Source organism: Gastrolobium bilobum, unplaced genomic scaffold (assembly GCF_033153095.1).
Source record: "Gastrolobium bilobum isolate Gb01-03AN ecotype WA unplaced genomic scaffold, APGP_CSIRO_Gbil_v1 utg41169, whole genome shotgun sequence".
Taxonomy (NCBI): domain Eukaryota; kingdom Viridiplantae; phylum Streptophyta; class Magnoliopsida; order Fabales; family Fabaceae; genus Gastrolobium; species Gastrolobium bilobum.
Genome location: NW_026897122.1, coordinates 60,934 through 205,112, shown reverse-complemented (window position 1 = coordinate 205,112; position 144,179 = coordinate 60,934). Strand labels below are relative to the sequence as shown.

Genomic DNA, 144,179 nt, shown 5'->3' with positions numbered 1-144,179 from the left:
ACAAAAGTGGGGACCGTATTTTTTGTTAGGGACCCAATAGGTGGCTTTACTCTTAATTTTATTTCTCTCATAATCATGGGGAAAAAATAACAGTCTTAAGTATATAAATATAATTACTTAAATGCATCCCATTTTGCTGCATCCAAGTCGCATCCTTTCTGCAAATGATAATGTTTTCAGAATCTTATGAATAGTTGCATGGACATGCTATAGTTTGTACCTGGAATTGTTGTTTTCATGTTGGTTGTGAAGACATATTGTATTGTTTAGACATAAAATATTAGTAAGGCTGCCATCCAAGTTGTGTCTCTGTATGTGTCAGAGGCCAGGGACTGAACTTGTCAGAATTTAAGCTTCCATTGTGTCATGCATATAGTGTACACTTGCCCTTTCTAATTTGGGAAGAGGGGGAAGAGTTGGTTATTAGATGTACTCGTTTTATGGATAATCCTTTACGTAGAAAGGACGATCACTGCTGTATTGAGTGCTATTCTGTTCTGTCTAGCATGGAGCTTTATGTGTATGCTGCTGTGATCTGTCTAACAAGGAAGATCACGCATGTTTGAATGAAGGATTTTCTGTTCATTCTCATTTCGTGTGTTACTTTTGCTGCTGTGATGATTGCTACCATTTCCCTGGAGCATGTAGTTTTAAATGGATTTTTTTTTTTAAATTAAATTTCAAGGAACACACTACTAGAACAGATTTCCCGACTTCCCCATGCTCCCAGTGCACCTTTCCAGGCAACACCATCAACCTTGGAAGTTCCAGAACAGGTCTGTACTTAGTAACATTTGCGATTATTGTCACTCTGCCTTTCTCTTCTTTTTGATTGATTTTATTAAGTATGGATTCAGGCTGAAGAGGACATGGATAAAAGACCGAAACGTCGTAAATGGAATGGTGAAGATTATGATTCTGATTATGATGAAGATGAAAAGACTATTTCTAAATTCCCAAAATTAACTGTCCATATGAGGTAACGGTTATGTTTTGTTTTGAAGCTGAATATAAATCCATTTAGTTTGCAAGATCTTTTATTCAGTAGGTATAATGTGGGTCTATCCCTGACACTATAACCTTTGTGACTCCATCTAGCCTGATAAATGCTCTAGACTCACTCTAGAGTCTGTTTAAATGCAATTTATTTATTTATTTATTTTGGTTAAATTTAAATGCAATTTTTGTTTAGACAATGCAGCACACTTTACTCGTTAAGCTATTACACAAATTTCTTTTTAGCCGCTTCAAATAAATTTAATAATCATTTGGCTCCTTTTCGTGAAATGCTAAGTAATATACTCTCTTTGCTGCAGGGATGTCGCAGATGACATGGAAGAAGAGAAGCCAAAAGTGCATCCATCATCTTGACGCTGATAGAACAGAGCAAGTTCTTGCACAGCATGCTTTTATTGTAATATTCAACGTGAATTTTTCTGTTTGTGGGGGAGGTCATACCTTCGAGTTATATAATAGGATTTTATAAGAGTTATGTTGTAGGAAAAGTGATTGTGTAATGTTATAGAGATTCGTTTTGCGTACCATAATTTATTTTTTTTCTTTTTTCTTCAAAAAGTGTGGGCTCCATAAAATGTTGTTTGTGTAGGAAAGTTTGTTGTGTCATGACTCATGTTAAATGACAAATGTAAACTCCTATATAATATTACATAAACAACTCTTGAGAACGCCAATATAATGTCAACTGATCAAATTATGCAGATGTAATATAGAGTAAAACACTGTTTTTGTCCCCCACGTAAGCATAATTTTTATTATTCAATCAGAGTAATTTTCTTTCATTTTGGCCCCCGGTCCCAATTAGATGCTCTAATTCTTTTATTTTGATCATTCGCATTTGTACTTACTTTCATTCGGTCACTTGGAGCCATCATTTTGGTTAATCGTAGATATTGTCACTTGAAGTTTGGTCCTTGTATCTTTCTTCCACCATGAGGATCCGAAAGAGAATGAGAAAGAGATACACAATGTTATTTCATTATTATTATTTCATTTTGAAAAATTCTTATGAATGATCCAGATATTTGAATTAAATTTTAATTTACCAATTATGTTATCTTTGCAAGTGGAAGAATTAAAGATTAAAAATTAAATGAGGTACCAAAATATAATTTACACGTGAGGGGTTAACATTGAGAATTCCACATATACGAGGAACTCAAAATGTGAAAAAAAGAAGAAGAAAGAATTATTATAACACAATTGACAATTGCATTGGGAAAATATAAAAAAAGGAGGTGACGTGCGAAGTTTGAGTTTTTATCCCTTTTGCAGAGTTGGTGGTGCGAGAATGTGGGTGGTGCTTTCTTCCCCCCAAAAGCAAGCGTTGATTCGCAATTCAATTGCAGAATCAGGGTGTTACCTCCAAGTCCAACCCACCCCAAATAGATCAAGAATCTCCTTCTCTCTCAAAAACTTCGCAAGTTCATCATCATTAGCAGCGAAATGCCAGCAACAGCAAAGTAGAGAACCCGTAACCAAAACCCAAGATGAGGGGATTCCCGCGGAAGAGGTGAAAATCCTAGTGAAGTTCAAGTCTCGCCACAACTACATCAGGGTTCTAGAAGTTTCTAGAAAAGCCGACCACCCATTTCGCGGTTCCCGTCTTCTCCTCCTCGACGGCCCCGGAAACATCCACAGCATATCTTTCCTCTTCAAAACCCTCACAAACACTTACTTCGACGTCTTCGCCATGCTCCCACCCATCGTCCCGCCGGGACCCTTGGCCGTCCTCGGCTTCGGCGCCGGCTCCGCCGCCCGCATCCTCCTCGACCTCTACCCGGAAGCGGTTATCCACGGCTGGGAGCTTGACCCTTCCGTTATTCAAGTTGGTAGAGAGTATTTCAACCTCTCGAGGCTCGAGAGGGAAAACCCACAGAGGCTTTTCATCTACGTTGGAAATGCCTTGAACGCGAGTATGGCAAATGGGTTCTCTGGGATTTTGGTGGATTTGTTCTCGGAAGGGAGTTTGATACCTGAGCTTCAGGAACCTGCCACGTGGGAGAAGCTCAGCAGGTGTTTGAGGAAAGGAGGGAGGATAATGGTGAATGTTGGAGGGAGTTGTGTGGTGGCGGAGAATAAGCTTAGAGATGGGAAGGTTATGATGGAAGAGACTCTGAAGGCGATGAGAGTGGTTTTTGGGGAGAAGCTTTTCGTTCTCAGTCTTGGGAATCGCAAGGACGATAGTTCCCTTGCTCTTACTGGGGATTTACCACAACCTGATCTCTGGAAGAAGGTGCTTCCAGACCCCTTGAGATATTACGTCGATTTGTGGACGCCCTATTCTGGTTAGTTCCTCGTGCTGCTTCCTCCATGCTTGCTCAGCAACTGTTTGTTTTTATTCCTCTGTGAAATCTACAGTTTCGCCTCGACCATATTTTCATTACTTGAAGAAGGAGGGAAATAGGTAAATCTCATTTTTGCGTGGAATATGATGGTTTTATACTTATTCACCACTTAACCATGCACTTGTTTAAATTTCATAAAATTTTGTAGGATTTTATGACAAGTATAATCTAAGTCAATATTAAATTCACCAAAAGATAATTCAGTCATAGCTTAAGTCGTTTGTACGTCGTTTTGTGGGGATAATAAATAACCGTGCACAATAGTCTAGTGACAAATAGTTCAGGTAAGGTTTTCTAAAATAAATTCAGGATGAGTCCCGGTTATACTATATACAGATTTGAGAATGGAAAGCTTTTTCTTTCTGGGGGCAGAAGGATGGTTTATTATAATGTAACTAACTGTAATGCAAAGCCACAATGTGAGCGATTTGAATAATTTCCATTAGCTGGTACACACAGAAATTGCAACAAATTAAACAGCAAGTAAGTGATTTGATGAAAACACACACTCGAAACCAAGTCAGAAGGTGGTTGTACGCTTACACTAACATATGTATTAAGTTATACGCTTACACTAACATATCACGCGTAGATAAGATGGTTATACGCTTACACTAACATTAGCATATGTATTAAGTGACAAATTAAAGTGGTCGATTACAAAGAAGGATATTTCTCTGTTTTTTGTTTTACAGATCCATGTTAAAAATAAATAAATAAATACTAGTTTGAGCGCTTGCCGGATATTAGAAACAAGCTACGGCTAAACTCATCTTCATCTTCATATTTACTCAATTATGATTTTATTGAGAAGTCAACTTGTGTCCTTCTGGTGCGCTTGATGAAATCATGGAATAGCTGTTGCCCCGGAACTGAAAGCCAACTTTATGATTCAAATCACTTACTTGTTGTGAGGAGTTAATCCATATATTTTAAAAGGATAAGATATTCTATCTATTTTTTTTGTAATGCCTATTTTATATATTCATCTCTAATACTAATAGATTAAAATTTTAATTAACTTTCATCATTTCTTTTTTCTCTTAAAATTTTGATCCAATAGTGTTAGAGATGAATAGTTAGAGTAGACATAAAAAAAGATAGGCTCATTATTCAATTCTTATTTTAAAAGTGCAAAATCGTATCCACCAACCTTGATTCAAGTATAGGATTAGTGGATGAGTCATGAGTCACATTTGTCAAATGATATTTCAGTATGCATATTTCGTTTTTGGAAAAATTTATGCCACATTGATTGATAATGAACTAAGTGAATTAAGAAGATCCATGAATCCAATACTTTAAGATTGTGGGTTAAGACATAATGTCAAACTTAATTATTATGATTAGTGTAGCTTAATCCATTCGCGGCGATTTTTCACCGGCTCTCCTTGCGTGTCTGACAATATGTACAAACTTTAATTTGAATTATATTAATCTATTGGTAGTGATTCTTAGCCACGGGCTTCCCTAACCTGCCTGAAAATATGTACAAACTACTATGGGTGTTAATTAAATTAGGCTAGCCCATTTTTATCCGTAAATAGTCAAATATAGTTCAAGTTAATAAATTATTATTTATTTACCAAAAAATTATTATTTACCATAACCTTATACATACACGTGTTAATAAAATGGTTTACCGATCTCGTATTTTTCATTATTTATTTATAGAATTAAATTTAAAAAAAATTAATTAATTTAACTTATTTAATAAATTTATCCTAAAAAACGTAAAATAAATTTTTACTTAAAGAAGTATATATTTATTTTAAAATAACATTTAGGTAAATTGTAAAAACGTTAATAAGTTTATTATTTTATAACTGGAATTAAGCCATACTAACACTTTTCTTTACTTTAGTTTTATTAATTTAATATATATTATTGATTATTCGAACTACATATGTAATTTATTAACTCAAATTAATATTTGATGAATTATTCCAACAGAAGGAAAATATTTATAGTGTACCGGGAGCAGCGATTTTAATTGGTCCTTTTTTAAAAAATGGAAAATTTTAGGAAAATAAATTAAAACGTAAGTGAAAGAAATGAGCAGTGAATTTTTTTTAATTTTTTTTTGTTTCAAATTTGGGTAAGGACCACCCAAACTTCTCTGGTAAAAGACGCATCGGGAACAGGAAAACGACAACAAAATGGGTGAAATTTTTTCAGAAATAGTTTAATTATTGTATTTGTAGGGAGACTGTCAAGAAAGGGGGGCACACCTTCAAAATGTTTTGCATTGCAAGACATGTTCACGTTACTCTCCGGCCTCCGTCCCGGCCCCCACAAGCTCAGCATAACGTTGGGGCCAAAGCTCCCCGTTCAAGTTAATAATTTTTTATTAAATTATTTTTTAATATTTTGTCCAAAAAATTACCGTTGCTTTCCTCCAACCCAAATGTTTTTTTGAGTAGTATTGAACCGAACCGGTTCTTTCCCTTCATGAACCAGTCACCGGTTCTGTCTACGTTCTATCCTGGGAGACAAGTGTCCATCAATCTTAGGCATCAGTGAGGGGGCAAATTGTCTTAAGGAGACACGTTCTGTGGGCTCGGTTTTTTATTAAATTATTTTTTAATATTTTGTCCAAAAAATTACCGTTGCTTCCCTCCAACCCAAACGTTTTTTTGAGCAGTATTGAACCGAACCGGTTCTTTCCCTTCATGAACCAGTCACCGGTTCTGTCTACGTTCTATCCTGGGAGACAAGTGTCCATCAACCTTAGGCATCAGTGAGGGGGCAAATTGTCTTAAGGAGACACGTTCTGCGGGCTCGGATTTAATTCCTCTACTTCTGACATATCATTCTATCTGTTCTATCATTCTGCTTGCATCATCATCTGATTTCAAGTAAGTCAGTTCTTTAATTTTAATATTTATAATTGCACAGTGATAATTCTGATCATCTACTTCCTCTGGTTCTATACATGAGTTCAATCTTTTAGTGATATAATATCACTCACACTGTCTTCAATAACAAATACTACTACTTTTTTCTTGAATAGTATACTTTTTTTTTTCTTTTCTTATCTTATCTGATTAATTGATATGCACTATGTACTATGTAGTCAATGCATGTGCAAGAAATGGAAAGTTGTTCAATTCCAATACACTGAGTGTTTGGTACAAGGTATTTTTTAAAATTTTCAGAAAATTGAAAATGATAATCATATTTACTCACATTTAGTACAAGACTTTTAAAATTTTATTGGAAATCTGATTTTCTCGAAATTTTCTTTTTGTGAGTAAATTTTTTTAAAAATACCATCCAAGAATACTATTTAGGGGTGGTATTCTAGAATTTTTATAACAAGGAAAAATTTAATACAACTAAACATAGAATTAAGAAAATTAACTCAGTATTCCCAGAAATATTTCAGTCTACTAAATAATTTTTTGTTAACATTCTTAGATAATTCATCTTCCCATCATATTCTTAGAAATCGTGATTTCCGTATAAAAAAAATTTCTCCTCTTGTCAAACACCGCGTATATTTAGTTTTCGTTGCATTATAAGATCTTCTAAGTTCTATGCAAGACTTCTAACTATTCTGCCGACCTCATGTGTCCAAATGCCCTGGATGAGGAACAGATATGTAGTGATACAGGACCATTGGTCCCCCGTAGAGAGAAAGAGGAAAAGAGAGGAGAAAGAGAGAAAAAAATAGGAGAGAGAAGGGGACCAGAGAATTTATTTCCCTAGATGAGGTTGTCGCTCTGTATTTGCAAGCTATAGAGATTCCGTTGGCCAGAGAAGCCTCTAAACGTTAACTATTTGGTAATTGATATCAATATGAATTAACATTGCTCTCATGAGCTATATATGGGGGCTATATATCTGGGGGCTATTGGCAGTGAGTTGAATGACCTTTTCCATTTTATCTTATAATTGGGCTCACAAATCAGAAGCTACTCATTGGTTGGTATATAATAGATATTTTATCAGCTAAGAGAAGTAGACGCTGCTGCTGATATCCTGTTTTAGTATGCGTAACAGATTTTATGTTCCTGCTCCACCATTGCAATGCTCTAGAGCTCTGTATTCATAAATATGAAATTTAATAGATTGATATCCTAAACTTACTTAACCAGCTGAAATTTATAACTTATATGCAGCTTTGGCTTTTTAATTAGGACATTATCATTATTATTAGTCACATTTGTATGTTCAATATTTCAAATCAAGCATTTATTTGACTTACTAAGGAAGATACTCAAACTTTGTGCTTCCTGAATCGCATTATTGTTTGTTTCTACTTGTATCCCTCGTAAAGAAATCCGCTACAGGTGAAAATATAATACATACGGTATGAGACATGTAAAACAATGTACTGCTCTGAATATTGGTATATTGCTGCTGTGGATTGATTATTTTAAGTAGGTGGTTGCGGGAGTTTTACTCGGTAGGAGCTTCTTTGAACTATGAAGACACATGGTATGTTATCAAAAGACAATGGTACTTAGTGGGTTGGGGTCATGTCCCAGGCGAGGCGTTACCCTCCAGCTTCCCACAACTTATTTTGGATTTCCCTACAAAAGTTGAGTAAAATCTACAATTTGTAAGTTTGTAAATACGGTAGACTTTGTGTTGCCATTTGAAGATTTCTTCAATTTCAAACGTATAAATTCTGCAGAGCTGCCGAAAGTCCCTGAGGAAGTTGATTTCAAAACTTGGCTACTGGTGCTTTCTGAACCTTACTTTCTAAAAGCACCATTTTTTTTCTCCTGACTGCACCATATTTGCTAGGAAATATATTTGACCTGTGTGAAAGCAATAGAAGTATTTTGGGGTCAAGAGGTTGTATATATATATATATAAGTCAGGATCCTTTGACACCAGTGTCAAATTTGAAATTTGACACCTCATCTGAGAGCTGTTAGATAAAAAAAGATCAATGACTCTGATTTGTAAGCATGTGACACCATTGATCTTTTTTGATCTAATGACTTTCAGATACGGTGTCAAATTTCAAATTTGACACTGGTATCAAAGGATCCTATCTATATATATATATATATATATATATATATATATATATATATGATCTTTTGATATCGGTGTCAAATAACAAAGTTTGACACTAAATCTTAACCGTTGATTTTCGCCAATCAACGGTTATAATTTCTGTCAATCAAACTTATTAATTAATTATTAATTTTCAAATCGTTGAATAGCGAAAATTAACACTTAGGATTCAGTGTCAAATTTCAAAATTTGACACTAGTGTCGAATGATCCTCTCTCTCTGGGTAGGATCCTTTGATACCGGTGTCAAACTTTGAAATTTGACACTAAGTATGATCAGTTATACTTAGTATAAGGTTAGTATATATATGGAAAAATTTAGATAAGGTTATTTACCGGTATCCTTTCTAACTAAGTATGACCAGTTATACTTAGTTATAACAATAAAACTGTTCTTTCTTTCTTTTTTCTCTTTTCTCAGACACTATCTGCTGACGTGGCGGAGAAAGAAAATGCAATTTTAATGTATAAAGTGGCTGCAAAAATGCTTTCCATTATATATACGCGTGTGTATGTAACTTTTCCAGGTCCCTTTCTTTTGGGCTAAACATGTAGTGCCCATATGTTCATTTCCCATGCCCTTTGGTTAATCACTTATTGCTTCTCACCAAAACTTGCAGGAAGACATGGCAAATTCTTCTTTGCTTGGTGAGTGTCTATGTTACATGTTACAACAATACCGTATACTAATTCAATGTTTGACAGTCTTGGATGATGCTGCATTTGGACATTAATTCGACTATTGGTCGTTATTTTGTGAGTCTGTAGCATGGTTTTTTTTTATGCCTTTTATGAAGGTATTTGGACCTGGGTTGATGAATTTACTGGTTAGGATATTTTTGAACCAACTACCAATTTTTTCGAAAATTTTCTCCTCACGACGTTTATATGGCTATTGATCATGTTAGAAGCATATTAATGGAGTTACCCCCAACCCATTTGAGGGTAACTCCTTCAATGCTAAGCCCAAGCCCATATGAGGGGTTTCCTAAAAACCCTAAACCTAATTTCCACCTCCTCTATATATACTCATTAGTTGAGGGTGGAGGTTGGGTCATTTTTTTTTAGAGAAAAAATTTGAGAGAATTATTGGATTGTTTGAGTAAAGCTTTATGCTTTGCATTTGAGAGATCTCTAGAGAGAGTTTGAGTGAAACATCTCTAGGGTAGTTTGATTATCACCATTGTTGGAGAGATTGAGTTAACCACCACATTGGTGTATTTGATTCGTTGTAACCATTATTTTCATAGTGGATTTCTGATCTGGACTAGGTCCCGTGGGTTTTTACTTTTTCATTGGAGAAGGTTTTCCCACGTTAAAACTGGTTGTGTTCTTCTTCTCTCTCTCTCCCCTATTTTGATTTTTTTCGTTTTTGATTGTTCCGCTGCGCTGCCTGACCTGGTGAAGTTCAGTCTGAGGTATTGCCGAGATCCGAGATCAGGATCTTGTTGATTGACTTCCGCACAAAGGCCCCTGAGCCGAGCTTGAGGGAACCGAGTTTTCCTATCTGTGGTATCAGAGCCCGAGTTCGACGGGTTCTGAGGGAGACGAGATGGAGACCAGTGGCATAACTCATGATGGAGATATGTTCAAGTTGACCGCAGATAATTTCACATATTGGAGACCGATGATGGAAGATCATCTCTACTGCAAAGATTTGCATGAGCCCATTATCCTTGATGAGAGACCGGCAGGCAAGACAGATAAGGAGTGGGAGATCCTGAGTCGGAAGGCGGTAGCCACGATCAGGAAATATATTGATAAAAGCCTCTCTGAGCACGTGTCCGAATTCACGAACGCATATGAGTTGTGGACGAAATTAGAGTCCATGATTCAGAAGAAGACTCCCAGGAACAAAACACATCTGGTTCGCCGACTTGTTAAGCTTGAATACAAGGACGGCATGAGCATGATTGAACACCTGAACACCTACAAAGGTATTGTGAATCAGCTGTCAAAGGCTGATATGAAAATTGATGGAGAGTTGCACGCACTGCCTAGCTGGAAAGCAGCACCGGGTTTCTTTTGTGAGACCGGATCAACCAAGAAGACGAACGAATATTCTTGACCTCGTCCATACTGATGTTTGCTCCATGTCGGAGAAATCTCTTGGAGGAGCTCAGTACTTTGTTTCATTTATTGATGACCATTCCCGCAAAGTGTGGGTATATTTGTTGAAGACTAAAGACCAGGTACTCCAATCCTTTAAAGAATTCCATGCGATGGTTGAAAGAGAGACTGGCAAGAAATTGAAGGTGGTCCGATCTGACAATTGTGGTGAGTATTGCGGCCCATTTGATGCATATTGCAGAGCGGCCGGGATCCGACTGGAGAAGACGCCCCCCAAGACTCCACAGTTAAATGGACTGGCTGAGAGGATGAACAGAACAATTGAAGAGAAGGTACGAAGCATGATATCCAATGCCGGGTTACCAAAATCATTCTGGGGAGAAGCCGTTAAAATTGCTGTTGACTTGATCAACCTCTCACCATCACAGCCACTTGAAGGAGAAATTCCAGAAGAAGTCTGGACAGGTCGAAAAACGGCCTACAATCAACTGAAAGTGTTTGGATGCCGAGCTTTCGTGCATATCCCTAAAGATGAAAGGGCCAAACTTGATGCAAAGACCAAACAATGCATTTATCTTGGTTCGCCGGGATGTGAGTTCGGGTTCCGACTTTGGGATCCAATCAATAAGAAGATCGTGAGAAGCCGAGATGTGATCTTTCATGAGCATGAGAACATTCATGACATCTCGAAGCCCAAAGTCCAAGTTACTGTCAGACGTGAAGAACCCATCCCTCCTGTCCGAGCTGAAACAGGGGGAGAAAATCAAGAAAATGAAGAAAATGATGATCAGCAACAAGCTGAAGATGACCAAGACACTGAGGTCCGAGTTGATGATGAGATCCGGGATGAAATTGATGAACCGGGTTCTCAAGCTGAAGAATAGCCGAGATATCCAACTCGAGAAAGAAGACCCTCTACAAGGTACCCATATGATGAATACACCGTTGTTGCTGAAGACGGTGAGCCTCAGAGTTATGATGAGGCTGTGACGAGCTCAGAGAAAGAAGAATGGAAAAAGGCAATGCAAGACGAGATGAAGTCTCTGCACGAGAATCGGACTTATGAGCTGACTGAGTTGCCAAAAGGAAGACGAGCTCTGAAGAATAAATGGGTCTACAAGATTAAGAATGAAGAGAACGGGCAAAAGCCGAGATACAAAGCCCGGATTGTAGTGAAAGGCTGCAATCAGAAGAAAGGAGTTGATTTTGAGGAGATCTTTTCTCCTGTGGTGAAAATGACCTCGGTCCGAACCGTGTTAGCCATGGCGGCTTCGATGGACCTTGAGGTAGAACAAATGGACGTGAAGACGACATTTCTTCACGGTGATTTAGAAGAAGAGATATATATGGAGCAACCAGAAGGGTTCCAAGCTCCAGACCAAGAAGACTTGGTATGTCGGTTGAAGAAGAGTCTCTATGGCTTGAAGCAAGCACCTCGGCAGTGGTACAAGAAATTTGAATCATTCATGATTGATCATAAGTTTGAGAAGACTGAAGCCGACCACTGCGTATTTGTGAAGAGGTATGAGGCGGGAGATTTTTTGATTTTGTTGTTATATGTTGACGACATGCTTATTGTAGGGAAAGACAAATCGAGGATAGCCGCCCTGAAAAAGGCGTTGAGCTCGTCCTTCGCAATGAAGGACCTCGGCCCTGCAAAGCAGATTCTCGGAATCAAGGTCATCCGAGATAGACAGAAGAAGCTACTGTGGCTAAGTCAAGAAAAATATATTGAGAAGATTTTGAAGAGATTCAGCATGGACAAAGCCAAAACAGTGAGCACCCCCCTAGCCGGACACATAAAGCTGAACCAAAAGCAATGTCCGAGATCTGATGAAGACAAAGATGAGATGATGAAGGTCCCGTACCAATCCGCCGTCGGAAGCTTGATGTATGCAATGGTTTGCACTAGACCCGACTTGGCGTATGCTGTTGGAATGGTAAGCCGGTATTTGTCAAACCCCGGCAAAGAGCACTGGGAAGCAGTGAAGTGGATCTTCAAGTACCTCCGAGGTACAACCGACTTATGTCTCCGATTTGGAGAAGGTAAAGCCGAGTTGCAAGGCTACTCGGATCCTGATTTAGGGGGAGACGTCGACTCGAGGAAGTCGACTACAGGATATTTGATGAGATTTGCCGGAGGAGCTGTCTCCTGGCAATCAAGACTTCAGAAATGTGTTGCACTATCTACAACTGAGGCTGAGTACATTGCCGCTACTGAGGCAAGCAAATAGATGCTGTGGATGAAGAAGTTTCTCATGGAACTCGGCCATGATGAAGACAAGTACGAGCTGGGTTGTGACAATCAAAGCGCAATCCATCTTGCGAAGAATTCGACTTATCACTCCCTCACTAAGCATATTGACGTGAGGTATCACTGGATCCGGGATGTGGTGGAAGGTGGAGAGCTCGAACTCGTCAAGGTGCACACTGACCAAAATTGGTCCGACATGATGACGATGCCGGTTCCAACAAGAAAATTTGAAGACTGCTGTGAAGGAGCCGGGTTGATGCTGAAGCCGACGCATTGAAGTCGGAGGGGGAGATTTGTTGGGCTTGCTCCTTCAATGCTAAGCCCAAGCCCATTTGAGGGGTTTCCTAAAAACCCTAAACCTAATTTCCACCTCCTCTATATATACTCATTAGTTGAGGGTGGAGGCTGGGTCATTTTTTTTGAGAGAAAAAATTTGAGAGAATTATTTGATTGTTTGAGTAAAGCTTTATGCTTTGCATTTGAGAGATCTCTAGAGAGAGTTTGAGTGAAACATCTCTAGGGTAGTTTGATTATCACCATTGTTGGAGAGGTTGAGTTAACCACCACATTGGTGTATTTGATTCGTTGTAACCATTATTTTCATAGTGGATTTCTGATCTGGACTAGGTCCCGTGGGTTTTTACTTTTTCATTGGAGAAGGTTTTCCCACGTTAAAACTTGTTGTGTTCTTCTTCTCTCTCTCCTATTTTGATTTTTTTCGTTTTTGATTGTTCCGCTGCGCTGCCTGACCTGGTGAAGTTCAGTCTGAGGTATTGCCGAGATCCGAGATCAGGATCTTGTTGATTGACTTCCGCACAAAGACCCCTGAGCCGAGCTTGAGGGAACCGAGTTTTCCCATCACCAACCAACACCGAGCTTATGGCAATAATCTGGCCTTTAACTCTTGAGTCACGTGGGGTGGGGTTCATCTCGCTTAGATTCCACATGTATGGTAGGACTTGCTCCAACATTCTGATTAATGTTTTGATACACTTCTGTGCCATCATTTTCTATAGAAATAATAACTTTAATCCTTGCGTGATAAGCCTGCTTACTATAGACTCACACACAATGAGTGATTGAACGGGGGTAGCAGCCTAGTTGGAATTGTTGGCAAGGCAGAGAATGCGACGCATGAGATTCTTTTCTGCTAATGGGAATCAGAATCTTGTTAAATTGAAAACTTCGCAGCCTAGAAATGAGAAACTTTACACATTTTGGTTGGCTTAGCTAGTCTAAGCTAGAAATATAGATGGTAACTCTTATTATTCTGCCCAAGTATCGTTTATACGTCCCTAATCATTAGAGCCTGTTTTAATCAATAGCACATAAAGGCACGGACTCTCATTTCAGCTTCACACTAGTATCCCAGTATTGGGTGTCAGACTCTCACATGTTTGTATAGTGAGGAGTTAATTGTGTATTGGTGAAAAAGGAGAAATATTAATGCTATTTTGAACATATATATAAAGATAAAGTGTTTTGTAAAATTAATGTTCATATAAAGAGTCATAATCTATTCCAGGAATATATGAAAAGGAAAGAGCAGTAGCGACATGTCGTATCGTGCAATCTCATTATTCCTCTGAACTTACGTTGCGACACAAAAACGGGACCTAATTAAATTGCTATATAGAGGTACAGAGGTTTCAATAAACAATTAGTACTTCCCTTGTATTCATAAATGAATAAGAATAAGAAATATAGCCATGCAAATTTTGTAGGTGTAGAAAATATAATGTGGAACGCCCCAAGGGAAATAAAATGATGCATGTTAGTGTTGGAAATCGACAATCACACAAAATTAACAAAAGAGAAAAGAAAAGAGAGATTGACATGGTGATTTATCGTGGTTCACCTAATATAGGCTACGTCGAGCTTGTACTATATTTATCTCACTGTCACTCGTTACTAGTCACTCGATTTATAAGAAAAATATAAATAAGATTAGAAAATCCTAACAACAGCTATTCATGGGCCCAAGTCCAAACTATTAAGAAAATTATAATAAATCAGAGGCCCACAATAGTACCTAGCCTTTACGGGTCTGGAGGCGCTGCCTCTCGGACCCCGTCGGGCTGGCTCCCCTGGATCCCTGCCCACTCATCTGGGAGCAGGATCCCAGTTGCATTTCTACTGACGCCAACAACAAACCCTCATTATTATGCGAAGTATGAGCCATACCTAATAGTTAACATATAATAGATAGGAAAAACGGAGGGAGGATATATATTCTTCCATTTCAAGAATATTATTATTACTATTATTATTGGGATGAAAAATAATGCAAGTTACGGCACGAGCACATCACAAGTCTGTGTGTCCAAAACAAGCTGAGGCAGCAGAAGAAAAAATGAGTCTAATCTCATATAGCCTCTGCAACTGCAACACATGGGTCCAAACATCAGGAAAGGACTCTTTGAAAATGTGGTTGGGGTAGCATGGAGACTGAGAACGATGATAACAAAGTGTTAGGAAAGTTGTTTCCAAAAAAAAAAATGTTGGGAAAGTGATAAGGACTAAGTGCAGCTACAACAGTCATGAACCTCTCCTCTTTCTGCAATGTCTTTTTTTTTTTTTTTTTTTCTCTCAGTCTAGCGTGACTGTCTAACTGGACCTGAAATTATTGATTGTTATAACTTCTTTCGTCTCTCAACTCCTAAGGTTGCATTGTGCCCTTATGCTGTAACGTTTTTTTTTTCCACCCTTTTATCGATTATTCCAATAATTTATAATTCGTATAGTTATTGGTTTTTTTTTCTTTTTACTTTAGTATACTAATTCGTCTTATTGTCAGAAGTACTAAAATCAATTTAAACTGAAAGCAATATACTTGAATAAAAAAACATTTGTTTGGTCGTTTACTTCAACAGCTTCAAAGTCTACCACCATATCAAACGAGGTATAATATAACGAGAAAGTTATATTTATAAATTTTTTATTTACAAATTTTTATAAATTATACTATATTTGACTAGTAATATATTTTTGAGTAATGTATTAATAATCAGACATAATGTAGTTTGTAAAATAAAAATTTGTCAATATAATCCTGTATATTCTAATATAAGAATGTAAATAAAGAAATTATCTTGATTAATGTTCAACATAAATTAAGCGTAGGCCACAAAACGAGTCTTTTGGCTCATCACCCGAAACTGATTATAAAGTTAGCTTCTCATTTCGCGGCAATATACCTAGCACCCTAGTTAATTGATTAACAATAAATATATAAGTATTTTAAGGGGCTTTTCAATATAATAGTAAAAAGTTTTATTTTTGAGGGTTTTAGTGGGGAGAGGGGCCTAGGAAAGGGGTTGGTGGGGGCATATGAAAAAGGAAAAGCCTCTTTGAACTATGCCTAGAATTAGTGTGGGTTATATTTTGTATAGTATCCAATTTGTGATCCTAACATCCACGCCAACCAAGGGGTTCACTAGTATTCATGCTGTTGATTTGCCACTCATAGGAATTCTGAATTCCCCCATTAGGACATATGATACTACACCAACTACTACAATAAAAAATTTACTCATATAACAAACAAACAAACAAAACTATATTTACTTCATGAAGACCTTCCGCTTTTGTTTGATTATTTCTAACTAATCAGTAAAGTAATAAGCTTTTTGCTTATTATTAACCATCAATCCTACTTAATTTTACTGTTCACATAGCTTTATACATATAGACATGATTAATTTATATCATTGTAAGTTATATTTTCAATTTTAATTGTTGATCATATTTATATTTGACAACTCATTCATTATATATGTACATAAGCCGTTAACTATAATTAAGTATATCAATATTTAACAACTCACTGAAAATGAGAAACAAAAATTAAAGAGAAAGAAGAAAATGTTTACAAAGCAAATTTTGGGGCTACTCATATACACACAAAACAGCTTAAACATTACATCTGACGTCAACAGCATTAATTAACATATCTACGAAATGATTCATCGCACTCTGATATGGAAAGAGATTTTCTGGCTTCAATAGAGTCAGTGCCTTAAACTTAAATTGACAGGAGGGTTGCTTCTTTAGCATCATTTTCTCTCAAAATTCGACCATCTACCAAAATTATGTTTCATATTCACTTGACAATATGAGCTATATATATACCCATTTTTTCTTTGCAATTCACTCTTAAAGTATTAATGAAAGAGATACTAGCACGATGTATATAGAGATTAATATACGTATTATCACATTATAGAAACCAATATTTATATGCTTACTTTAAAATGATAATAAATTCTTCAGAGAAAGAACTAAAGACCCGTTTGGTAGAAGGATTTTTTTTTTGTTTTCCCGGGATTCCTTGGTTGGGTAAATAAGAATGCATCGTTTGGTGCAAGTTTTTTAAAATTTTTCCGGGAATCTGATTTTCCCGGGATTTTATTTTATGTGTAATTTTTTTTGAAAAAACCATCCAGGAATACCATTCAAAAGGTGATATTTTAGGATTTCCATGGCAAGGAAAATTTAATACAACTAAACATAGTCTCAAGAAAATTAACCCAATATTCTCGGGAATATGTTAGTCTACCAAACAAATTTTTGATAACATTCTCAGAAAACTCATTTTCTCATCATATTCCTGGAAATCGTGATTTCCGGATAAAAAAAATTTCTCCTCTACCAAACGCCCCTAGTGTGTTTGGTTGGGGGAAAATGTTGAGATAGATGGGTAAGTGAGAAGTGGGATAATTGGGTTGCTTTGTTTGGATTAGGGATTCTGACCATTTTGCTACCTAAATGAGATTGCAAGCGAAACAACATGGACGTCTAAATGAATAAGAAAGCCGGCTAAAGTATCTCTCTTGACATATGGTATTGTATGTTAGCTAGGTAAATGGTGTCTATAGGCAAGACTGCTAATGACAAACGTACCCTCCAACTGGTAATAAATCAATTTTATGAAATCATTTCAACTTTTATAACAGGGTTATTTTTGTAATATCATCTTTTTTTTTCATCTATATTTTACTTACAGCCAAACATAGACTTTATAAATGTTACATTATTTCTCCAGTAAAGTTTTTTTCCAACCAAACAACTTTTTTTTACATTTTTCTACCAAACTCACACTCTTCCTATTTCCCTATTATTTATAAGATTTCTCCTCAATCAAAGCATAGAAGTCCATCCTGACTGTTTCTTTTTCTTTCTATCCAATATTTTATCCTTGAACTGAACATAAAGCGGATATATAGTTAAAATTTACATAAAAAAATAGAAATAAGCATACTTCTGTCATTGTATAATTAATTACTGAGGGCCAATTGGGTACATTGTACTGAAAACATCACCCTATAAATATCATGCTGATTTTGTGAATACAATAACAACTGCATCATTATTGTTTGGTAGTGTTTGATAGGAGGATTATTTTTGGATGCTTGGAAAAGTGAGGGCGGGTTTTCTAAAATTTTATGTTTGGTAGCATATTGGAGAAAAGTTTTTCGGAAGTGTTTTTTTTTTCAGGATTCTATTTTGTATATATTTTTTAAATCAAAATACCATTGAAAAATATCATTAAAAAAATAATATTTCAGAAATTCCAAATAATAAAAAAATATGAATTAACTTTTCAGGAAAAAATAACCGTATCAGGCGAATAATGGTAAATTGATATTTGATACACAGAAGTCCAACTATCTCTGCTTCTGGGGTGAAAGATGATGTACGAACACACACATCATTGTTACCCTTTATGTCCTTGTACAATAAGATAGTAAAGCAAACCCCTAAGCATTTCAATAGGTATCAAAATTTGAAGGTCGCGATGTTAATAATTATCAGTTTGATCTTTCCTCAATTATATATGTGACACAATTCCCTTTTACTTGACGCTTTTTTGCAGTGTTATTTTCTTTTTATACACATTTTTATTAATCCTTCCTATTCATTTGATTTACAAATACCATTTAAGGCTCGTTTTCTGAAGGCCCTTTCACTGTGTTTAAAAATCAGGGGTTTGATGTTTTCCCAAAAATTTAAGTTATAGTCTGTTTCAGTGCATGAATAAGTGAGAATGGAAGATATCCCCACATTCCTGATATTATTATTAGATGTAAGGTCATAGTTATTCTTTCTAGTCTAACTCCATTTATTACCTTTGTCTTTTGCATCCATTCCTTTTCTTCATCCACTCAATGATGTTTGCCTTCCCCCCTCTACTATCACCTTTTGCCACTTAACTCTCTATCACCTTGTGCCTCCAATTAGGGTTTCCTCTTTAGGTGCTCCTCCTGTGACAGCCTTATACCTCTCCTTGGCTTAGGTTACTTTGTCTCCGGAGGGGAAAAAAGAGCAGCTTCTGAATAATCTCCAACAAGGGTAAAAAAGGTACTTCCCTTTTAATTCATCTGATCAAAGAAACCTACATCACAAACAGGTAATATATTTCATGTTCATGTGGCTTTCTTCTTTTCTCCTTTTCTTTAAGCATATATATAGTTCTTTTCTCTGTTTCAGTTCCTTTCAAGTAAAGTAAAGGTTGGATAGACAAAAATAATCCTTTGTTAGGGCTTTTCAAATTTTTTTTTTTTAATGTAGCCATGAAATATAAGTATGGCTTGTTGCAACAGCCAGATCCCTGGCTCAATTGATTTAATTTCAGAAGGAAATTATGACTTACCACTTGATCATGCAGCTGAAGTGTTCCAGCCGAAGAAAGAGATATACCGCTAAAGTTTTCATGTCAGCACTAGTGTACCTATGTTTTCTTATAGGGAATAAAAAATAAAGAAGAAGAAGAAGAAGGAAACAAGCCCATAAACTAAACTTAAGGATAAATTCAGATCAACACTTTGTAGGGAGTTTCATGTTTAAAACTAAGATTTCTTTAATAATTTTTTCTCAAGAATTGAAAAATGAAAAGAGAAAGAGGAAAGAAGGGAAATATTTATTAGAAAAGGAAAGAAGATTGTTAGAAAAAAGAAAAGATAAAGATATAAGATCATGTATACTTGAAAGTGACAGCTAATCCTCAAATTTATACTAACCAGCATACATAATCTCGTTGCATGTATATATGTTGAGGAAGAGTGGGAGTTAGGGGGTTGCCGCTGTGAGAGATGTAGGAGGGATGGATAAATTAAGACCTAAAGGGTCTAATTCTAATATTATTCTAATTCTAAGTCCTTAGAAAGGTTTTTCTGATTTGTATTATTAGAGAATATATTTTGCAGCAACAATAAAGAAATAAAGGATAGTAGAATTAAGTGGTGCAACTGAACTAGCACCTTTGATAAGAAGTTTGAATCTAGAAGAACTTGACATGGATGTGAAGTTTGTTAATATTGGTTTTATGCCAATCTTTCTAGCTCAGGGAAAATGGCATCATCAAGCTCTTACAATTCTCCTTGTGCTGCCTGCAAATTCTTGAGGAGAAAATGTATGCCAGGATGCATCTTTGCGCCTTACTTTCCACCTGAAGAGCCTCAAAAATTTGCAAACGTGCACAAAATATTTGGTGCTAGCAATGTGACTAAGCTCCTTAACGAACTACTCCCTCACCAGAGAGAGGATGCAGTGAACTCCCTTGCCTATGAAGCAGAGGCTCGTGTTAGGGACCCAGTTTATGGCTGTGTAGGTGCCATCACTTTCCTTCAGAGACAAGTTCAAAGGCTTCAAAAAGAGCTTGATACTGCTAACGCTGATCTACTCCGTTATTCCTTCACTGAAATCCCTCCAGCTTCTCTTTCTGTGCCTCCAGGACTAACACCAGTTCAACAAATACCCCAAAGGAATTTTAGTACAAGAATTGGTAATGAAGGAAGTGGGTTATATCGCCAATCTCCTACTGCTTATTCTTTTCCTTATTCTCTTCCATGGACTGATACCTCTTCGGAGGACTTCAGTGATGGTGGAGGAGGAGGAGGAGGAGGAGGAGGAGTAGGTAATATGTGAATTAAGTTTTCAGTATTTTACCCCATCTAGGGTTTATACTTTTTGAGGCATGACCTGCAACATTCTGATGGCGTGATGATATTATATATATCTATTATGGACTCTGGCTATGTAGCCTTAATTGGACTCTTCCTAGCTAGGTCTACTATGTCTCTTAATTTTATTTGGTGGGTTTTCTTTTCTAGATGAGAGCATGTATTGTTTATTGCTTACCATGAACTTTGGTAGTCTTTTTCAAAATCTTTTAAGTGTGGCTTTAGAGCCTAAATAAGTCGGAAGAACATGCATAGTATAATGTATGGCTACTAGACCTCTTAGTGTGTATTCAGTGCAACTCTAGGCATGTGCAATGTGAAGCGTAGTTTACATATTTCTCTGTCATTATTTATGATTAAGAATAAATGAGCGATTAGCATTACTTGATTGTAAAGCCTAACTCTATGTTTTAGACGCTTGTTCCTACTCAGGCTATATATTCCTGCCCGTCTTTTCCACTTAGCTTGGACCTCCCTTTACTTTCATTTTGTGTTTTTACTCTAACATTTACCTCAGTTTAGCTTATTCTAAACTATTGATTTGAATATTGTTTTCCTTTCTTAAGTACCGGAGTTAGTAATTAGTAGTTCTCATAATTAGTTTTGCCTTAGCTCAATAGATCGTAGTTTCCCTAAATATTAAGGCACCTAAAATAAAGTCAGTGACTGGTAGAATTGAACTACTTACTGGCAAAGCCACTGAGATTGGTCTAGTCATAAGAAATTTAGGTAATTTGTATTAGGTTTTATGTTTAATTTTTAGTATTGTATATAAAAAAAAAATTAGTTAGTGGCAATAAAAATGTCACACGGACACAAAGACAAGATATTAAGCTTCAGTTCATATATCATGAAGTCTAGTATAGACTTTTCAAGTAGAAGTCTGTCATCCTGATCATAATCCTATACCACATCTTATTGGTAGCTATAGTCTTTTTAGTTGATGTTTGGTTGAAGATTTCTTAAAATTTACCTATGCAAATCAAATTGACAAAGTAAGAAAGCAATGTTTGGTAGAAGGTTTTACAAAATTTTCCTAGGTATTGTATTTGCATAGCATTCCTTATTTGTTCATAGAAAGCAAGGCAAAGTTACTATTTAGAAAGACAACTTGAAGGTGGTATTTGCCATTTAGCTAGCTAAATGGCAAAAGAACAACCCACTAGTAGACTTAAATACCCTCATCTTAAGTGCCAAGGTTTAACTTTTTTTATGGGGTTATATTTGTAATTTGAAGTTGTTTGTCAATCTATATTTTACCTCAAACCAAACATAGACTTTATAAATCTTACCTAATTTGCCCGGTAAAATTTTTTCTAACCAAACAACTTTTTTTACATTTTCTTACAAAACTCATTTTTCAATCATTTTCCTATTAATTACACTTCCCTAGTATTCAAAAATTTTCTCCTCCACTAAATGCCCCTTAGAATTTTTTGGAAAAATAATTGGGCATTGCGTATGGTGTTCGATGAACTCAACTAACAGGTAAAACGAGCAGTGTTTTTCTGAACTTGTGTCTCTGCTGCAATCCAAACTAGTTTGAAATGTAGCTTTCATCATGTACTGAGAAAAAGGAGGGATGATGAATCTCGGTCTAAAACATTGTCTTCCCGTGAGACTAAGGCTGACCTCTATCCCTACATTTCTTCAATAAAAAAAAAAATCATAAATTGTGAGCCACAGTCGCTGTCCTTGTTGGATTCAATACAAAAAGTAGTAATAGTAGTAGTAGTTCACTCTTTAGGGTTTTCAGCTTTTCTTTCTCTCTCTCTCCTCTCTACGATTCTAAGATGTACACTTATAGCTAGCCCTTCGAAACTGTTACTTTCAACCACCAACACACACCTCCAGACAACACAGTGAAGGAGTATGACCCCCCCCTCCCCTCTCTCTTCCTTCATAGACTGCAGCTATATATGTTTACATCAACTTGCAACTTGCATGCACATGAATTAATATCCAATTATTTTAGATGGCTAACTATAGATATAAAAATGTTATGTAGTTGTTATACAAAAAAAAAAAAAAAAAAATGTTATGTAGTACCACCATGATCATTTGACAGAGAGTTATTCTAATTTAATTAATGATCTCGAATTTGATCTCCGAATATATAACTGTACTAAAATTTAGTAAATAAAATTTTGTTACCCTTATAATTTTATCCGGCTTGAACTAGGATTAATCAGCATCTACCGAATGATTTATAAAATAGGAAATACATAGCTTCATTAAATTAGCGAGGAAAACCATAGTAATCTTTATACATCTTTTTCATTGAATTGTTTTTGTCTGGGCAAGTGTTAGTTTACAATTTGACAGGTAAAATTCTGAACCGATCCTGGTGAGATCAGAATGCCAGAAATGGCAGCATTAAAAAAATTACTTCTTAATCCGAGCAAAAAAATAGGGATAGGGTTAGGTTTTTTTTTTTCCCTTTCTCCCATGATCAGTTCAATTCCCGGAAGAAAAGCAACAGTTAAACCTTTCATCTTCCAAAAGAAAGCAAGCCGTCATTTTATACCATATACTTGTTATTATAAATCTTCCAAGAAAAGCCACTAGATTGATCCAATATTGAGGAATTTGAATAGATTGTATTATAGATTATGTATTTAATTTTTATTTGTATTAAAAAAAAAATCTTCCAAGTTAAACAGCTAAACCAATAATGTATAAATTTTTGTGAAGAGAAGAAAGAACAAAGAATAGAACTTCAAATCGTAAAATAATCCTTATTTTCTTCGATTATATCTTTCTCTCTCTTATTTATGAAAAATATTCGTGTGTCTATGCAATCTCAGTAAGCACAGAGCTAAATGCTCAAAACCTCTTCTGTTTCTCCCTTCAGTTTTTGTCAGTCACTTTACTCCCTCTCTCAGAACACAGACACTGTTACACTTACAAAAATCAAGAAAAGTCAGAACCCTCTTCCTTCCCGCTCTCAAATACACACACAAAGAAAGAATATAGGCATGAGGGACACTAGGGCCTGGCAGAGGCAAGACCTCTTCATAGCTATAATAGCAAGAGTCACGTCCATTTTTTTAAGACCTCCAATTCATCACCACCTCTTTCTCACTCTTCCTTTCCCTCTATATGACAAGTACCCTGACTCCATTTTCCTCCTCGAGATCACCAACAGCCTCGACTTTTTCTTTCTTGGAATTTTTGGTGAACCAAATCTAATCCATGATCAACTTTCCCTCAGAATATCTCCCTCTCATCCCGTCAAGTCCCTTTTAATTGGTATATTAGATTATATCATTGGACATTTTTGCATTGGAAAATACAATTTAGTAATTTGTGACAAATAACCAAAGTAAAGGGTGTGATATATGCACTGTTGTGGCTCAGAGAAAAAAGTGAGTATGGCTTTCTGAACTTGTTTCTCTGAATGAATGAATGCAATAGTTATAATTTCAGAATCCATCAAACCCATCAATCTTCTTCACTCTGCACTAAGACGTGGAAAAGAAGCAAAGAGCAGGTGAAAATTGGCAGGGTGAGGTTTTACCAAAGGGCAAGCATGTGGAGGGGGGGGGGGGGGGGGGGGTCCTATCCCTGTTTAAGCCCCCACAACAAAGTCTTTGTGCCCTCGTGGACCTAAGAAAGGCCACAATGGGTCCAGGTATCTTTCGTGTTATATGGTTTCAACTTTCAATGCTCTCTTTCTCACTCTCGCTCTCTCTTTCAACATAGACTCACAGACCCAAACATGTACTAATGTACTTGCGTCATCCATAACATTATGGTCATGAGAGACAGACAAGTCTATTGTTGTCCAAATGGTAGTCTTTACAATTACAGACAGTCAATGAGACAAGTACGCGTGCACATGTGATGTGTCAATTTCAATTGTGTTTACCAAAAATATTCTATGTTTGAAAACCACTACTCAACTGCTGATGAAATTGATCATGATTCATGAGGTTACTCTGACTGTGAATGCTGATAATAACTTATCACCACTGTTTTATTTCTCTTGGGAACACCGATCAAAATGTTATTTTTCATCAACTTTTTTACTTAAATGACATGCGAACAGTGTTATTTTCTAATCTGCCACGGAAGCAAATTTGCTACAGCAGGTAACGAACTCGGTTTGCTGACGTGTCACATTTCTAGTGGTTAACAAGTACCAAGTGAAAAAAAAAAAATATGACGGTAGCGAACTTGGTTAAAACCAAGTTAACCAAGTTCGCTACGCCGTGTAATAAATTTGGTGTCCACTAAAGACGTGACACGTCAGCAAATCGAGTTCGCTACACCGGGTAGCGAACTTGCTCCCGTGACAGATTGGGAAATAACGCTGTTCGCATGGCATTTAGGTAAAAAAATTGGTAAACAGTGACATTTTGGTCATTGTTCCTTTCTCTTGCTGTGTTTATTTGACTCTCTCGTTGCCCGTTGCCTGTTGGGAATAAGAGGGATTTCTTGAATATTGCATGGACTCCAATAATAATATTGTAACTACAAAATTATAGTAAATAATATTAAGAGGGGACTTCGTAAGTGGAAAAAATCATGAATTTAATTTTTTAAAGTTTTGGGTTAAAACTTGACGTTGAAAATATTTATTGTGATGGGAAAAGTGTTTGTCATTTTAAATGACACAACTTATATCCTTTCACTCTCACAAAGAGGTGGGACCCACACCTTTATTTTTTTGTCCACTCTCTCCTCCTTTATCTAACTTAAAATGACATAACTTTACATCCTTAAAAATGACATAACTTTACATCCTTTAAAATGACACACACTTTACTCTATTGTGATTGGTATAACGTAACAGGGTGTATTGGATCCGGGTTTCAAAGGATTTTAATAGATTATTTTTGAACAAAAAATTCCATTGCCATTCAATTAGGATTTTAAAAGATTGAAAAAAAGTCGCGTTAGAGTCCATCCAAATCCGTTGGTACTCAATTAGGATTTTAAAAAAAGGAAAAAAAATTTTGTGGTATTCAAAAATCTAATGATTTTAATTGATTTTCTATTGTTGTGGATTTCGTAAGACTTTTTAGTAAGAAATATAAATAGGATGTCTCTCTTATAATCTCACCCTAACCCCTAGTATTTTTTGAGATTTTGCTATTGTAGTGTCTTATTCTTCCTTTTGCGGGTTGACCCGCTCGAAATCGCATTCCGCCATAAGAGCTTCGTCAAAGCTCAAAAACAATATATTTTTGAGAGACGCCTGACAACTTGCAAGGATCAACGACTGTCCCCACACACTAACACGAGACTTTTGAGTGTGCTTTGTCCTCACTCGCACACTTCCCAGAAAAACTTCCCTGTGGAGTTCTTCCGTTCCGAGTTAGCAAAAAGCAGATGCATCTTGTTAGTATATGTAGTACCAATTAATTCTTATAAGCTATCCCAAACTGTGCAGTCTCATACCTGCACAGACTTTGGAATTCCTCTCTTTCGGGTGTCGATTCGATTCATTCGTTCATGTAACCCCCCGCTGGAAGCCTGTCAGGAGCTGCTTATTGTCCATGCCCTTTCGCACCGGCGATCACTCCCCGCCCTCATCTTTTATGGTATCAGAGCAGGGCCTCTCTTCCAGTTCGGTGTGGTTTGAGGACGAACCAGGCGGAAGCTGGTGGGCATGTAACATCCCGAGCGCTGACGATGGAAGGGAGTTTTCGTTGGTACGAAAGAGAATGACAAGGAGCGGCTCCTGATAGGCTTCTAGTGGGGGGTTACATGTATGAATGAATCAAATCGACACCCGAAAGAGATGGATTCCAAAGACTGTGCATGTATGAAACTGCACAATTTGGGATAACATATAAGAATTAATTGGTACTACCTATAATAACAAGATGCATATGCTTTTCGGTAACCCAAAATGGAAGAACTCCACAGTTAAGCGTGCTTGACTTGGAGCAATTCTAGGATGGGTGACCTTCTGGGAAGTTTGCCCAGGAATGTGCGAGTGAGAAAAAAGCACACAGAAAAGTCTCGTATTAGTATGTGGGGATAGTCGTTGATTCTTGAAGCGGCTAGGCTTTACAATTTTCATAACAAAATAACCCAAAAACAACAAACCAACATGATTTTAATATAATCCATCTCAAAAATCAATGTTGTTAAAATCGAGATCTTAAGTAAAATTGGAAGTGGATTAAAAAATCGTAAAACGTAAAATCGTAATGTAAAAAAATCGTAAAAACGTAAAAGCGTTTGGAATATTATTAAAATCGTTTTGATGAAAAAATCGTAAAAACGTAAAATCGTAGTGATAAATCAAGATTTTAACAACAATGTCAAAAATAACAGATTTTTGAGAGCTTTTAAAAGTTTAAAAAATGATCTTTTAAGTTATATGTCGCGATTTTTCTTGACACAAAAAGTATGATTTTTGTATTTAAAACAACATAATATAGTGAAAAAACAGTAGGAGAACTAAAGCCCTCAAACCAATTTTAGTTTTAGGAAATGATTTTGTATTAATTTTTGTGTCAATAGATAAATAAAAACTTATTTTTCAAAAGTCCCAAAGCAATTTAAGGTTTCAATGTATTGATTGGATATAATTTGAGAAATTTTCTAAACTTTCATGTAATAAAACCTAGAAATTCAGATTAGAAATTTTCTTAGAATACTCAAGAAAAACATGCATATGATATATGGTTAGAAAACTCTCATCACGTAGAACAAAACCTACAAGGTTTCCAAGATCAATTGCAAAAAATTTCAAACGAAATTTTATCATGAACTTTAGGTATTATATGCAAATTCTGAATTATTTTAATAAATAAAAAAATTAGGTCTTATGATCATATATGCATAGCTCTGATGTCAAATGAAAAAGATAATTTTCAACCCATTGGTTAAACCCAAGAGCAGAAACGAGAAAATACTAATGTACGGAGGACTTATATAGCTTTAGATATGTGGAGAGCTGTTGCTTAGTAATTTTGAATGTTTGTTAAAAATTATATTATGTTTTACTTATTGAGAAAATTACATTAAGTTTTACTCTCTTTTTTATTAATATCACTGCATTTCTTTATTTTTTTATTGACTCGTAATTTTGAATATTTGTTAAAAATTTATATGATTTTTAAAAATCTTATAAATTCATATTGTCCTTTCAAATCTTATAATTTCTATTAAAATCCTTTAAAATTAAATCTTATGAAATTTTGATTGTAAAAAAAATCTTCTAAAAAAGTTTTTAACGTCCCTTCACTTCTAAGTAGTCTTTTAAAATCTATAAAAAAAAATTATCTCAAAAAATTCTTTTAAAATCCTAATTCAATACACCCTCTTAGTCTGTTAGTGGTAGAGCCCCCACCATGATCCCCCTATCCCACCTGAGAGTAATATCAAAGTTGATAGTTCGGCTTGGCCAATTTGGTGATTGGTTGGGGTGAATATTTTGAGATGGTGGCGGGTGCAATTTGGGTTTGTTAATCTCGCATACCCCATGTCATTCAAAAAAAAACTTCCACTTGAGGAAGGAGCAGGATGTTGAGAGAATTCAAGTGTGAGTGGTGAAGTTTCGCATAGGTTATTAATGGAGTAAGTGAGAACTATCGGATCCACTCGTTAATAATGATCGCCAAGTTAGGCTCCCGGTGCCACGTAACATTGACATCCATTCAAATATGTGAATTGTGTGGCTTGAGTAATGTCTACCTTCAAAGTAAAAATCCATTTGACTCAGCGGCGGACCCAGGTGGGCGTTCATGTCCGCACTTGCAGACATAATATTTTAGGTTTTTTCTTTCTTTTTTTTTGGTTGCGAGTTCTTATTTGTCTCTTGGTTCAATATTTATATTAGGAGTAAATACCCTTTTAAGTCCTTAAGAAAAAATACATTCCCCACATTAGTCTTTTATAAAAAAAATTAGTCTCGAGGTTTCTAAGAAATTCAAAGTGGATCAATTTAGTTAAAATCATGATCCCTCACAAATTCAAAAAAGACCCACATTAGTTGCTCAACAGGACTAAAATGTTTCCACTTTGAATTTTATAGGGACCAGGTAGCTAAATTTTTTTTTGTAGGAGACTAAAGTGGGGATCAAATTTTTTGTTAGGGACCAAGAAGAGTACATGTAGTGTTGACTCTTTTATTCACCATTATAAAATAGAATGAAGATGTATGGATGTACTGAAGTATATTCTAATATTTGTTTTCGAGGATCGGTAAGATTTAGGGAAAAATGATTGGTCAAACTATTGTCTGCAGCTTATTATGGAAGCAACTAGATTATGAGCGAGTTCATAACCTTGTATATAAAGCGTTAATCTAAACTGTATTTACAAAAAAAAATTTCGGGAGCGCTACCTCCGAACCCTACCACTAAATATGCGGACATAAAATTTTTTTCATGGATCCGCCACTGATTTGACTCAGAAGATTTTCTTTCACTTTCGTTTGCCCGCTCTGTTAATCTTCGAGTCCAAATATGTATATAATATTTCTAAAAGATTAAAGTAAATTTCGACATGGAACATTGTATTGAACTCCTCGTGAAATTGCATACAATTAACTTGCATGTGTGTGTGTATTCTTTACAGGCAGTCCTGGGGTTCATCTCCTGTGCCACATACTTCAATTAGTTATGTTTTCAGATTATCAACAAAACATATTAGCTTGTAAGAAGCGAAAATATTTAATTAGCGGATTTCATGAATGATCAGTTTAAGTTCATGCCTTAAAGGGTAAGCATCTAAAATCGAACATAAATATAGATATAAATGAATTAAAGACCTCTATGGATAAGAAATGAATATGATATCAAGTTATCAACAAATAAATCATCTCAAAAGCAGAAGCTAGATGTAGAGATCAAACAATAAATTTTGTCTCCAACACATGGATAATATAGTCTTGTTTAAGAGAGGTTCATTCATCATTCAAGTTTTACTTACCCTCAATCAAATGCATAATTGTTAAAATCTCGATTTATCACTATGATTTTACGATTTTTTTACATTATGATTTTTAATACCTCTCTGATTTTACTTAAAATTTCGATTTTAATAACATTGGTCAAATGTACAAGCCACAAATCTGAACCGTCGGATTTTCAGCAGCAAATTTCTTCATTAATTAATTTTACGACTTTGGCCACTTTTATCTAATATATATACTTTATATGCGAATAATAATTAAAGTGACCCATCTATCTTTGGGTCATATCTTCCCAGTCCGAAAGAAATCTAGAAAGCAAATAAGATCTATATTCTATAAGACGGTCAGCATAAAGTTTCGTTTTCCTTTTTTGTTTTGACTGTGTTGGGGGCGGGCGGATAGTTGATAGAAAAAAGTAGTTACTAGAAAATTGAAGCACCATAATGATGATGAAATTATGATAATTTTTTTTTTTTTGGAAAAATTTTATATCATTTTAAAAGACACAAACTTAGATATTATTTTAAGATACAGATAGACACAAAAAAGTATAGGTCCTACTAAAAAAAAATAAAAAAATATGAGTCTCATCTCTTTGTGTGTCTATTCCTCTTAAAAGTACCTAAATTTGTGTTCTTTAAAAGAACACACGTTTTTTTTTATACATAATATGTATTTTACAATGATGTAAATATTTAAGAAACTAGATAATTGCTAATGCAATTATGAAACTTTTTTCCCCCTTAGGTTAGAGAAATTATAAATTTTATTATTTTGTTTATCAAAAAATTATTATTATTTTTAATGAAATTTATGACTTTATTTTGACACAAAAATCTAATTTTATAATTTATTTTCTTTTGAAATAACTAAGTTTGGTTCAAGGGATTTGATAAATATAAATTATAGATTTAATTTCTAATGTGCTATAAATAAAAAAGGAATACATATTTATTATGTACGTCCATATGAAAAAGAAAAGAAAAGAAAAATTATATTGTAAAGATCTTATTAATAAATTAGTTATACACTTAAATAATCAATCTCTTTTTATCATTCTGAATCTAATTATAGTGGGACAAGATAATAATTGTTGCCTCTTACAATCAAGCGTTCAGAAATGGATCATCTCATGTGAAAAAAAAATATAATATGGTCATGTGGGAAGATCACAACCATACAAAGGTAAATCAACGATTATGATTTCATAACTATCTATTTTAACATTTTTTTCTCTCCTCCTTTATTACCATTGATCCACCTTTGTATGGTTATGATTCTCCACATCACATGGCCATGTGAATTTTCACAGGATCCAGATCCAAGGCGTTCTGCTTTTGTCTGTGCAACGAATCTTACATGAAATGTGATAGGAGTTCGGTTCGGAATGTAATGCACCGAGCAATAATTTTGACGCCGCGATTTCATGATTCCCTTATCTAACGATTTTTTTCTTTATTTCATTTCAAGTATGTATAATAATACTTAAATATTTAAGATTTCGCCTAAAGAACGACCATAAATATCAATATATATATATATATATATATATATATATTTCTATGGTATTTGATTGTCACATATTTATGTATACACCTAACTGAGAAAGTTCAAAGGTAGACTTAATTGCTACATGCACGGGTTATAGAAAACGTTTGCGCCCAAAGAACACCGCCAGCATTTATCTACTTCTTTATATATAATATTTAAGGAAAAAATATGTGTCATTTTAAATGATATAAAATTGTGTTATTTTAAATGATATAAAATTGTGTTATTTTAAATGAGAAAAAGAGATAAATTAAGAAGGAGAGAGAGAGTGAACAAAAAAAGATAAAAATGTGAGTCCATGTTATTTTAAATGAGAGAAAGAGATGAATTATAAAGAAAAAAGAGTGAACAAAATAAAAATAATAATATGAATTTCATCTTTTTATTAGAGTAAAATAACATAAACTATAACATTTAAAAATATTAATGTGGAAAGTGGTTCATCTAAAAGATTTCCAATGAGGATGACCATGATGGTTGCCAGTTGCCACTACTGCATTCTAACCGGTCATGATTATGTGGGCATGCTTATGCTTTTATTTCATTCTTTCTTTTTCCTTTTTTTAGACGAATCCTATATATCCTTTGCATTTCTCTTTCTTTCAGCAGCAATCATTTATGGCCAATGCAATTTCTTATTCGTACGATGAAATAAAATGTTTATGTGTTGACCCATATATCTATATATGAGTCATTCAACTTCTACCGGCTATCTTAATATTCTATCTGAAAATCATTAGGCCATCCCAAATTCCCCTTATCAATTGAAAATGTTGTTAGAAGTCGATATATAATAATAGGGGTTTGTTTTTCTCATCTTGCATGAGAAAACAAATTATTCCTACACATATTATAAAAATGTGTGTCACTCATTTTATTTTATTTTTTTTTAATAGGTGGATCCTACACTTGATGTATCTATGACATGAGATTAGAATTCTCCTACGGCATAAGATTTATTTTTCCCATAATAATATCAGGGAACCTGGACATTGGACTGCTAAGATTACCAGCTGCAAGCACTTATCAAATTTTGGAAAAGTTTGATCTTTTTGTAGCAAACCCTATGGACCAACATTAATACAGCCCAGTCTAATTGCTTCAAGCCCATTTGCATCACAGCCCAACTTGGTGGAGTCCAACTTAATTTTAGCAAATACATGTGCGCTAGACTCAGCTGATACCAGCTTGCAACAATCCACGTCAGATAAGTTGAACACATGGCCAACCAATCATAACAAGTTACTAGCTACAAGATTGTTAGAGAGGAATAAATCTTTGGTACTACTGTTGTACCAAAATTCAGTGCATCTTATCAATGATAGCAATACACATCAGAGGAGAGAGAAAAAATTTGACAGAAAAAAAACAAAATTAAATGACATGTAATATTTTTGTTAGTGGAATGCACTGAATCTTTGGTACAACAGTAGTACCAAAGATTTATTCCTTAGGGAGGTTAATCTGTTATTTTGAGTTTGTTATTCTCTTTCTTGATGAGCCAGTTGTAGATATGTGTATCATCTTCTTTAGTAGTAATTATTCTTGTAATCATTTTCTAGATTAATGAAAATCAGTTCATTCTCTCCATTGTTTTCTCCAAGTTTGAATATCATTCACGGCTTGCCTGCTTAAGTTTATATAAGGACTTATTTAATCGACATGCTTGATTGATTTTAGAGATGTGTAGACCTTATGGGATGACCATGTATATTTCTTCTTGTAAATCACCCCGAAAGAATGCATTGTCCATGTCAAGTAGTCACCCTTTTACAACTGCTATATATAGCAAGTAGAGTTCTGATCGAAGTAAGTTTAGCAACATATGAGAATGTTTCAAAGAAGTCAAACACCTTGTTGGATGAAGCCTCTGGCCACCAAAAGAGCTTTGTAGCGCTCTACTTCTCCATTGGATCGATACATAACTTTGTATACCCATTTGGAGCCTATGGTTGTCTTTCCTGGTGGAAGATCTATAAGGTCCACGTATCATTTTTGGCCAAGGCAAATAGCTTATTATTCATTGCTTGTCTCCACTGTTGTGATTTTACAGCTTCAGAAAAAGAGCGTGGTTATGTGTGTGTTGTGATTATTGTTATAAAAAAAACTAGTGTAAAAATACGTGTTAAAACACAAGTAAAAACTCTTCTTAGTGAAAATTATAACAACTACGTGTAAAAATGTAAAAACGGTAGAAACACAAGTTTTTACGTTTTTACTTAAACCAAAAAACCAAACAAAGTCAATTTTTAACCCATGACCTGGTTTTATTTTTTTAATAAAATAAAATAAAAATCTATTTCCATTTCCCTCAAATCAAATTAACAATATGTTCTTCTAGCTATTTGAAAGAAAGAAAAACCCTCATGTAAGGCTGTTGTATTTTCATTTAAGAGTTGTTAAACTTTATTCTTTTGATGTTGTGAAACTTGGTTATAGTAGTAGTTAAACTCTTTTTGTGTTTTTGGACTTATGTCTTATATAGTTATATGACTTATATGAAGTTGTTAATTGAATTTTGAATAGTGACTTATGTGATATATTTTTTGGGTTTTATAAGAGTTATGTGGTAGGAAAAGTGATTATGTAATGTTATAGAGATTTGTTTTGTGTGCCATAATTTTCTTTCTTTCTTCTTTCTTCAAAAAGTGTGGGCTCCACAAAATGTTGTGTGTGTAGAAAACTTTGTTGTGTCATGTTAAATGACAAATGCAAATCCCATATTATATATATATATATATATATATATATATATATATATATGGCTTATCATTTCTCAAGCTGCTTGAGATAATTTTATCTCCGGCTACTAAATCATAACCGTACAAAGATGGATCAATGATGATAAAGGAAGAGAGAGAAAACGGAATCATAACCATTCAAAGGTGAATCAATTAATATAAGGAAATAAATAAACAAAACAACGTAGTTGGGGTGACCGAAAATAAACTTATCTCAAGTTGCCGAGAAATATTTTCCCCCTATATATATATATATATATATATATATATATAATTTTGTATCTTGGCCTTATGTAGCAGAAACATTAATTTTCGTGTCATTTTTATGATTTGCGTTTCTACCATTCTATTCCCTTCTATTTATACGTAAACATTGGTTGTGACGTTAAGATAGAAAGATTTATGGGAGGGAGAACATGATGAGTAAGATACTACATCAAACCACTCGCGGACCAGGTTGGGTCACATGTCCGCAAGTGCGGACATGAGATTTTGGATTTTAATTTTTTTTTTTTAGTCATATAGGTTATTATTTGTCTCTTGATTCAATATTTATAGTAGGAGTTAATATTATTTTAAGTTCCTAACAAAAAATATGGTCCCCATTTTAGTCCCTTACCAAAAATTAGTCCCGAGAAGGTCTCTAAAAAATTCAAAGTGGATCAATTTAATTAAAATCGCGATCCCTCACAAATTCAAAAAAGACCTACATTAGTCTCAAAAAGACTAAAATAGGTCCACTTTAAATTTCATAGGGACCAGATGACTCTTTTTTGTATAATGGACTAAAGTGAGGTCCGGATTTTTTGTTAGGGACCAAAAATGATATTTATTCTTATATTAGTTAGCAACGTATATAGATGATTAAAATAACGTAGCAACACAAATTGATTAGAGAGAAAATATATTCTTTCTCCCCTGTCACATACTCATCCCCATGATTTTTCATTCCTATGATTTCTTCATCATTTGTTATGAAAGCAACTAGATTATAAGCGGGTTTCAAGCGTTAATTTAAATTTTTTTACAAAAAAAAATTCGGAGGCGCCGCCCCCGAACCCCGCCACTAAATGTGCAGACATAGAAAAATTTTCCTGGATCCCCCGGTGCATCAAAGGATAGATAACAGGTGAAGTGGGAGAATTACCTAGACAAGATTGTGAAATATTTGCAGCAGATAGACTATAGTGGTAATTAGCAAGGTATCTTGGAGCAGAGTGAAGTCACGAAGATGTGCGTACATTAGTTGCCGCATCATGGTTAGCAGGAATAACATCATCTGGTTGTGTTGGCTGTTGATTTGAGGCAATAACTTGATTATCAGCAGTGACATTATCTGGTTGTGTTGGCTGTTGATGGGTTGACGGTGAGGATTGGTTAGTGGTGTCTGGCAATGAAGATGGTAAGGGGTCAAAATCAATAGGTGATGCAGATTGGTGGTGTGGCAAAGAAGGATTCGTTGGTTATATTATATCAGAGACTTCAAGCTGAAATCAGCTGAGTCTAACGCACATGTATTTGCTGAAATTAAGTTGGACTCCGCCAAGTTGGGCTGTGATGCATATGGGCTTGAAGCAATTGGACTAGGCTATATTAAACATTTCTCATGAATTTGCAGATATTACAAAACAAGGATTTGCACTTGGCTTTCCTTTGCCAATTTTATGAAGATAAGGGGTTTCGGGTCAGTACTCAGCAAAGGTAGTATTATCTTTCTTTCTTTTTTGGTGTGGGCAAAGGTAGTATTATCTATTAATCTATGGAGCGACCATTTTTTTTTATCAATATTTTAGTTATTTACGTATACATAAACGTATTTTTAATTAATCATTTAATATTAACATATTGATAAGCACAATGTGATTATGAATTCGTATTATATAATGAGGAATACATAATGTTCAAATATACGATTTTATCAATTTTATATTTATTTTTACACAATTAAATGATTAATTAATAATTATAATTTAAAAAATTAACACCAAATTGGATAATTTCTTTATTTAATAATATAAATATCATTATTTAAATTTTTAAAAAATAAATGTATTCGCGTATTATATTATCTTGTAACCTTACCTAACAACTTAAATTTTTGGAATGAATTTGTTATTTACATGATAACAGAAACGTGATTAAATAATAGGCTGAGTTTGATGCATCATTCAACTTTCAAACCTAGTTAGGTCTCGTATGAAAAATATGTTAAATATATATAAAATCATTCATGTAACATCATTTCACAGCTTAAACTTTTGAATTGAATTAAAATTAGTTATAATGTTCTATAACCATTTAGCCACACCAACATAACTCGTATCCACACTGCTTAGGTTTACAGTAAGAAGATAATTTATATTACGAGTTTTATAATTTTCATGTTGAATGAGAATAGAAATCTTATGTTATAGAGACAAAAATTATGTGGGACCCATATGTTAGAAAAAATTATATGTAGGATCCATGTCAGCACGAAAATCGAAGGGTGTGTAGGAAAATTTCGATTCTCATGTTAAATGAGAATTATAAAACCCTTACATTATATACACTTATCAATTATTAATTGATTTTTCGTAATATATGATAGGCTATCTTTAGTGTGAATAAGATAATCTACCAATGTGATACCATGCATATTTAAATGTGAGGCAAATATGGTTGGCAACTAAACTTTGAGATAAAGGTAACTAACAACTTTTGACTTCGGGTTTTGTTTTTTTGGTACAAACTTTGGGTTATTTTCAAATGAACAGAAAATAATTTTAAAGTAGAAAGAACTACGAAAGAGATTTACCATGATCTTCTTTTTCTTTTCTTTCGATGGTTTGTTTGTTTTTTTTCTTTTCCGAGAGCGATCTCCGCAAATTGGAATCTTTCTCCATTGTGGTAAGTGTCAATCAGCTGAAGGCCGTTTATATTCTGACATAAAAAAAGGGTTACATCTACGCAGTTTGGACAATGGGTCCAAAATTAAGAGCTTGAATTTAGAAGCTGGGTTGGTGCTTAGAACTAAAGAATGATCTGGGATGTATCCAAAAAAAAAGAAAAGAATGACCTGGGTCGAAAAGTTTTAGATTCGTTATCAAATTTTGGGCCAAGAGCCTCTATGATTTTTAAAGAGTTTTGGGTACTCTCAGTTTTTTTTTTAATATGCCAATTTGGAAAAAATCTTATTTGAATTTATTTATGGAAAAAATATTTCTGAAGTTACTGCAGATAAGTTATCTGTATTTATTTTCAAAACGACGTCGTTTTGATATTGAAATCTTAAAAAATTATAAATATAAAGACTATTGTAATCCTGAAAAAATTAAAATTATAAAAACACCATGATTTTCGTCCCAAAATGACATCGTATTAGACTTACTACAGATAACTTATCTACAGTAACTGCAGAAAAAATGAAACTTTTTTTTTTTGGTAAATAAAAACGAACCCGTGAAAAACTAATATAAAATTAAGTTTGATGTTTCCACTAAATAAACTAAGAGTATATTCATAAAAGGAATTTTTAATATTTTGAGTATTTTAATCAAAAGATATTAATCATGTTTTGGGGTATAAGATGATGAAATGAGATGTACAATTAATAAGATATTTGGAAATCTTGGTACGAAAATTCAATACATTTATAAGAGACAAGTATTTATATTAGCAATATGTTTTGAGTAAATACATTTTTGGTCTCTAACAAAAATATACGGTCATCACTTTAGTCTCTTACAAAAATAAATTAGTCAGTTAGCTCCTAACATGAGTCTTTTTTAAATTTGTGAGGGACCGCGATTTCAACTTAAAGAGTTCACTCTGATTTATTAGAGACTAACTGAATAATCTATTTTTATAAAAAACACTGTATTTTTTTGTTACAGAGCTCGTATGTTTTTCATGAGGGAGGATGCAATCTAGGGGGTTCTGGTTGTATCTAATATAGTGCTTAGTACCACATGCAAACCCTCACTCCCTATTCCCGAACCAAGTGTTCTTCCCGAGACACGTGTCATCACTTTCATTCTCCTTAAATTGATTCTTACAACTCTCATCACCATCACCTTACCCTTACCCTTACCCTTACCCTTACCTCTCTCTCTCTCTGCGCAAGTGCCAAAAAACCCAAAATCACAAGCTTCAATTCCCTTCAATGGAGGAGCCCCACCAAACTCGAAAAGAGAAGAACAGTCCTCCTGCTTCACAGGTTCTGGCACTCTCCATCCTCGTCCCTTTCGGAGCTACTCTCCTCTTCCTCGCCGGCATCACCCTCACCGCCACCGTGACTGGGCTCGCCGTCACCGCCCCACTGTTTGTAATCTTCAGCCCCGTCTTGTTCCCCGCAACCCTAGTCATTGGTTTGGCTGTCGTCGGGTTTCTGACATCTGGAGCATTTGGCGTCACCTCACTCTCTTCGTTTGCTTCGATGGCCAACTATCTCCGCCGCTCACGGTTGCCGGAAACCCTGCAACATGCAAAGTGGCGTGCGCAAGAGATCGTGGGCCAAGTGGCCCACAAAACTCAGGGAGCTGGCGACAGTGAAGAAAGCACGGCCGTGGAAACAGGACAGGAGGCCCAAAGTGAGGCCCGTTAAGCAGGAAAAGTATTAAAGGTTTGATTTTAGGCGTAGACTTATATATTGTAATGTTTTCTGAAATATTGACGCTTAAATATATGGTATGTTGTAAAAACAGTTTGTAGTCTGCTTCTACCAATAAATTGCCATGCCACGTGTTAATTAGGCCCTAATTGACTTTAAATTCAATTCTTTTCCAATTAATCGTTTTATATTAACAAATTTTCTTTGCATAGATGCATATCTAATTTGGGCAAAGACACAATTTTCACCCAATGTCGGATATTCGAACTAGAGAGTAATAAAGTTGTTACTTTCAACGGGATTTTATTTAATTATTAACTATATTGTAAATTATTATCTTTCTCATGAAATTGTGGGACCAATTATTTAGGTTAATCTGGACACAATTTTTCATGTGAGATACATTGTCGCTCGCACGATTGCGATTATATTTAACTTAATAGATACGTACTCACGTAAGAATGTCTATATCTTAATAGTCAAAAGGTTTTTTTGTATGAATACACATATTTAATTTAGGTGCAGTAAACTAATAAATAGTAAGATATTATTATCTCTTAAAAAAAAGAACACTGAAGAGGAGGGGAAATTAAGGTTAATTTGTGTTACAAGCTTCGTAGACGTATAGTAAGTAGACTTAGTACAAATCAGAATAACATGGTTAGTTGGATTTTTTTCGTAACTGATATTTCCAAGGCTCGTACCTTCGTTCTTTTTTTAGAGCAATTAGGTAATCACAGCGCTAAATATCCAAAAAAAGAGAGTAATAATATACCATACAATGAAATTACTGGAACTAAAACTATCTAGACCAACCGTCAACACAACTGGATACCTTAAGCCTGGCCTATTTTCTAGGGTTTTTTTATAACAGGTTATTGTAATTTGTAGAGGATAAGTGTTTTTTTTTTTCTTTAAAAAAAAAAAATAGAGAGCTTGAAGACATTTTATAGGAAATCTTTATATCTCAGACTAATTCATTACGGCTAAAGATTTACATAACCATCTTAAACGTAGTTATTCACTCTAAAAATTACATCGAATAACCAAACTATATTATTTACGTAATTCTTATTACAACAAATTAGATCGAATAACCAAACTATAGTAATTATGTAATTCTGATAACAACAAAATAAGTTGATCTAAGATTTCCTTACTTCCGCAAGGAAAAATACTAAGTGATCCAATTAACCATCTCGCCCACGTTTGTTAGATCGAAAGCCACAAGAAGTCAGAGAATATGCACTGAATCAAAAGAAAAATGCGCGGGCTTCTATCGTGAATAGCTGCTATATCTATACTGTTGCGATGGTTTTTTCAGTTGGTTTAGCATCCCCAAGTTATGTAGAACACACACAAATTGCGTTACTGCCTTTCATGCACATACATGAATATTATATCCGAAGACACATTTTTTATTATACATATAATATCAGCTACAAATTTCTAATTGTCACGCCTGTATGGCAGATAGTCTATCTATAAGTTGAACAAAAGTTTCATCCGTATCCAGCATGCTAATTCTTACGTATTTTGGACTAGCCCCAAATAGTTTCCCACTTCTAGTCAAAATCTTATGATCACTAAGAAACATAGCACAATCCTCTATTTCTTCTGCATCACACTTTAACCAAGCAAAACCTGCAACGTAGGTAAAACAAGGGGAAAAAAAAACAAAAAATAATAAAATCACATCTTGACATGAAAATCTACTTGCGGACATGAATGAAATTTGTCAATCGGTTATTTATATACCTGGTTGAGGCTCCGTCTCTTTACTGAAAAAGGTGCAAAACGAGGGAGAGAATTTTGGCACACTGAACATATTTCCTCCCTCAACTGCTCCTCTTAGTTTCTTCCACCTTCTTTCCATGAGGTCATGGCTGTAATGGAAGAACGATTCCTTATCTTGGGGATTTTTCCTTCCGCAGCCGTCAGACACTACCTTTAAAACCTTAGCAGCTCTGAGTTGAGAATCCTTCGACACACCAATTGTACTTATCTCTATGAATTTAGTCATTTTCTTCGCTACCTCTGGGTCTTTGACAAGAGCCCACCTAGAAAGTATAATGTAAATACTTCAACAAATTTGTATGATCTATTAAGTTTGAGCTTAATTTTGTTAAAATGTTTTTCACTAGTACTCAATCATATGTCACTTCATTGTTAACTAGTTTAACTTCTAAGAGAATCAATATTATCATATTCAAAAAACATTTTAATGATGTGATCACACATGCATGATTGAATAGTTGTGTAAAATTATTGTATTGACCTAGCATCATACAGCTGCGGAACTTATGCTTTTTACCCTAATTTCCACCCCATCCATAATATTTCCTTTTATGTTATTAAGTTTGAGTTAATTTATAAAAGGACTACTACACATAAATAAATGAGGGGGACATAATATTAATATGAGCTTACCCTATGCGCGTTCCTGCATGACCAGTGGCTTTCGAGACAGTGAAAAGTGTAATATCATGATCTGAAACGGATGTAATTGGAGTGTATTGTGGCCAATAATAGGCAAGGTCGTGAACCAATAGACCTTGGCTTCGGTTAACCACAGATCGCCTTGTAAATCCATCAGGGTTATTGGGAGAAGTAACCAGCTCAATGTAGGGAGCATATTTGTCAAAACTCTCAGCATCACCACCCCATTTGTAAAGTCCTGATTTCTGGTAATCTGTCATTTGTGGATAGCACTGCAAGTAATTCTCAAGTCAATTCAATGTTAAACCATGAACTCATCAAACTAAAAATCAGGTAACAAGTTTATTTTCAATATCGAACACACTTATATACGATTCTCCAAAGAGTTTTGCTCATTCCTCTTAATAACTATCCTAATACTTAAGAAATAAAGTATTAAATAAAAAATAAAATGTATGTATTTAATATGTTGAGAACATAAAAAACTATTTAATGCTTTCTTAGTTTAATTTTAAAAGGATCGGTGAAGAAGATTTAAAATTATTTTTGGGCGAAATGTTATGACAAAGTCAGGGCCTTGTGCAACAAGAAAGAATAGGTATAAAACCAGATAACCCATCATTCTAATTTTTCTATTAATTACTACATGAAGGAAATATTGAATGTTTCTTATGTTCCGAAATATGTTATTGAATGCATCTAAATTTGCCACTCATAAAAGCCTTTACATTAAATTATACCTTTTCACTTTTTTTAAAAAAAAAAAAATATATGAATTGAAACAATGACCATTTAGTTTGAATTCACAATCACTGACAGTCTGGAAGCGAAATTTTACTCCTTTTCAGCTCAGCACATGCGTCCGTTCATAAAAAGTGTTCATGTGATAAGGTGCAGGCATGCGAGGGTACGTGTGTGTGTGTGTGAGAGAGACTGAGAAAGGAAGACAAACAACGAGAAGGGCTAAAAAAGAAGGCAGATTCGGTATGAGCACATGAAAGAATTCCTTTAAAACCAAACAACAAATAACGAACAATCAATCTAACAATCTGCATAACTATATAAACAAAAGAAATGCTTTTTGAGATTTCAAAATATTTTTTACCACATAATACTTTGGTTAATAGCAGCACATTCCTTTAAAGTCAAAGAAGTTAAAAGTAGAGAAATATTAAATTCTTTGAAGCAATCAATCAAGTTGTATACTTTTAAAAGATCATTTATGACTCACCGAGTAATAGGGTACCGCAGATATAACGTTGATTGGTTCAGCAGCATCAGGTGGGGACAGAGCATAAAGAGCAGCCAAAAATAGCTGGGAGGAACCTGTCCCAACAACAATATGGCGACCTTCTGTGACTGCATTCCCCACCAATTTGTGCAATCTCACTACCTCCTTCGCAAATTCAGGCTCCAGAAACCAGCAAATGCTAGTTAAGTCAGAAAAATAGCTCATGGATTGCCATCCTGGAATTATTATAGTCGTCTTGTCACCCATTTGTCTCCAAAATCTTTCATACATTGTTGGATCTCCGCTGCATAACATCAAATTTTAAAATTAATTAAACACAATATCCCAGAATTGGAAAATGGATCATTAATTATTTCCAACAAACTTCTATTTAAATATTCATTTCTGCGAAAGAATAATATAAAAAGTAGTACGAACATTCTATACTATTTTATATTTCATATTATTTTGCACCGTGATTTTTTTTTTATTTTTTATTTTTTATTCTATCCAGCATGTAGCACGCTGTATCTGTGCCATTCCTCCCTGTAAAGTAACCCAATATAATATAATCGACCATGTAGATGTAGGGCATGCATGATCTGAGATCTGAGATCTGAACTCTGAAGCAACTTGGTCCTATAATCTTTTCTTTTGCCCAAGAAAAGTATGAAATAAGCTGGGTAGATAGCAAACAGTGAAAGCACAGTGGGGCAGATAAGTAAAGAAAGGAAGAGCAATTAACTCGGGGAAGGAGCGGCGTTATGGACTGCATGGGTAAGGTAACGGGAAAAAAAAGGAAAAAAAAAGGAAAAAAAGAAAAAGAATAGCGGGAAAAGACATTTACATCAGCCAGAAAATGATTAGATAGAATGATAGGCAAATTGATAGGTCGGTGATCACATTTGCATTTTAAATCAGATCAATGGGGGAAGTGGCATGCTAATCCAAGGAAAGACAAAATACGTTAGACATGGACTTCCATTTACACAGGGCCCACTAACTCGGTAATCCAGACGACCCATATAGAAACAGGAAAAAGTAAAAGAAAAATAGAAGAAAAAAAAGAAAGACGACACATATAAAGTATAAACAGCTACATTTGAGTGATTCACAATTGGGGCGGCCAAAAGTTGCAAAGATCTCTCTTTTTCTTTTTCTTTTTATAGATTATTTTCCCGTAATTTTATAAGTTTCTTACGAACGAATTCGAAATTTAGGACGAGTCAAAGATTAAGCCTTTAAATTTTTTCTAAAGATAATATTAGAAAAGATTAAACATATACTTTTTCAGTTCCCATATATCAATTCAACTACCATTATTTGGTATCATAAAGATCTCTAATCACAAATCAAGCCGCACTTCCATAATAGCCTCTTGGTCTTAGTAAAGGCGACCCAAAAGGGGTATCGTACGTCATGCAGTGTGGGCATCAGGCACATGGCCCCCACCAATTTCTTAGGTAATAGGTATTCTTCTTGCAAGAACGATATGCTATCTTGCTACGCCTTGTGCTCTTCAAAGCTCTAGTATACTATATTAGGTTTTTAGCAGTTTGAGGTCCACGGCTACCTTAACGAACATGATAATAATGTCGTTGGTCAAATGTCAATAAGAACCGCCCATGGTGCTTACGTAGGACTCTATAGCACAGCACAAGCTAAGCTAGCACTAGTGTAGTGTCTAGTGCTACTAAAACATCATCAACTCGATGTTGCTGTTAGGATATTTAAATAAGATATTTAAATAAGAGGTTTAATGTTTCTTATGTTGTAGAAGATAAATATCTCCTATACATGCATAAAAATGTTAGGACGAAATCCCTCAAATGATTTGCTCTGAAGCATTTATCCAACCGATACAACTAGCTTAGCTTAGTGCTTGATACAATAGGCTTTACCGCCCAGCACAACTACCCCGTCTGCACTACATATTTTACCGCCCGGTACACACAATCTGACGGGAAATTTTTAAAGTACCACGGTGGTACCATGTATTCAGTGGAGAACACCAACCAAAAATAGAGAGAGAAGATGAATGTGAGATGAAAAAAATAAAAAATAAAAAAATATATACAAGTGGCAGATTTTGAAAGGAAGTGGTATGTACCACCGTTGCACCAAAAGTTTGCTCAATCCGACGGGCTGATGTCTTCAAGCTTACCACTCAACAAATTAGTCTTACCAGTCGACCAACACACAAATGATCAGTAATCACCAATAAGTCTAAAAACGCAACAGAAACAAGAAATGTAAAAGACGAAAGATAGAGAGCAAAACACAACAAATTTTAATGTGAAAAACCTCCCCTAAAGCAGAGGAGTGAAAATCACGGGAAACTAGTTTAGAAAATCTTTCACTGCGAAATAGTAAGATTACAAAGAGTTAAAATGTTCCTAGTCACACTAGAGGTACACTCAAACATTATCAACAATGGTGGTACACTTAAGCTTCACCAAAAGAGATGGTTACAAAGTTCTTCTCCAAAGAGGTCTCTCACTCGAACTTTTCTTTAAAGTATTCTCACACTCACGGTGTCTCCAAAAGCTTCTTACACAAATGTTTCGTCTGCTTATATAGGTGAGGAGAAACCCTACACTTTCTTCTAGAGTCTTCATCAATGATTATGTCGGTAGCATTTATTGAGGTGGTTGTGTTCATACATTGAGCCATGCACCCATAAATGAAGTGCATGCCTAGCCACTAATCATTAAAGGATGAACACACCCCCACAAATCTCCCACTTCCGACTTTAATGCATTGGGTTTAGTCGTTTAACAGCCAGGCACTTTGACAACAGTATATAAATTTTCTTGCATCGACCAGCCTCATCATCATGTCTGCCAAGTTTGATTATCATATGTTTGATTATCATAAAAATACTTCATCTCGTCTTGCATTGCTTTTTCCTATTCATTGCGATCAGGACTCGTCATGGCTTCTTCATAGCTTTGTGGTTATCCTTTAGCAACCACTGTATACTCATCAGGTGGATACCTGGTAGAGGGTCGTCTCACTCTAGTCAAGTGTCTTGTTTCCGGTCGGTCAGTTTGAGGGTCCTGCAACTTACTTTCTTAATCGGCATCACCTTCATGGCGATCAACATTACCATGTATCTCATTTTTTTTTCATTTCCTTCATTATCGGTTGGCACTTCTCATTCATTTTCTTCAACATTTTCTTACCTTATTTCCGCCCGTACATGGGAACAGATTCTTCATGCTGCTTGGTAACACAATTGGGCTTCAAGATGTCTTTGATGGTCTCATTTTCATGAAAAATCATATCTCGGCTTCTCACAATCTCCCAGTTGACAGTATCCCAAAGTCTGTATCCAAACTCACATCTCGGCAAGCCAAGGTATATATATTCTTTTGTCTTAGCATCAAGCTTCGCCCTCTAATCTTTGGGAATGTGTACAAACTTCTTCTGAAATTTCTCCTTCAAGCCAAAGGTTGCATTCTACCGGTCCACACTTCTTTTGGAATTTCTCCTTCAAGCGTTCAACTTCACCCTAGAATGATTTAGGCAACTTGGCATGTGATAACATGCATCAAACCTTTTCTTCAATTGTTCTATTCATTCGCTCGACAATTCCATTTAGCCGAGAAGTCTTGGGGGGCGTCTTCTCGACCCTTATACCGATCGCCCGACAGTAAGCATCAAATGGTCAACGATATTCTTCCCTTTATCCGATCGGACTACTTTGAGCATCTTGTCAGTCTCCCTTTCCACCATAGCATGAAATTCTTTGAATGCTTAGAGAACATGATCTTTAGATTTCAACAAATATGCCCACACCTTGTGGGAATGGTCATCAACAAATGAAACAAAGTATTGAGCCCCACTAAGCGATCTCCCCCCCCCCCACAGAGCAGATGTTGGTGTGGACGAGGTCTAGAATATACCTGTGTCATCTGGGCTGATCTGGTCGAGCAAAGGATACTCTATGCTGCAATGCGTACAATTCTTCAGCATAGGCCCATTCCGCCCGGTCATCAATTCTTACCGCCAGGCAACAAACTTTTTTTGTTCAAAATTTGAAGACTTTTTTTCACTTATGTGGCCAAGTCTCTTGTGCCACAGTTTCACGCTAGCTTCATCCGCTCGGACAGTGTTGACTTCTCCACCATTTATCTTTACTTACATCATGTTCAAGGAGCCTTATTTCTTTCCTCATACAACCATCGGGTTTTCCTTGGCCAGCTTCCACCACAAAAGTAGTTCACTAATCCGACATCATCAAGCTTTCTGGCCTAGATTAGGGTTAATCCCATATCATGCACATGCCTTACTTCTTTCAATATCAATCGACATCCAACGTCTGTGGTCAGGGTCACCTCACCAACTCTAACAATCTTACTTGTGACTTGATTTCCCATTTTAACAACTCCAAAGTCACCACTTCTATAAAATGAGAAGAAGCTCTTGTATGGGGTGACATGGAAGGAGGCACCTGAATCAATAATCCAGGCATAATCATCATAGGCAATGTTCAAAAAATTGTCCTCGCCAAGGAGGAAGACCTTAACAACAGAATTTGCAACCACCGCAGTTATGCTCTTGTCCTCTTTCTTCTTAGGCTCTATCTTATTAGGCTTGACATTGCTGCTCTGCAGGTCTTTCTTCAGAGTTCAGCAGTTTGGCTTCTTGTGGCCGGGCTTCCCACAGTAGAAGCATGTTAGCTCATACTTAGGCCTCGACCAGCCTCTGGACTTGTAACGGCCATCACGACCCCATCTCTTACTTCTTCCTCGTCGGTCGGTCCTTCCTCTGCATTCAGCAAAGTTTGCATCAGACGTGCTGGAAATTCCTCGTTCTCTTCTCTTGGACTCCTCGTTCAGAAGGCCGAATTGATCAAAGTCACTATCTGAGTATCTCAGCTTTATGGCAACGAACTCAAGAGTAGCAGAGCCTGGAGCTCATCATCAATTTTCATCTCACCTTTAGAAAGTTGGTTCACAACACCTTTATAAGTGTTTCGATGCTCTATCATGCTTATGTCGTCCTTATATTCAAGCTTCACAAATCAGTGAAGCATGTGTGCTTTGTTCCTAGGAGTCTTTTTCTGACTCATGGATTCAAGCTTCGTCCACAACTCATGGGCATTGTTGAGCTTATAAACATGTTCAAAGAGGCTTTTGTCGATGTACTTCCTGATCATGGCCATGACCTTTTTATTCAGGATCTCTCATTCTTTCTCGTTCTTTCCTTATCATAACTATTTAAATAGTTTTAATAAAATTAAATGGAAATGTGTTCGGTTTTGTCTTTTATTTTTATTGTATTTTAAGCAACAATTATAAAAGTATTACTATATTTTTTTCTTTCAATTAAAAGAAATGAATCCAAACATCGCTTTAATTATCCTATCCCTGCTGAACACTAATGCGTTTCTTCACTTCTTCCAACAAACTTGACCCTCAACTCTAGAACAAGAGAAAACCTTTGATATATCCAATGTATCTACATCTTTGCTAAACGAGGAAAGTTTTTTAAGACTTGGAGGGAAAATAAAGAAAACAAAGTTTTAAATGAAAAAAAAAAATCTTCATTTGAAAAAAAGATGTAGCTACTTAGGTACATCTGCTGCCTTCAAGAAATTTCCATGCAATAAAGAGCTAACAAAATACCATTATCAAACTCAATTTATGGCGTGTCGGGTTTTGTATCTATTTTTCCAACTAACCAAGTCCCAATATGTGGAGAAAATGTTAAAAAATACTAATTTTTTAAGAGATAGAAAGATATATTCAAGGGGAATATATTTTTCATGTTACATGAGATAAAATTATTTCATATAACATAAAAAAAAAAAAGATAAGATATACTAAGGAGAAGAAAGAAAAAAATAAATAAATAAATCTCATCCACTTTTTGTGTGTGCATAAAATAATTTTGTCTCACACAACATTATAAATATTTTTCTATATTTTATATGCAAAATTAATTAATGATAATAGAATGGTAAAATAATATTAATATAATCTGTATAATAAATGTAAAAATAAGTCCTATGATGAAAATTACTTCATGTTTTTGTTTCTACAATTTTCAAATGTTAAATATTGCCTCCCATATACATTAAACAATAGGCCAATATTTTTATATGAAAAAGTTAAATACTTAGAAAAAGGAAATTACAAAACTCAAAATAATTAATCTAGTCAATCAATTGGTGTTTTTATTTTAATATATTGCAGATTAAAAAAAACGTACATACGCAATATGCATATTTTAAGAGTTTCATGACAAAAAATAAAAATTTAAAATTTAAAATTTAAAATAAGTAATGAAATATATTTAATTGGAATCATGAAACATATGTAATGTTTAAAAATAATTAAAAATGTTTAATAAAATATATTGAATACAGAAAATATTATATATAATAATTTTTTTTTTTAAAAATAAACTAACATAGTAACGTATAACTCTTCTTTAATTTAATAAATAAACTAATAATATATTTTAAATTAAATTAAATAAAAAATTACATTTTTATTTACACATTTCAAATAAACTTATTTTATCATTGTTCTCAAATGCTAACTTGACAACATATTTTTCTCAGACACACTCACGTAAAATAAATGGATCCTATTCTAAAAAGAAGAGAAAAAAAATATTAATAAGATCCAATTATTTTGATGTAAATGTGATAGAAAATCTTTCTAGAATAAAACCAAAAATATTAAACCTTTATTTTTTTATGTTTCTGACATTTTTTAAAAGAATATACGGTAGAGGCTGTGACTTGTCCCTGTCTTTCCCAGAAGCTAGAGCAGGAAGCAAAGCACAGACGAACGACGTAAGCCCTAGGCCCCCGTGAGAAACAGAGATGGCTATTCAAACAAAAGTAAAAATAAAAATAAAAAATTACATTTAAAATATAAAAAATTACATACACAAAAGATGAAGATATTTTAAAACATCAAATAGCTTAAATTTAGTTTTAATTACTTTTGAAAAAAAAAATTACATTTTCAATATATTAGATCAAAAAAGGAATGAAGCTAAGGTATAAGCAGATATTTTGGCTGATAAAAACAGTGACATCACCTTAAACCATAGTTTACCGGTAAATTAACTCCCCTCCCTCAAAAAAAAAGAAGACAATCACACCATCAAAGTTAAGATCCAAAATATGGTTACTGTGGATGCGTTAAGATCAAAAGGAATTGTCAAAAGGGTTGTGAATGATATGTCAAGTATCACTAAAGATTGCTTGTTCACCCAAACAACACAAAGATTAACTTGCTTAGCAAGTGGCAACCTTAATGCATACATTTTGACATGAGCAAGGAAACAAAAAGAATCAATCTTAGCTTGTACTTACTGATCAAGGTTGATTACTCTTTCACTGTCTTCGGGATGATCTGCACGAGTAGAATTGACGACAGAGGAAGTAGAGGATATAGCCAATCGTGATTTGTGCACAATATGCCCTTCTCTATCAGCATCAGCCACCAGCGTTTTCTTCAAGGCGTTGCCTTCTTCGCTCTCATACACCATTCTAAGTATCAAACTGACATTCAGAGCCAGGGATATCACAAGGAAGTGCCTCAATGAGAGAATACTGTGAAGCTTTGCCATCTCAAAACAGAACAGAACACTCGGTAAGAGAAAACTTAAAACCAAACAGAGCACTTTGTATTTGTAAGAAAACAGCCTCAGTATGTGAAGTCAAGAGGGTCTGATCTATGTCTTATATACTCCTTTTTTAAAACCTGCCAACAAAGCACTTACCCTATAATATATTATAGCAGGAATAAAGAACTTTTGCTAAAGTTTTTGGTGGAGAAGAAAAGCTTCCGTTAAAGCTTACTGTTCCGGACGGTGGGGCTGAAATCTTGAACTAAAGCCGTTACTATACTTCAATGAAAACATATTCTAATCCTAATTCAAAGTAACGAGTAAGAAGCAATTGAATAATTTTGACGGATAGTGCAGAATTCTTGTAATTTTTCAACGGCCATAATAATCAGCTTGGTTGTCAGGTGTTTTCAAGAGCTTCGGATTGACAGCAAGTAGCAGAGAGTGGGGACTTAGAATTCCACACCACTCTCCATAGATTCCGGAAACGCTCAGCGGGTTAGGATGAACATCAGTGGCAACGGATAAAGGTGAAAATATTATAGAAATTAAGAACAACTCATAGTAGCAAACGAAATCCACTTAAAAATGTATTTTGACATTCTAGAATTTCCTAAGAATTAAATGAAGATGTGGATTGCGGCTTGTGGAAGTATGGCTGACAAGTAAGAATGAATGGAAGAAGATAATATAGTATCAGACAGTAGATTATCACGACAATCAAAAAATACGGAGTTAGCTTTACCAGAAAATTCACAGCTTTTGGATGCTAGTTCTTGAAAACAGTAAAGCTATGTATTTATAATGAATTGACTCTGTTGTATCACAGAAAAAAATAATTAGGAGTTTTACAAATTCTTAAAAATTATATTAAGTATTCTCAAAAATATACTAAATTATATTATGTATTTTCAAGAGCATATAATATAATTTATAAAAATTTATAAACAGATCATTTATCATATAATACAAATCAAAAAATCAAAAAGTATAATATACATATATAGAGTGCAATGTTTTTCTCATGTTATTAGAGAGGAAGAAAGTTTCCTACACACTCAAATTTATAGTGGGGCTCACGCATAAAAAATAAAGAAAACAAAAAAAATTATTGCACTCAAAATAAACTCTCATTAACATGATAATGAGAAGAAAACTCTCCTACAACATAAGAATTCTTTTTCCCAGATATATATATATATATATATATATATATATATATATATATATATATATATATGATTGATCTTATTGCAAGATAAGTTGTATTTGTATAGCAAGATAAAATGGTCTTTTGAACTATTTAAGTAGTATTATGTAATTATTTATTAGTTTATATCTTTTGATAAATTATATATCAATTTAATGTAAAAAGACATGTATTTTTGTGTACGTATTCAAGTCGTGCATCACTTCACGTATGATTTGTGCAAAAATCAACGCTCACCTATCACATATTATGTATGTAAGACGTGCATATGGCATGTGCGATTTGAACGCACATGGGAGTAATGCACGTCTTGTATAGCATGACACAGACATGCACATGTGATTTTTGCACAAATTATGTACAGAGTTATGTGACTTAAATATGGATGTGCATTTTATTAAATTGATAAATAATTTAGGGGAAAAAATCAAACGAGGAAAATATTTCTAATTTTGCTTTACATAAGTCAAAGGTGAAATAGAATATAAATATAATAATACAGTATAAATAGTTAATTAACAGGACAATTTTGTATGTTTTTGACTATTAATATGCATAATTAAAATTTTTATAATATCTATGAATACAATAACACAAATTTATTAAATATATTTTGTATTATTTATTATTTTGCACGTGATAGAGTTAGAACGACATAAGGGTACAAGTTATTGCTGTAACTGATTCATTATAGGATAAAATAAGTGTAGAAAGTATGTAACAAAAATAAATAAATAAGTGTAAAAAGTCAAAAACTAGGCGGATGTATTATTTTTTGAGGTTTTATTCTTTAGACATGCTTTTATTTCAATGACAATGGTATAATTTTATATTTTTATTTTAGTTGTATTTTTAGGGTTATTTAATACAATATAAAAAAAATTATTTAAGATTTCAACTGTTCACTTTGAATATTTTGTATTTTATTAATCAAAATTGTGAACAAATGATTTTCCTTTTAATTTTACTTTTTTGTTTAACCCAATTTTATTGCATTCAACCTCATGGGGTATTAGGAGTCTTATATTGTGATTAATCAATGACTAAATAAAATTGTAGTGGCCGTGGAGGTCTGAGTGGTGATGATAGGGCATTGATTTGTTTATCAAGAAAATGACGAAACGTGTTTGAAAAACATATCATGTATAAAACTGAATCCAGAATCTGAAGTAACAAATTGTGCAGAGAAATTTAGGTGCTCAATCCCAAAATTGAGTGGAATTAAAGAATAATTATAATTAAATAATAAAAATTGTATACATATAATATAAAATGATTTAATGATTTAATTATTTAATCATATAAAATAACAGTAAAATTATTTATTTAATATGAAAGTAAATATTTAAATGGACTGATTTAATATAATTTTTTATTATTTTTATTATAATTTGGTTAATTAGCTAAATCATCTTGTTTATTATATATGCCTACACAATTAGTTATTGTTTATATATTCTCTGTAGTTTATATGAGTAATGTATTATTTGGATACAAAAAAAAATTAACGTATCCTTTAATATCATGCACAACATATCATACACAAATAAAATAAAAAGACTTAAGAATTATTTCAACTATTATTTTATAACTTTTCAACTTAAAAAACTGATTATAAATTAAAGGAAAAATTTTATTATCGTCCTTTGTGGTTTTATGGTGTATCCCTTAACCCTTTGGTTTTAAACTTATCACTCATACTCATTATGATTAAATTTTTGAAGTGTCTCTTTAATTTCTTGTGTCAGTTAGAATAGTGAAGAGTCAATTGTCTCTTGGTTTTCTTATGTGAGTTATGAAGTTAAATTATTATGTTTATTAGGGGTATAATGGCAGATGTTATGAGTAGTTAATTAGTGGTGTTATGAGGATGTTATAAGACTCTTGATTAGCTTTGTAACGAGTCTCTTCATTGGTACTGGATGTAATGTCCCACATCGGTTGAAGAGGGGAACGAAGCATGCCTTAAATAAGGGTGTGGATACCTTTCCTTGTAGGAGGCCTTTTGGGGTAACCCAAAACGTAAAACCGTGAGCTCGACGGTGCTTGTGCGCGGGGCAAAGCGGACAATATCCTGCAACAGGGTTTGGGGCTGTTACATTTGGTACCAGAGCCTGGCCCTGGACCGGTGTGTACAGCGGGGACGCTGTATTCCCAGTGGGGGAGGATATAATGTCCCACATCGGTTGGAGAGGGGAACGAAGCATGCCTTAAATAAGGGTGTGGATAACTTTCCTTGTAGGAGGCCTTTTGGGTGTAACCCAAAACGTAAAACCGTGAGCTCGACGGTGCTTGTGCGCGGGGCAAAGCGGACAATATCCTGCAACAGGGTTTGGGGTTGTTTTCAGTTTTTTGTGTTGCCTATTAATAGGCTTGATGTTTTGAAGAAATATGAAGCATTCAATTTTCAGTATTTTTACGTGTTTCAATTTTAGAGTCTCAATATTCTATCAGTTGTATCAAGAGCCAGGTTGAGGTTCAAACACGTGAGGGAATAGAGTTGTAAAAAAGAGAGAGAGAGAGAAGAACCATGGCTACAGATTCTAATTTTGTGCAAGGAGCCCTTCCACGTTTCGATGGTCACTATTATCATTGGAGCATATTGATGGAGAATTTCTTTCGATCAAAGGAATATTGGGACGTAGTTACCAATGGCGTTGCCGAACCAGCAGAAGGAGCTCAATTGACAGCAGCACAACAAGTGGCTCATGAAGCGGCAAAACTGAAGGATTTGAAGGCGAAAAATTATCTATTTCAGGCCATTGATCGTTCTATCTTAGAAATGATTCTTTCCAAAGAATCTTCCAAGGACATTTGGGACTCAATGAAAAAGAAGTATCAAGGCTCTGCAAGAGCAAAGAGGCAGCAACTTCAAGCTTTACGCTCGGAATTCGAAACACTTCGAATGAAGTCGGGAGAATCAATTGCATATTATTTCTCTTGTGTAATATGACCATCGTCAATAAGATGCGAATTCATTTAGAAAGGACAACAAAAATAACTGTCATAGAAAAACAACTCGATCGTTAACAGCAAAATTTAATTTTGTTGTTTGTGCTATAAAAGAATCTAAAGATATAGATGATTTATCACTTGGTGAATTGCAGAGCTCATTGGTGGTGCATGAACAGAAGTTCAAACAGGAAAATGCAGATGAGCAAGCATTAAAGGCTTCTATCGATACTCGTTCCAACAATTTTTGAGGACGAGATAGAGGTAGAGGTAGAGTTAGAGGCAGAGGAATGGGAGATCTCAAGATCAGAGGTACCTCCACTAATTTTAGAGCCAATAATGATCAATTTCAAGGCAAAGGCAGAGGAGGAGCCCCTGATAAATACAAGGTAGAATGTTTCAGGTGTCATAAATTTGGTCATTATCAATCTGAATGTTATACTAGGCTGCCAAATAACAAAGAAAAAGGAGAAAGTTCAAACTTTGCAGAAACGGAGGAAGGTGAAACCTTATTGATGGTTGTTGAAGATGAAAAGAAAATTGAGTCAGATGTTTGGTATGTGGATACCGGCTGCAACAACCGTATAAGTGGTAGTAAGTCTTCTTTCTCTCATCTGAATGAAAATTTTCAATCTACTGTGAGTTTTGGTGATCATTCTATTGTGAAAATAATGGGAAAATGTGACATTAAAAAAAAAAACCAAGAATGGTTTTGTGGAAACTATATCAAATGCATTGTATGTTCCTGATTTGAAAAGTAATTTATTGAGTGCTAGCTAATTACAAGAAAAGGGTTATGTGATCTCTATTAAAAATGGTGTTTGTGAAATATATGATTCTGTTAGAGGTGTTATTGCTATTATTCAGATGAGTTCAAATATATTGTTTCCATTAAAGATTGAAGGAATCCAATCTAGTTTAATGGTTGAAATGAAAGATCCTTCATGGTTGTGGCATTTTCGCTATGGCCATTTGAGCTTTGGTGGGTTGAAGACACTCCAACAAAAAAACATAGTGATGGGCCTCCCTCAAATCACAACTCCTCCTTCCTTAGTATGTGAAGAATGTGTTGTTAGTAAACAACATCGTTCTGAATTTGCAAAAGGGAACTCATGGAGATCAAAAGGAATTTGCAATTGGTGCATTCAGACATTTGTGGTCCAATAAATCCAATTTCTAATGGAGGTAAAAAATATTTAATTACCTTCATTGATGATTTTTCTAGAAAAACGTGGGTTTATTTTTTACAGGAAAAGTCAGAAGCTACCAAATGGTGGTAGCTCAGTTGGCGCATGGGAGCTAAGCAGGTGGGGGTGAGAGCATTTGTTCGAATCTCCCCAGTACCACTTTTGAGAGGGGTTTAAAGCCTTAATCTTGGAACCGCCCCGAATCGGATTAGTTGCGAAGCAATGAACTGATTGGAATATTTCAAAAAAAAAAAAAGTCAGAAGCTTTCTCTACATTTAAAATTTTCAAAGCTCGTGTGGAGAATGAGACAGGAAGGATGATTCAAACATTTCGCACGGATCACGTTGGTGAATATTGCTCAAAAGAATTTGAAGCTTTCTGTGAAGAACATGGCATCCGAAAAGAGCTTACAACAGCATATACACCACAACAAAACGGTGTGTCAGAGAGGAAGAATAGAACCATCATCAACATGGTTATAAGCTTGTTGGCAAGAGGAAGAGTTCCAAAGACGTTGTGGTCAGAAACAGTAAATTGGAGTATTCATGTCTTCACAGAAGTCCAACCTTTACAGTTTGAAATATGGCGCCAGAAGAGGCTTGGAGTGGGAGAAAATCAAATGTGGATCACTTTAGAATTTCTGGATGCATTGCATATGCTCATGTCCCAGATCAGAAAAGGAAGAAACTTGAAGACAAGGCTGAAAAATGTGTCTTTCTAAGTGTAAGTAATACATCTAAAGCATATAAATTATTTAATTCACTAACAAAAAAAATTGTGGTTAGCAGGGATGTTGTTTTTGATGAAAAAAACACTTGGCATTGGAATATTCAGCATCCTACCCAAGTTCTTTATGATATTGATTCTGAACAAGAGCAAATTTCAGCATCTAGTTTGCCTGAAAATTCATCCACTGCAACTTCTTCAGTCAGTCAATCATCACCAACAGTAGCTGGAGTCAACGAAGAAGGAACTCAATCTCTTTATCGTGTTAGAAGAAGGCCTGCTTGGATGGAAGATTATGAGGTAACTGGAATTGAAGATTCAATTACTCACTTTGTCTTATTTTCAGAATGCAATCCCGTGACTTTTGAGAGTGCTGTCAAAGAAGAAAAATGGCGAAAAACAATGGATGCTGAAATTGATGCAATTGAGAGGAATGATACTTGGGAGCTAACTGATCTTCCAAATGAACACAAAACCATTGGTGTAAAGGGGGTGTTCAAAACAAAGTTAAAGAAAAATGGTGAAATTGACAAGCACAAAGCACGCTTGGTTGTCAAGGGGTACAAGCAACAATATGTGGTTGATTATACAGAAGTTTTTTCTCCTGTTGCGAGACATGATACAATCAGGTTGGTGGTTGCATTGGCTGCACAAAATTCTTGGCCTATTTACTAGCTAGATGTCAAATTGACATTCTTGCATGGGTACTTGGAGGAACAAATATTTATTGAACAACCCCCTGGTTATGAGAAGGTTGGAAATGAGCATAAAGTTTACAAATTGAAAAAGACACTTTATGGACTAAAACAAGCCCCCCCTGAGCTTGGTATAGTCGCATTGAGTCTTATTTTCTTAAGGTTGGTTTTATAAAGTGTCCTTATGAACATACATTTTTTGTTAAGATTGGTGATGAAGGAAAAATGCTTATTGTTTGCTTATATGTAGATGATCTTATATTCACTGGAAATTGTGATATTATGTTTGAAGAATTTAAAAAGTCTATGATGAATGAGTTTGAAATGACTGATCTTGGTATGATGCATTACTTTCTTGGCATAAGTGTAGCACAATCAAGTGATGGAATTTTTATTTCTCAAAATAAATATCTAAAAGATATTCTAGACAGATTTTAGATGAAGGATTGTAATCCTGTGCACACTCCAGTTGAATGTGGCTTGAAGCTACACAAAGATCATGGAGGAAAGAAGGTTGACAACACCTTCAACAAACAAATTATGGGAAGCTTGATGTAGCTCACTGTAACAAGGCCAGACATAATGTATTCTGTGAGTTTAATTAGCAGGTATATGGAGAATCCTACAGAAATGCATTTGTTGGCTGTCAAGAGAATCCTTCGCTAATTGCAAGGAACAAGAAATTTCGGGATATTTTACAAGAAGCATGTAAAATCTGATTTAATGGGATTTACTGACAGTGATTATGTAGGAGATCAAGACGACAGGAAGAGCACATCAGGTTATGTTTTTATGATTGGTACAGGTGCTATTTCTTGGGCATCGAAGAAGCAACCAATTGTCACTTTGTCAAGCACAAGTTGAATTTGTTGCTACTACAGCTTGTGCATGCCAAGCCATTTGGCTGAGGAGAATTCTTGAGGAGCTTCAATTCAAGCAACTTGAAGCTACTAAAATTATGTGTGATAATAATTCATCAATTAGATTATCCAAGAATCTTGTGCTACATGGAAGAAGCAAGCACATTGATGTGAAGTTTTATTTTTTAAGAGATCTTTGTAATGATGGAGCTATTAATTTAATCTACTGCAGGAGTGACGATCAGATTGCTGATATATTCACTAAAGCTCTCAAGATTGAGTCATTTGTGAAGTTAAGAAGATTATTAGGTTTCTGTATACTTTAAACTAATTGTTAGCAAACATCAGTTTAAGGGAGAGAATGTTAAAATGTCTCTTTAATTTCTTGTGTCAGTTAAAATATTGAAGAGTCAATTGTCTCTTGGTTTTTTTATGTGAGTTATGAAGTTAAATTGTTATGTTTATTAGGGGTATAATGACTGATGTTATGAGTAGTTAATTAGTGATATTATGAGACTCTTGATTAGCTTTCTAATGAGTCTCTTCATTAGTGTATTGAAGAAATATGAAGCATTCCCTTTTCAGTATTTTTTATGTGTTTCAATTTTAGAGTCTCAATATTCTATCATAAATAAGTTTATCATTTAACCCTTTATGATTTCAAAGTTTCAATTACAACTCATTATATAGTCAATATATATATATATATATATATATATATATATATATATATATATATATATCACATAAATTCCTTGTTGTCTTTTTTTCAGTAAACACGCTTGTTGTCTTTTCATATAAAAAATTTAATTTTTGCTATTTTTTATTTTATATAACTATGATATTATCAAATAACCTTTTAATAAAATTAATTTTTAATGATTAAATTTAAAAAATAATTAAAATTATATATTTTTAAATTATTTTTTTAAAAAAATATTTGAAAAAATATTTAAAATTAAAAATATTATTTAATATAAATTAAAGATATATTATATAAATAAATTATTTATGTTAGATTTATTTGTTATATAATTTTATAATTATATCAGATAAAATTAAAATAATATTGACTTAAATTTATTTTCATGATAAAATAAATGATTTTTAGGAATTTATTTGATTAAATGCATTAGTTATTTGAATCTCTTAAATATTTTTTAATTTTATTTTTAATTATAACTTTTATTGATACTATTATACTAATATAGAATACAAAAAAGAAAAAGATTTTTTTTTTACATTTATAAGATCCAATTTATAGTATTATTGACTAAAATTAAATTTTAAAATTAAAAATAATTTTAATTTAAAGTAATTATTCATATTTATGAATATATTTTAAAATTAAATTGTATTTAAATAAGTGGGTCATGTTTGTGTCAAAAAAATTAACCCAATTTCAAACTCGTGTCATATTAGTGTTGAATGTATCTATGTTCTTGTAAAATCCGTATTGTGTTGACCCGAATTTCCACCTCTAATATTTAATAATATATTATCACATTACTTAATAAATTTAGCATTTCATACAATTATTTGTCAGCACAAAATGGAATGGTATTATAAAAGGGTTCATTTTTTATGTAGTTATTGCAGATAAGTTATATTCAGTAAGCCCAATACGACGTCGTTTTGGACGGAAATTATACTATTTTTGTAATTTTAATTTATTTCAGGATTATTATAGTCTTTATAATTATAATTTTCTAATCTTTCAATTTCAAAATGACATTGTTTTAAAAGTAAATGCAGATAACTTATCTGCATTAATTGTAGAAATATTTTTCTGATTATAAAAATATCTTAGACTGAGTATGCATCAACATGAAATGTAACATGGTGACATAAAATTTGTGTAAGTCCCATTGTTATTAATTAAAATAATAAAATAAAGACAAATAATGTTATGTAGAGTGCAAGCAAGTTATTCCGCACCCAATAAAATTCCGAAGTTTTAAGCAAGTTGTTGGCCCAGTGAGGTCCAGCTTTGGGCATCAAATAAGAGTTTCATGCCTTTGTTGTGTCTTGACTCTTGATACTTGAATCCACCTTCCTCCTCGTTCAATTCTTTCACTCTCGGGAATTATGATGAAAGAGATAACACAACTGCATTCCTAGAGAACAAAGGGCCTGGACCTCTGGCAGATTTAGGGTCCACGAAATCAGCCTTCTGAAAGCAGCAGAATGGAGGCAAACATTACCCGGGACCAATTTGATTATGACCACATACATCTATATCAGTATTGCAAGCTCAGTCATGGTAATCTTCTGGCGAAAATTCTGAATCAAACTCTCTGTTTTTTTGAATATTTTTTAGGCTTAGCTTTGCTGCAACCAAGACGGGTCGCTATATCTCCCCTCTCTAGTCCCAACCAGTGGTCCACAAGTACAATACTTAAAACATAACATAACAAGCCCTTTGATTTGCTAATTCTTTTAACCATGATCATGGTCCTTCTCAAGTTGCACATGCCTTCACTAAGTCTGTACGTTTCAGACCCCATAGTCATGTTGGGATCCAGCATGTCAAAATAATATGTTACTTCTTCCACTGTGGGTCTCACTTTTATTTGGGGCTGAAAACCCATTTGAATAAGGATTTTCAAAGTTCAAAACAAGTGGTGTACTTTATTACAAAATTTAATGTGTACCTGTCACTTTAGATGAATTAGAATCTTCGAGTAATTCTTTAATAGAGTGAGTCTATATAAGTTAATTAAATTATGTCATTTTTTTTATGAAAAATATTATATTTATAAATTTTTTGTTTACAAACTACATTAAGTATGATCGATCATACTTCAATCAAGAGTCTAGTCTATGACCAGTCATACTTAATATAATTTGTAAACGGATTTTTTTTATTTTTTATATGTGAAATTTATATTAAATGCAATATTAAACTTATCACAAAATAAATGTGACTTGTTAATTTATTTATTATTTAAGTTGACCAGCGTACTAAAAATCATCTTCTACGTAAGCAAAACTAATGATAGCCAGCAAACATATAAAACCCGAAAACCGGAAAGAAATGTGGAGGGAACAGTGACATCAAAATTTTTATCAAAATGTTACGCCAAATAGTGTTATTTTCCAATATGTCACGTGAACAAGTTTGTTAGAAACCATAGCGAACTCAATTTGTTGATGTGTTACGTTTTTTGTGGACACCAAGGTCATTACTTTGGATAGCGAACTTGGTTGCAATTTGATATTTGTGCTTGCAACCAAGTTCGTTAACTTAGGTAGCGAATTTGGTGTCTATCAGAAATATGACATATCAGCAAACTGAATTTATTACAGTGCCTAACAAATTTGTTCACGTGACATATGAAGAAATAATACTGTTAGGATGATATTTGGATAAAAAACTTGACGAAGAGTGATATTTTGATCACTGTTCCATAAAGTAAGAGGTGGACCGGTGATATTGGTCACCAACGACACTACGCAATCATGGCTCCTTTGAGTTGGGTGTGTCCTTATTGCTTTGTCAATTGACTAAGCTCATAGCTACTAAGTGTGCTTTATTAGTTTAATAGTTTAATCTCACGTGCCATATACAAATGGCATGAGCATAAGCATTCTTTTCTTCAATTAAAGGAAATGGAACACCGATTAAATTGCCATATTTTTTTAAAAAAATTGTTTAAATAACACGTAAATAGTTTTTTTTTTTTTCAGAGTGAGATGCATCCAAATTTGCTATCAGCAAACTTGGTTAGACCACGTGATATATTTTCATTAGCATAATAAATTCACTATTAGTTATAGTGAATTTGGTTAGGCCATGTGACATATTTTCATTAGCATACCAAGTTCGTTATTAGTCATAGCAAATTTGGTAAGACCACGTGACATGTTCTCATTAGCATACCAAGTTCACTATCAGTCATAACGAATTTAGTTCAGTCAGTTTTTTGTTTACAAAATGTTCATGTGTTATGAAATTATAGGTGACGAAATTTTCTACGACCGTTAGTGAATCTAATAGAGATGTGTCACGTGACCTAATTAAGTTCGCTATGACTGGTAGAAAACTTAGATACGTGACACTCTAATAAAATATATTGTTTCGTATGACATTTGAGAAAAAAAAATTGAAAAAGTGTTAAGTCACTGTTCCCATAAAAGTGTATTTGGTTCATGAACTCAAATCCTAGGATTCATTTTATGATTAATTTACTCATCTTGCGTTTCAGAAATTCAAAAATTAACTTCACACGAATATTCCTTCTTCCACAACTATCTTCTTTCGAATATGATATGCAGTTCTTTTTTTTTTTTTTGGCTCTTTAAGTGGAACGTGCATTTTAGTTCGACTTTGCATCATGAGATTCTGTAGCCACTTATTGGGAAGACATTGAAATGAAAATCCAAAATTGCTAGTGTTCCATTGAGCACTACGTTAGTGATTAGTTTCTGATTCGAACAACACATGATACTCTCAAATTTTATATTGATCATCAGCTATATTTACAATCTACACAGATCACATTGTCATTTAGATTATGGATCATTAACAATATTCATAATATATATAACATAGCACTAGTCTGGATTTTTTTAAAAAATAAACACAAAAGATTAAGAGGAGTGAGACTACTCATATTCAAGGCTAATTCATGTCACAAGCTTCAACAAACATTTACTCTGATGAAAACCAAGTTATTCTGTTGTCTTCCTTTAATAAAGAATATTTTGCGAAGTCTTACCGTAATTGAATGATACCTTCTTTTTTCTATTTATTTATTTATTTTGTAACGAAGGAAGCTTATGATAGAAAAAAGACTATAGAGTAAGGTACAAGAAAGCGGTCTACCCCGAAATAAGCACTTTGAAAGAGACTTTGATGTCATTCTTTTCTTTTTATATTGGCCTTGACTCTAAAAAGTGACATTAAAGTTTATACTCCTATTTTTCATAAAATAGATTAATTCGAACCGTTATCAACAACGACAACCATATTGTTAATATTTAAGTGGTAGTTTTATTAAAAAACTAGATTATCTTTTAGGCATAATCAATGTTAGTCATCCCTAGTGGTATAAATGGGCTAAATCGGGTTAAACTTTAGTTTAAATAGATCATATTTATTTAAAATATTTTAGACATGATATAATATCTTAGTCTTATATAAGCTCAAATTTTAAGTATGTTCTGACCTATATTTAAGAAACAAAAAGTTTGGTCTAAATCTATTAACCTATTTAAACTTAGGTTTATATTTATCTCATTTTACATGAAATAAACAATTTTTCTATACACACAAAAGAGAGGTGAGTCCTATCACTCTTTTTTTCTTTCATCTTACATGTAGGTCCCATTTATAATTTTATTTCTACAACATGAGGTAACTTCTTTCCTACAACATAAGAAAAGTATTTTCCTTAAACTTATTAGATATTCAATAATTAAAATAATACTACTTGATATTCAAAATCATTAAAATAATAATTTTATTTAAAATAAAAATATAATATAGACTAACATGTAGACTTATAGGTCACTTCTTGTAAAAGACTATAACTTGCTTTCTAAATGTTTTTATTTTTCAAAAGTTTGAATCTATTTAATTTTATTAGATATAGTAGGATAAGGCTTGCATGATGTAGGTTGGGTCGTAGGCTTCTAATAGGCTGCTGGTCCATTTACACCATTAGTCAGATGAACTGGTTAGTTAAAACTTAGAAGTAGGGATGTGTATAGGTTGAATTGAACTGATTTTTTTGAAAAATTTAACCGAATTGGTTTAAATCAATTCGATTCAAAGAACCAAACTGTTTTTTTTATCCGAAATAAGCTCGGTTCGGTTCCAAAACGGTTCAGGTCGGTTCAAAACAGTTTGGACCGATTCGAAAATGGTTCAAGCCGATTCAAAAATGGTTCAGTTTGGATCAAACTTATTCTAAAAAGAGAATAAAAAATAAAAAATTAAAGAAATAAATAATAAAAATAAAGATAAAATTAAAAGAAGCTATTAAATAAATAAAAAAGGGAAAAAAAAGAAGAGAAAAAGAAAAAAAATAATTTAATTCATGAAGCGGTTCTCAAAAATTAATTCGATTCATGAACTTATTCTTTAAAAATTAATTATTTTAATTGCAGTTTAATTTAATTTTTAATTCAATTATTTTTTTGATTTTTTTCACACTCCTATTTAGAAGTGCCTAATTTGTGGAGGGGTCATGATATTAATAATTTAATACATCAAATTGACACATGTTACAGTCACTTTCTGCTAAGTGTAAATCATTGATCAAGATCCCAGCACTTTCTAGGGTCAAAACGGAAGGAATAGTACCATTGATTTCTAGAACATGCACTAGGGATCCTTGGAAAAGAACAAAGTTCGGTCACTGCTCTTTTTTTTTTTTTTTTTTGTAAACAGTCACTGCTCTTTTGCCTCTTCCGAATTTTGATGAATGATATTTGCAAGAGGCCAACCTTTCCAGGACTAAGGTAGCAACACATGATACTTTCTCGTCAACAAGAACAGGGACCAAAGTTTGTGTCCACCTAAACATTGTGGGCAGCAAGGTCGGTCCACTGATTGCGTTTGTTGTGTTGAGCACAATACTATAATCTGCGAGCACTTGTCAATTTTGCATCCACTAATATAAGTGCTGAGTGAGTTTAATAGCAATCTCCCACATTGAGCAACAAATTATTATTAATTCAAAAAAGTTTAATAAATTATATTTACAAATTTTTTATTTATAAATTATATTATGTATTTTTGAAAATATATTTTTAGCCAAATCTATTACTAAAAATATATAATATAATTTGTAAAAAATTTGTAATATAACATTTTTCCAGTAAAAACATCTGTAATATTTTTAAGAATGTTGTTCACATGACATTTAACTGAGAGCGTTAGAATTGTCTCTAACGGCATGGGACATTGACCATATTGATAAGTTTGTGACTAAAAAATACCAGAATGTCTCACTTTAATGAAATTTTATTAAAATGTCACGTCATATTTTCGCTATATCACCCAGCAAGAATGGACTGGATATGTGATAGCTGTTGAAAATAATCAAGTATGAGTTGTAAAGAAGTACCACATAGACTAGACATAGACCAAGTGATGACCATATAAGTGTGAAAGACCCATAAACCTGCAGCCTTAAGGTTTTGGGTTAAGATGTGGTGTCGGCCCACTTATTATGGTTTGTCATTTGGCCCATTGGTGGATGTATCCTTTGCAAAGGGTTTTGGGCTCCCTCATTCCATTTCCCAACAGTGGTATCAAGAGCCAGGTTGAGAGTTAAACACGTGAGGGAATTGAGTTGTGAAAAAAAGAGTAAAGTGAAGAGTCATGGCCACAGATTCTAATTTTGTGCAAGCAGCCATTCCACGTTTCGATGGTCATTATGATCATTGGAGCATGTTGATGGAGAATTTCCTTCGATCCAAGGAATATTGGGATGTAGTTACCAATGGTGTTGTTGAACCAGCACTAGCAGAAGGAGCTCAGTTGACAGCAGCACAATGAGCAGCTCATGAAGCAGTAAAGTTGAAGGATTTGAAGGCGAAGAATTATCTCTTCCAGGCCATTGACTGTTCTATCTTGGAAACCATTCTTTCCAAAGAAACTTCCAAGGATATTTGGGACTCCATGAAAAAGAAGTATCAAGGCTCTGCAAGAGCAAAGAGGCAGCAGCTTCAAGCTTTACGCTTGGAATTCGAAACACTTCGAATGAAGTCGGGAGAATCAATTGCAGATTATTTCTCTCGCGTGATGACCATTGTCAATAAAATGCGAATTCATGGAGGCAGGATAGAAGAAATAACTGTCATAGAAAAAATTCTTCGATCATTAACAGCAAAATTTAACTTTGTTGTTTGTGCTATAGAAGAATCTAAAGATATAGATGATTTGTCACTTGATGAATTGCAGAGTTCATTGGTGGTGCATGAACAGAAGTTCAAACAGAAAGACACATATGAGCAAGCATTAAAGGCTTCTACCGATACTCGTTCCAACAATTTTCAAGGAAGGGGTAGAGGTAGAGGCAGAGGTAGAGACAGAGGCAGAGGCAGAGGAAGGTCCACTAATTTCAGAGCCAATAATGATCAATTTCAAGGCAGAGGCAGAGGAGGAGCCCCTGATAAATCCAAGGTAGAATGTTTCAGGTGTCATAAATTTGGTCATTATCAATCTGAATGTTATACTAAGCTGCCAAATAGCAAAGAAAAAGAAGAAAGTTCAAACTTTGCAGAAAAGGAGGAAGGTGAAACCTTATTGATGGTTGCTAAAGATGAAAAGCAAATTGAGCCAGATGTTTGGTATGTGGATACTGGTTGTAGCAACCACATGAGTGGTAGTAAGTCTTCTTTCTCTCATCTGAATGAAAATTTTCAATCTACTGTGAGTTTTGGTGATCATTCTACTGTGAAAGTAATGGGAAAAGGTGACATTAAAATAAAAACCAAGAATGGTTTTGTGGAAACAATATCTAATGTATTGTATGTTCCTGATTTGAAAAGTAATTTATTGAGTGCTGGCCAATTACAAGAAAAGGGTTATGTGATCACTATTAAAAATGGTGTTTGTGAAATATATGATTCTGTTAGAGGTGCTATTGCTGTTATTCAGATGAGTTCAAACAGATTGTTTCCATTAAAGATTGAAGGAATCCAATCTAGTTTAATGGCTGAAATGAAAGATCCTTCATGGTTGTGGCATTTTCGCTATGGCCATTTGAGCTTTGGTGGGTTGAAGACGCTCCAACAGAAAAATATGGTGACAGGCCTCCCTCAAATCACAATTCCTCATTTCTTAGTATGTGAAGAATGTGTTGCTAGCAAACAACATCGTTCTGAATTTGCAAAAGGGAACTCATGGAGAGCAAAGGGAATTTTGCAATTGGTGCATTCAGACATTTGTGGTCCAATAAATCCAATTTCTAATGGAGGTAAAAAATATTTAATTACCTTCATTGATGATTTTTCTAGAAAAACGTGGGTTTATTTTTTACAGGAAAAGTCAGAAGCTTTCTCTACATTTAAAAATTTCAAAGCTCGTGTGGAGAATGAGACAGGAAGGATGATTCAGACACTTCGCACAGATCGTGGTGGTGAATATTGCTCAAAAGAATTTGAAGCTTTTTGTGAAGAACATGGCATCCGAAAAGAGCTTACAACTGCGTATACACCACAACAAAATGGTGTATCAGAGAGGAAGAATAGAACCATCCTCAACATGGTTAGAAGCTTGTTGGTAAGAGGAAGAGTTCCAAAGACGTTTTGGCCAGAAGCAGTAAACTGGTGCATTCATGTCTTAAACAGAAGTCCAACCTTTGCAGTTCGAAATATGACGCCAGAAGAGGCTTGGAGTGGGAGAAAACCAAATGTGGATCACTTTAGAATTTTTGGATGCATTGCATATGCTCATGTCCCGGAACAGAAAAGAAAAAAACTTGATGACAAGGCTGGAAAATGTGTCTTTCTAGGTGTAAGTGATACATCTAAAGCATATAAATTATTTAATCCACTGACGAAAAAAATTGTGGTTAGCAGGGATGTTGTTTTTGACGAAGAAAACACTTGGGATTGGAATATGCAGCAGCCTACCGAAGTTCTTTGTGATATTGATTCTGAACAAGAGCAAATTTCAGCATCTAGTATGCCTGAAAATTCGTCCATTGCAACTTCTTCAGCTAGTCAATCCTCACCAACAGTAGTTGGAGTTAACGAAGAAGAAACTCAATCTCTTCGTCGTGTTAGAAGAAGGCCTACTTGGATGGAAGATTATGAGGTAACTGGAATTGAAGATCCAATTACTCACTTTGCTTTATCTTCAGAATGTGATCCCGTGACTTTTGAGAGTGCTGTCAAAGAAGAAAAATGGCGAAAAGCAATGGATGCTGAAATTGATGCAATTGAGAGGAATGATACTTGGGAGTTAACTGATCTTCCAAATGGACACAAAATCATTGGTGTGAAGTGGGTGTTTAAAACAAAGTTAAAGGAAAATGGTGAAATTGACAAGCACAAAGCACGCTTGGTTGTCAAGGGGTACAAGCAACAATATGGGATTGATTATACAGAAGTTTTTTCTCCTGTTGCGAGACATGATACAATCAGGTTGGTGGTTGCATTGGCTGCACAAAATTCTTGGCCTATTTACCAGCTAGATGTCAAATCAGCATTCTTGCATGGGTACTTAAAGGAACAAATATTTATTGAACAACCCCCTGGTTATGAGAAAGTTGGAAATGAGCATAAAGTTTACAAATTGAAAAAGGCACTTTATGGACTAAAACAAGCCCCTCGAGCTTGGTATAGTCGCATTGAGTCTTATTTTCTTAAGGCTGGTTTTATAAAGTGTCCTTATGAACATACACTCTTTGTTAAGATTGGTGATGAAGGAAAAATGCTTATTGTTTGCTTATATGTAGATGATCTTATATTCACTGGAAATTGTGATGTTATGTTTGAAGAATTTAAAAAGTCTATGATGAATGAGTTTGAAATGATTGATCTTGGTATGATGCATTACTTTCTTGGCATAAGTGTAGCACAATCAAGTGATGGAATTTTTATTTCTCAAAATAAATATGTGGAAGATATTCTAGACAGGTTTCAGATGAAGGATTGTAATCCTGTGCACACTCCAGTTGAATGTGGCTTGAAGTTACATAAAGATCATGGAGGAAAGAAGGTTGACAGCACCTTCTACAAACAAATTGTGGGAAGTTTGATGTATCTCACTGCAACAAGACCAGACATAATGTATTCTGTGAGTTTAATTAGCAGGTATATGGAAAATCCTACAGAAATACATTTGTTGGCTGCCAAGAGAATCCTTCGCTACTTGCAAGGAACAAGAACTTTCAGGATATTTTACAAGAAGGGTGTAAAATCTGATTTAGTGGGATTTACTGACAGTGATTATGCAGGAGATCAAGATGACAGGAAGAGCACATCAGGTTATGTTTTTATGATTGGTACAGGTGCTATTTCTTGGGCATCGAAGAAGCAACCAATTGTCACTTTATCAAGCACAGAAGCTGAATTTGTTGCTGCTACAGCTTGTGCATGCCAAGCCATTTGGCTAAGGAGAATTCTTGAAGAACTTCACTTCAAGCAAGAAGGAGCAACTTTAATTTATTGTGACAATAATTCTGCAATTAAATTGTCAAAGAATCCAATTTTACATGGGAGAAGCAAGCATATAGATGTGAAGTATCATTTCTTAAGGGATCTTACAAAGGCTGGTATAATTGATCTTATTTTTTGTAGAAGTGAGGATCAAGTTGCTGATTTGTTTACAAAGCCTCTCAAATATGTTGCGTTTCAAAAGCTCAGGGGATTACTTGGCATATGTTCCATGGAGAAAGTCAAAGGATTTGGAGTAAACTGAATTTTTCAAGAACATCAGTTTAAGGGAAGGAATGTTAGAGTCTCTTTGTTTTTTGTCCGTTAGAAAATTCAATGGTCTTTTAAGTTTGATGTAACGGCCATGTGCTGCACTAAAGTTGTTTGATGAGTCTTAACGGTATCATAATGGGTCAGTTTTGGGTAGTATAATGAGTCATTAAGTTAGAGTTTATTTGGGTGTAATGTGTCTCTTAATGTTATGTTTTTCAGTTTTAGTTTCTGATTTATATTAAGTTTGAGTCAGTTTATGAAATTTGTATTCCCTCTTCAAACATTGTGAGTTATATTTCTGCATCTTAATTTTTCTCCAACAGTGGTATCAGATCCAATGATCTGGGCTGGGCCAAGTGTGTTTGGAAGGCCTCTGCAGAAGGCTAGTGTGACCCTAATATTTGAAGAGAAAAAAAAAAGACTTCCGCAGAAGTTGACCTTAGAGTAAGAATGATATTGGGTCTCACACTTGAGGGAGGATGTTGAAAATAATCAAGTATGAGTTGTAAAGAAGTACCACATAGACTAGACATAGACCAAGTGATGACCATATAAGTGTGAAAGACCCATAAACCTGCAGCCTTAAGGTTTTGGGTTAAGATGTGGTGTCGGCCCACTTATTATGGTTTGTCATTTGGCCCATTGGTGGATGTATCCTTTGCAAAGGGTTTTGGGCTCCCTCATTCCATTTCCCAACAATAGCGTTTGTATGGTCAACCATTTTAGTTGAGTAGCCCAACGAGAATGATAGAAATATGCTGACACGTGACAAAAAGTTCATGCATTCTCTTTGGGCAGTCCAGCAAGATTAGTCACTGAATAGCTTTTGCAGAGAATAACTGTACTTTTATCACGTGTCAGCATCCTATCATTGAGCTGCCAAGCTAGAATGGTTGATGATGTCAGATCTATTCTCACGAGATGACGTAGAATGTGACATTTATTTTGTAAAATAAAATTTCCTGACGTAACAATGACAAAATCGTCATTGTCCGCCTTATTGTCAAAACGAACACACCTGTCTCGCATGAACAGTAACAGTAACAGGTCTAACACCCTCTTACTGCAACCAAAAACCAATGATTCAATGAATCAACGTTTCCATGGAATTATTAGCTCACAACTGTACTGTCTTGTCACATTTACAAGTAACATAACTTATATTATTTTATTCTCATGAAGAAATGAGACCTACACTTTTATTTTTTTTGGTCAACTCCCGTTCTTTCTTTAAAATGACACAACTTTACATCCTTTAAAACGACACACACTCTACCCTTACAAGTAAGACACCTGATTCTTAATAATGACTCGTTCCAAACTAGAACTTGACTCTCATTTTTTTATCTTCAAAACTTAAAAAAAACAGTAACGCTAGTCCCTATATGGGGCCTTTTTTTATCTTTAAAACTCAAGCAGTGGCTTTAGTCATTAAGGATCAATTATGTAGTTTTGTCCCGCTGCTTCCTCTGAACGACAATTAAGCCTGAGCCGTCAATCAATCAAAACTAAAAAAAAAAAAAAAAAACCGATAAACCAAAATATTATACGAAAACAAAGACGACCTTGGAGTTTATATTACATTATATTATTATCATATACAGAGTGAATTACGTCATAATACCAATAAAAAATTTATCTGTTTCTAAGAATTTTATTACGGAAAGATTTATACTTACAAATGTTTTATTTATAAACTTTTATAAATTATGTTATATATTTTCAAAAATACACTAAACTACACTGTATACTTTCAAAAATATATAGTATAATTTATAAAAATTTATAAAAAAAAATTATAAACGAATCATTATCCTTTGATTACATTATTTATCAAGTTATCTAACATTGCATTAAAGTCGAGAACAGTGACCTAATTGTTATATTTTTAAAAAAAATTTATTAATATATCTTTCGAATGTTATTTTTTACCACACTGTAATATTTATAGCAAACTTAAATGAGGAGAGATATTTTTATTATCAAAATTTTTTATTACCAACTTACTACCTATCTAATCACCGTTAGATTAACATTTTCTCTCTCTTCAAAAACTTTTTAACATTCTTTCTCTTTGATCCAATGATGATTTGATGGGTAGTAAGTTAGTAGTGAAAATTTTTGACAGTTAGAATACCCCACTCAACTTAAATAAGCTATGTAATGTTTGCTAGACTTAATGTTTGAAAATTAATTTCAGAATTGATTTCTCTCTCTGCCCGACTCATGTGAGCCTGGTGCACCAAATATTTGCTCGTAATGTTTATAGCAAACTTAAATACATCACGTGACACATTATCAAATTTGCTATTAATAATAACAAATTTGATTCAGTCAACTTTTTCTTTTTTTTGCGAAGTGTACACAGTGTTGCGAAATTATAAGTAACAAAATTCATTATCACTAATAACAAACTTGATATGTTAATAAAAATGTGACACGTACTCTAACCAAATTCATTATAATTGATAACGAACTTGGACATGCAGGAGTCCGATAAAAAGTACCGTCGCGTGTCATTTAGAAAATTTTTTTTGAGAAAGTGCGACGTTTAGGTCACTGTTCGTTAAAGCCCACCGATCGGTCATCCTCGATCAGTTGGAGATCAAAAGCTGCAATGACCTGAGACCAATTGTGAAATTTTCAGGAATGAACTCCATTGCTGAATGCAGCAGAGTAAACTTTTAGATCAAACTGCCCAATTGGAAATGTAAAGGACTTATTATTTTATTAGAGATATAATATAAAACGTTATAATATAGAATGACTGATTATTATTATTTTTTAAATGTAATATAAAATTATTCATTATCTCAGTCCAATAACTCTTGAGTTTTGGCACACAAAAAAAATTAAACAATACATAAAGCTTCCATTTATTTTTTTAAATCCATCCAAAGAAACCAATAAGCCTTGTCATTACACTTTCGGTTAATGGCATGTGAATTGAATCAGAGCATGAAATATATCGATTCAACGGAGATGAAGAAAGCATGATAGAGTCAAAGAAGGTAGTGATATGGACCAATGCTCTAAGGTATCCGTGCAAGTCTCATTTGAACCGAGGATGCTAAGGAGGAGGTGTTTAAGGGCTACTAAGATGAATAAGTATGGAATAACAGAGTAACATTAATGGATTAAGTATGAAGAAGATTAATAGTGAAATAACCAATATCTCTTTATATAGGAGGAGATTGGAAATTACCTCCGAGTGGGCAAAGTTTGATTCATAATCGTTTGGGCCACACTAGGTGTAAGATTGTGTAACACATGACGTATAAATGATTATGCATACATTGGGCCACATTAGATGTAAGACTGTGTAACACACATAAGAGTCATATGTTCAAGGTGCCAATTGGTGGTGGTGGTGGTATTACCTAGCAGCTATTTGAGCTAGTTGTACTGAACCATCCGATCGGACCAGAATAACATAGTATCATAATGATCTAGAATTTAATCCTTACTGCATACTTTTTTAATAATAAAAGTAAATTTCAATACTTAACTTCATGCTTCAAACCTAAATGAGGTAGCCCAAATGAACCACTTGTGAAACGTGTTAAAAAGTACAATATAAAAATAGCGTAACTTGAATTTCAACCCAAATGAAAATCGAGTGCGGAGAGGCGTTAAAAATATAATATAGAACTGCGTAACTTAAACTGGTTCATCAAATATTTGTAAGTAAAAACCACATAAAAATGCAGAATGATAATTTTAGAAATTGAAGGTAGATGGTACGTAAGTTTACTCTTCAGGAAACTAAATCATTGGAACTAAAGAATAGAGATGAGTGCTGAGAGGAGTCTTTGGACGAGACAACTTGCAAAAACGGAAATCTAGAATTTTCTCTCCCAAGCAGCATTACTTTAGCTTGTCGATCTTATTGAAAATATCATCAGGGTATGCATCATAGACTGGAGAAAAATGTTCAGAACAAATACTCGACCACAGAACTAGGCCACGGAACTTGGAGCCTCACCATGCATTCAGCATAATCAAATTCCACAGGTGCTCCATCAATCTTACAACTTACTGGCTTCTCTGATGCAAATACCCTCATTTCCCCATGTCCTCTCAGTTCAATTCTAGCCAAATTTTCCTCTTCATCAAATTCTATAGACAGAATTGAGCCCCCTGAATTCAGCATGTTTACCAATCCAATTGGAGCAAATTGAATTGATTTTTTGGGTAAGACCACCACTGGAGAAACTGTCAAAAGCTCAAAACCAAAAGGCTCAAGTGAAACTTCTACACTCTCTGCACACTTTAGGAGCTTCAACTTGTCATCCTTAAACATGTACACAGCAAATACATCTACCCCTTTGGTGCAGATTGGGTGCTTCCCTTTGCTCCATTCAATGTCTTCAGGACTTGCAAAGCAGGTCACAGAGTGTGAACAATCAGAGGCACTCTTGTTTCGCCTAGTCTCACGGCACCACCCTCCTCCTTGGCAATTAAACAGACCCAAAACCCCAGTATACTGTTAGCAGAAAAAGAAACACAAGAATCAGAATATTGGTTTACAAATTGTTGAGGAAATTGGCATCAATAATATGAAAAGGCACACAGGTTATGTCTTTACTTTGTTGAGGTTCCAAATTTTTAGCATTGTTTTCCCATCATGTAAAGGGTCTTCAAATAAGCAGTCCCTGGTAGGAAGTGCATAGTGCTGACACCGCAAAATGGTGCCATCGGGTAGAATCAGCTTCTTAAGCAACTTGAAGTTGTGCTTTCCAACAGAGTCGCTTACATAAATTGGTCCACCAGAGATGGCACGAGCAGAAGCATGGAATTCAGCACAAGCATGATCAGATTGGAACATGTCCCAATCTGGGTGTATGAAATTTCCCATCCACAAGCTATTGTAGGCACAGTGCACCATGTGACATCCTTGCAGCCAATACGTACCGTTTGGATCTCCAGCTGGGTCCTTGCACCAAAAATCATCACCTGCATGAATGTATCACAATCCACAAGGAATGAATATCTATAAAGTATAAACATTACACAAACATATTTAAAAACCGATGAAAGTTTGCCTCTTATTTATACAACCAAGTGGCTAGTGAAAGTCCTAAGACATACCAACTCGTCCAAGTGATATGGTTTCTGTACCGAGGAACATGAAGTCGTTGCACTGCTGCATGCTAGAAATGACACCATTGCCTTTGAAATGTTTCCTCACGGTAGCAGTGAGCGCATTGTAATATGCTTTGGCGAGTTCAACACGTCCACCATATTCCTCCGATAGCATCTCTAGAATCTGCCACATGCAAAAATACTAATTAGTACTCTGAAATGATTTCTGTTTCTGATTCTTACTATTATGGATTCCGATTTTTGTCCGTTAATTTTGTGAATAGAAAATTAAACCCCGAGTAATAAGTCCAGCTTTCAGCGTGAATGAGAGATCGAAGCCATGTCCATGGAACCAAAAGCAACAATGTTATAGATGAGAAAACACATAAAATAGAGAGAAATAGATGAAAGAAAGTAAAAAATTTGACTTCTATTAACCTTAAGCTCAAAGAGGGGGCGAATCGGAGCAGTGATAGAATTGTTCCTTTACAACTGAAATGTCATGAGTTCTAATTCAGAAAACAGCATCTTTGCAATTATACAAGGATAAGACTATTTTCTTCACCTCACACTCGCTAGTCGGTGTAAAGTCCCGTTCTAGAATTGGTTTGTTAACATTACGTACGGCATAAGCGCAGTTACAATCACAAAATTGAATTAAATACGGATACACTTTTTCGTTATTATTTGTAAACGTGTTTAATTAAAATCAACTTCGTGCTTAAAACAATCCCCACAATGTGATTATAACTTAACTACATGTGGAATTCTTATTGTAAGTCTTACTTCCGCCATACCTTAATACCATAATGTACCAAGTAGTCCGCTTAGACCACCAGGGCTTAAAACTCACTTTTAATGTTCTTAAACGCTAAACGTATACACTCTTTATTCATTTAAGAAATTAATATACTACTCTTATGGTCTCCATTTGTCCAATATATTATATTATTTTTCATTAGCTACGCGTGGGTTCAAACCGCGCTCAAATCGGAACACCGTAGCTCAAGTTACGCATTTTCTAAAAAAATAGGTGCTGAAATTTCCAGGACTCTCACGCTCATAGCGTGAGTCTCACGCTCATAGTGTGAGCGGTCAGAGGGGTTGACGCTCATAGCGTGAGTCTCACGCTCATAGCGTCAAACCTACTGCTGGTTGGCGCTCATAGCGTGAACTTGACGCCAAGAGCGCCACAGTTCTGGAGCAAGGACCAAGAGCAAGGACCAAAATAGGGCAATCTGACCTATCTATGGTATTCTACCCATAACTTGAGTTATACTCATCCAAATTACACAATCTTGGTCTCTATGGAAAGCTAAGAAAAATATCTACAACTTGCATTAAGACACAAGGGTCCAAATCTATCATATAGGATACGAAAATTGGACAACAAGACAGGATATCTTTACTTTTACTTGGATTTTCAACCTAAAGGTCTTCTTTCACCTAATTGACATCATAAAATCTTTTCAATAAGTGGTTCTTAGTTCTTGCAAGGTACATATACATCAAAAGAAACATGCATACCATTTCCTCATATACATATATCCTATAATTACAACATTACATCATTGCAACATGTCTTAATTACAAATCATGGGACTTAGCTACAAAATACTATGACCAATTCCTTGGTTCCCATCAACAAAAGAGACACCAAAGGAGATGAGCATAGGCTAAGTCCATCAGAATAAAACATGACATACACATAACAATTCGAAATGGCATGCAACTCAAAATGTCCAGCTATCAGGTACAATCTACTCATGCTTCTTGCCTCGATCAACCTCACCTCTATCAGTACCTGAAATGATGCCCCACAACACGGGGTGAGATATACAAATATATCACAGTAAACCTAGGACCCTTGGAGATCACTTCACCCTAAGGTTCACTTCCAATGTACATATAATCATAACAGTTTAACACATTCTTATCCATAACCATTACATGGACTTCCAAGAGAGATCCACGAAGGGTTGTTTCTCTTAGGCTCTTACCACATGGAGATCCACATAGGGTTGTTTCCATGGAAAGTCCTTACCTCAATCTAGGAACCCCCAAGAGAGATCCACATAGGGCTGTTTCTCTTAGGCTCTAACCACATGGAGATCCACATAGGGCTGTTTCCAAGGGAAGTTCCTACCAATCATCCTCATCATGGTTCTATCAATTATTACCTCAATCAACATTTACATCTATCAACCATTCCTCAATTACTCTTAAACAATCAAACCTCAATCAATTATCATTAAGCAATCATACTAATTTTCAATGCATGAATCAATGCATGAGCATGCAACAACTATCATCATTACATATCACACCTCATAAACCATTCCTCCTCAATGGAGTATGGTGGAACATTCAAGGGATCAACCCCAAGGTCCAAAGGTTTACCTTGCTCTTGAACTTTCCTCAATGCTTTGCTTTCCTCAATTGACACAACCACAAGGATTGGTCATTCCAATTGGTCCACTTGCTTCAATCCTAACCATACAAGTAGGGTTGTGCATGGGTCAGGTCGGGTCAGGTTTTTGTCCGACTCGACCCAACTTGGTTTTTATAGGTCAGGTATTTTGACCTGACCCGCTTTAATTTGATCCAAGTCAGGTCTGACTTGGATTGGATGTTGTTGAACTAGTTCAGAACCAGTTTGGATCTGACCTGACTTGGTTTCTGAAGTAGGTCTGACTTGGTTTCTGAACTGGGTCAAATCTGACCTGACCCGTTTTTGACTTGGTTTTCTCACAAAATTTTGTCGAAATTTTTACGTTGCAAAAGACGAAAATTTCGTCACAAAATTATTTTTTTGTCGAAATTTTTACAAAAAAAAATTTTCTATTGAAATTTAGTTTCCGACAACAGTTTTGACGAAAATAATTTCTTCCATCAAATGTTTTAAACGAAAAAAGAATTTTGTCAAAAAATTTGACGGAATGTTTTTCGGTCAAAATTTCGATGGGAATGTGTTCTGACGAAAATTTTGACGGAAATTATTTCGAGGGAAATGTTTCATTTGAAACTTTCGACGAAATTTAGATTCTCTAAAGAATTTTCACAGAATATTTTTTTCGTCAAAATGTTTTTTTTGTCAAAAAAATTCACAGGGGTTGGAACAATCAAAACCAAGGGGACCATTCAGTTTATGGATGGGTACTCTTCTTGTTTCAAGTGTGGTAGTAACTGTAACATCCCCGTCTCGAGCCGGTTCAATTAACATATATATGATACTAAACAGAAACAGTGAAAGACTTAACTTACGAAAATACGAGCTAACTTTTTCTTTTTCTTTAATCCTTTTTCACATGATATATCACATTACATACTTCTTCCAGTTTAATTCTTATTTGACGGAGACAAAAATCGGACAGAGTGACATCTATAAATCGAACAAATGGGGATTTGCAAATCCCACTCTCAACGTATCCTTATAAACAGTTTATACAATATATGATTTTAGAAATACCAGATATCCATATAGGACCATATACCCATCCATGGGGCATGCACAACTTGGCTCTGTGCCACTATGTCTAACAGCATGCAAATCCAACATGTAATCATATAATTAAATACTACATCATAATATAAACATGCCTGAATACACAATTGTACATGCATCAAAGCGAAAAATATGTACAGAACATATACAAGCCATACACAAAGTAACGAATCAGACATCATGATCCAACAAAATAAATGGAATACTAATGCAAATCACAATCCTCCAAAATAATGGTAGCAGACTGCTACCCAAAATTTCGGTCAGCGATGCACTCTATCCACGGGTTGTATCCCTGCCCCGTGTAGGCTCTCCGGCAATATGTGCACCTGAAATGATATCCCAAACGTGGTGAGATAACAAATCTCGATAAGCTCCAGGTTTATAGAGAATTCTCCATACCCCTGGGCCAACTCCTGCATGAGAGTCAGATACAGAGTATACAAAATATCATATAACAGATATCATAATAGAACAAAACATATATATACATATCTTGTCAGAGGCGTACGCAGTCATTCCCAAGGGAGGACCCCAAGCGGAAATCAACACACGTATTCCCAAGGTAGGACCCCAAGCGGAACCAGAACATATCAGAGGTGTACACAGTCAGTCTTGAGGGAGGACCTCAAGCAGACATCAGTGCACATACAATCAATGGCCAAAGATCAATACATAAATCACATCAGAACAAATCATATCATGTTATCAAATAGCTCTATATGAATGCATCTATACAAAGCATCAAATACAATCATACAATCCAACCATAGTCTACTAACCATGGTGGAGCACTCAGGTAGGAAAAGACTCATTAAACATAGAGCTTAACTTTTGAAGCTTTACCAATTTGCTCATTTGTACCACAAGTTAGCTATTTAGCTCCAAGGAAATCCAAAGACGATTAGTCCCTAGGCACACCTAGAGAAAGAATCTGAAACAAAACACAATAAAATATGCCATGTAATTACAAGACATACACTTTATTATTTACTTTTATTTCTTTACATTTATGCCAATCCTATGCCAATTCACAAGTCAAGACCTTAATTTCTTAAACTCATTATTTAAAGCATTTACGGATGATTACTCGCAACACAAGCAACCACCTTGTTTCACATTTACATTAGAATGGCCCAACTTAAGCTTCTAAAATACCTTTTACCACCTTTATCAATTCCTAGCCCCCAAAATCATACAATGGCTGAAGCCAAAACCAGTTTTCTTTTTTGCTTAATCATATTAGGCCATGAGTGAGTGGTTCATTGTTCAACAAATTTCCACATAATTTCACATATTCACCTAGTCTTAGGATAGTCGCAAAAGACCTTCAGAACACTCATTACCACTCTTAGCATCTTAAAACCTATTTTTTCCAATTTATGGCAGAGTACCCATTACAAAAGAGCTATAAGATTTCTCTCTATCTAGTGCCTAAACCCAAGCTTAGCCATCTATATAAATTATTTTACGCATAAAAGTGTTCTCACTTTGCGAAACAGTAACTCCGAATGTATACCTCCTTTGAAAATGGCTAAAACTCATTTTAAGGCCATGCAAATAAGATACCTTATTTTCTTTTTTATTTCACCAAAGTGAAGGTTCATACACCTTAGAATATTATTCCACGCATAAAAGTATGCTCGCTTTGCAAAACAGTAACTCCTAGCACATACCTCATTTGAAAATGGCTATAATCACATATAAGACCCAAAGAAGGAACTTATTCATTTTTCTTTTTATCTAACCCAACTAAAGGTTTAAATATCTAATCATATGGTCCTTAGACCATATAAGTGCTCACTAGCACAAACAAGCACTCTTAAAACATACTTCTTTTGTAAACGGCTAAGAGGCACATAAAGAAAACCATGTCAATTTCATGATTCCAATGTTTTAGTCCAACTTTCGATACATGACTTAGCCTTCTTTAATTCATTAATTAAGTCTACAAATAACCTCAGCCCCTATTTCAAAGACACTAGGTCGATACACATATAAAGAGGAAAACAAGATTTCATTTCATTTTTCAATCATTGAATCATTGTCCAATCAATTCCAATGCATGTAAGAGTTATCTTAACCTCATTAAATCCTTATAAATTCACTTCCACACCCTTTGTCATGTCTAGGGAAGATTTACCTTGATTTAAATCTCGCTAAAATCTTGAAACCTACAACCATTTCATCACTTAATTCATCATAGTTTTAATTCTACTTTTAAGATTCCTCTTGGACAATTTTACGAACACTTGGTAGGCATATTTTTACACCCCATGGCTGAACCATATTGGCTTCTTCAAAGATCAGTTACAAATTTTATTCACAACCAAACTTTCTTTGACAACCTCACCACCATAATCAATTCTAAATCATACTCATTTCCATCAAATTTAATTTGAGAATAAAAAGATTTCCCACAAAATAATACTCATGAAAATAAATCATGAAGATTAAGAATCTAGCCAAAGGAAATAGGGCATCTTACCTTGAATAACTTTTAGGGTGTGTTTGGTTGGAGGATTTTGATGAGATAGATAGGAAAATGGAGAAGTGGGATTGTATGATCACCTTGTTTGGTTGAAGGGTTTTATAAATTTATCTACCTAAATGATTGTTCTAGCTAACCCATTTGCATATGATTCTGATCAATATAGCAGGCCATATAATCCCAATTGATAGGTGGTATTACAAGTTATCTACATAAGTGATATTGCAAGATGACAAGCGTACCCTTCAAAAAATTGATATAATAACAGATCCATCAGCTTGCACAGCTGTGTATGAGAAAGCTAAAGTCAAGGACAAGAAACTCTGCATCTATAAGGATGCGTTCCACACACTACTTGAGGGTGAACCTGATGAAACTATATTTCACGTGCTTGGTGATATTATATCTTGGCTTTATGAGCATAGCAACAGAAAACATAAATATTAAGCACCTTGTTATATGAGTTTGCTACAAAACAAATATTAATGTTCAATAAGACACTTAAGTTTACATGTTTTATTGGAGGAACTGGTATGGTATATGAAGTCAGGACAATCAATCAAATTTCCACTTTAATGTTCAATGCTTGAATAACAATTTACAAGTGTATGGCTGCCAGTATTTAAAAATACAAACTTAAGTTTACATGTTTTAAAATAGGTTTATTTTTGTAATATTAACTTTTTTTCTCATCTATATTTTACCTACAGTCAAACATAGACTTTATAAATGTTACCTAATTTTTCCGGTAAATTTTTTTCCAACCAAACAACTTTTTTTAACATTTTCCTACCAAACTCACTTTCCCCCCATTTCTCTATCAATAACATTTCCCTATCATTCATAAAATTTCTCCTCAACTAAACGCCCCCCATAAGCACTCAAAGGATTAATCTCCAAGCAAAGAATCACTAAAAAATTCAACATATTTCCATGGAGATGAATAGTACCGCGAGCTGCCATGGAGGGAATTTCTCACTCAATATTACTTCCCAAGGTGAAAAGAGCTATGGGTTTTCTTTATAAGGACCTAAGGAGCAACTTTCATGTTGGGACTTTTTGAATTTTATGAGTGTAAGATGGTGAAAAGAAGAAGAAAAGGAAGACCACACTATACCCAACTCATGCGGCTGTCACGGTCTGCATATGGAGGGATGAAGGAAGTTGGAGTTATGTTTTCTCTCTCCTAATGTCATTTAAGTAGGAAACATAGAATATGTGTGTTTTACCTACTTAATTTACACTACTTACACTTAATCTTACAAACTTAATATATATTACACTTTTTTGTCCTAAAATAACTTATTTGGCATAAATTGGATTTTTTTTTCTCATTTTTGAGTTCTACCGGTTGCTACACAGCAGTACAAAATACCGGCAAAAGACATTGTTCATGACCTGGTCATGATTACAGTCAAAATACTCGAAATCACGTTATGAATCTAATTATGACATTTAAATCTTTAAATTAAATCTTTAATTAAGATTTACCCGATGGGAGTCATTATAGTAACTACCAACAACCTACTCTTGTTCCGGGAGGTGACCTTGCAAAGGTGCAAAGGTGCAACGGGAAGCTTGCGTGATTTCTTCCTCCACCATCTCTACAGCCAAGTCTATGAGCCCTCAACCCAGTTTGCCATCAAGCCTTGTGACTAAATAAGGTACTGCATTTCATGTTGATGGTAGTATTTGTTGGATACTTGACTTTGGTGCCTCGGATCACATGACAGGTAATCCAACATTATTTTGTTCCTATAATCCATGCTATGGGAATTCTCGGGTCAAAATAGCATATGGAAATTTTTCTCAAGTTGTAGGGAAAGGGTTAAACTCTCCGAGAAGATTGTGTTAAATTTTGTCCTACATGTTCCTAATTTAGCATGCAATCTCATTTCTGTTAGTAAGCTGACAACAAAACTTACTTGTGTTGCAAAAATTTTGGTGCATGGTTGTGTTTTAAGGAACAGGAATAAGAGAGAATAATTGGCAGTGCTAAAAAAGAAGGAGGACTCTGCATTTTTTAGGGATCTGATCATGTGGAGAATCAAGCTACTTTTGTTGAAAATGATTCTTTCTTTGTTTCCAATAGTGGTGAATTATGATGATGTCATGTTGGGGCATCGTAGGTTAGGACACCCAAATTTCAATTACCTTCAAAAATTGTTACCAAATCTCTTTATCTATAAAAAAAACCAGTATCTTTTCTTGTGACATCTGTCAATTAGCAAAACACTCTCGCGTATCCTATTCTATGAGGAAATATAAAGAATCTTCCCCTTTTACTCTTGTTCACAGTGATATATGGGGTCCATCTCGTGTAAAAAATATTACTAGCTCGAGATAGTTTGTAACATTCATTGATGACCATTCTCGAGTGTGTTGAGTCTATATTTTCAAAGAAAAGTCGAATACTGTCCAAATTTTCAAAAAAATTCATGCCATGGTTCAAAACCAATTTGGCACCTCTATAAAAATTCTTCGGACAGATAATGGTAAAGAGTATTTATTTTCTATCCTTGGTGAATACTTGTCTTATCCAGGCATCCTCCATCAGAGTTCATGTCCTAATACTCCTCAATAGAATGGGGTAGCAGAGAGAAAGAATAGGTACATTCTTGAAGTTGCTCGTGCTCTTATGTTCACCATGAGTGTCCCTAAATGTTTTTTTTTTTTAGGAGGGAAGAGAGGAAGTCGTTCTAACTGCCACCTGCCTTATCAACCGAATGTCTTCCTATGTCCTTCAATTTCAGTCCCCACTATCATGTCTTTTAAAGAACTATCCATCTTAGATCTATATATTTTCTTCCTCCAAAATTGTTCGGATGTGTTGTGTTTGTCCAAGTTCCATCACACCAACGATACAAACTTGATCCTAAATCTCACAAATGTGTCTTCATTGGATACTCTTCCACTAAAAATGGATATAAATGTTATTCTCCATCTCTCCGAAAGGATTTTGTCTCCATGGATGTCACTTTCTTTGAGTCAATCTTTTATTTCTCAGTCTTCTTCTCAGGGGGAGCTTCTAGATGAAGACCAGACTTGGGAACCCTCAGTGTCGACCCTTCCCCCAGTGTTACCTCTTCTCTTATCCATCCCTTCATCACGGGACTTACCACAATTGAAAACAGGGGGAGATGAGCAATTGGAAAAAGGTGGAGACAATAATCAACAGAAACAATTATTGGTTTATAGTCAGAAACAACCTCCTCAAAATGTAAATAATCCAGACTCTTTGCACTTCCAGGATTCCACTTCGGCTTCTAGTTCCAACAATCCGGATTCAACCCAACATGCTTATGAGGATTTGCATTTGCCAATGGCTCTCAAGAAAGGAACCAGGTCTTGTACTTCACATCCAATCTCTCAATATGTCTCTTATGACAAATTATCTCCAGGTTTTCGTGCCTTCAACACTCTTGGATAGTATGAAGATTCCAAAAAATATCCAAGAAGCCCTTGATGATCCAAATTTGAAGTTGGCTGTCTTTGAAGAAATTGATGCACTTAAAAAAGTGGAACTTGGGAGTCTGTAGCATTATCTAGGGGAAAGAAAATGTAGGTTGCAAGTGAGTGTTCACAATAAAATTCAATGCAGATAATAGCATCAACAAGTATAAGATTAGATTGGTTGCTAAGGGATTCACTCAGACTCATGGGATAGATTATCAGGAGACATTTTCCCCTGTTGCCAAGCTTAACACTATCCGAGTTCTACTATCACTTGCTGCCAACCTTGATTGGCCCATACTACAACTAGATGTAAAGAATTCCTTCTTGAATGATGATTTACATGAAGAAGTTTATATGGATCCACCACCTGGTTTTAAAAATGGAGACGGTTCAGTATACAAGTTGAAGTCTCTATATGGGCTTAAACCCCAGAGAGTGGTTTGAGAAATTTACTCAATTTGTTAAGGGAAGAGGATTCAAGTTTAGATTGATCACACTTTATTTTTTAAACACTCTAACGGTAGTAAAATTGTTATTCTCATTGTTTATGTTGATGACATAATTGTCGCAGGTAATGATTGTGAGGAGATAAGCTCTTTGAAGAAGTGTTTAGCTTACCAGTTTGAACTGAAAGATCTCGAATCTCTCAAATATTTTCTTGGCATGGAGGTTGCTCGTAGTAAGGCAGAAAATTCCTTAACTTAGAAGAAATATATTCTAGACCTGTTATAAGAGAAAGGAATGCTTGAGTGCAAGCCAGCAAAGACTCCAGTTGAACCCAATATTAAATTGAGAATTGAAGATGGGAAAGAAGTTAACAAAGAGCAGTACTAGAGGTTGGTGGGGAAGTTGATCTACTTATCTCACACTCGACCTGATAATGCATTTGCAGTCAACATGGTTAGTAAATTCATCCATTCTCCTAAGGCGAAAAACACCTGAGTGCAGTTTATAGAATCCTCAAGTACCTCAAAAAACATTTTTGGTCAATGATTGTTCTTTAAAAGGAGACACAATAGGATAATTGAAATACATACAGATGTATATTGGGCTGGCTCTGCATCGGACCGAAGATCCACTTCAGGATATTGTACCTATGTATGGGGAATCTTGTGACCTGGAGAAGTAAGAAACAAACAGTTGTTGCTCGGACCAGTGCAGATGCAGAATTTCGTTTTCTATACCAGGGTATTTGTGAAGGAATTTGGCTAAGAAGACTCCTTGAAAAATTGAAGATCTATTTTTCCCTACCTGTTAGAATGTATTGCGATAATAAGGCTACTGTCAATATTGCTCAAAATCCAGTTCACCATGACAGAACAAAACAAGTAGAGGAAGATCGCCACTTTATCAAAGAAAAATTAGATGATGGAAGTGTGTGTATGATGTATATTCCTACCAAAGAGCAGACTGCAGATATCCTCACTAAGGGCCTACACCGGCCATCATTTGAAGACCTGATTGGCAAGTTGGAAATGATCAACATTTAACTCCTAACTTGAGGGGGAGTGTAGGAAGTTAGGATTAGAATCTTTCCGTTTTTATTCCCTATTAATTAGTGATTGATATAGCTGATGACTCATTACTGAGTCATTCTTATCCATTTTTTCTCATTTACTCTTATATATATACCCCTATCAGTGTAAATCAGTATGTATCAATTCAAAAAGAAACATTTTTTCATATTTTAACAATATTAATCACATAAAACCATCCTCCTTTAAAATTCAAGGTTTCAGAAAATGTATATTTATATCTAAAAAAATGATTATATTATTTTTGAAAATTTTAGAAAAGTTTAAGCTATTAAAAACTTTCACATCTGCAACAAAAATTATGTATGGAAGAATTTGACTACAATTTTTCTCATTAATGTTAAAATTTTAAAAAATTATAACTTTAATTGCATGTATGTAAGCAAAAAAAAGAAAGTTGTATTCTAACTCATCTAGAGTGTTTACATTTTCACTCATTAGAAAATTATTTCCTCTTTAGTTTGTTTAATTGTTCATCCATATTAGTATATCATATACATTTTTTTTTTTAAATAATATACATTTTTTTAATCAACGAAAGCATTTATCTATTCCATATCAGCGTTAGTGACTGTCATATAAGCTTTTTCCCAACACACATGTTATGTTGGGATCCTCAATGGTTCTTTCCTACAACCATACTTATCTCCATTTCTCCCAAACAGTATTTAAAAAGAAACAAATAAATAATAATGGAGAAGTCAACATGCAGTGAAATCATTAAATAAAATTAAAATGATAGTAGGGATAAGTAAAAACCATTTCATTGGATCTTTCTGCATCATTCGTCAATCCATCCATATGCTTCTGCAACCCTGTAGTAAATTTTAGGGATTAGGATTGCACAAATTGCTATTGCATAGAGAAATAATAATTGATCAACAGTTGCATAACTTTTAATCTCCAGTCTCCAATTTTATAGAAAAATAGATAAACAAGTATTTAACATGTTAAAACATCCAAAGTTCAGCACATTCACTCATAACAATATCTATAGTATACTGTTTAATACTTCAAAAATTTAATTTTTTATTCCACACAATAATATTATTATCATATACATTAGTATATTTGGAATGAATATTAATACATGATTATAAATGAACTTCTTTAACTTGATAAGGAAACAAAGGAAACTAGCAGTCAATGGTGTAAAGGGTCAAAGGACTAAAATGCCAAAACATAATGATATGAAATCATTCAACAATTAACCTTCAAATTGACTTCAGAGTTCTGCATTCTAGTATTTTTGCAATGAAAGTTTCAATGCTAATTCATGCATCTGTGCACCAAGACAAAAAAAAGATGAAGCAAAAAAGAAGACAATATCAGCATCAATTCATAAAAGACCAATACAGACAAATAAATTGGTAATAGTTACTACATGGGTAATATTACTTCCAGTCACTAAATACCATAAATAACTCTCTGTCTCTCTCTGTGCGTGCGAGCGCGTCGCACGCCCCGCGCGCTGTTTGTGTGAGAGAACTTGGGGTGGGATGAGGTGAGGAGAAAACCAACTCCCAAATGAATGAGGTAAAAAAAAGAAAAATGACAATTAGAAGCACAAAGCGAATAAGATAGCGTACCTTGCCATCAGAAGCTTGATTCCAATCTCCTCATTTTCCTCCTGCAGGGTTCTACACTTAGCCATCAACATCTTCCACATCTTGCTTTGAGGAGTAAAATTTACAGCAGCAATGTTATCTTGCAACTCCTTTACTTTTTTGTCCTTTCCTTCAACTAAATTCTATGATCAGATCAAACTATTGTAAGAAACTCTCAAAGAAGTAATCACAAATGTTAATAATATGTCAATAGAGTACAAAAGCAAATGGCTAATATATGTAGGAAATGAAGACATGTAACCTATAAATAAACTAAAGAAAACATGTAAAAGAATAAACTATCTTAAGTCTAGTTAAGCACATGGTTAATATGGATGCCTTATAGCCCAGAGTTAATTTGTCTTGATTGCTTTTTCTTGAGGCTTAAGATAGTTCATTCTTTTACATGTTTTCTTTAGTTTATTCTTTTTGAGTATGTGGTACATAAACACATTTCAGAAGCCTAGTTAAGCACTTAAGCACCCTCTGGATTCATCACTGAAATATGAAAAGTGAGTGCTAATAATTGCCAGCTGAAAACCCCACTTGTACATTTATAACACGACCCTCAAAGTTATCCCCATTGTATCTATGGTTTGTTTTTGTACCACATACTCAAACTAGAAGGTTATCTACCACTTTTTCCCTTCTATTAAAAAAAAATAAAACGGGTTCCATTTCATTTTTGTTACATCCAAAGTAGTAAAGTCTTTTAATAAGTTCTCTCAGCAAACAAAGGAAAGAACTACCATTATGAAATAAGTAGAGCATTGTTCATCATAGAGGATAACAAGATGTTTATTCTTCATTATATCTCCCGTAAAACTATGATAACAACTTGAAATAATATTTTCCTAGTACAACCTTGAGTTATGACAAATAATCCCCAATTCCATATCTGTCAAAAGACCAAACTTGATAGTCGGAAAAAGGTTGAATAACAAACCTTTAATCGTGTAAACTCTTCATGAACTGCTGGATCTAGTAACAACCTCCTTGCCTGCAAATTAAATAGCAAAGAAAAAATAGGGTACTACCATGTTGGAGAGTGCTAAACAAAAAGCAAAAAAAATAAAAAAAGAATTCCACAACATACAGCCAAAATGCATAGCAGGATTAACTTAAGTTTCAAGCAATACACGCGAGAAAATAAAGATATAAACAAGGATACCACAATCATAAAAACAGCATTGACAATTAATTTGTAAAAGTACAGCAAAGCCTCCTCTATCAAATTCAATGTAGTATATTAATGCTGCATTGTGACAGCTATTGAATTTAGTAAGTTAGTAAAGAAGCAATATCCTAAAAGGATCTATCCCTAAAGTCAGTATCATGGTTGTTACAATTCTATTAAACAAATTAAATTAGAAAGAAGCACACCGGCATTTTGTGATTTTTCTACAGCCCAACCCCTTTTTAGTATGTTTACAAGATCAAATAAGTGGACAATCAAGACCCACCAAAAAAAGTGAACAGTTTAGAGATACAATTGGCCTCCTGCATTTTATAGTATTGTTCGACAGAGAAAGAAAAAACAAAATAACGAGCGGGAAAAATTTATCATTTCAACCTTACAACTTTTTCTACGTAATACAAAAAAGACTGTATAAATAACCAGATTGCCGAAGCATATAATAGCAAGAACCAAATGACCCAAAAGATAAGAAGAAAATACAAAATAAAGGAGTATTGACAGAATTACAACCAAGGAACTTTGCAATCTTTATTTACTACAGAACATAATAAAGCTCAACTCAAGGTGGATTTCTTGAGGTACAGTGTCTCTATTTTCAGGAAGTAAAAATACAAATCTTTCCTAATATAAATTGAAATTAAAAAAAAAAATCAACAAGGTTATAAAGTTTTTGCAAACAAACAAACAATGCAGTTCATCGTCCATGTGGTAAACTTGATATCTCAATTAAGCACTTAATAACATAGTGCATAATTGAGAGCTCTGATACCATATCAGAAGTTGAGAGAGGAAGAGAGAAAGAGAGAAAGAGAGCCATAAGTTTAATTCTGTATATTCATCACTAACTAAAACTATTACAAGAGAGCTCTATTTATAGAGCTGGAAGATGACTGAAGGATAACTCAGATCTGCGTTATCAGTGTAACTAACTACTAACAGAAAGGGATGAGAATTAATCTAATAAAAACAGTAGTACCATACATAAAATACACCAACACTTAGAAGCTACTAGAAGATAAAGAGCTTATGTCTCTAATAAGATCATTTAAGATGCAATGATACCATCAAGATATGATGCGATATTTTTCATATATTCTAAAACTCTCTTTCCAGCTAAAGCTTACTAAACTTTAAGCTTGTTACAAATGATTCTTAAAAAATAAAAAAAAAAACAAACAACATAATCTGTGCTCCACAAAACACGGCTAGAAAGGAAACTCAAGGATTAGAGAGATGAACATTGATGGAAATTCGGCAAGATGGATGGAATAATCACTAATTTGAAGAGCTAATTGGAAAGTTGCATGGCAAGGAAGAATTAACTTCGCTAGAATGATCTTCCACAGAAATTTCTTAGCAAGAAAGTATACATAACAAGAAATAAAACTTATCCAAATTCATTAGGAACAACTTTCGGAAGCTTTAATTAAACCACAAGAAAACTTAGGAGACCCAAAAAGAAATTGAAATTGAGGCTGGTGTTCAACACAACCATGTAGAATTCCTCGTTAGCTATCATGACTCATCAGTGACATGTGAGAAATCACCATCAGTATGATTCACAATAGGAGACTAGTATGAATCATGGCCAATTAATCATTAATTTATCGTCGTATTATGCATTGGTAAGAAAAACAAAATTACTGGAAAAGTTATTGGATGGCGAGATGAGGTTGGTTTGGCCAAAACACACCAAGAATGGGTCGATCTAGAGGAGAGTCCAATGGGAATATTGCAAAAGGCATGTTTCCTTACAAGAAAGCCACTGTGGCTGCTAAAGAGAAGGAGCGTAAAGCTCCGGAGACGGAGGAGACCGATCAACTGGAGAGGAGTGTTAAAAAATCGAAGGAAGCTAGTCACGAGGACTACCCCATGGATGACGAGATGTCGGAGACGGTGGTTGTAGTAGGAGGTTCGTCTTTTGTTGAGGCTGTAGCTAATCCGAAGGATGTGGTCATGAAACCCATTCAGGGAAGGAACCTAGTTTCCTACAAGGACAAGGTTCTAGCTCCGAATGGACAGTCAGTGGACTACGACTTAGAAGAGGAGGACTGGATGGCTAGACAGAGAAGAGAAGAGGAAGAGGATGGGGAAGTTATCCCAGAAGGAAAGAATGACCCTTTGTGCCCAACCTATCATTTCTCTAAAAGCCAACATTCAAAGGACTGTGCGCAATGGAGGAAAGCCCTCATAGTTAAACTCATGGGAAAGAAGTTGCCTCCAAGCTACCTTATGGTCCGCTTGCAGAAGATGTGGGGCCTTGTAAGCACTTTTGAACAGTTCTATCTAGACAATGGGCATATTATTCTGAGATTTTTTGATGACAGGGATTATCACCATGTTCTCCATGAGGGTCCATGGATTGTCTCCTATCACTACCTAGTGGTCCAACGCTGGAGGCCGTTCTTTAATCCTAACAATGACTCAGTAAAGAAGTTAGCGGTGTGGGTTCGAATTGAAGGTTTACCCATGGAGTTTTACTCTTCCTACCACTTGTGGAGAGTAGGTAACATGCTTGGAAAAACCCTGAAGGTGGTTAAGAGGTCCATTAGAAGGAATGAGGGAGGCGAAGAGGAAATCATTGACAAATCTAGATATGCCAGAATTTGCATAGAGGTGGATTTGCGTAGGAGTTTCGTCCCCTCCTTCACAATAGGGGAGGAAGTGTATCCGATTGGGTATGAAGGGCTCCACTTGATATGTTTCTCATGTGTGAAATATGGCCATAAGGTCGACCAATGTGCAACCCTTAAGGAGAAAGACAGTGCCCAGGAAAGAACCAAGGAACAGAAGACGACCCAAGATGTAGCTGCGGGTTCATCAACCAGCCCTCATATCAAGGATAATCTAAAAGGTACAGAGGACGCATTCGGTGATTGGATGGTGGTCCAACGTCGGAAAGGTAGAAACCGGCAGAAACCGATGCCGGAGACGAGGAGGACTGCGGTCGAGGATCGTCCGGCGAGGGCTGGCAAAGGTGTCACGGTCACACCTAGGAAACCTCATCTGGGGACTGGCAGGACAACAGAGAAGGATCAGAAGAAATCTCCCTTGACGGCAGAATGGCAGAGGGTAGTTGCATGGAAAAGGATCGACCCTACTTGTCAGGTGGGAGACCAGAAGAGCAGAAGCAATCATTTTGACAAAATGTCAAATCCCTCTGTGAACACGCATAGCTCAAAACCGCCTAATGAGCCTGACAATGCGTCTAGCTCGAAAAAGGTGAGTCCTAGGATACTGAAGCCTAGCAAGGCCCACAATGTTTTAGCCAGCCCAAATACCCAACCCTTGAAGGATCAGTTGATGCCCACTATCACCACAGGACCACAGGTGGACGGTCTAAGGGTTGCAAGTAATAGTCAGCCCAACCCGGATAAAGAGAATTGTCCAGACCCTCTAAGACTATTAAGCCATAAGTCGAAAGAGCAGAAAGAGGCTTGCTTTGATCAAGCCCTTACGGACGCTGGTGGTACCTGCCTGTAAGCAGGTTAGCCTGGGCCTATCAGTTGGGCCGGACCCTCTTGGGTTGTTCTTTGCTTAACTATTTGTTTTATGATTAAAGTATCTTGGAATTGTAGGGGGGCAGGAAAAAGAGGTTTTTCTACCCTAATTAAAGACTTGAAGTTTAATTTTAGTATTAACATCCTTGCTTTGCTGGAAACGAGGATTAAGGGCCAAAGAGTCGAGAAGCTCTGTAAAAACCTGGGTTTTTCTAAATGTTACAGACAAGAAGCGGTTGGTTTCTCTGGAGGCATCTGGTTACTCTGGGATGATAGGGATGTTGACATCCAGGCTCTCCACTCTCACCACCAATTCATCCATACAAGGATCCATTATCATAACTGCAATAAATTCGATCAGGTAACTTTCATTTATGCCAGCCCGAGACCTGCTGAAAGGAGATTGTTGTGGAATGAGATCCCTCATCTGTCCCTTGATCCTACGGTCCCCTGGCATCTTCTTGGAGATTTCAACTTTATTCTCCATGCTGATGAGAGGATTGGGAGTAATGCAGCTAACACTAGGAATATGGAGGAGATCCACTCGGCTCTGTTTGACTGTGATGTGGAAGACGTGGGATTCAAGGGGCCAAGGTTTACCTGGAGTAGGGGGAATTTACATCAGCGGCTTGACAGGGCCTATGCGAATGGACCCTGGAATATTTCTTGGCCTGACCGTCTCCTTACTCACTTACCCTATTATAATTCTGATCACAGGCCCATTATGTTGGTTAATGAGAAGAATAGGAGCACCCCTTCGGATGTGAAACCCTTCAAATTTCTGACTGCTTGGCTCACAGCTGAAGATTTTGGAGGCATTGTCCAAAAGTGTTGGGAGAATGAGAATCACTGGATCGAGGCTCGTGACTGCTTCCAAGATAAAGTCTCGGACTGGCATAAGAATGTCTTTCGAAAAGCTATGATCCATAAGAAAAGATTATACGCGAGGCTTAGAGTTATAGACGACAAGTTGTCCAGTAGTGATGATTATTCTCTGAGACTCCTACAGCATTCCCTTTGGAAAGAACTTGAGTTGATCCTTATCCGGGAGGAACTCACTTGGTTTTAACGATCAAGGTGTAAGTGGCTCAAATATGGGGACAGGAATACTAAGCATTTCCATTCCGCCACCATTTCCCGCCGCAGGTTCAACAGAATTGAAACTATAAAGAATGACGATGGGGTGTGGATTGGGGAGCCAAAAGAGGTGATCAAATTGGCTATGGATTTCTACGTGCTCCTCTACACTGAAGATGCGGAACTTCGGCCGACCTTTCCCATCTCTGCTGCATTCCCTCCCTTACTCCTGTTGAGCTCACAACCCTTGGGTCTCTCCTTTCAATTGCCGAGATTAAGTCTATTGCCTTTAGCATGGGGAAGTTCAAGGCCCCGGGCCCGGATGGTATTAATGCGGCTTTTCTCCATACGCAATGGAATATTAACAAGACCCTTATTTGCTTGATCCCTAAGTCTGAAAGCCCAGAGAGCATAAATCAGTTCAGACCCATTAGTCTCTGTAATGTGTCTTATAAGATCATCACCAAGATCATTACCAGTAGGCTGAAAGCTCACATGCACAAATTAGTTTCTCCTAACCAGAGTAGCTTCATCCAGGGGCGAAACAACACTGATAATATAATGGTGGCTCAGGAAATCATCCACTCTATGAATAATAAGAAAGGTGAGAAGGGTTGGATGGCCGGTGAAAATTGACCTGGAAAAGGCGTATGACCCCCTCAACTGGGATTTTATTCACAACACTCTTGTGGACTTGGTTGGCTGAGCTTAACAAGCATATTGAGGATCTTTCGGCGAAAGATTTCATTAGACCGAGTGTGTCTCCTTGGGGATCACCGGTTATCTTTGTGAAGAAGAAGGATGGGACAATGCGATTGTGCACCGACTACAGACAGTTGAACAAGGTGACAATCAAGAACCAGTATCCCCTTCCTCGGATTGATGATATGTTGCCTTATCTTTAGTCTTACTGACCTGATGGATAGTTGCATAACTTCTTCGTCTATGAATCTCCTTTGGAATGGTAAACCAACCGGGGAGTTTAAACCAACCAGAGGAATTAGACAAGGGGACCCAATGTCTCCCTATATCTTTGTTCTTTGTGTCGAGAGGCTGGCTCATTTGATTGGTATGGCTGTTCAAACCAAGGCTTGGAGACCTATTAAACTTACTAAGACTGGTCCCCCAATCTCTCATCTCTTCTTTGCAGACGATATTCTTCTATTCGCAGAAGCCTCAGTGGATCAGACTCATATTTTCAACCAAGTATTGAAGATGTTTTGCAACTCGTCAAGTCAGAAAGTGAGCCAAGAAAAGACCAGAGTGTTCTTTTCCAAGAACGTGGGCCATGTTAAGGCGAAGGAGCTTAGTGAGAAGCTTGGGTTCCACATGACCAGTGACTTAGGAAAATATCTTGGGATCCCTTTGCATCATGGGAGAACAACGAAGTCCTCTTGCCAATTCATCATTGACAAAGTCCATAAATGCTTATCCTCCTGGAACAGGATCTCTCTCTCTCCTTGGTGGGTAGAGTCACCCTTGCGATAGCAGTGATCGAAGCTATGCCAACCTATGCTATGCAATCCATGAAGCTCCCTTTGGCCATTTGTGACAATCGAGAAGGATACCGGAAGTTTCATTTGGGGTTCCTCCCCCCAGAATCGGAAAGTCCACCTTGCAAATTGGGAAACTGTGGCCTCCCAAAACAGGGCTGGAGGTCTTGGCCTTCGTAGGATTAGATCTATGAACCAAGCTTTGCTCATGAAAGTAGGTCACGGCTTGATGACGAACACTGATGCCCTCTGGTCTAGAGTTCTTAGAGACAAGTATAAAGTGGACAGGAACCTTATCCCCTCGATCAGTCCTAGGGGCAGCTCGTCAAATATTTGGAAAGGTGTCTCCGGAGCGTGGGAGTTAATCAGAAAGGGATCTCGGATTCATATCGACAATGGGAACAAGACTCTCTTCTGGACGGACAAGTGGCTTCCAATCGATCAAGACCTATCCTCTTTTGCTTTAACCGAGATCCAGGAAACGGATATAAGACTCAAAGTGGCAGAGTTAGTTACAACAGAAGGGGATTAGAATTGGGATCTCTTTGCACATAAGCTTCCGGTAGAGATGGTAGACATTATCGCAGGCTGCATCCCTCCCTCGCCCCTGAACGGAGATGACAGTGTCATTTGGAGCCCTTCCTCGGATGGGAAATTCTCCGTTAAATCAGCTTACAACTTCATCTCCCTGCAGTCCGGCCACTCTCCCCCAGCCTTGGAACTGGAAAGGCCCAAACAGAATCAGACTCTTCCTTTGGCTCCTACTTGGAAATAAACTGCTAACCAACGACATAAGAACTCGGAGGCATATTGCCTCACCTTCAGTCTGTGCTAGATGCCAGCACCCCGTGGAGGACAGGGACCATATTTTTAGACTTTGCAGCTGGGCCAGGAAGCTCTGGGAGAACCTGATCGATAGCCAAACTCATTCAGCCTTCTTTAGCATGGAGTTTGATGAATGGGTTTTCTCTAACCTTCGTCAAAGTAAGAACAGCCCTCAAGCAGGCTGAGGTACTTCCTTTGGAGTGGTCTGTTGGAGTATTTGGAGGAGCAGGAATGATCTGGTGTTTACTGGGAAAACCACTGACCCCATTAGCACGGCCAGATGCATCCAGAACTAGGTAAGTGCAATCATCACTGCTGACCAAACCTTTATGCTGGCTGGTATTCCCCTCAATCTGAAAGCTGAAGGTTGGGTATCCTGGAACCCCCCTTCTATGGGGTGGATCAAGATTAATTATGATGGTTCCTTCTCTGACTCTAAGGAGAGTATTCGATGTGGAGGAGTTTTACGAAATCCAGCGGGGGATTGGATTTGTGGATTTCAGAGGAACGTGGGATATGGTTTTCCCCTTTCGGCCGAGCTATGGGAAGCTGTTGAAGGTCTCAACTTAGCCTAGGAGAAAGGGTTCCGACAAGTTATCCTTGAAGGGGACTCCACAGAAGCCTCTCAACTCATTTTTTCTAGCCATTTCGTGAGCCACCCCGGCAGCTCTCTGGTTGTCGGAATCAGGAAGCTTATAGACTGTAACTGGATAGTTATACCCCGCGTGAGGGCAATATGGTCGCCGATTGGCTCACGAGTAATCACTTGACTCATGATTTTGTAACTCGTACACTAGAGTCTCCTCCAGAAGGTGTTTCTGCATTGATCTGGAACGACGCTGAGGGAATTGGCTACCCTCGGATGTCCTTTAGTTAGGGCCTGTTTGCTTGTTTCTCTGTTTTTCTTTCCCTTTTATCCAAAAAAAGAGAGGAGAGTCCAATGGTGTGATCGTCGTAAGGAAAGTAGCGAAGGACAACAAGGCTGTAGAACGAACCAATCTAAGGATTTTGGGTCCTAAAAATTTGCGTAAAATCCACCTACTATCCTAGTAAAAATAAACTAAAAATGCATTGAAATTTTGTTCTTCCATGTGAAGATCTAGATGAGAGTTAGCGTATTAGAGAAACTAATACTCTTGTGTATTATTTAATATGATCATATAATATGAGAATATTATAATTATTTATAAAAAATATTAGGAAAAAGTTCTCCAATGCCCCTGTGGTTTGCTTCAGAATCATCTATGTCCCTGTGGTTTTTTTCTTATCACATATGCCCTTGTGCTTTGTAAAAAATAAAAAATCACAGGGGCATGTGTGATAAAAAACATACACTTTTGCAAACCACAGGGACATATGTGATAAGAAAAAAACCACAGGGGCATAGGTGATTCTGGAGTAAACCACAGGAGCATTGGTGAACTTTTTCCAATAAATTAATAATATTATTTTTCTGGTTCCATCACAATACAAACCTCTCTTGAAAAATTCTCCCCAAATCATGATTAATGCTGCTCCAGAGAAAAAATAGATTGCATTTGTTCCTCATTTGCTACAAAGTATTTTCAACTATCCGGATATCAGCAGAAGGATTTCATTCTTAAGATTCGCCTTAGCATATCATTGGTTGATTGATGCATTTCACATTAGTTTCATACATCCTTTTTTTGTCAATGGAAAAAACTAAGCACTCACATGCATCGTAATCTATCATAGAAGCAGTGTTTTAAAACCCCACCCCGGGTCAACCCGGGTCAACCCTGACCCCTCCCCTGTGAGGGTTGGGGTCACAAGTTGGACCCTATATGCACATCGACCCCTCCGACCCCCAAAATTCGGTCGGGTTTTAGTGACTCCCGAGTCAAAGGGGTCAAAGGGGGTCACTGCATGTTTTTTTTCTTAAAAAAAATTCCCTAAAACAATGTCATTTTATTAAAAAAATAAAATAAAAATGCTTACAAACCTAAATCTAATCGTTCTCTTCTCTCCCAGTGACCTAGACGTCTTCAATCTTCACCTCGCTGCCGTGAATCTTCTAGAAAAAGTAAGAATTTTTTCTCATTCAAATGAAATCCTTACAGCTATTGATGGAAAACAAAAACTCATTCTTACTTCCTTTAAATTTTTCTTTGTCAGAGACCTTATCAAAAGAGGCAGAACCGGGTCACCGTAGTGACCCCATTAGAATATGAGTTTTGTACTTTGGTATCTTGATACTTTAATTATGTTGTGTAATATTGACTTGTGGTTGTAATTGGTGAATTATGTTAAGTATATTTCGAATCTTTCATGATTGGTGGTTTGTTTTTTAATATTTTCATATATATATATATATATATAAATATATATAAATATAATCGGGTCAGCGTAGTGACCCCGTAACCCCCCGGTGAACCCGTGACCCCGTGACCTCGGCCGAGTCGATGGGCGGGCCGGATTTTTAAACACTGCATAGAAGTTAAACGCTTGTTGCTATTGGTAGTGTCAAGTAACAAAAATAAACTCTGATTATATAAGCATTACTAGGTTTTGTCAAATGAGCTAGTTTTTGTACATGGTCATCGGTAATGAGAAGTGAAGAATGATTTTTGGTTAGAGGTTACTTTCAAAAACGGCAAAAGTGGATTCCTGGATTAAAGAAGGCATGAGCATGCCTGACCCATTGGGGTGGGCCTAGAAGCATGATTAAGGGGTAGAGGTTTGGTGAGAGAAGACAAATTTCACTCTCACCCTTGTGTTAGAGAAGTAATACACAAATCCATTAATGTGGCCAGTAACCCAACTAATCATAAGTTCAAATCTCATAACGTTTCTTCTTTGACATGAGATAAAATTATATCTTACAATTCAAAATAACATCCTTTTGGGATTAAGAAAAAAATATAGATATTTTAATAAAATTCATGATATAAGAGAAAATTTAAAATTTTAAAATACTTATAATTTTTTTTCTAATGTGTTAGAGAAATAATATAGAAAATCATTAACCTGGCACTTATCGTTTGGTCATAAATTCATAATCCACTTATTGTTTGGTACTAATCATTTCTCAAAATGAAAGCTGTTTGAATTCCAACCATACAACATTGGGTTTTATACTTCTCTTGTTAAAGGATAAATATTGTCTTATGTCATAGAGAGAGAAAAAGATGTGAGACCCACGTGTTAAAAAAAAAATAGCCGAATCAAAGGATCAAAAGGAAAAAAAATTCTTCTCCTTAGGCATGAGAAGTTCATTGCCCTATAAGGCTATAACATGACAACTTGAATTGTAGAATGCTATGGTTATTGTTGCAAACTTGCAATGCTTTACATTCTTGGAACAATAACATGATTAAATACTTTGTTTGGTGAGCCACTCAGGCTAGGCTTTCCGCCTTCCCCATATGTGACATGAAAGTAAAAGTACCGTGGAAAGTTAAATCCTGTTTAGTTTTCCCCTCCTCCCGCAGTATCTCTTCAGTTCGGTAGGACCTGGGAAGTAACATGATAGTCTCTAGATTACTTGTAAATTACGAATATGACGACAATGTTCCATTAATTTTCTGGTTTTTATTATTAGTTCGTGGTCAACAACTTTTTTAAAATACTTTTTCGTGGAAATTTTCTAATGCTGACTGGTAGAGTGAGTAGCTTTCAGTCGAGTGATTTAAGTTCTCTTGCACATTGTCTCAGCCACTCAGCCAGATTGTGGAGAAATTTATCTTCGCAAGGAAACAACTCCAGAAAATCCTAAACAAATATAAGTACAGCCCTTTCTTCTTTGAAAGTAAATTTGAACCTTACACTCATAATAATATTCTCAGCGGCTGAAACCTATTTGATTAAAAATTGATTAAAAACATTTTATATTTAATCTGATGATTGGTATAAGTATGCAGTTCGCCTGTCATGCTGTTATTGGATTTAGTGTAGTACTCAAATAAGTAACTTCCCCCTTTCACCACAAAATTAGTCATCTGGCCAATTGACAGAACAGTGCCCTAGAATTTGAGTCCCACAAACACTAGGTTAAATCTTCAATGGCTCAGATTTGAACATATGTGCTGCCACCATTACACTTGCTACACTCGATCGTTGCATGTAGAGTTCGCCAGCCCGATCGAGGGCTTGCTATAACTTATTCAACCAGTTGCAAGCATCGGCAACGTTGGCTTGGACTGGTCTTGTAGTTAGCGAAACGTTGAAATTGATGATATGATCACCGATTATGCAGCTTCGCGCAGGGAATTGCCTACCATGCTAACGCACCATTATAATGTCATCACCATATAAAATATTTACGCCTAGAGCTATTTCAGAGTTCACGCATGCGAATTGAGGTTCGAGATGGATTATTTTATCGACAATTTGAATAATGAATAATTTCCTGATTTGGCAACACGACCTACATTTCAAACAATTTTCCAATTTGTAAAAAGTTATAATTATTGTAAGTGCCATAGAAGCAACGAGGACTGTAATCCCCCATACGTACTGGGCAGCAGCAAAACCATTCCTCGTGCACATTCACAATTGCACATTTGACAAGAAAAATTCGAATTATAAATTGAATTTAATACAAGAATATACAACTATCCTTAAGAACTAAACAATGAACCAACCGTTACCGATATTAGCTAGCATCTTCGGCAGGAATGATTTCATCAATATCTTTCCTATTAGATGCTGCATCTGTTCTCTCGTCCTCCATGAAGCTTTTTTGTTGCAACTAAACAATGAACCAACCGTTACCGATATTAGCTAGCATCTTCGGCAGGAATGATTTCATCAATATCTTTCCTATTAGATGCTGCATCTGTTCTCTCGTCCTCCATGAAGCTTTTTTGTTGCAACTCATCTTTCAGTCTTTGAATCTCCTGATCCTTATCTTCCAATTTATCTTGCAACATAAGAATCTGCAGCAAAAACCATTGCAGTTGGGTTACTCACGCTACGAACCCACGAGAGAGCCAAAAGACAGTAGAGAAGAAAGAATGAATGCAAATATGTTATCGATGACTGAAACAGAAAAAAAAAAAAAAAAAAAAAAAAAAAAAAAAAAAAACCACTTCTCGTTAAATCCGACTAGCGATTGTGGGGTGGAGAAAATCTTTATACGCAGCCTTACCTTAGCATAATTGCAAAGAGGTTGTTTCCTGGATTCGAACCCATGCATGACCTTTCAATCATGAAGGAACAGTTTTACCACTGCTCCGGTTCGCCCCCTTTTGATCACTGGAACAGAAACGAGGAGAAAATTCTCCTCCAAGAGTTTCCCCCTTTAACAAAAGATTTCCCCTCTTACAAGTGAGTCACTGCTCCAATTTCAATTCTAACAAATATGAATCCCGCTATTCTACCCCTCCTATTGTTTAAGCTAATTCCCTACGCCCAACAACTTTAACTACCCAACCACTTCACTTCAATAACTATACTAACTAACAAGTATCTGGGCCCTATCACCTTACAAATGTGAACACGATTTTAGCATAATAATACTCCAAAGAGGGAACGTCTAGCATAACCTTAAAACAAAAGTAACAATCTTTTATTTCTATTCAAATGTGGGTTTCCGAGAAACAAGACATGTAAACATCCTTTTCAATTTTACACCCAAACTTGGTAAAACATTCAAAATGCATTCCCACAGTGCAAACTACATTTATACAATACGAACACAAGCCTAACACTATCCAAAATTCCAAATATCATTAATAAAGCTGAGGGGCAGAATTGGTTTCAATAACGCTATCCAAAATACAGCCTTTCAGATACAATATTTTCAGCAAGGAAAATTATCTTGGAAAACATTTTCCCAGTGGGATATAATTCTAAAGATTTTAACTTTGCAGACTTTTATATTATAAAACCTGAAGCCTAATTTCTACCAATGAAACATCATAAATTCTTTAAGACATTAACATGGCATAAATAAATTGACAAGCCATCATAATTTATTTTTTATTTTTCACATATTTGTAGGAAATTAGAATTAGAATTAGAATCTTTTCGTTTTATTTCCTTAATTAGTGATTAGATAGGATAGGGTTGATGACTCATTGATGAGTCATTCTTATCTATTTTTTCTCATTTACTCTTGTATATATACCCCTATCAGTGTAAATCAGTGTGTATCAATTCAGAAAAAACCATTTTTTTTATATTTTAACATGGTATCAAGAGCATGTTGGTCCTGAGAAAGCTCAGCCACCACAACCACCATCAAACCGGTGGCACATCGCCGGAAAACTTAGTCTAGCCATTGTTAAAGTTGTCCTCTCTTCCTACAAAGCCCCAAAAGCAAAGTAAGGGGACCAGTCACTCTAGAAGGCCAAAACCGGTTGAATCTCAGTCATTCACCACCGTCAGCCGCCACCGGAAAATATTTCCGGCGACTTTACTGGCCAAAACTTATACCACCGGAATCAGAACAAGCTGATCTATAATTTCCAAGTAGGCCCACCATAGTCTGACAGCCCACGTGCTTCCACGTGCCTAAAACAGCACTGCAAGTCCATCTCACGCTTGCCCACTCACGGCTATTCTTCGCGCGTGTAAGCCACGCGTCGTCGTGATGGTTCATGTTCTAGTCCGTACTAGTGTTGTTCGGTTCGTCTCCTTCTCCTCTATCAGTTCTAGGGTTCAAATCGGTGATTGGAAACATTTTTTTTTCTAGGTAACCTCGTCTTCTCTCATATTAGTGATGGCCAAGTGTGATCCTTGCCATGGAAAACACATGGCAGGTTGTCTGATGTATCATGAAGATATTGTACCTAAAGATATGAATGCTATTGTTGGTTCATTCAGTTTGTGGATGGGTACTCTTCTTGTTTCAAGTGTAGCAATAACTACCAACCACCTACTGTTGTTCCAGGAGGTGACCTTGCCAAGGTGCAAAGGGAAGCTTGCACGATTTCTTCCTCCACCAGCTTTACAACGACATCTATGAGCCCTCAACCCAATGTGCCATCTAGCCTTGTGGCTAAACAAGGTACTGCATTTCATGTTGATGGTACTATTCGATGGATACTTGACCTTGGGGCCTCAGATCACATGACAGGTAATCCAACATTGTTTTGTTCCTATAATCCATGATATGGGAATTCTCAGGTCAAAATAACAGATGAAGTTTTTCTCAAGTTGTAGAGAAAGGGTCAAACTCTTCGAGAAGATTGTGTTAAATTCTATCCTACATGTTCCTAATTTAGCATGCAATCTCATTTTTGTAAGTACGATGACAACAAAGCTTAGTGGTTTTGCAAAATTTTCGGTGCATGGTTGTGTTTTTAAGGAACACGAATCGGAGAGGATGATTGGCAATGCTAAAGAAGAAGGAGGACTCTACATTTTTTAAGGATCTCATCATGTGGAGAATAAAGCTACTTTTGCTGAAAATGATCCTTTCTTTGTTTCCAATAGTGGTGTGATGTCATGTTATGGCACCGTAGGTTAGGGCACCCAAATTTCAATTACCTTCAAAAATTGTTACCAAATATCTTTATCCATAAAAAACCCAGTGTCTTTTCTTGTGACATCTGTCAGTTAGCACACTTTCGCATATCCTATCCTATAAGGAAATATAAAGAATCTTTCCCTTTTACTCTTGTTCATGGTGATATATGCGATCCATCTCTGTAAAAAAATATTCTAGCTTGAGATGGTTCGTAACATTCATTAATGATCGTTCTTGAGTGTGTTGGCTCTATCTTCTCGAAGAAAAGTCGTGATACTGTCCAAGTTTTCAAAAAATTCATGCCATGTTCAAACTCAATTTGGCACCTCCATAAAAATTCTTCGAACAGACAACGGTAAAGAGTATTTCAATTCTATCGTTGGTGAATACTTGTCTCATCAGGCATCCTCCATCAGAGTTCATGTCCTGATACTCCTTAACAGAATGGGGTAGCAGAGAGAAAGAATAGGCACATTCTTGAAGTTGCTCGTGCTCTTATGTTCACCATGAGTGTCCCTAAATATTTGTGGGGGGAAGAAGTCGTTCTAACTGCCACCTACCATATCAACTAAATGTCTTCCCGTGTCCTTCAGTTTCAGTCCCCACTATCATGTCTTTTAAAAAACTATCCATCTCTTAGTTGTATATCTTCTTTTCCTCCAAAATTGTTCGGATGTGTTGTGTTTGTCCATGCTCCATCACACCAACGATCCAAACTTGATCCCAAATCTCACAAATGCGTCTTCATTGGATACTCTCCCACTAAAACGAGATATAAATGTTATTCTCCATCTCTCTAAAAGGTTTTTGTCTCCATGGATGTCACTTTCTTTGAGAGTAAATCTTTTTTTTCAGTCTTTTTTTTAGGGAGAGCTTCTAGATGAAGACCAGTCTTGGGAACCCTCAGTGTTACCTCTTCCCTTATCCATCCCTTCATCACAGGACTCACCACATTTGGAAACAGGGGGAGATGAGCAATTGGAAAAAGGTTGAGACAATAATCAGCAGAAACAATTGTTGGTTTATAGTCAGAGACATCCTCCTCAAAATGTAAATAATCTAGACTCTTTACACTGCCAGGATACCACTTCGGCTTCTAGTTCCAACAATCTAGATTCAACCCGACATGCTTATGAGGATTTTGCATATGCCAATTGCTCTTAGGAAAGGAACCAGGTCTTTTACTTCACATCCTATCTCTCAATATGTCTCACTATCTCCAGGTTTTCATGCCTTCAACATAGTCTTGGATAGTATGAAGATTCCAAAAGATATCCAAGAAGACCTTGATGATCCAAATTGGATGTCGGCTGTCTTTGAAGAAATGGATGCACTTAAAAAAATGGAACTTGGGAGTCTATAGCATTACCCAGGGGAAAGAAAATAGTAGATTGCAAGTGGGTGTTCACAATAAAATTCAATGGAGATAATAGCATCAACAAGTATAAGGCCAGATTGATTGCTAAGGGATTCACTTAGACTCATGGATAAATTATCAGGAGACATTTGCCCCTGTTGCCAAGCTTAACACTATCTGAGTTCTACTATCACTTGCTACCAACTTTGATTGGCCCTTGCAATAGTTAGATGTAAAGAATGCCTTCTTGAATGGTGATTTATATGAAGTTTATATGGATCCATTGCCTAGTTTTGAAAATGGAGACGGTTCAGTATGCAAGTTGAAGAAGTCTCTCTATAGGCTTAAACAATCCCCTAGAGAGTAGTTTGAGAAATTTACTCAAATTGTTAAGGGAGGAGGATTCCTCCAAGCTCAGTCGGTCACACTTTATTTTTTAAACACTCTGACGGTGGTAAAATTGTTATTCTCATTGTTTATGTTGATGACATAATTGTCACAGGAAATGATTGTGAGGAGATAAGCTCTTTGAAGAAGTGTTTAGCTAAACAGTTTGGACTGAAGGATCTTGGATCTCTCAAATATTTCCTTGGCATAGAGGTTGCTCGTATTAAGGCAGAAATTTCCTTAACACAGAATAAATATATTCTAGACCTGTTATAAGAGACAAGAATGCTTGTTGAACCCAATAGTAAATTGGAATCGAAGATGGGAAAGAAGTTGACAGAGAGCAGTACCAGAGGTTGGTGGGAAAGTTGATCTACTTATCTCACACTCGACCTGATATTGCATTTGCAGTTATAGCATGGTTAGTCAATTCATGCATTCTTCTAAGGGAAAACATCCAAGTGCAGTTTATAGAATCCTCAAGTACCTCAAAAACATCACATGTCGAGGATTGTTCTTTAAAAGAGGACACAAGAGGATGATTGAAATATATACAAATGCTGATTGGGCTGGATCTGTATTCTGCATTGGACCGAAGATCCACTTCAGGATATTGTACCTACGTTACCTCTAGGGAAATCTTGTGACCTGAAGAAGTAAGAATCAAACAGTTGTTGCCCAGAGCAGTGCAAAAGCAGAATTTCGGGCCCTAGCACATGGTATTTGTTAAGGAATTTGGTTAAGAAGACTCCTTGAGGAATTGAAGATCTCTTTTTCCCTACCTGTTAGAGTGTATTGTGATAATAAGGTTGCAGTTAGTATTGCTCAAAATCCAGTTCACCATGACAGAACAAAACATGTGGAGATCGCCACTTTATCAAAGAAGAATTAGATGATGGTATATTTCTACCAAAGAGTAGACTGCAGATATCCTCACTAAGGTCCTACACCGACCATCCTTTGAAGACCTGATTGGCAAGTTGGGAATGATCAACATTTATATCCCAACTTGAGGGGGAGTGTAGGAAATTAGGATTAGAATTTTTTCACTTTTATTTCCTATTAATTAGTGATTAGATAGGATAGGGTTGATGACTCATTGCTGAGTCATTCTTATCCATTTTTTCTCATTTACTCTTGTATATATACCTCTATCACTGTAAATCAGTGTTTATCAATCGAAAAAAATAACATTTTTTCATATTTTAACAATATTAATCACATAAAACCATCCTCCTTTAAAATTCAAGGTTTCAGAACTTTTATATTTATATCTGAGAAAATGATTATATTATTTTTGACAATTTTAAAAAAACTTAAACTATTAAAAACTTTCACATCTGCAACAAAAATTGTGTATGGAAGAATTTGACAACAATTTTTCTCATTAAGGATAAATTTTTTAAAAATTAGAACTTTAATTGCATATATGTAAGCAAAAAAAGGAAATTTATATTCTAAGTCATCTAGGGTTTTAACATTTTCACTCATTAGAAATTTATTTCCTCTGTAGTTTGTTTAATTGTTCATCCATATCAGTATACCATATACATTTTTTTAATCAACGTAAGCATTTATCTATTCCATATCAGCGTTAGTGACTGTCATATAAGCCTTTTCACAACACACAAGTTATGTTGAGGTCGGTCCTAAATGGTTCTTTCCTACAACAATACTTATCTACATTTCTCCCAAACAGTGTTTAAAAAGAAACAAATAACTAATAATGGAGAAGTCAACATGCAGTGAAATCATTAAATAAAATTAAAATATGAGAGTAGGGATAAGTAAAAACCATTTCATTGGATCTTTCTGCATCATTCGTCAATCCATCCATATGCTTCTGCAACCCTGTAGTAAATTTGAAGTATTAAGATTGCACAAATTGCTATGCATAGAGAAATAATAATAGATCAACAATTGCATAACTTTCAATCTCCACAAACTCCAATTTTATAGACAAATGGATAAAAAACTCCTCCTAACAAGTATTTAACATGTTAAAACACCCAAAGTTTAGCACATTCACTCATAACAATATCTATAGTATACTATTTAATACTTCAAACATTTAGTTTTCCAGTCCACACAATAATATTATTATCATATACATAAGTATATTTGGAATGAATATTAATACATGATTATAAATGAACTTCTTTAACCTGATAAGGTAACAAAGGAAACTAGCAGTCAATGGTGTAAAGGGTCAAAGGATTAGAATGTCAAAACATAGTTTACCAAAAAAAATGCCAAAACATAATGATATGAAATCATTCAACAATTAACCTTCAAATTGACTTCTGAGTTCTGCATTCTGGTATTTTTGCAATGAAAGTTTCAATGCTAATTCATGCATCTGTGCACCAAGACAAAAAAAAAGGAGCAAAAAGAAGACAATATCAGCATCAATTCATAACAACCAATAAAGACAAATAAATTGGTAATAGTTACTACATGGGTAAAATTACTTCCAGTCACTAAATACCATAAACTTAACATTTCACAAACTTGCTGCATCATATATGTGTATAACTCTCTCTCTCTCTCTGTCTATATATATATATATATATATATATATATATATATATATATATATATATATATATACGAAAAATCCAAAATCCAGTCACTGGACTGTCCAGTGAGTGAATTTTGACTATATTCTCCCGCGAGAATATAGTGCAAAAACATTACAATGGTGTTCTGCAGGTGTTCTCCCGGGAGAACATAGGCAAAAAATTTTGTGCACTATATTCTCGCGGGAGAATATAGTACACTGGACCTAATTTACATCAAGTCACTTGATACTCACTTAACCCATATATATATATATATATATATATATATATATATATATATATATATATATATATATATATATATATATATATATATATATATATATATATATATATATATATATATATTTGTGTAATAACTTGGGGTGGGATGAGGGGAGGAGAAAACCAACTCCCAAATGAGGGGAGGAGAAAACCAACTCCCAAATGAATGAGTTAAAAAAAAGAAAAAATTACAGTTGGAAGCACAGCTAATAAGATAGCGTACCTTGCCCTCAGAAGCTTGATTCCCAATCTCCTCATTTTCCTCCTGCAGGGTTCTACACTTAGCCATCAGCATCTTCCCCATCTTGCTTTGAGGAGTAAAATTTACAGCAGAAATGTTATCTTGCAACTCCTTTACTTTTTTGTCCTTTTCTTCAACTAAATTCTATGATCAGATCAAACTATCGTAAGAAACTCTCAAAGAAGTAATCACCAATGTTAATAATATGTCAATAAAGTACAAAAACAAATGGCTAATATATGTAGGAAATGAATACATGTAACCTATAAATAAACTAAAGAAATCATGTAAAAGAATAAACTATCTTAAGCCTCAAGAAAAAGCAATCAAGACAAATTAACTCTAGGCTATAAGGCATCCATATTAGACATGTCTAAAAACTAAACACGTTTCGGAAGCCTAGTTACGCACCCTCTGGATTCATTACTGAAATATGAAGAGTGAGTGCTAATAATTGCCAGCTTAAAACCCCATTTATACATTTAAAACATCACCCTCGAAGTTATCCCCACTGAATCCATGGTTTGTTTTTGTACCACATACTCAAACTAGAAGGTTATCTACCCATTTTTCCCTTTTATTAAAAAAAAATAAAACGGATTCCATTTCATTTTTGTTACATGCAAAGTAGTAAAGTCTCTTAATAAGTTCTCCCAGCAAACAAAGGAAGGAACTACCATTATGAAATAAGTAGAGCATTGTTTATCATAGAGGATAACAAGATGTTTATTCTTCATTATATCTCCCGTAAAACTATGATGACAACTTGGAATAATATTTTCCTAGTACAACCAGAGTTATGACACATAATCCCCAGTTCCATATCTGTCAGAAGACCAAACTTTATAGTCGGAAAAAGGTTGAATAACAAACCTTTAATCGTGTAAACTCTTCATGAATAGCTGGATCTAGTAACAACCTCCTTGCCTGCAAATTAAATAGCAAAGAAAAAATAGGGCACTACCATGTTGGAGAGTGCTAAACAAAAAGCAAAAAAAATAAAAAAAGAATTCCACAACATACAGCCAAAATGCATAGCAGGATTAACTTTAAAGTTTCAAGCAATACACTTGAGCAAATAAAGATATAAACAAGGATACCACAATCATAAAAACAGCATTGACAATTAAATTGTAAAAGTACAGCAAAGTTTCCTCTATCAAATTCAATGTAGTATATTAATCCCGCATTGTGACAGCTATTGAATTTAGTACGTTAGTAAAGAAGCAATATCCTAGAAGGATCTATCCCTAAAGTCAGTATCATGGTTGTTACAATTCTATTAAACAAATTAAATTAGAAAGAAGCACACAGGCATTTTGTGATTTTTCTACAGCCCAACCCCTTTTTAGTATGTATACAAGATCAAATAAGTGGACAGTCAAGACCCACCAAAAAAAGTGAACAGTTTAGAGATAAAATTGGCCTCCTGCATTTTATAGCATTGTTCGACAGAGAAAGAAAAAACAAAATAAGGAGCAGGGAAAATTTATCATTTCAACCTTACAGCTTTTTCTATGTAATACAAAGGACTGTAAACAACCAGATTGCCGAAGCATATAATAGCAAGAACCAAATGACCCAAAAGACAAGAGGAAAATACAAAATAAAGGAGTATAGACAGAATTACAACCAAGGAACTTTGCACTCTTTATTTACTACAGAACATAATAAAGATCAACTAAAGGTGGATTTCTTGAGGTACAGTGTCTCTATTTTCAGGAAGTAAAAATACAACTCTTTACAAATATAAATTGAAATTTAAAAAAAAATCAACAAGGTTATAAATTTTTTGCAAACAAACAAATAATGCAGTTCATCGTCCATGCGGTAAACTTGATATCTCAATTAAGCACTTAATAACATAGTGCATAAATTTCTGCTAAACTTACATAAAATTCAATTTAAAAACTGAAATACAAGCAAGGAATCAGTCATAAACAATATTGTTGAAATTCTAAGGATTTAGGTAGGGATGGAAGAAATGAGTGAAAAAAGACTGCATAATGTGATACAAGCTACAAATATACTAATCCCTATATATAAAAATATTATACTCCAAATCCTAATTAAATAAGGAAATAAATCATGAAATATAAAAAACATAGAAACTATTCCTAGGAGATCATATAAGATACAATGATACCATCAAGATATGATGAGATATTTTTCATATATTCCAAAACTCCTCTTCCAGCTAAAGCTTACTAAACTTTAAGGTTGTTACAAATGATTCTTAAAAAATAAAAATAACCAAACAACATAATCTGGGCTCCACAAAACATGACTAGAAAGGCAACTCAAGGATTAGAGAGATGAACATTGACAGAAATTCGGCAAGATGGATGGAATAATCATCAACTTGAAGAGCTAGTTGCAAAGTTGCATGGCAAGGAAGAAGAAACTTCGCTAGAATGATCATCAACAGAAATTTCTTAGCAAGAAAGTATACATAACAAGAAATAAAACTTCTCCAAATTCATCAAGAACAACTTTTGGAAGCTTCAAACCACAAGAAAACTTAGGAGACCCAAAAAGAAATTGAAATTGAGGCTGGTGTGCAACACAACCATGTAGAATTCATCGTTAGCATGACTCATCAGTGAGATATGAGAAATCACCATCAGTATGATTCACAGTGGGAGACTAGTATGAATCATGGCCAATTAATCATTAATTTATCGCCATATGATGAATTGGTAAGAAAAACAAAGTTACTGGAAAAGTCGTTGGATGGCGAGATGAGGTTGGTTCGGCCAAAAAACACCAAGAATGGGTCGATCTAGAGGAGAGTCCAATGGTGTGATCGTTGTATGGAAACTCGTCAGATAGCGAAGGACAAGAAGGCTGTAGAACGAACCAATTTAAAGATTTTGGAGAACATGGAATGAGAAAAGTGCACTAACTAAGAGAGAAATAGCATTGACAGTAGTCCAATGGTGAGATAGGGAAACTATGCCGAAAGAGAAACAGGACAAGAGAGAGAGAACTATTTTTAAGAGAGAAAATAATCATGAAAATAAAGAAGAGCTCTAAATTTAGGGAACTCAGCAGCACAGTAATGACAGGGAAGGTTACAGAGAATGGCACCGCTCAGATACCATGTTGAAATTGTAGGGATCTAGGTAGGAGCCAAAGAAAAGAGAGAATGAAGACCAAATAATATGACATGGTATTGATTTGATGTGTTATGATGTGAAACAAGTTACAAAGCACCAATCCCTACCTACACTAATATTGAACTCCAAATCCTAATTAAATAAAGAAATAAATCATGAAATATAAAGAAAAATGAAAATTATCCCCAAGAAATCATGTAAGATACTCTAATGTATTCTAAGATATCAAGATGTTATGAGATATTTTTAATATAGTCTTACAAATATTTATAGGGAAATTATACTCTCATGTTGCATGAGATTTATCTCTCATGTTATACTCAAATAAGAAGATGTGCCTCCCTTTTTTCTTTTTTCTTTTTTCTTTTTTCTTTTTAAAAAAAAAATTGGTGGGTCCAACTTTGTTTGTCTCACAACATAAGATAAATTCTCTCTTACTACATGAGAGAAGTAAAGCCCATATTTAAATGGCTCAAAGTTGGAAAACTATAGTGGCCTTCTGAAATTAATGCATGGAGAAGAATGAAGAATCATTGGTCAACAAATTTATTCCAAGAGATACATGTAAACACTCAAATGTACACAGTACCTGCATTGATGCCGGCTTGAGCTGAGCTTTCAGGTCCCGTACAGCAGACTGGAAAAATTTAGACATCAATATAAACAATATAAAAAGAAAACTAAAAACAATAATAATTAAAGGGTTTAGTGTTTATCCTTTTAAAGGACATGGAATTATGTCATTTTAAATGAGAGAAAGACACAAGCAATAGAAATCATAGGAGAGAAAGTGGATGATTTCTTTTTAAATTTTAAATTTTAAATAAAAAAATACTAAGTTGTGTCTTTCTCTCTCTTAAAATGACACAACTATATGTCATTTAAAAGAACAAACATTTTTCCCATAAATAAAAGATCAAACTATAAACCATTAAGTATGTAAAATGCAAGTAGCATTGAACTATCTGATCAAGATAAGATTTGTAACAATCATATGACAAGGTTAAAATGGTCAGAATGGATCAGTTTCAAGCTTATCTTGACTTTTTCTTTAACTATAAGGTTTGTACGTTACGTTATCAAGTCCCGCTTGTTATATTCTTCATTATTTGCTGACTATGTTGTAAACACACCTAAATTGTGGATTAATTTAATAATAAAAAATATTATTAATTTAATATTAAATTAATTAATTATTAATGTAATCACAATAATACTATTAATTATAATTAATTACTATATAATTAATAGTTAAAAAAATTATTAATAATTTTGATGTTATTATTTTTATAACAATAAATTAAACTAATAGTTTCAATTAAATTAAATTAAAAAGTATAATCCCTCACAATCCGCATAGAATTAAAATATATAAAATGTATTAAATTAAATACTATTAAATTAATTATTTTAAACTAAAATTAATTTATATATTATATTAAAAATATTTTTTAAACTAATTATAATACATGGATTATTTTTTGTCCATGTGATTAATTATCACAGAATTTTGTCCTCCGGCAATATTGAGGACTCGGTGCTACACCCATTTAAATTATAATGCATGGATTATTTTTTTCATTTGATCCGTCTTGTGTAGCACTAGAAAACAATAAATGGTGTTAACTGAGTCCACGTGTTATGATTTAAGTGGCTATAGCATTGAGTTCAATACTACAAGAGTACTAAAAGCTGAATGAAACCAAACCAGAGCTCAAGGGCCTTGATTGTGTTCTGTTTTTTTATTCTTAAAATTGTTTTGTAGAATAATTAAAGAAATAGGTGTTTTCTGTATTTTTTGTGTTTTGAAAGTTAAAAGTCAAAACACAAAACAAAAACAACTTAGACATGTTCTCTAAATTTGATTCTATAAACTAAAATATATAACTTTTATAACTATTTTTACAAAACAGGCCTTATTAAACAGGTTTTTTGTTTTTTTGTTCTGAAAATCAAAAAACTGTTTTCAGACACAATTCAAACAGGCCCCAAAATTTCTACAGAAAAAATCAATGTTGAACAGTGCAAATGCTTTCTAACTGCCAACAAGGTCAATGAGAGATATAGAACCATTTATGATTTAAGATTATACAAAGCTTTACAAAAACTTCAGTTAAAGAAGCATTGAAGATCTAAAGCAAAATATTGTAAAAATAAACTTTTTCTGGGATAAAAAAACATTGTATAGATAGTTATTTGATGTTGTAAGTGCGTGTTTTGGACTTTGGATAAGCTTATTTTAGGGTCAAAAAAGCATTTTCTTGGTAGCTTCCTAAGAGAATGATAGGAACCCAATAGGGAAGGCTTATTGTAGGAACAGGTGTAGTGGATCACTTGCCCTTAAGAATGCTGAGTCAGCAAAGAATATTCCTTGGTTTGTTATGAGTAAATCAGTTGAGATTTGGAAGGAGGGTTGGAATCAACATAGATGGTGCTGGAGTAGTTAAATAAGGGAAAGGAGGAGCAATAGAGGTATCTTGGATATATTTTGGAATTGGGACCCTTGGGAGAGTGTGAGGCCTCTCGAATTGTCTCACGTTATCATTTCCTTTTCTGCATTGTATTTCGTTTTCCAGTGCACTTGTTAATTTTCCTTTCCCTGTAATTGTTGTCACTGTTTCACTGTCATTTAGATTGTAATGTCTCTTTGAAATTCCATGAATATATAAAAATCTAGTTTACCAGGCCAAAATTCGCTGTTCCCTGTTGTTGGTTCTGTCTTTGTGTTGGAGGTCTCTATCAGAGAATTTTTAGGTTAAAAAAAAAAGCGATTATTTCCCAAAATTGAACTGTAAACAAACATGTAGTTATTTATTCTGTGTATATGAGAGAGTGAGACAGAAAGACCAACCACACTCCAGATTTCTTGTTATTCTGTTCATGATATATTTTATCTAATGGGGAAAAAGGGATATACTCTGGTGTTCTAGGTAGATGCAAAATAAAAAAATAACTACGTAATATAACAAATACACATGTTATAAAGAACAAGAACTTTATTTTCAGAATACTACATACCTTCAACTCTGCTATCTCTTGTTCACGTTTCGCAAACGTTACAATGAATGCGGCTTCCTTTTTCTTTGCCTTTTCGAGCTGATAACCAATATACAAGTGAAAGGGATCAGTGAAATATGATCAATGTATAATGAATCATTTTGAAAATGGAAGATTAGATTCTGAACCTGCTCTCTTAAAGACTCTTCAGATGATTTCAGAGCTTGAAGATAATTAATCACAAATTTGGGTGCTAGAAGGTAAAAAGAGAAAATAATTGCTCAGTTATATAATATATACTTAAAACATAGAAAGTACCAGTAAACAGAACTAGATCTTGACTAATTAATACATATGTCACTTGCAAAAAAACAAAAAACAAATATAAACTAACCTGCAGTGGTCCCAGAAGGTATGAAAGGTTCATGTTGAAATGAAGAGTGCCATTTCTGAATTTCAGATTTTGCAGCCTCAAGTTCATTCTGGAATATGTAACAATCCGAGCTAACATTATTAGGAAAGGAAAAGGTACAACTTAACCTAGACTATCTGACAAGAACTGAAAATTAGGATTGAAAATAGGAGGAGACCAAACTCCTTCCTTACAAGCAGAGGTAGCCCTCTGTTAAAACTAAAATGCAGAAGGAAAAAACAAGAAGATAACCATGGAGATTCTGCAGTTGAACAAATACACAACCCACCCAAACCTGTCCTCCTCACTCAATTCTTGCCTGCCTTCTCTCTCCTCCTTCCCCCTCTATATTTTTACCCCACAATTCTAGTATCATACCAGATTCTATTCTCCACTTAACATGTGAAAGCTGTCTCAATTGTTACAGCCTTTCCACTCTTTTCCAACAAACTCTTCCCTTGGTACCCTTCACAGTAGTGAGCAATTTCACATTTTCTCCAATTTCTCTCTAGCCTCTCCTTCATACACATGCAAGCCACCACTTCCATTGAGCACCTATTGCTCAGCCCATCTTTCTTTCTTTTTTCTAGCATAAACATGTCCTACAGGTCTATCACCATCATATGTTGAACTTTAGCAGTAAGGAAAAAAAAGAAAGAAAACACCCAACCATAGTTGTCAGAATCCCGATTTCGATCATAGGATCCTACAATTTTTTGTCCAAAAACGACCGAAATCGCGAGTAGAATCCTTATGGAGAAGGATCGTGTGTTATCGTAGAGGAAGATCCTAAAATAGGTACAATCGCAGGATCTCACCATTTCAACGTTTCAAAAAAAACCCGTATCCAAATTCATTTAACCCACGATCCGAAATCACTAACACTTGGTTGGGCCAATTCCTATGGATGATCTGGAGTTGGAGTTACCGAATTTTGACAAAGAACTTGCTGATGATGGAGAAAATGCCATAGAAGATGATGATTATGATTTAAATGATTTGATTTGAACACCTTGGATTAATTTTGGGGTTTTGTTAGAATATGACTAGAATTATTTGAATTTGGTAATGCTTTGAATTGTCTTTAACTCTTTTTGGATTTTGTTGCATAGTAGTTAATTGCGCCGCAATAGCGCCGCGAGCCGCGCCGTATGGACTTTGCGGTGCCTCGCCACAAGAAACCGCGCTGCACCGAAACGCAATAGCGGCCATTGCGATCGCATTTGCAGCCATATTGCTGCCATAAGGCAAAATGTCAATTTTGTCCTAAATTTAAATGTGTAACAGAAAAAATTTAAGGGTTTTTTAGTCTATCCGCGTCTCTCTCTGTCACTTTTGCTATCTCTGCTTTTAAAAAATGTTTCTTTTTGTCATTATTTCTGTCATATATCTATTCCGCTATTTTCACAATCGCAACCCACTATAACGCTATAGCGTTTTTCGGGGTTGGCCGCAACATGCCGCAATCCGCATTTGATAACTATTTTGTTGTCTTTTATATTTGCTATCTTTTATGGATGAAGTTATGATTTAAATGTTATTTTATATGTATAAATATTATTTTTTATGACTAAAATTAGGAAGGTAGGATCTTACGATCCATCCGGATCCCACGATTTAAGATCTCAATCTTGACGACTATGCACTCAACTGCAACAGCTTAGGCTCAGCTATGGGAATTCTCTCTAACTTATGAAGGATGCATGAGCACTCTATCCCAAATCATTCATAGTGTAAACATAAAAATAAAATAAACAAGTCTTTTCACTGTGAGCCACGCATGAATCCAACCATTAAAATCATATGAATAATAACTACAGTTCAATTCCCACAATAACAGAAGTTCAAATACTTTCCACACAACATCAATAGTTAAAGGGAAAACGTACTTGACATGTGGCAAGCATATCCTTACTGTTCTGAAGACTGCCATAAACAAAATCCCGGAAAAATTTTAGGCTCAAACAGTTAGCTGCAATCATAAGAGAGTGCAATAATTATATTTTTCACACCATCTATACTGAGAAGTACCTCTCGCGAAGAGACAAGATCATTCCGGTTGTGACACCAGAAGCAGCTTCTTCAGCTTTTGATTTAGCCTTAATCAGAAACAGCACAAATTGAGGTTTAGATTATGAGAAACTATAAATCATTGATTAACCGCAATATTTGATATAGCAAGTATTAAAGATTGATTAACGATTGCCTTCTTGTGTCGGAAAGGATCGTTGTCGTAATCTTCTTCGTCATAGTCGGGAGACGATCTCTTATTCCTTCTAGCATCAATTTCTGAAGAATGAAACAATCAGAATATATGGAACAATAGCATGTGCGTTTGAAAATTCAAAGAAACCAAAACCTGAATGCGTTCCGCCAAATCCGCCTCCAAAATCAAAGTCCTGCATTTGAGAAAAAAGTGAAATAATAAGCAAAGTACGCATGAGAATGCAAATGGCGAGGGATGATAATGTTAGGAATTACATCGTCGAAATGAGTAGGGGAAGCCATCGACTTCAAAAACCCTAGAAAATCGAGAGCTAGTACAAGGAATTAACGCTCGGAGTGCGAAATATGTTGATTTTCTAAATTCCAATGCACCCTCCCTTCACTGTTTCTTGAATTTATGATAATGTGAATTAACGAGCATTCCTGTAATAGGTCTTTCGCAGGTTATATTTAGTGTAAAATCTTTATTATTGATTTATGTGAATCTAATTATTATAATTTATTAAGATTTAATAATTAATTAGTAAATATGATGTAATAAATTATAATCGTTATATTTACGAAAATTAATTATTAAGATTTGATAATCAGAAAAAAAATCAACTATTAAGATTTGATAATAGAAGTAATAAAAAAATAGTAAATATAATATTTTCTAACAAAATAATGGAATATCTAATATATTTTAACAAAATCTATGGAAAAACGAACAAACTAATTTGTTTTTTTTAATCCCAAAAATGCAAATTTTAAATAAAATACCAATTTAATATAGTCTCTCCAAAAAAGAATCAATCATGATTTAACCATAGCTAATTGTGTAAGCACGAGAGTGTGCAGGACCCTCGTGAAATTAGTCATAGAGCAAGGGGTATATTGGATTAGGATTTTAAAAGATTTTTTTGAAATAAAAAATTCTACAGATTTTAAAAGATATTTTAAATTTGGAGAGACTTTATAGACTTTTTTAAAAGACTTTTTTTACAATCAAATTTCATAAGATTAAATTTTAAAGGATTTTAATAGAATTCATAAGATTTGAAATGACAATATGGATTTATAAGATTTTAAAAAACTATATGAATTTTTAGCAAATATTCAAAATTAAAAGAGTCAATAAAAACAAATAACAAAAAAATCAATGATATTAATAAAAAAAAGTAAACTTAACAACGGGTTAAAAATTATCTCAAAAATTACTAAGCAACAACTCTCCACATATCAATAAAATCTAATATAATTTTCTCAATGAGTTTGAGTTTGAGTTTGAGTTGCAAAAATAATAACCATATATCAACGGTTAACTTCCAAGCTAAATATTAATTAATGAGTTTGATTTGTGAAAATAATAACCATTGATTGACGGAAAACAACGGTTAAAATATCGTTGTAAAAAAAAATAGGTTGTAAGTATAATATTCCCCATAAAAAAATAACAAAGAAATGCAATGAAATTAATAAAAAAAAAGTAAAACTTAATATAATTTTTTCAATCAGTAAAACATAATATAATTTTTAACAAACATTCAAAACTACTAAACAACAGTTTTTCACATATTTAATGGGTTAAAAATTATCTTCTTCATTTGGTATCAGAGTTATGTATATATGATTATAAGACCCAATTTTTTAATTATAAAAATAATTCTAAATTTGTATATAGAACCTAAAGTTCATGATAAAATTTCGTTTGAAATTTTTTGCAATTGATCTTGAAAACCTTGGGGTTTTTGTTTTACGTGATGAGAGTTTTCTAACCATATATCATATGCATATTTTCATTGAATATTCTAAGAAAATTTTGGGTTTAATTACATGAAAGTTTAGAAAATTTCTCAAATTTTGCTCAGTCGATACATTAAAACCTTAAATTGCTTTGAGGCTTTTGAGAAACAAGTTTTTAGTTTTCTATTGACACAAAAATTATTTGAAATCATTTCTTATAGTGAAAGAATTTTGTTCATGAATGTATTGTTACGAAATATAGGGTTCATATTATGAAAGTTTCAATCTTTCTTTGAATTGATATTGCTTCATTGATGTAAAACGAAAATTGGTTTGAAGGTTTTAGTTTTCCTATTATTTTTCACTGTTTTATATTGTTTTTAATACAAAAATCACACGTTTTTGTGCAAGAAAAATCACGACCCATAGCTTGAAAAATCACTTTTTAAACTTCTAAAATTTCTCAAAAATATGTTATTTTTGAAATAGATTATATTAAAATCTCGCTGATTTGTTGTTTTTGGGTTGTTTTGTGATGAAAATCACTCAAAAATATGTTTTTTTTTTTAGTTTTGACGAAGCTCCATGGCGGAACCCAATTTCGAGCAGTCAACCTGCCAAAGGAAGAAGAAAACGTTGCAACAGAAGAATCTCAGGAAATCCTAGGGGTTGAGGTGAGATTGTGAGAGAGACATCCTATTTATATTTTTCACTAAAAAGTCTTACGAAATCCACACCAATAGAAAATTCATTAAAATCGTTGGATTTTTGAATACCACGATATTGTAATTCCATTGTTTAAAATCCTGATTGAATACCAACGAATTTGGACGGATTTTAAAATAATTCTTTAAAATCCTAATCGAATACCACGTGACTTTTTTTCAATTCATTAAAATCCTAATCGAATACTAACGGATTTTTTTGTCCAAAAATAATCCATTAAAATCTTTTGAAATCTCAATCCAATACACCTCCTAAAATCTAAAATTTATGGGAATCAACTAATTTTATGTAAGAGGATATAATCATAAAGGGTGAATCAAATTATGATAAAATATGAGAGAGAAAAAATATTGAGACGAAAAATTATAAAATTATCACCGTTAATTTATTCATAGATAATATAAATTCTATTACATAATATGATCATACTAAATAATATATGAGATGATTGATTTTCAAAATATGTTCAAAATAAATCTATTACCTAATAACCTTCAAACACATTTACAAAAAAAAAAAAAAAACCTTCAAACACATGCAAGGCATTATATTGATATTATATTTGAAAATTATATTATATAAAAGATGAGTAAATTAATTTATTTTATTTTTTTATACAAGAGTAAATTAATTTAACTTATCTATTGAGCTCCATTTTTTTTTTAAGGTAACCATTGCCGTTTTAGGCTCGAACAAATTGGCTTTGGGTCAACCCCAGTTTGGCTCGAGTTATACTTGATCAACCTTATTTAGCCTACAAAGTCATAAATATTTTTATTTTATTTTTTTTAATCAATTACAATATATCAAGCATGAAAATAAATTGGGTTAATATCGTTTGCTTCTCCTCGCTTTAATAAAATATAAAAGGCATCATTATTCATTCACTCTTTATCGCTTTCACCTCCGCTATCATTATTGTATGAGATTTTTTGTTGGTGTAAATGTGTAATATGTGGAAGAGATATTTTTAAATATCTATGTTTTATGAGTTCAGAGAGGGAGGAAAAATTATGTTTTATGAACCATAATAATAACTTTTAAAATTTTAAATATTCAATTTTCATAAACTATTTCAACCAAGTTTGAAGAATAATTATTCACTAAAATTGACATTCCAAAAGAACCACCATAGGTGGTCCTGATTATTATTTTTCAAAAGTTGATGAAGGGTATTTTAGAAGATATACAAGATTCCTATATATTTCCCCTTGAAAGCAAATACATAATTATAACATCCACGGAAAATTTAAAAATACAAAGTAATGCGTGTTTAGATCATCCTATTTTATTCTCAAAAACAAAATTTTAACTAAAACTATTTCCTAAATATTTTAGCATAAGTTTTACTTAAAAAATTAAGAGTTTTGTTTGGTTCAAGATAATGATTTATGTTCTATTTTTTTTATTAATACTCATAAAAATGTCAAAATAACTTTTTTTAAATAAAAAAACAATTTTTTTAAAAATAAAAATTCATCCAAACGAGCTCTTAACAGTGTTTCTTTTTGTGGAGATACTTCTTTGGTAAAAATTCAAAGAAGAATATTAATGAACAGGGTAATATTTTTTCAAAGTTCTGTCGGGCCATGCAAACAACATCTTATAGCTTGATTGGTCTTCCAGTATTATTGATTACAATGTGTTTTTTTTTTTTTTTTGAAAAATATTGATTAAAACATAACTGAGGAAGCATAAGTCAACCAGAAATTCACATCTATGTAAATTGTTCAGCCGGTAAATTCCAATTGAGCTTTCAATCCTCAAGGCTTCGCCAAAATGTACTGTGACAACTGACAAGTAAACATTTCAAACTATATGCATACTTTACATAATAATTAGTGGAAGTAAATTTATTTATAGGAAACTCGGTCCTTATCTAATGGGAGAATGGGATGAAGGAACTTTTTCTTTTGTTGTGGCCAATTGCAAGCCTGGCCAAGATACATCATGTAAAATGTTTAGGGTTAGTGCACTACTGCCTTTTATATTTCTGGGTCACCCCTATGGCCTGAGCGATTGGCCCTTGATTCCTCGGTTTTGGAATGAGTCCTGGGCCTTCCCTAACCATAACCATTATAAAGGGCCTTTTGTAGTTCCAAAAGAAGAAGTGGGCATTTTACATGATGTGTATTGGCCAGGCTTGCAATTGGACACAACAAAAGAAAAAGCTCCTTTATCCCATTTTCCCATTAGATAAGGACTGAACTTCCTATAAAAATAAAAAATGGATAATACAACTCTTATGTTATTGCATATAACAATCTTTTGCCATACATCCATCAAGAAATGCGCAATTTAAAAAAAAAATATTAAAATAGTGGACTCCATCATTGAATATGTCTTTGCATGAAAGCAAACTTGTCTCCAATAAAATGAAAAAAGTAAACCCAAATTTTTTTACTTCCACCAATTATTATGCAAAGTATGCATATAATTTGAACTGCTTAAAAGTATTGATTAAAATTCAGAAGATAAAGTTCCGTTTTTTTATTTTTTATTTTTTATTTTTTATTTTATTTTGGAGCTTTGAAAACTACAGCGAAGGAGAAAAAAAAAACATATATATAGTATTAAATTTATTCAAATCGGTTTAATTTGATTTGAGCGTTACATCTTAAATTGATAATGAAAGAGTAAAGATTTGCTCGCAAAAATTTAGATTTTATTGAATTATAAATTTTTTTGCCAATCCTACATAGGAAAAGCAACAAATATTTTTTAGTTTTAACTCTACGATATAGAAGAAATAGAAAAGGGTCATATAAAATTATTTTAAAATTAAAACGAATCAGTACACCTGGTCTACTAATCTATTTGAATTATCAACTAATTCCTAAAATTTTGGGAGGGTTGAGGATTGTAATTCTTTCTACTTCTATGGATATAATGACAGATCGAGAGGCTATATCTAGATAACTAAATTATCTATTCTATTTTTTAGATTATCTATTCTATTTTAGCTATTCATAAAAAAATGAAATTCAAAATAAAAAAACACAAGAAATTTAAATATATATATGAATAATACATAAATATATTTCGGATTTTTTCTCTTTGCTCGAAATCACCTCATGGCGTGCTATTTGTTTACATCCATTAGTTTGTAAGGGATTCAATGCAGATTTTGATGGAGATCAAATGGTTGTTCATGTGCCTTTATCTTTTGCTGCAAGTATAAGCTCGTTTACTTATATTTTCCCATACGAACTTCTTGTCTACAGCTATTGGGGATCCCATTTCCGTACCAACTCAAGATATGCTTATTGGGCTTTATGTATTAACTAGCGGGAATCGTCAAAGATTTCTCTATGAAAAATATGAATCGGAGTTTGAAGAAGGGGAAGGAGTCCTCCAAAATTTCACTAATTATAACTGTTTTATCTGAAGCCTGCTTCATTTCCCCAATCCATGAGCCTTTGAAACTTCCTCCCTGAGCTTGACTGGCCATAGCTACATAAGGAAGACGCTTAGCCTGAAATCAAAACATCAATGCTTCAGAAACAATATAATGCAAAAAGAGATAATTGAATATCTAAGAAAAGAAATCAAATATACTGCTCAGAAAGCTTTGATGGAAACTAGGATCAAAGGCTTAGAATAAAGAACAGATAGAGGAGGATTTATTCAATCACATAGTTTGTGCTCCTAGAATATGGCGCCCTTGGGGCTTTCTATTTGATTGTATTGAAAGGCCCAATGAATTCGGATTTCGAAAAGAGGGAATATTGTGTATTTTTTGTTGGGGATTTCCTGGAAAAAGTCATTGTATTTTTCTCTGATTCCTTATCAAAGATATTCAGTCCATCAGACTCAAAGTTAAGGAGGGTATTTCTACTCACCGTGTTCTTTGTATGGAAATCATAGGACAGGGAACCATTCCCTTTCGACTTTTCGGAAATATATTAGCTGATGAATTAGTAGTTGTTGTTCTGGTTTCTTTAGTACCTTTAGTAGTTCCTATACCTTTCAAGTTCCTCGGATTATTTACAAGTAATGAAAAGTAAAAAGGGGTAAGATCACTTTGTGTTGATTGTTTTTTAATTTTAATTTTCCTCTTCCGCATGTAAAAAAGGAATAAATCAATCAATCAAATTCCAGGAGGCTTCATAGAGTGCTTCCTTCGGAGTTAAACTTCCATTTGTTCATATTTCGAAAAAGAGTATCTCTTGTTTTTTATTCTCATTCATATAAGAATGAATACTATGATTTGCATTTCGAATAGGTATGAATACAGCATCTATAGTATAACTTTCGTCTTGAAAGGATTCATATTCTTTTAACATACCAAATGATGGTAGCTCACTTGGCGCCAGGTAATTGAGCATGTGGGGAGTGAAAAGATGTGTTCGATCCTCTCCAATATCGTTTTTGAGAGAGGTTTAAAGGCTTAATCCCCGGACCCGACTCAAATCGGACTAGTCGCAAAACGATGAACCTATTGAAATATATATATATATATATATATATATATATATATATATATATTCTTTTAACATTATTTTATTTGTTAAATTTGATTTTAGATTTTACTAGAACAGATATATAGGCATACTTTTTCCGTTACATAGCTCTACTGACACTCGTTTTCTCCATGCAACCACCACATTCCACAGTAAAATCCACTTCGGCAATGGCAAACACATAATATTGTTTCTGAAAATCTTGCTTTCATTTCACATGTCTCCTTTCCCCACCACTCAATCTTCTTAAGGAACAACTCACGTAATCATGGGTTTAAGAACTAATTATTATTCTTTACTTATATTATTTTTTAGGGTACATTTAATTATTATTATTTTTTAGGGTATATTTAATGATTATTATTTTATTGTTGTGTTGCTAAGGTGGAGGTATGGCCATTATCCTCAATCAACTCCTAGCTACTAATTAAACAAATAAATTTTTACCTTGGATTATGCTTCACATTCTTTTTGTTTGTACTTGCTGCATGAGGATAAAGACAAACAACCTTTTCTTCAAATCTTACCATATAAGAGTCCCCTGCCATATGAAACATGGTCGATGATATAGATTATTAAGTATAATAATATCTTGTAGCTAATGATCTATGTGTGGCGGTATAATTAGAAGGCGAAAAACTAGTCTTGGTGTGCCCACCGCATCCACTTCTTCCGTGATTGGCTCGTGTGATATGCGTTCTACTTTTGGACCCCTGTGTCACTGTGGGATTGGTGTATCACACGTGGGGCTAACGCATCAAATTAATACAAAACTAATATATAGTCTCTATTTTCAGTAATCTTTTCTTAATGTTCATAGGATGACAAAAAATAAAATAGGTGCTATGATTGGTCTGGGGAAATTTTTTAGGGTTGGTCGGCAATGTTAAATTTTATCTTTGTTGAATGCATCCATTCAGGTATGAATTCGATCTGACTATTATTATAGCGGACATGGTTGTGACACTAGGGCCCTAAGGTCGTTTATAGGGGTATTATATTGCTCTTTTCCGTCAAAGGTAACATTGTACACATCACTTGTATCTTGTCTTGCTTTATCATTAATGCCTGTGTTTCTACAGTTAACATTTAAGTAGGTGTACTGTTGGAATCTGCTCGTATCACTCTTGGAAAGAGATTAAAGTCTTAATCCTGAACCAGTTCCGAATCGAATTAGTTGCGAAGCAATAAATCGATTGAAATATTTAAAAAAAAAAAACTTTTAAGTAGGTAGTTATCAAAGATGGTATCTCAACTGACGCATGGAACTGAGCAGGTGGGGGTGAGAACATATATTCGATTCTCTCTAGTATTATCTTTGAGAGAAGTTTGAAGCCTTGATTCTAAACTCCTCGTGAATATGATTGTCTCCCATAAAAAATCCATGAAGTTTATCACAAAAAAAAAACATTTAAGTAGCTACCTGAGATTAAAAAATATTATAACTAGTATAAGGAAATGGCCATCTTTTATGGCTAGATTATGTGGTATGTGGCTTTGCATAAGCTCGCACGTATAAATCTTCTACATCAATAAAGTGGAGCTGTTGGGGATTTGATACGAGTGATCAAGACAATATAATTACGAATTCAAATGTGTCGTTAGTTCTATATAATAATGGAAGAAGACAGGACAGCCATATTATAGTGTGGCGGGTTGGACATTTTTTCTATCACATTAGAAAGAAAAAAGCCTCTACTGAAATGCAGAATATCAAATGTGAAAGATCTCTCACTATCTCTAGGTCAGACAAATAAGTTTAGACTCAAATGGTAAAAAAGTTATAGACCGATTAGCCAGCGAACAACCGTTAATAATAATACGGAAAAAATTTGGAGATAAAATTATTTACAGTGAGCTCAAAACGATGTCGTTTTGTGATTATAAGATTAAAAAAATATAATGATACAGACTATAACATAATATATTAAAATTACAAAAATATGTTGATTTTTACCCCAAAATAACATTGTTTTGACCTTATCTAAGATAACTTATTTCCTGGAGAAATCTTTTACCCAAATAATAATAATAATAATAATAATAATAAAACTTCAAATGGAAATAATCCTATCAATATTGACTTTCTGTTAAACATCTCTCTCAATTTTTATTTTGGTTATTAACCTACTAACATTTTCATATGCCTGCATGGGCAAGCCTTCTTTCATTAAAACTGAAATAATAAAAAGAAGATAAATCATTGGATCATATCATGATATGATTAAATTTTATAGATGAATCGGATGGGACCACAGCAAAACTCTCGTTATTAAATTTTTAACATGACTGCATACCATATATTAAATAAATTCTGATATTAAATATTAAGTGAATTAAATCATCGGATATAGTTATTGTATTCTAAATAACTATAAGTTTAACGAAATTCTGTTCTGTGACATATTTAATAATAAGACAAATTGTTTACCACATATTACAATCTAGATTGATTAACAAAATTACCATGTATGATTATTTGATAGATGGCCAAAGTTAAAATTGTTATACTAAAAACAGGTCAGAGGAGGAAAACGTGAATCTTAATTTTATAGAAAAAATTAGAAAGTGAGACAACACCAAAGTCCTTAATTTGAATAACGAATTTATGATACGTCATCAATATTTTGATAAATCATACCTTTTCAACTAACCAGTACTATTGTGTTAATCAGCCGTGTGAATCAAATTTCTAAACTAATTACTTTGCGAATCTACCCATTAGCTTTGTAGGTGGCATAGTCTTTAAGGCTAGCTTGAAGATTAAACCACAAAATTAATCAAAAAGTTTATCTATGACATGCGAAATGAATTTAATTCGACTAATTCAATCTTACGAGTTATTAACCTCAGTTCTTTCTTATTGGTCAAGTGTATCATCATAAGCTTAGATACATTTAAGTGGCAATAACTTGTAAGTTTGAAATTGAAAAGCTATAGAGACATACACATTTTACTACCTAATGGCATGCAATAACTAATTGATTATTGCACATTAATTCCAGAAAATATTTGTCATTGTCGGATATTTTCACACCCTTTCAGCGCAAGACTAATTTTGTTTGAATACTAAGGCTATTTTTTCATAAATGCATTTTTGTATATTCAAGCTCTTGATATTAAGAGAAGTTTAAACTTATTGTCACGTTAACCATAGTTTATTGATATATATCCATTCCTGATGAGAATATAAAATTATAGAAATTAAAGACTCCTAGTTAGTTTAATGCTTTGATCAAGGTGGAGGGATGAAATATATAATCATGATACAGATAATTCAAAACTGCCATATATCATAATTGAAAAAACAAAACAAACGATTCAACAACTTGAATGAACATCTTTAAAACGAAACAAACAAATTAAGAAAATTCCTCAATGGGAGTTTATATTGCAACCTTTACTTATTGAAACCCCACAACTTGTTCAGCAAAACAAGAAGGTACTAGTCATAATTACCCACTTTAGCTTTTGAATAATGGAAGGTGCCTTTTTGTGTGATCCAAGCATGTATGTCTGCATATGCATAATGCATGTAGTATATATTCATGCCATATATATATATGGAAAATAATATATATTCAAACTTTAGTGAACAGACTTTTTTCTAGGCGCATGCCGAGACATTAAGGATTGAACAAGAGATCACATGTGAAACTACGTAAGTGTAACCGAGTAAGTAGCACTTGAAAGAGTTGTGGCAGGTGATGAGATGGTGTTGGCAAGTTGGGAAACACTATGGGACCCTTATGCACAATCCACAATTCACATTTCACCACTCCATTGTTGAAGGGTCACTCTCAATGCCTAACTTTTAGTCCGTCAAAGCTCCAACACCGCCCATCATTCTCAAAGTGCCATGGATGGATAAAGAGAAATTGGACCTCTCTCGTATAAAAGAGAGACGTGAATGGCACGGTATGCACGCAACAAAAGCATCTTTTTCTACAACGCGTATATGTCTCTCTCTTTTGATTCCTTCTATATATCCTCTATGACTCTGTCGAAGTTCAAATTCTCATTGCATGCTTGGTACTATCATTGGTTTTATTAGATGCACACGTGTTATGATACATTCATTCATACCTATATCTTTCTTTCTCTTCATCAGTGCATGCAACCATCATCAGGAAAAAAAGGATAAAGAAATTAGAATTACTTAAAGATGGATATATAGATGCAATTCTTTGTTAAAGCTAATAATATTAGATATAGGGGTCATTTTTCATATATTAAAAGTTATATGTATATGTTATCAAAAAAAAAAAAAAAAAGTTATATGTATAGGGGTCATTAGAGAAAACGTTAAACAAATGTTGACGTGCATGAATCTTGCCACTTGATTTCTATGGTTAATTAATTATCAATTCAGCTGGTAATTAAAAAAATATTCCTTTTCCTGAAAAGTTGCATCATTTTTTCTACAAAATCATTGACAATTGCGGACGGTTGGATACCATGCATATCCTAAACATCTCTGTGAGTGTGACGATTAATTTTATATATTATCAAGAATTTGTTGTGTAATAGACTGTTTTCATTTTTTCTGAATCATTTTTCATTCATTTTTTTTTTTTTTGAATTTCTTTAAGTAACGGATCACAAAGAAGTGGGAAATATAACTAGCTGATGCAAAATATCAAGGTTTTTGGTGTAAAAATATAATTTAGGTCACTGCATATGCAAGATTAAGCATAGCGGGGACTATGTGACACTGAAGTTGCATTTTGATTTGTTAAACTAAAAACTACTTTTGTAAAAAATAAAAAATAAAATTAAGGTCAAACAGCCTTTCAAAAAGAAGTTAGGCAAAGCAGATCACGTATCTTGCTGAGCAATAGAGATTGAATCATCTTGTCTAGTAGTCTTTGTCCTTTCAGTTGTATCAAGCATCAGATTTTACGGTCTTTATTCCCACAGTTGTATCATGCCATATCTAATATATACTATCAGGGTTTAGTGTGTGTCATTTAAAAAGACACAAATTATATATTTTTAGTGACTTACACAGAATATGACTGGTCATACTCTGTGTAATTATGAAAAGTTACTTTTTTTTCACTTTATACGTCAGTGATGTGACTGAGGAGAGAAAAAAAAAAGTGACATTTTAGATTTACACAAAGTATGACGGTTTACAACTTGTGTCCTTTTAATAATTCTTTTTCCCATATTATCACTATTATTTTCACTAGTGTACTTAAATGGGTGGCACAAAAATGATGGAAACTTTTTATTCTTACTTTCTCCCTTTTAGCTAGCCATTAATTATTGCATAAATATGTAAGGATTTTAGAGGCGACTTTGCTGTCATGGTAACAACCCATTTTCTTGTGGTGATATGATCAATTTAGGGGTTAAAACGTTTACTTACTCATGAACCCCCTCCCCCGAAGACAAAAAAAAAAAAACATTGCTTCAATCCTGTGTAAAGATGACAAAGAGGTTAAGATGATCATTGTCATTGTAGACGGAAATTAAAAAGTACAGCAAAATGGATCCACACAAATTTGATTACCACATAAGAAAAGTGAAAGTAAATCGAGAATCCTTGTGCAAAACAAAAGAAAATGAAAGAGGGGGCACAACCGCACAACTACCAAACATCATGTACACGTAAGAATTTGGTTTTACTTCAGAAGTAATCTTCACATAATTAATGATTCATTGTTACTCTTAATCATATGGACTCCAAAGTTTTGCCAAGAAATCATCAAATTAAGTTCATAGCGCAGTGGAAATGCAAGCCACTTAATGAGGACAGGCAGTAATTATGAGAAATGAAGACCGAAAAAGTAAAGGGAAAAAATGCAATGAATGTTGCAAATAGAGATATCTATAAAATACATGCTAATATAAGATTTTGTCTAGTCACTGCATTATAATTATGTATTTCGAAAAATACATAGTTATAATATTAAAGTTGTACTCTTTTCCACTTTCCACTTCGGTAGATAAGTTTAAAAAAGAGAAAAGAAAATATAATTTTAATATTATAACTATATATTTTTGGAAGCATATAATTATAATGCGGTGACTAAACAAAACTTTATATCTAGTGACTACACAAACAATTTTTCCTATAAATTAATGTCTAACCGTCTTGATAGGTTCAAGTTACATAGTTTGTGGACCATAAGATATAGGTGGTATAAACAGTTATCATAGTGAGAAATTCTTGGGTGCTCTGATAGGAAGAAATTGTGTGTATCATCTAATATATGTACCAACACAACTATATTTCACGAAACAATGTGGTTGAGCTTAGATAAGCAACTACATTAATTAATTAATTAATAATTGGTGAAGATCATTAAGTTAGGTTGGTCCAAGTCAAAGGACTAAATGGAAACTCTATGGCAATACCGTATGAGTATCTGTTGTGTTGTGTGTGCGTGCGTCTATATATATATATATATATGGGATAAGATATTATTACACCGATATAAGAGTTAGAAGTCTTACACTCAATCTTGATCATTGATCCACTTGTATCTAATGACTTACAATACTAAAAAAATTTGAGTCCTTAGATTTAAATGGAATCAATGGACAAGATTAAGAGTGTAACTTACACTGGTGATACTCTATATATATATATATATGTGTGTGTGTGTGTGGTTTCTCATTCAACGCAAGAGTGCTTTTTCCTTGTGAGATTGTAAAGCAGGGCAATCCATGAAGGCAACACTAAGGTACTTAGCAGGCATAGCAGGCCCTAGTGGTTTTGGCTCAAATTCAACTGCTGAACAAGTCACTGAAGATTGCTCTTCCTGTCTTCCTTCCAATCTCACCGCTCTTATCACTGGTAAGTCTTACATAGTCTCTGATAAACGCTACAACGAAAAAGACCATAAAAAGCTATGAAAAAGTTTATCATTGTTCCAGTTCCACTAATATTCTTGTGACCAAACATATTGTCCTGAACCAATTATGGTTCAGGTTTTTTCTACTGTGTTTTACCTTCTGATCTTTCATGGTTTCGAGTCTGTGTTTCCAGAAGCCGATCAGCGAGAGTACTGTGAAAGCGTCCATCATTTGGTTTTGAAAATTCTTGAAGAATGTTCTTCTTGTCACCTTCTTTATATCACTGGCATTTTCATTTGTACTTCTTCAATCTGCACTTTGTTTTGTTTGTGACAGAAATCTCTATGCAAGTTTTTACGGCGGATTTTATTTAATTTGATAGTAATTTACCAGCTAAGCTTTCACATGAGTAAAAAAAAAAAATGTCAGATGGTTTTCTTACTGATTATTTTGTGGCATTGGGGAAGGTAGAGCCTCAAGAGTTTACTCTGCAGGCACTCACACGTGAGCACACCTTTGGGATGGTGGTTCTTTTTTACTACATGAAGAAGTCTTTGTCTCTTTTGTGCATTGTTCTTTTATTGGTTCACCCCATCTATACACCACAAACTCATAATCTTCTCCTTTTTTTCCCACACCAAACTATCCCCTGCCCCATTTCCCACACCAGTTTTGAAAAGTGATTCGATTGTTAAATTGGTTTGAAGAAAATGATTATGTTCTTAAATCAGTTTGAAAATAATATGGTGCTATTCAATTTGATTTGCGGTTTAGTTTAGTTCATTTGATTTATTTACATTCCTAAAAATGAATTTGTTTTCGTTCGATTCGGGTTTTCAGCCTAAATCGAACTAAATTGATGAAGTAATTTGGTTATCGAACCGAACTAATTTTAAAAAAATAATTCCATTCTTGAACTGTTCTAATAAAATGGTTCAATTCTTGAATCAATTCAAAAAAAAATTAATTCTTTTTGGTGCTGTTTGGATCAATTCACAGATCAGTTTATTTTTTATTTTTTTCCACACTTGTAATTGACCTTCATCAAGAATGATAAATCAAGAATATGGGATAAGCATAATTTCTGAAGTTGTTATTTGTTGTTGAAATTTTAATCGAAGGTGCCACTTCTGGTATTGGAGCTGAAACAGCTAGGGTGTTAGCAAAGAGAGGAGTGAGAGTTGTGATTGGTGCGAGGGACTTGAGAAAGGCTAGAGAAGTCAGAGAGAAAATCCAAAAGGAGAGTCCAAACGTTGAGGTTATTCTGTTGGAGATTGATCTTAGCTCTTTTGCTTCTGTACAGAGATTTTGTTCAGAGTTTCTAGCTTTAGAACTGCCCCTTAATATTCTCATGTAAGTTACTTTTTTTTATCGTATTTTTTTCCTCCATTTCATTTTATATTCGTGATTTGTTAGGTAAGAAAAGGTGAAATCATGCAAATGAATGTCGTGCTAAAAGTTGGAATAAATTTATTTTACAGAAACAATGCAGGAACATACTCTCAAAACCTGGAGTTCTCCGAAGTGAAAATTGAAATGACATTTGCTACGAATTACTTAGGTACTTTTCCATTCTTACCGATTTCTAAGGGTGGGTATCAACTTAAGATTGAAAAGCACTGCTAAATCTCTGGCAACCACTCATTCAGCATAATCTGAATGCCACACCCTTTGTTGCAGCCCTTAACACAAGACAAATTATCACACACAATTTAAAGAAGCATAGTCAACCATCGTTGAAATTGGCTCAAATAAAGTCCTCAGTGACCACCGTTAAGTTTGGATAGCACTATGCACAAGTCTTCAAATTCAAAGACCGATATATGGATGGTATATTAAAAAAAGAAAAAAAATCTTTGAATGATTTTCACTCCTCCTAATTAGGAAGGTTTGATTTTACACATATAATTCTAATATTCATACATAATAGAATAAATATCATTTTGGGTTCTCAACAAAAAAATATAGATATTTACTCTCTTAGAACAAAAAAAATCAACTTGTGGTCCCTCTGAAATTTCAGTTCTTTGAAATTATGGTTCCTCTGAAATTCAAAGAAGACCCCTGTTAATCCTTTAAAAGGACTAATATAAATACTTTTTTTCTAAAGAATTAAAATGGATTCCGTATTTTTTTATCAAGGACCCAAGAAGATATTTACTCTACATAATATAAAAATGTGTTCAGTGGCTTTATTTGAGTTAAAAAAAAACTAGTAGTTAATTTTGATAACTGATAAATTGTACAAAGCTCCATTTTCAATCAATCAAAACTCTTATCTCCATTAACAATCAGTAACGACTTTTTATTTTGCTGATAAAAAGTTTATATCATATAAAAAACCAGAAGTAACATCTCTCATGCTTTTTGTTTAAGGCCTATTTAATGTTGATGGACTAGATTGTGGTCCACGACAACGGGTATACGATGGGGCAAGCTTGGATATCACTTTAGCCTTCATTTTGGTCAAGAAATACAAAGCACCGAGGGTGCACCATTTTTTTTGAGTTCCAAGTCCAAATTCCTCTTTGTGGCCTATTTATAATATGCAATGCGTCTGTTGATGATGTTTTGTTGTCATTCTTATGTTGAAATGGACCGGAAAGGTTAAAAAAAAAAATACTTTCATAATTTCTTTATTTTTCTTCTTCTTATATTGCAGGACATTTTTTGTTAACAAAAATGCTACTAGAGAAAATGATAGATACTGCAAAGAAGACAGGCATTCAAGGAAGAATCATAAACGTTTCTTCTGTGATCCATAGCTGGGTGAAAAGAACTGATTTTTGTTTCAAAAACATGCTCAGCGGAGAAAAGTACAACCAACACTTGCTTCCCTTCTCTGCAAAATTAAGAACAAGTTTGATTGCATTCAATTTTGGATACTAATCATTGTAATGATCTTATAAATGACAAATGCAGTTATAATGGCACACGCGCATATGCTCAGTCAAAGTTGGCCAAAATTCTGCATGTGAAGGAAATGGCCAGACAGCTGAAGGTTAGAATGAGAAATAACCCCAAACTTTCTATTTTTGTACTTTCCATCTGTGGTGAACGGTGATCATAATGCTGCTAAAGTAGAACATTGTATGACCCACTAAAATATTCTTGGAAATTGGGAGATAATCACAGGCAAGGAATGCAAGGGTAACTATCAATGCAGTGCATCCAGGTATTGTGAAGACGGGAATTATTAGAGCACATAAGGGCTTAATAACGGGTAAGTACAAAGCTTAATTAATTTGGTAACTCGTATTCCTTATTGCATTTTTATAAGGTCGAAGCCACTAAGCATTCGTAAAACTTCCATGCAGATTCCCTGTTTTTCATTGCATCGAAGTTACTGAAATCGGTATCACAGGTTTGTAAAGAAATATATTATTAATACAATAGAATCTTAATAAGAGTGAAGAAAGATTCTAGTAGGAGAATTCTACCCTGTCTAGTTGCAGTGATGTAGAAATTCACATAAAGAAATTAATGGTGAATAACCCAACTAACTAGGCAACAGAGGGGTGGGGAAAAAATGACTCATTTGTAATAATCCAATCATTTTTCACTGTAAGTGGCAATATTTACATTAATGCGTGTCCGCAGGGTGCATCAACGACGTGTTATGTTGCTCTAAGCCGACAAACAGAAGGGGTGAGTGGGAAGTACTTTATAGATTGTAACGAGAATAACTGCTCAAGTCTAGCAAATGACGAATCGGAAGCTAAAAAGCTATGGAACGACACCCATGCCTTGCTTCACAAACGACTACGTCAAGCAGCACATTGAAGTCTTTCTTCCCCCTTTTACCTACTAATCTACACTCCGTGTGTATATGTGTATATATATATATATATATATGTGATTATCTATTTACATTAAGTGGCAAGCATTAATCAAGGGGCTTTAAGCTAATAATACGAATGATTTATTGTACAAGAGAACATAAAGCATAAAATCTCTCTCTCTCTCTCTCTCTCAATATACTAAAAAGTTGACCTACTGTAAAAAACAAATATAGGAACGGGGAAGGCTACCTTCAAAATAATCAATTACTATTATTGGATATAAGTTTCAAGAAAAAGTACAAACTAGGAGATGTTCATTGTTGATAAAAGGATTGATCAAATTGCAGCCTACATATGGGCTCTGACTTCATCTAGAAATTTAGTACAAGCCTCTAGGATAGATGTACACAGCCTTTGCCTCGAGGGCAGACACTTTCCACAACTAGGTCACATAGTAGCAAAAGATCGATGAAATGACTGGTTAAAATGAAATTTTTGATAAAAGGGAGAATTTTAAAAAAACAAACAAACAACGAAAAGGATCATGGAGATTCATTACCAATAAATTGCTTCATTTACATTTCCAATACACTTATGTTTCATCGAATAATTTTGTGAGTTTAGCAACAAGGAAGAAACACTAAAAAGAACAAGAAAAACCAAATGATGGTAGCTCAATTGACGCATGGAAGCTAAGCAGATGAGGGTGAGAACATGTGTCCGATCCTTCCCAGTATCATATTTGGGAGGGGTTTAAAGTCTCAACTTTGGACCCGTCCCGAACAGGATTGCCTCCCACGGAGGATACCTATGATTTATCCCGGAAAAAAAAAAACAATACAAAACAAATTGTCATGAAGAATACATGATTTTTTAAAAACTTACACCCAATCTCGTGTCACCCAATATAGTTTCAAGTTTGACCAATTTTGTGGAGATCTTCTGATCTGTTATATACAAGACACCTAGGACGCAGATATGTCTGGAATTAAGGGTCAATTTGTTAGCACTTAGAAACCTGAGTCATGAATTATGACTACAAGGGCGCTTCGGGGACCTCAGCATGCATCATCAAATGAGGTGGCAAGCATCCTCCACTCGACTTTATTGCCTAGCCTGTCATATATGAGACCTCAGTATTAACTGACTTTGTATGCGTCCATATATATATGCAAGGGTCATATAAAATTTTTCTCATCTAGATAACTTGCCATTAAAATTTATTTACAATTTAATGATGCCAGAACATAGATTATAGAGACCCCTTAAATGTAATGCACCACAGGACCCAAGAATGCGTCAAAAAGATAAAAGCTCAATCATGAATATGACTTGAGCACACAAACTATTAAAGCAAATTACCATTCTTTTTGCATTTTAATTTTTTCGATACTCAGAATCCTTTTAATCAATCATCCATAAATAAAAAATCCAGAAGGACCAGTAGTATACTATTGAAGACAAAATGTCCAATGAACATAAACTTTTGCAAGTTAGCTCCTGCAAGTTTTCTAGCATTTACAATAATATTCCCAGAAAGATATTTATATTTCAGATCCAGAAAAAAAAGGTAATAAAAGAGTAAATGATAACATCGGTCATATTAGTCCCTAAAAGATAAAAATTATCATTTAAATCCCCAAAATATGCATTCCGTCAGTCAAATTAATCCGAGTTAAATTAGGAATTAATTTGACTGAATATATATATGTCAGGGACCTATGTAGTAATTTTTATCTTTTAAGGTCTAATATGACCGTCGCTATATATTTTGGGGACTAGTTTGAGGGTTTACTCTAAAAGGAACATGCAACTAGGTGGCACAATTAAATAGTTAATGAAGGACCAAATGTCAGATTGGAATGAGGGAAAGCTAACATGTACATTTAGTGTTCTCAACTTTTCCGTCTAACCAAAACATAAAAACAAGAGACAATCAAGTTCATCAGAATGTCCTCCTTTGAGTCAGTGTTATAAGCTATAGGCAAAATCCAGTTCAGTTCCAAAAGCTAATGGGGTCAAAGCCACTGATTTAAGCTAATTCAAACAATAACCATCATGCAATGTTGATAGATAATTCAATTACTATTGTAAAATTCTCAGCATATGCAGTGCCTCTATCAAGGATAAAATTATTTTTCTTTGAAGTTTGAACAGCACAAGGTCAAGGAGTCAGTCTAACTATTATCATCTTTCTCAAGGCCTTTGGTCAATCACACCAAGAAAAGGTAAAGAATGATATAAAGTAGCTTCATGATCATACGAATGTTGAAAGTAGAGTACAATAGACAACAATACAAGTGGACAACATCATCTGCCAAGAGAATCCTGATATTGGGATAACAACTTGTACAGAGACAGGAAATTAAATTCAAGAAATACAACAGGTGACTTGTGACCAATTCATACCTTCAAACGAGGGGACTGGCGAACAGATGATGCAGATCCAGGAGATAAAACTGCTGACTTTACCCTTCTGCGAACATTTTGTTTCTTGAATTGTGTATTACCTTCTGTGGGCTCAGATCGATGCTCATTTTCCTTGGTTGGAGAATCACTTCTAACATATGACACTGATAAAATCGGAGCAGATGTAGAGATAAAGGCAGATTCTTCATGTTCAACTGTTGTCAGAATTAAACTCCCTGTTTTGTTGTAATTTTAGAAAATAGCATTCATAGTAAGCCCTATTTTCATCGATGTTCCAAAAACAAGCAAGTTATTGAACTGGTTAAGGACAGGGCCAAGGGTTAGAGACTTAACAGTTCAACATGGGTTGAACTGCAGCTGACCAGGGTTCAAGATATTATTTTAATAAACATATGACAAAATACATTAAGAAAAATAACATATATATTCATATAATGCTTAAATAATAACAAAATTATCATATATATCAAAATGATGATTGAATAATTCAATAATACATATAAGACAGTATTACATACATTAATTTTCCTTAATTAATGAAAAGTATCATTATAATATATACTTTGAATTATTAATAAATTTGTATAATATAAGAAATATATATTTATTTTACTTTTTTCATAATGTTTTGTAGATGAGATGTTAATTTGATTAACAATTTCGTGAATGTCTTTGCCACAAAATAACTAATATGCATATAATATTTTCAACTATTTATCATTTATATATGAAAAAAATGAATATTTTACTAGGGGTTTGATTTTCTCATGTTGAATGAGAATTCAATTCTCATGTTGTAGAGATAAAAAGCATGTGGGACCCATGTGTTAGAAAAAATTATATGTAGGACCCATGTCAGCACGAAAATCGAAGGGTGTGTAGGAAAATTTGAATTCTCATGTTAAATGAGAATTATAAAACCCATTTTACTATCACTAAAACTGATACAATTTTTTTTCTGTATTGCTTTTATACTACACTTGGCTCAGCTATAGCTACAACTGACAATTAAACATGGATGATGAGAACCTAATAAATTCCTTTCTAAAGACATTGGAAATTTAGGGATGACATTTCATTGCACAATTCAATGACACAAAACAAACACGATATGAGATTTTCATATTCGGGTTGATCCACATTTACATTCATGTTGTATCGAGTTGTGTTGCGTGTCAACCCACAAACACAACACTGACTTCCATTTTTGTGGTTAATTACAATTTTGACTAGCAGGTTGTTTGTCTGGTTATTATTATTCATTGATGAAGGCAACATTCAATGCACAAGTTTTTTATGTCATGTCATATCAACCCCCAGTCACACCAATATCAAGAACACATATTTGAAGGCTTTTTGACCACTATAGCCTTTATTTAATAATTAATTACCAAATTGACCTTGATTATAAACTATTTCAAAAATTTAACCTCTCCAGAAAACATAATACCAATCTGCCCCTGTTTGACCGTTGACCATCAAGCCTACCTGGGTATCCCCCTCCCTACCCGGGTATTTTTTAAAAATTTTAAAATACCCGGGTAGAAAGGGGGATACCCGGGTATATTTCAAAAAACTGGGAAATGCTTGAATTATTTACCCGGGTAGAGAGGCGGCTACCCGGGTAAATATGCCATTTACTGTCCACCAGAATCCTTTACTGCATTTACTATCCACCATTTACTTTCCTCACTTCAATTCGAATTCATATCTATATGAGATATGAGTATACTTCTTAACTAACTGTGTAGATCTAGCATAATTTTTATATTTTATATTATATTTCTTCAAACACAAATAGCATATTAGAGGAAATGAATTGGGCCAGAAGTCAACTGGTGGTTGCTTTTTGGATGAAGTTTAAAGATACGCGAATGTGACGCATCTAGCTTCTAATCTTTTATTTTTTTTTATTTTTTGTATAAACAGTTTCTAATCTTTAAACCAACACGCGTATGACTCTAGAAGACGCTGCTTTCCGAGACTACGCTCTCGATAGCTAGAGGATATGAAGTGGCACCTAATGGATTCATTGACCACCCAAAACTGAATACTATTTACCCGGGTATCCGCCTCCCTACCCGGGTAAATAATTCAAGCATTTTCCAGTTTTTTGAAATATACCCGGGTATCTCCCTTCCTACTCGGGTATTTTAAAATTTTCAAAAAATACCCGGGTAGGGAAGGGGATACCCGGGTAAGTTTGATGGTCAACGGTCAAACAAGGGCAGATTGGTTTATGTTTTCTGGAGAGGTTAAATTTTTGAAATAGTTTATAATCAAGGTCAATTTGGTAATTAATTATTAAATAAGGGCTATAATGGTCAAAAAGCCCATATTTGAAGGTTGGTGGGTTATTCATGTTGTGTCGTATCAACCAACAAAATGAGTGGATCATATTTGTGTCAAAGATTTTGACACAAATCTTTATTCTTGTCATATTCGAGTTGAGTGTATTCCATATTTATGTCATACCTCAACCCAACACAAATATATACCGTTGGCACAAATTGTCACCCCTAATATTTAACATTCAATTCATCAACTTTGAGCCCAAATAAACCCGCAGAATTGGCAATAGATTACTGGTTTGACAGAAAACCAACTGGTTCAGTCAATTTTCAAATAATAATCAGATTGAACAAAAGGGCCAATTCACTTGTTTTGCCATTGTAGCGGTCAGTTCAGTCTCCAATATACTGGGCTCCCGCATGTCATGAATGCAATATTCTAAAAGATTGAAAGAGCCATTGTTGTACCTTGTGCCACTGCTGCTTGGAACTTTTTCCTCATTACTCTGACAAATTTAAACAGACCATTTGTCCTGTTTAATTCATTGATCAACTCTTTGATGTCACTGAGGAAAGGTTCACAAATTAACACTGAAAGATAAATAACAAAATTCAGATATCATGGAGTATATCAGCATACTTTTTAAGATCATAAACAAAACCAGATATGCTGCTTACACGTGTAAGAATTGCTTTCATGGCAGATAGTAAAAAAAAACTCCTCGTTTGGATTGTTCAAATTTATATTCTTGAATGTGAATTTTACCCCTGAAAAGCATAAGAAATAGTGAGGATATCAATTTTGCAAAAGAAGAATAATCCTTGTTCAAAAAGATTAACGTCAATTACCACGTCCGCCTTTGACATAAAAACCAAGGACCCTGTTGTACCAAGAGATGGCCTCCTGTGTTTCATCTTTATGTTCAATGCTTTCATTTAAACTCCCTTCAAATGCTGTCAAAGCTTTTTATGGAAGAAAATAGAAGAGAGGGAAGGGGAGAGAAGCTTAGAATAGTCCATAATATTTCTCATGATGAAAATTTTCAAGTTTAGTAAGTAAAATAATGCAAATAGATAAAAGGGAAAAGAGACTGAAACATAATACCAAAATGTGTCCTGTAAAAGCATGTAATAAAGCACAAATGACAAAAACATTGTAAAACATACATTGGAAACTATGTAAGAAGTACCTAGGTTCATCGTAAAAGAAAAATTAAATCATATAATTACAATAATTATTACTTGTATTTATCTTCGCACAAAAGCATTTAGATATTGTTGTGTAATAGTAACATGGTATCTAGAGTCTGAAAAGGAGATACCCTAAGTCGTGTACACTTGGTGGACCCATTGGCCACCGGTGACTTTTTTTTTTCTGACCACCGTTTCCCCCCCTTCCAATTAGCCGCTCAACCACTATTAAGTCATCCTTTCAACAATATCCCACTCTCACTATCACTTTTCTGATGACCTTCTCGGCAAAAATCACAACAAACAATTCGTCACGTGCCAACCTACAACTTGGTAGAATCTCAAGTTCATAATTATCAATCTTGGATGGCAGCCGATCCCAAAACTACTATAGCAGGATTGCTGCTATAGGGAAGTCTATAAAAATGCAAACTAAAGTCCTTAACAGAGGCAGAATAGATGCAGAACAAACAAGCATAGAGAAGGACAAGTCAGAACTGAACAGAGCAAGACGAGACTTGCCGGAAAACTGCCAGAAAAAGTAACTTATCACCACAGAGATGCAGAACTATCCAAGGATCATATCTCTAGTATTAAGTAAATTCTCTCCTCCATCCCTACCTCTGGTTATTTGCCAACTGTCCCCTTAGTTAATAGTTCCAAAGTACGGCCACAAAGGGTTGGTTAGTACTGTCCATTCCTTCCCTTCCCTCTCAGTTGATAATATGTTTTATGTCCCAGTTTCTCCATTCAATTTACATTCCATTAGTAATTTTGGTTTGTTCTCTTGACACTATAATTTATTTTATTCAAGATTCTATAATCCCGTAAGACTAGGGTTCAAGATGGACAATTGGTGCCAAATGTGAGTCTCGTAACCTATACCGGTTTACCAACTCTTATTGTGTTTTCCCTGTATTGGATGCTCCTCTCACCATTCATGTTCAATTGGATTATCCTAACCTTGCCATGTTTTGGGAATTGACGCCAAGTCTCTCTAAATTGTCTCGTTTACTTTGTAAGTATTGTAAATTAGGGAAACATACCCGTAGTTTGTTTCTCAATTGAGTTAGTCATCGAGCTATGTCTGCATTTGCTTTAGTTCATTTTCATAATTCGAGGGGTACAAATATTTTGTCACTTTTATTGATATCATACTTGGTTATTTTTAATGGAAAAAAGGGTCTTAGTTGTTTTTTTATATTTCAAATGTTTTATTATAAAAAAAAGACTCAACTTGGGGTGTTAATTCATATTTTCCACAGTGATACTGCACGTGAATACTTGTCTCAATCCTTTCAAACATTTACAACCTCACATGACATTCTTCACCAAACATCATGTGTCCATATCCCTCAACAAAATAGGTTTATGGAACACAAAAACTAACACCTTATTGAAACCACTCGGACACTCGTACTTCATGGACATGTCACTTTCTATTTTTGGGGATATGTTGTTCTTATTTCTTATTGCTTGCTACCTCATAATCAGATGTCATTTTTTGTGCTTAATAAACAGGCCCTAAAAGGGTTATCATTGGTACTTCACTACTCTTCATTGATATTTGATCTCGGCTGATATTACATTTTTTGAATTTGTTCCTTGCTTTAGGTCTCCTGACTATATTTTTGTGGTCTTACCTCTTCCTCTGTTGAGTTCACCCCACTAGAGATGCCCTATGTTCATAAAGCATCCATTCTTGTTCATTCTGCTTGGGCTTATCATTGTTGGCAATCTCCAAAGCCAACTCATGTCATTGATGATAAGGTCACCACAGACTCTACTCTAAAGCCGACTCCTCTACCTACCCCAGCCCGAGCTTGAGTCAATAGCGCCACTTTTTCGCGCTATACTGCAACTGTTGCGGGTAGCGGCCACTGTCAGCTGTTTAACACTCGGGAAATATATGATTATAGACAACTTGGTTCCACATATATTGTGATCATATTTACATATAATTTCAAATGGATTAAGCCATCAAGTAAGATATGCCCTGCAAACAAATAAACATGTAGACTTGAGGGCCTGTTTGGTGGACATGATAGTGGGGATAAGATAAAATATACTATCATATCTTACTCTTATCTATTGTTTGGTGAGCCAACATGATATGATAAGATTATCCTATTAACTCATTTTATCCAACCCACAACCAAATAAGCAATCCAAAGGAGAGCTTGGGTTAGGTTTCAACAAAGATAAGATAAGAAACTCTTCTCCCAAAAGTAGCCCTCTGCCTCCTTGGAGCTTCCTTGAGAATGTGAGAGCCAGCCCCACCAATACCACCAACCACAGCCATCGCCACCAGCAATCAACCACCACTAGCCACTAACCACCGCCGCTGCCACCGGCCAACCACCGCCATTGTAACGTTCATGCTTGAGATTGTTTTTTCATTAACTTTCATTGAGTAACAAATCTCTAGCTTTATCCAAATATTGCATTGTGTGCTTGACATGGTTGATAATTATTTCATCCACTAAATAAATTAACCCCCAACTATAATCCAATGTGAATATGAATGTGAATTAACTCTATTCAACGTTCATTCTTGCATGTGAATGTGACTTCTTCTTTTTTTCATTTTAATGTTATTCAAATTGTTTTTGTCATAAGCTTATCAAGTCCATATCATTTTCTATTCTTATCGAGCCCTCTTATCCTATTCGTCCTTATCCTATCATGTCCACCACATGAGCCTGAAAATATCACAAGCTACAATCATATCTAATTGTGATGACAATGGTGGAAGAACTAATAATGTTTACATAATATAACTCTTCAAATAAGCAATAGAGGCAGTGTTAATATTACCCTTCACTTTTCCACACACACGGATATACATAAACATCAAGCAGGTACAAGAATCCATACAAATATTAATATAGACTTAAATAATTAAATAGCTAGAAATAGTTCCATTTGGAGACAAAGAGGTGTATCACTAACCGGAAGATTGTTGAGATAGAAATGCGGCATATTCTTGTTTTTTGGTTCGCTGCTCCTGAATACTTGTGTTGAGGTCTTCAACTCTAGCTTTTGCAGAAGCAATAGCATCCATCAATGCCATTCGCTTGGCCTCTTTGCGGGTCTTGACTGCACATGTTCGATTATTTGGGGAAAACAAGGAAGCTCAAGCCGAATTCAATTAAAAATTGAAACTGAAATCCGCCACCCAAAAAAAAATAAAAATTGAAGTAACCTGCAAGTGCTTTGACCAAATCATCTTCCGCCTCCCTCGATTTAACTTTAATCTCTTCTAGTTGAACTGGGAGGAAAGGAGGGGGGGAAATGAGTGAGAGAGTAGATGAAAACAGTAAGACGAAGGTAGTGAATTAAAACCCTAATCTATGACAAGCAAGCGTATCCGTGAATGAAATGGAAGCAAAGACCTTGATATTGAGCAGTTTGTTGTGCTGTGGCCCTCAGGGTTTGGAGGGATTTGGCGTAAGAAGCGTAGAAAGCATCAATGTTGCGTATTTGAAGAGGAATCTCTGCGTCGCAGATTGAGGTTGGGGACTCCATCTTTGCTCGCTTTCACTCTGAATTTTGAGCTTGCAGGTTTTTGAATATGGATCTTAATTTAGCCCGCCATTTTTTGCTTCTGCTTTTTTGGGAGACTGATTTTTTTTCTTCTTCTTCTTTATAGTTGGATTATGATTAGGAAGGAGAAGAAAGTCACTTCATCTCTTAAACGGTTAGAGACTCACTAGAAAACTCAGAAGCTTGTGGGCCTTGCCTTGCCCAGTTGCTATTGTTGAAAGAAGAGTGTTAGTAGCTCCTTGAAATAATATAAATCTAATAAGTTGTTTTTATATTATGTTTTAATCAAAGAGAATAGTTACATTGACAAAAAAATATTTATAAATTACACTGTGTTTGACCAATCAGATTTCACTTAAAAGTATTTTATCAGTCAGATATAATGTAATTTGTAAGAATTTATAAATAAAAAGTTTGTAAATATAATTTTTTTTTTAATTAAATGAGTCTAGCGGTTAAATATTACCAATACTATCATACAAATAACGCATATTAAAAGAAATTCTTAATGTAAATTATGTGATGATTTGGACCTTAAATTATTTCAACTTATTTTTTTACATTAATCGTTTTGTTATCTCAAATAAAAATTAACCTAAAACGAATTCAAATGATTTAGGGATTGAATTGTATGAATAATTTAAATTACGGAGTAAAATACAAGTAATGCACATTTCTAATGACTAAATTTTACTTAATGTTAAATTATTTTATTGACATTTATATTGTAGTACTTAGTCATTGGTTCAGTTTTTAAATGCTATTTTTAAAGGTAATTAGTAGTCTATATCGTGCTACTCACTGGCAAACCTATATGTGCAAGTGCACACATAAATTTACAAAGATAGATTCTTGAGATATATAATTTCACATTGATTGTGTGGGCAACTAATGTGGCCTTTATAAGGTCTTGGGCACTCCCACCCTTTGATCTAGCTTTTAGGGTGGTGTATCCCAAGGTTCTTTACATGCTATCAGACCTTGAGTACAAGGTCACAGGTTCGATCCTCACCGCCCCACTTTAAGGTGGAATTAAAATTAAAGCACAATCCAAAAATTATGTCTGTGCAATATCCACGCTTCTAGTCCAAAGGACTCTCGTGTGAGGAGGCGTGTTGAGATATATAGTCCCCAAATGGCTATCGTGTTGAGATGTAATGTGGCTTTTATAAGGCTTTGGACACTCTCACCTTTTGAACTAATTTTTAGAGTGGTGTATCTCAAAGTTCTTTAGAGAGATATATCCCTTTACGTCATATAAATACACTGAGGGTGGCACGAGGAAGCAACGAGGTTTTGCACCTTCCTCCTTTACTTTCTTTTTCTATTATTTTCCTTAATTCAATGGCTTCTGCAACCTCAGCAACAACCTCCAAAGAGATAGACAGAGAGCTTCCAGTTCCACCTCTTCTCTGTGGAACGTTTTCTTGGCTCTTCCCTGCTGCAACCCTCCCCTAAGAACTGTGTATCACTTTTTATATATATTTTTTTTAAATTGAAGTTTTTTTTTCTTGTTTATATTTTTTTGTTCTTTAGTATATTTAAAATTTCTTTAAAAATAATTTTTGGGAGCCCCACAGCTAATTGTGCAAATATAAATAAAATTTTTTGGACCGGTAACTGCTCCTCCAAATTGGGCCTGGAAGGTGCTTTTTAAAAAAAAAAAATTAAAATAAAAGTTGTTTGGTTTTAAG

At 34.5% G+C, this 144,179-nt stretch overlaps 9 protein-coding genes and 1 pseudogene across 14 annotated transcripts in view; 5 read left to right on the top strand and 5 right to left on the bottom strand.

Moving 5' to 3' along the window:
• The window catches only part of LOC133304370 (histone deacetylase 6-like), a 4,095-nt gene extending 2,413 nt beyond the window's left edge, over window positions 1–1,682 (top strand). The window contains exons 4-6 of the mRNA XM_061504403.1: window positions 686–776; window positions 858–979; window positions 1,317–1,682. Coding sequence (XP_061360387.1) covers window positions 686–776; window positions 858–979; window positions 1,317–1,371 — 268 coding nt within the window. The 3' untranslated portion in view covers window positions 1,372–1,682. The remainder of the gene's footprint in view (window positions 1–685; window positions 777–857; window positions 980–1,316) is intronic.
• Window positions 1,683–2,254: 572 nt separating this feature from the next.
• On the top strand, window positions 2,255–3,728 carry LOC133304378 (uncharacterized). Its single transcript, XM_061504414.1, has one exon. It carries the CDS (start codon window positions 2,309–2,311, stop codon window positions 3,308–3,310), a length of 1,002 nt encoding a protein of 333 aa, XP_061360398.1. The 5' UTR covers window positions 2,255–2,308; the 3' UTR covers window positions 3,311–3,728.
• A 15,265-nt stretch (window positions 3,729–18,993) lies between these two features.
• On the top strand, window positions 18,994–20,744 carry LOC133304372 (protein LATERAL ORGAN BOUNDARIES-like). Of its 2 annotated transcripts, none has more exons than XM_061504405.1 (2): window positions 18,994–19,131; window positions 20,068–20,744. In XM_061504405.1, the coding sequence occupies exon 2, from the start codon at window positions 20,073–20,075 to the stop codon at window positions 20,646–20,648; it is 576 nt and encodes a 191-aa protein (XP_061360389.1). In that variant the 5' UTR covers window positions 18,994–19,131; window positions 20,068–20,072; the 3' UTR covers window positions 20,649–20,744. The 2 variants fall into 2 exon arrangements, with proteins under 2 accessions (XP_061360389.1, XP_061360390.1); XM_061504406.1 differs by having other exon boundaries at window positions 19,118–19,131; window positions 20,063–20,744.
• A 17,026-nt stretch (window positions 20,745–37,770) lies between these two features.
• Window positions 37,771–38,586, top strand: LOC133304379 (oleosin H2-like). Its single transcript, XM_061504415.1, has one exon. It carries the CDS (start codon window positions 37,998–38,000, stop codon window positions 38,436–38,438), a length of 441 nt encoding a protein of 146 aa, XP_061360399.1. The 5' UTR covers window positions 37,771–37,997; the 3' UTR covers window positions 38,439–38,586.
• Window positions 38,587–39,838: 1,252 nt separating this feature from the next.
• Window positions 39,839–50,461, bottom strand: LOC133304374 (tryptophan aminotransferase-related protein 2). 2 transcript variants are annotated; one of them, XM_061504408.1, is made up of 6 exons: window positions 49,864–50,461; window positions 49,454–49,701; window positions 42,115–42,418; window positions 40,875–41,155; window positions 40,203–40,504; window positions 39,839–40,088 (listed from the first exon to the last, which is right to left on the bottom strand). In XM_061504408.1, exons 2-6 carry the CDS (start codon window positions 49,627–49,629, stop codon window positions 39,901–39,903), a joined length of 1,251 nt encoding a protein of 416 aa, XP_061360392.1. In that variant the 5' UTR covers window positions 49,630–49,701; window positions 49,864–50,461; the 3' UTR covers window positions 39,839–39,900. The 2 variants fall into 2 exon arrangements, with proteins under 2 accessions (XP_061360392.1, XP_061360391.1); XM_061504407.1 differs by having other exon boundaries at window positions 49,454–50,461.
• Window positions 50,462–72,666: 22,205 nt separating this feature from the next.
• Window positions 72,667–74,612, bottom strand: LOC133304367 (galactinol--sucrose galactosyltransferase-like). The gene is made up of 4 exons (XM_061504397.1): window positions 74,604–74,612; window positions 73,824–74,001; window positions 73,321–73,688; window positions 72,667–73,218 (listed from the first exon to the last, which is right to left on the bottom strand). The coding sequence occupies exons 1-4, from the start codon at window positions 74,610–74,612 to the stop codon at window positions 72,667–72,669; spliced, it is 1,107 nt and encodes a 368-aa protein (XP_061360381.1).
• Window positions 74,613–84,083: 9,471 nt separating this feature from the next.
• LOC133304365 (FKBP12-interacting protein of 37 kDa-like) lies at window positions 84,084–87,800 on the bottom strand (annotated as a pseudogene).
• An 11,146-nt stretch (window positions 87,801–98,946) lies between these two features.
• Window positions 98,947–115,917, bottom strand: LOC133304375 (FKBP12-interacting protein of 37 kDa-like). Its single transcript, XM_061504409.1, has 14 exons — window positions 115,780–115,917; window positions 115,658–115,697; window positions 115,505–115,587; window positions 115,330–115,397; window positions 115,188–115,224; window positions 113,281–113,368; window positions 113,075–113,139; window positions 112,908–112,985; window positions 110,479–110,526; window positions 107,644–107,697; window positions 106,753–106,914; window positions 105,973–106,042; window positions 105,479–105,534; window positions 98,947–99,402 (listed from the first exon to the last, which is right to left on the bottom strand). The coding sequence occupies exons 1-14, from the start codon at window positions 115,804–115,806 to the stop codon at window positions 99,244–99,246; spliced, it is 1,035 nt and encodes a 344-aa protein (XP_061360393.1). The 5' UTR covers window positions 115,807–115,917; the 3' UTR covers window positions 98,947–99,243.
• Window positions 115,918–129,097: 13,180 nt separating this feature from the next.
• Window positions 129,098–133,135, top strand: LOC133304368 (short-chain dehydrogenase TIC 32 B, chloroplastic-like). Its single transcript, XM_061504399.1, has 8 exons — window positions 129,098–129,246; window positions 130,367–130,598; window positions 130,727–130,806; window positions 131,908–132,061; window positions 132,168–132,246; window positions 132,381–132,468; window positions 132,563–132,609; window positions 132,846–133,135. Exons 1-8 carry the CDS (start codon window positions 129,117–129,119, stop codon window positions 133,026–133,028), a joined length of 993 nt encoding a protein of 330 aa, XP_061360383.1. The 5' UTR covers window positions 129,098–129,116; the 3' UTR covers window positions 133,029–133,135.
• Window positions 131,955–142,632, bottom strand: LOC133304369 (kinetochore protein SPC25 homolog). 4 transcript variants are annotated; one of them, XR_009750594.1, is made up of 9 exons: window positions 142,335–142,632; window positions 142,145–142,210; window positions 141,892–142,038; window positions 138,598–138,711; window positions 138,427–138,516; window positions 138,217–138,339; window positions 135,437–135,672; window positions 133,913–134,143; window positions 131,955–132,087 (listed from the first exon to the last, which is right to left on the bottom strand). XR_009750594.1 is itself a non-coding variant. In XM_061504400.1 (8 exons), the coding sequence occupies exons 1-8, from the start codon at window positions 142,465–142,467 to the stop codon at window positions 132,049–132,051; spliced, it is 948 nt and encodes a 315-aa protein (XP_061360384.1). In that variant the 5' UTR covers window positions 142,468–142,632; the 3' UTR covers window positions 131,998–132,048. The 4 variants fall into 4 exon arrangements, 3 of the variants coding, with proteins under 3 accessions (XP_061360384.1, XP_061360385.1, XP_061360386.1); XM_061504400.1 differs by lacking the exon at window positions 133,913–134,143 and having other exon boundaries at window positions 131,998–132,087; XM_061504401.1 differs by lacking the exon at window positions 131,955–132,087 and having other exon boundaries at window positions 133,576–134,143.
• Window positions 142,633–144,179: the final 1,547 nt, after the last annotated feature.

What these genes read in the sequence shown, in the direction of transcription:
- LOC133304372 (XM_061504405.1), top strand. Translation starts at nt 20,073, where the DNA reads ATGGCATCATCAAGCTCTTACAATTCTCCTTGTGCTGCCTGCAAATTC.
- LOC133304378 (XM_061504414.1), top strand. Translation starts at nt 2,309, where the DNA reads ATGTGGGTGGTGCTTTCTTCCCCCCAAAAGCAAGCGTTGATTCGCAAT.
- LOC133304367 (XM_061504397.1), bottom strand. An exon ending in CATATCACTTGGACGAGTTG is followed by an intron (nt 73,689 to 73,823) that starts GTATGTCTTAGG and finishes ACATTCATGCAG; the next exon opens with GTGATGATTTTTGGTGCAAG. An exon ending in AAATTTGGAACCTCAACAAA is followed by an intron (nt 73,219 to 73,320) that starts GTAAAGACATAA and finishes TTCTGCTAACAG; the next exon opens with TATACTGGGGTTTTGGGTCT.
- LOC133304375 (XM_061504409.1), bottom strand. Translation starts at nt 115,806, where the DNA reads ATGGCTTCCCCTACTCATTTCGACGAT. An exon ending in CCCCTACTCATTTCGACGAT is followed by an intron (nt 115,698 to 115,779) that starts GTAATTCCTAAC and finishes TCTCAAATGCAG; the next exon opens with GACTTTGATTTTGGAGGCGG. An exon ending in CAGAAAGATCCAATGAAATG is followed by an intron (nt 99,403 to 105,478) that starts GTTTTTACTTAT and finishes TTTTTGCTGCAG; the next exon opens with ATTCTTATGTTGCAAGATAA.
- LOC133304368 (XM_061504399.1), top strand. Translation starts at nt 129,117, where the DNA reads ATGAAGGCAACACTAAGGTACTTAGCAGGCATAGCAGGCCCTAGTGGT. An exon ending in CTGCCCCTTAATATTCTCAT is followed by an intron (nt 130,599 to 130,726) that starts GTAAGTTACTTT and finishes TTTATTTTACAG; the next exon opens with AAACAATGCAGGAACATACT. An exon ending in AAATGGCCAGACAGCTGAAG is followed by an intron (nt 132,247 to 132,380) that starts GTTAGAATGAGA and finishes AGATAATCACAG; the next exon opens with GCAAGGAATGCAAGGGTAAC.
- LOC133304374 (XM_061504407.1), bottom strand. Translation starts at nt 49,710, where the DNA reads ATGGCAAAGCTTCACAGTATTCTCTCATTGAGGCACTTCCTTGTGATA. An exon ending in CTGCGGTACCCTATTACTCG is followed by an intron (nt 41,156 to 42,114) that starts GTGAGTCATAAA and finishes AATTACTTGCAG; the next exon opens with TGCTATCCACAAATGACAGA. An exon ending in CATGCAGGAACGCGCATAGG is followed by an intron (nt 40,505 to 40,874) that starts GTAAGCTCATAT and finishes TATACTTTCTAG; the next exon opens with GTGGGCTCTTGTCAAAGACC.
- LOC133304369 (XM_061504400.1), bottom strand. Translation starts at nt 142,467, where the DNA reads ATGGAGTCCCCAACCTCAATCTGCGACGCAGAGATTCCTCTTCAAATA. An exon ending in TTATGTCAAAGGCGGACGTG is followed by an intron (nt 138,517 to 138,597) that starts GTAATTGACGTT and finishes TATGCTTTTCAG; the next exon opens with GGGTAAAATTCACATTCAAG. An exon ending in TGAAAGCAATTCTTACACGT is followed by an intron (nt 138,340 to 138,426) that starts GTAAGCAGCATA and finishes TTTATCTTTCAG; the next exon opens with TGTTAATTTGTGAACCTTTC.
- LOC133304379 (XM_061504415.1), top strand. Translation starts at nt 37,998, where the DNA reads ATGGAGGAGCCCCACCAAACTCGAAAAGAGAAGAACAGTCCTCCTGCT.